We start from the raw sequence: 128,550 nt of genomic DNA, 5'->3' as shown, positions 1-128,550 counted from the left end.
AGCTGCAATGCCGTTTTTATACAATTATCAAGTATTAGAGCTCATATCTATAGGCTCAGTAATTTTCCTACAATACGATTTATTGTAAATATATTTTAACGCAAGAGCGTAGTCAAAAATTTACATGATTCCGCCAATTTATAAAATTTTTATTTTACACGTATGTAAAGCCACAGACATATACGAATAAATAAAACGATGGTGTTATAGGTATGACAAAAGTGATACCTTAGTGTCACCTTAGATTGTTGTATTTTCAAAATACCCCCTTCGTGATGAATAAAGCCAATCAATATGGTATACTCTCTACTTGCTCCGATACTTTGAAACTATTGATAAAAGGATTCTTTTCTTTTTCTTCAAAACAATCAAATAACGTTTCGGACTTTTGCCGTATTAGTCCAAATTCGGGCTAACTGTACGCCAAAATTAAAAAGATTATGGATTAGTTGTAAGATAATATTACACTCTCAATCTTGAAACCAGTGAAAAACGTTATATTATTTTCAGCCGAGGTATAAAAAAATTGTTTGTGCGACTCGAGGCTAACATACAGCAACTTCTTTTGGGTGGAAACTTACTCGACGGGTGAAAATGATGTTCTTTCTTTTCTTAATACGTACATTTATGCAGTGTACACAATTAGCGTTTGAATAGCAAGTGTAATCTTTTTTTTTTTTTTTTTTTTTAATAATTTATATTGTTCTTAGTCAAACGAACGCTCCAAAAAAAAAATAAAAATCAAATAATACCTATACAATTTTTTATTTATTCACTGACCTCTTTTTGGGATTTCATATACATTTGTTCAATCTTTAATTATAACTTAATTCTTTTGCTGATATTAAACATTTATTTTTATACTGTGAAATTTTTGTTTTATACTAAATTGTAACAATTTTACGACTGACCAGCAAATTTTTTTTTTTTTTTATAATAGGCAACATAAAAATTAGATCCACCTATTTTTAATGGTGTTTTTTTTACAAAGATATAAATTGCTCATGCATTCTGTCAAATTTTGCACAATAAATTTTTTTCTTCAATTTTTAACTATTATAAATTAGGATTTGTAATATACTAAAAGTTTCTTTCAGTTATATAACAAACGTCAAAATAATAATAAAATTTAATAGTAGATTTACATCTATGTGCATTGACTATATTATTGCCTGACGAATAACATATTAAAATATTAATACCTTTGTTCTTGCTGTTTCTGTACGGGAACATTGAGCTTGACATCCCTCAAAACGTTACCTTCATCTCGATTTTTAGTTGCCTTATCAGCTCGAACGCAGTCAATATGATATTCCGTAGTACCCGTTAGCATATCGCATTGAACGCCCCTCGATATTTTTTTGCGCAAAATTTTTTGTCCTCTGCAAGACATGTAAGCAATATTATATACTAATAGCCAACTGTATCATACAGAGCATCAAAAAGCATCACAAAGTGAAGATAAAAACAAAACAATCATCCAAGTATACGAACAAGATAGTGTGCGAATACGTTCATAGTCACTATATCATATCACTCTGTATTTACCTCAAAGGTGGAGTAACTTTTGGTGCATTATACGCTGAGGCACCTCCATGATCTGCCAACGAAACACCCTTGTTCTCGCCTTCCAGTTCCGACGATGATCTATTTTTGCGAGTCGGTGCAACGAGTAACGCACGATTCCGATTTTTTTCAAGCTGATGGCGACAAGACAAAGTGGACTCAAGCTCTTGATCGTTGCCACGACCACCACCACCACCGCCAACACGGCCAAGAACAACAGTGGAGTCGTGCGAAAAATTCCTAGATTCCCGCTCGCGCCTTCCGGGATTACTTTTGCCCGTGACCTTTTTCACCCTCGCGTGCCTGCATTTCATTCCGATTTATGGTATTTCTCCGGTTTATCGTGGCATTTTCTTTCAAGAGCCATTTATGTGTATACATACAGTTATTGTACATAATACATTAAAAGGTTGAAGTTGCGGTTTAACGACGCAGTTGTAAAATTTTGGAAAAAAATAAAAACGGTATTTTTGCGATTAAAAAAAAAAAAGCAATGGCACATTGACAATGATATAATAACCTAAGAATGATTTGAAGAAAAAAAAGGATACCATTTGAATTACTTTTGGTTCGATGGTTCATTGGCCAGGGTGTGAATGTCCTTTTGCAATTTCCCGACTTTGGAGTTTAAAACGGTTAACGCAGCTGCGACGGTGTCCAGATTACAATTGTTAGTTCTTGTACACAGCTGTGGTGAATTTACCGATCTGGACGAGCTTGTAGTCGTTGTGGACATGTCCAATCTTTCTCATCATAAAAAGTAAATAAACGGCAAGGTTATAATTATGATGAAAAACAACACGTATGCAATGATACATATGGGTTAACAGTCTTTGCAAACATACAGACAAAAATTCAAAAAGATCGAACCCTAGAAATCCTACCAGAAGGATCAAGCCGCTTACGTTGAGCTATAATACTTTTCCTATACAAAATTCTCTACGACGACCGTCCAAGAGAAGCCTTTACGTAAGCTCGTGCATGCAGGAGCAGCAGTGCCACACGATCATGTATTCACGTACATCCGTATATGGGGGAAAAACACGTTTTCGTGCACAACAAGCACGCACTGCTGTACTTCCCTCCCTTGTCATTACGCGCGTGGAGTACGGGGTTAATGTATACGTCCTCTGCACCAGCTGCTGTTCAAGAATACATATTTTTTTTTTTTTTATAGAAAATAATTTATTACTTTTTGTTTTATACACAGTAATATATACACAATAGTGAAATAGGGTTTCGATTTGGAGGAAAAATAGTTAAGTACCACATCTAAACGACATTGAGCCTTTGTAACGTATCTTTAACTGATTGCATTAATAAACATGGACTTTCAGAATAAGGAAATTAAACAGAGCATTTAAAAAATTGGATCGAAACAACGCCGTCAAGTTTCTCGGTTCTATCTCGGTTCGAGGGCTTGATCAGTGCCCCGGCACTTGAGGCAAATACTCTGGCAATTAAAAAAATTATTTTTAATGCCGATTGTTGTGATTTCATTGGAATAATATATTTCCATACCAAAGAGTTGGGAAAAAAAAGTTTACACTGCGCTTCGTATACGCTCCATTTTTTTTCTCGACACATCTAATCGCGCAAACATATATAGTGGAGAAGAAGCGGAGGGCTATCACGCGTGTCTACGCTCTACACAAACCAAGACAAGTGAAAGAGAAAAAGAAAAAAAGTGATTGGATGGTGCAGCGTTCCTCACCTACGTATACCTTACTTGTATGTGATATATAGGGTATGTACCTTCAGGCCGGAAGTGGCCTGGCCCTCCAACTGTATTGATCGGAGCATATATATATGGGTATAGGTTCTCGACATGGGAATCGAAAAAACGAAGGGGTCTCCGGATGTGTGTGCTCTCGTATAACCGATACCGCAAGAATTCCAGATCCGTTGGATTCGTGTGTATACATATTATACTTACGTATGTTATACGCCTGCAGAAGACCGATTCACTTTTGATTGCAATGCTGAAGCACATATGGGTTCTCTCTTGCTATCGGATCAAGTCACAATGATTATATGCTTATAATTTAATTAAGAATTAATTTAAGAAAAAGTTCGCTCTTGCGACTGTGTTATTGCTTTTTTTCCATCGCGAAATTTGTTGTTTATATTTGTTTCCTTCAAAAAAAAAAAAAAAAAAAAAAAAAGCTTATAAATTGGTCTGTAATGTATATTTGTGTAATTTTTTACACTTGTATTGTAATTAATTGTAATTAGTCACAACTGATAATTCATATGCATGTTCATTTTACTTAAAAAGACATACTGATTTGAATGTATGTACTAAACACAATTAATAATAATTGACGTTGAACAGATAAAAAAAAATTAAATTCTATTTTAGCAAATAGACAACCAACATCAAATATCCTTCGTGCAATTATCTATAAGTAATTAATGATGTTTATTTTAAGACTTACCTCAACTTCAACTAACACTTTTACACCCTCAACAAAAGTAAAAAATGTTATTCTCAGTCGAGATCAGCCAAAAAATAGTACCTATACCAATGCGTCACGATTATAAATAAATAATGCTCGGATTGCATGTTGTTTTTCACCATTGGCTTTGTCTACATTGAATATAAATATATTAATTATCTGGGATATTCTCCACCTGACTGCCCATAGTGTATTATAAACTAAATAAAAAGCCATTTTTACCAGAGACAAAATTTTACCAAAATTTCATCTAATAGTCTCCATCTTTTTTAGAAAAATAATTGAATCTAAAATATGAGTAGAGTCATATTGGAGCGGGGACTTTCAGGAAGATTTTTAACAAAGAAAAAAGGTCCAAGCTATCTTGCAACTGTACTTGATAAATCGAAATATGTTTTTCATGTTCAACTTTACAAAATTACCGTCAAACCCTAATACGTTTTTTAAAATTATTTTTTAATCTGAATGACATTTTCTTCGTAGTAATTATCTGCGTAGTGAAAATTTTAATTCGGACTATATTAGTTCTTCGTTCTTCATTTTGACCATAAGATAAAAACCATGATTGTAATTAATTATTTCAACAAGTATAATTATTAAAAAACTAATGGAAATAATTTATTACTGAAGTAAAATCATTTTTGATTTTCCGCAAATAATTAGAATTTCCAAGTTAATAACGTTTCGGGTTTTAACATTGTACTCTTATTAGTTCCGGTACGTAAAAACGTTTTTAACGTCAAATCGTAGAGCAGCTGATAAATTATCTATTTTTTTATAATTTTTTTGGGTATATAAGGTCAGTGCTTTTACACTCGAACAAGACATTAGTAGACCCGAACCGTCTTGATCAACTTTTGGGTGTTTGACTATTAACCTTGTATCATGATAAAGTTTATAATAATAACGTTCGCCCTATGTGTCAACCTTGTTTTTATGGTATGTAGAAAAACTATTGTACGAAAAAGTATAAGTGCACCTCGGCAATTTATCATAGTAATATTCAATTTTTTTTTTTTTTAATTAAATACTGCTTTTAGTCAGAGCTTGATTAAAATTTTTGTTAATTACAGTAGACTAATAAATGACATATAAATTTACGTGTGATTATTACAATTTTATTAATCATAATAAAACAATTGTAATTTATGTGGTAAAGTTAGTTATATTTATTTAAATATTCAACAATAGACTTATTAATACAACACAATATCAAACGTAATAGGACTCACTTAGCACAAGTGAATAAAAAATACTGTAGACGGCACACTAAGTTTATACCACGGACTTAGCAAGTTTATTACAAATATATTTATTTCACATTTTACTGCAAGTACGTGTCAGCAACTAAAAATATTTATATCACTACTTTCCCTCAAAAATAATTCCTTGGTAATTATTACATGCAATTATATGGAAGGTCGTGTTGCACTCTCGACCCTGATTTCAGTGAAAAATGTTTATATGCATGTATATTTTCAGCAGAGAAAGAAAAAAAAAACGTAAAAGCGTATGATTCGGAAAGATAGTGCAATATTACCTTCCTAGCGGTTACACCCGGACGAAATATTCTTTGTTCTTGGTATGCTATGCCATATTATGTTTGGAATGACGATTTAATTAAAAAAGTAGAGATTGTAATTTTTATTTCAAAGAATTACTATGTTACAGGCTTCAGTGATGAAGGATCAAAATACATTTCATGAAATAAGTTCATTACAAAAACATTGCTACGATGTAACTGGATTCAATGATGGTAGTAATTTTAGATTTTTTAATACACATTAATTAAATCAATAAACAAATTTTTAAACAAATCCTTTTGTTTTAAAGCTAGACACAAAATTATTTTATGAAATATGAAAGTACTGTCCTACATGTTTTTCTGTACTTTTTAGCCAAACTAGGAAATATCCGATATTCACGAGCACGTATTGACAGAGAGTATTACCATTATGTGGGCTGCTTTGGTTCAGAGGTTGAATAATTTTTTTTTTTTTTTAATAAATAACAAATTATTAACAAATATGTATTTCTTATGAAGGTGGTTTCTCATAAAAGAGTCTTTGACAGTTTTTCCATGAGGACAGCTCTCCTGAGAACACTACCTCATAAGAATGTAACTAATATTATCGATGAGTGCTTGCACAAAGGTAAAAAAAATACAGATTTTTTTATCATAATGCGCAATAATGAGATTCTGCAGTTTTTAAGTTGACACATGCGAAATGTTACAGTTTCAGACGATATACGTGAATGTGGAAAAATGATAGATGATTGCTTCTATTATCATGGATTTAATATCGCAAATTGGATTGGATATTTGCCTGATGATATAATTTGAATTTCTCAATAACGATTAATTCAATGTACTATATATATCTACCTTATACAAACCTACAATTATTTATTCATCAAATAAATATTTAATTTAGATTTATCATTGTCCGATGAAAGTATAATGCACTCATGATTTGTTGACATAGCTGACGCTGCCAAATTAAAATGAAATTGGCTAGGACAAAGAAGGCTTGCTTTAGTTTAAGAAAATTAATTGTGAAGAGTAAGAGAGTGTTTAGGAGTATTTGAAATGCTAATTTTATTTTTCGTAAATACCCATCAATTAATTAACCAATTCTATTAAAATTTAAAAAAAAATTAACGGTAGTTATAAGGTTCAACGAACACAAATTAACTATTTTTTCATTTAAGTAGTAATAACAAATACTTTTAGTCCTCATTTGAACAAATGTTCTGAAACAACTGCTCATGTCTGAAACCAATAAAGGCTCATGCTTAATCGACTGAAATTGTCTTATTTTTAAAATTAAAATAGTTGTTTGTCCTTGAAATAATTCATGCTTCACTCTGTTGGGAGTGAAAAGTATTGATCTCATCAAAAGTTACAAATATTACAAGTTGAATTTGTGCGTTTATTGGAATAGAAATAAAAACTATTAGATCTCTACGTTTTTTAACGAAACTTAAAAAGCCCATGAAATTTTGTATGAGACTGAACTTTTGATGATATTTTTAGTGCTCAAATGAAACTTATGATATATTAAGCGTTTTTGGTTATTTTTCGAACCTATTTTCGATTTTAACTTGGCTCAAAGTTTAAGTATTATGAAAAAGCTAGAACCATAATTTTTGTACCCCGGTATTTTTCAAATAATATTTTTATGAGATGGTAATAAAGGGGTACTACATTATCGTATTAAAAACTTATTGTTCGGATTTCAATGAGTCTCACGATTTTTCGGAGACTTCGGCGACATATATACACGTTTACGTTGCACAAACAACCAGTATTGGTCACATATGTAAAAAAAAGATCCGTGTCTCGTTGGCACCTACATATAAACGTATAGAAAACGATCAGTTCATTGTTCCGTTTTTTCCTTTTTTCTTAATTTTTTTTTGTCAGCACTCCTCGTCTGTATTTTTGGGGCCTTCCACTGCTGTGTCCAGTCGGTCGCTGAGCAGATATATCTTAATATGCTGCTGCATACACGCATTTACACTGTTTTGTGGCTACGTTTTTTTTATATTTTCATTTTTTCATTCGACCCTCTTTTTTATGTTCAAGCTACAAAATACGCTCATTGGCGTCCTTATCGGCGAATGCGATGTCACATGTGTACGAAAAATCCTACAGTTGAATATTTATATTTTGCTACTAATAGTTATTGAACTAATTCCAATGAGTCTTTGATTGTTCATAAATAGTTTTATCAACCGTAGTAAATAAAAGAATGAATATTCGCTTCTCAGTATCGTTGATAAACGATTTTTTAATTCTTCACATTTATTTATGCTCAACAACTTATCTCTTTGAGCTATAAAGCTTTGAAAGCTCGTTCCTCTGCAAAGTACTTTTTATAAAGTTTGAAAAAACTAAGTTTCATCGCGTTTTCTTATAATTAACATCGTCATCTCAACAACTTTCAACCACAATAAATTTAGTTCAGAAATTATTATTAACATAACTTAACATATAAAAGAATTTCGACAAATACTCACAAACAACTGAAAATCAAACCAATACAATTAATTTAGGTACGATATGTCTAAATGTATTTCCGAATTACGTAATTGATTAAAAAACTACAATATCACAGTTTAGAGTCCAAACAGTAATGAAATACACAAGATCTTCTGATGTACTATAAAAGTCATAATTTTTCTTGCAAAGTACATGACATGCCGAGTACAGTAAAACTAGTTTTAAAATTTGCTTTAGAAAAATTTTTATGTGAAAATCCTGGACAGAAACAGATCTACTTTTTTTCGCAATGCCGAAGCATATATGGGTTCTCTTTTGCCATCAGATCGAGTCGTAATGATTATATGCTTATAATTGAATTAGGAGCTAATGTACGAAAAAGTTCTCATGCGATTATGTGTCGTTTTTTTTCTATCGCGAGATTTGTTGTTTATTTTGGTTTTCTTAAAAAAAAAACTTTTTAATTGGTCCAAATGTATATTTTTGTAATGTATGTAAAAATATAAACAATTATCGAGTGATAACTGATAATTCAAGCGATCGATTTTGACGGGTCAGGGTTAAAAAAAAAAAAATCGAGAATAACCGTTTAAAAATGAACCTTTTTTATATTATTTTTCAACTACATTTCAACAAGTTTCTATTACTTTTTTGGTCGTTGTTGTCAGCGGTTTTTAATATAATCCTTTTTTTAAATCTTTTTTTAATGCATTCATATTTGTGATGTACTTTTAACGTGACAATACATAGATTCTGAAAGTTGTCAAACTTGCTTGAACAGTACTACAGCAATTTTCGAGATCTGACTCATTTTATTTCTTTTTCACAATTCACATTCAAGTCATGAATTATATTTAAAAATAGAACTGCAATTAAAATAAGTTATTACTGAAAGCGTATTTCTTCGATTTTTGTACAAAATTAACATTGGATGCAAATATATTTTAAAAAGTTTTTTTAATCATACTAAACTGCACTTTCTTTAAAGTAATTATCTGCTTAGTGAAAATTTAAATTTAGACTGTTTTAGCTCTCCGTTCTTTATCTGGCTCTGTTCTTTATTTTGACCATGAGATAAAAACCATGACTGTAATTAATTATTCCAATAAGTATAATTAATAAAAAAGGAATGAAAATAATTTATTACTGAAGTAAAATCATAGAAAAATAATTAGAATTTCCAAGTTAATGACGTTTCGGATTTTAACATTGTACTCTTATTAGATTCAGTACGTAAAAACATTTTTAACGTCAAATCGTAGAGCAGCTGATAAATTATCTATTTTTTAATAATTTTTTTGGGTATATAAGGTCAGTGCTTTTACACTCGAACAAGACATTAGTAGACCCGAACCGACTTGATCAACTTTTGGGTGTTTGACTATTAACCTTGTATCATGATAAAGTTTATAATAATAACGTTCGCCCTATGTGTCAACCTTGTTTTTATGGTATGTAGAAAAACTATTGTACGAAAAAGTATAAGTGCACCTCGGCAATTTATCATAGTAATATTCAATTTTTTTTTTTTTTAATTAAATACTGCTTTTAGTCAGAGCTTGATTAAAATTTTTGTTAATAACAGTAGAATACATAAATGACATACAAATTTACATGTGATTATTACAATTTTATTAATCATAATAAAAAAATTGTAATTTATGTGGTAAAGTTAGTTATATTTATTTAAATATTTAACAATACACTAATTAATACAACACAATATCAAACGTAATAGGACACACTTAGCACAAGTGAATAAAAAATACTGTAGACGGCACAGTAAGTTTATACTACGGACTTAGCAAGTTTATTGCATATATATTTATTTTACATTTTACTGCAAGTACGTGTCAGCAACCAAAAATATTTAAATCACTACTTTTCTGCGTAGGTACCATATTTTCCTTCATATGAAATAAAATGTATATTTTTGTAACACCTGCACGTCAGCAACAGTCACATTCACATGAGATTTTTTTTGTTATAAAAATACAAAAATAATTCCTTCGTAATCAGTACATGCAATTATATGGAAGGTCGTGTTGCACTCTCGACCCTGATTTCAGTGAAAAATGTTTATATGCATGTATATTTTCAGCAGAGAAAGAAAAAAAAAAACGTAAAAGCGTATGATTCGGAAAGATAGTGCAATATTACCTTCCTAGCGGTTACACCCAGACGAAATATTCTTTACTCTTGGTATGCTATGCCATATTATGTTTGGAATGACGATTTAATGAAAAAAGTAGAGATTGTAATTTTTATTTCAAAGAATTACTATGTTACAGGCGTCAGTGATAAAGGATCAAAATACATTTCATGAAATAAGTACAATACAAAAACATTGCTACGATGTAACTGGATTCAATGATGGTAGTAATTTTATATTTTTTAATACACATTAATTAAATCAATAAACAAATTTTTAAACAAATCTTTTTGTTTTAAAGCTAGACACAAAATTATTTTATGAAATATGAAAGTACTGTCCTACATGTTTTTCTGTACTTTTTAGCCAAACTAGGAAATATCCGATATTCACGAGCACGTATTGACAGAGAGTATTACCATTATGTGGGCTGCTTTGGTTCAGAGGTTGAATAATTTTTTTTTTTTTTAATAAATAACAAATTATTAACAAATATGTATTTCCTATGAAGGTGGTTTCTCATAAAAGAGTCTTTGACAATTTTTCCATGAGGACAGCTCTCCTGAGAACACTACCTCATCAGAAAGTAACTAATATTATCGATGAGTGCATGCACAAAGGTAAAAAAAATACAGATTTTTTTATCATAATGCGCAATAATGAGATTCTACAGTTTTTAAGTTGACACATGCGAAATGTTACAGTTTCAGACGATATACGTGAATGTGGAAAAATGATAGATGATTGCTTCTATTATCATGGATTTAATATCGCAAATTGGATTGGATTTTTGCCTGATGATATAATTTAAATTTCTCAATAACGATTAAATTATTAATTCAATGTACTATATATATCTACCTTATACAAACCTAAAATTATTTATTTATAAAATGAATATTTAATTCAGATTTATTATTGACCGATGAAAGTATAATGCACTCATGATTTCATTGACATAGCTGATGCTGCCAATGAAAAAATTAATTGTGAAAAAATTAATTCATTAAGAAAATTAATTGTGAAGAGTAAGAGAGTGTTTAGGAGTATTTTAAATACTAATTTTATTTTTCATAAATTCCCATCAATTAATTAACCAATTCTATTAAAATTTAAAAAAAATTATCGGTAGTTAAACCAGTATTGGTCACATATGTAAAAAAAAGATCCGTGTCTCGTTGGCACCTACATATAAACGTATAGAAAACGATCAGTTCATTGTTCCGTTTTTTCCTTTTTTCTTAATTTTTTTTGTGAGCACTCCTCGTCTGTATTTTTGGGGCCTTCCACTGCTGTGTCCAGTCGGTCGCTGAGCAGATATATATTAATATGCTGCTGCATACACGCATTTACACTGTTTTGCGGCTACGTTTCTTTTTATATTTTCATTTTTTCATTCGATCCTCTTTTTTTTGTTCAAGCTACAAAATACGCTCATTGGCGTCCTTATATCGGCGAATGCGATATCACATGTGTACGAAAAATCCTACTGTTGAAATTTATATTTTGCTACTAATAGTTATTGAACTCATTCCAATGAGTCTTTGATTGTTCATAAATAGTTTTATCGACCGTAGTAAATAAAAGAATGAATATTTGCTTCTCAGTATTGTTGATAAACGATTTTTTAATTCTTCACATTTATTTATGCTCAACAACTTATCTCTTTGAGCTATAAAGCCTTGAAAGCTCGTTCCTCTGCAAAGTACTTTTTATAAAGTTTGAAAAAACTAAGTTTCATCGCGTTTTCTTATAATTAACATCGTCATCTCAACAACTTTCAACGACAATAAATTTAGTTCAGAATTTGTGATTAAAAAATAATAATAAAATATACAAGATATAGGGATATACCGTACAAATCTGTTTGATCCTGACAAAGTAAATCAAAATGAATACTAGCACTTTTAATTTCCACTGTAAGTAAACCTAAACCCTCGATAGCTACAAATTCAGCCTTTTTATTTTAGGAACCTCTCATAACTACCACGTAAGCTGTCCAAAGAGGAAATTACTATTTTTAAATCGTTAAATATGTTTTTAGGTAGCGCAGGTAACGCTATAAAATACGTTTATAAAACTATATGTACATTCAAGTAAATTAATTGGCTTCATCAAAAACTACGTCCCTCTGGCGACTAAGTCTGATTCCTAACGCACTGCCGGAAAAATCAAGCCGTAATAAAACGAAGGAAAAAAAAAAAAAAAAAAAAAAAATGAGCCACAACACAGGCCAATACCCCTTTCAGCCGGCTGAAGGGCCCACATCCCTACGCATATATACACGCGCCGTACGTGCTCCATTCGCTCGTCCACGATATATCTATATAAACACGCGCTAGGGATACAAGCGAGCGGGCGAGTGTGTCTCCTGGCCGGGGCCTCCTCGACACTTCCGCTGTCATGGCAGAAGTAGGTATATACGTACGTATGTATAATAATATTCTTACTTACCTACAGAGCCTTGTGTATACGCCTCACCTGTCCGCCACCTGCGTGCACGGCAAAAGGAAGGCGGAGTGTAAGTATAAGTATATATATATGTATATAGAGAAAGGGAGATATCAGTCGCCTGGCCGCTCCGTCCGTGTAGGTTTTCTCTATACGAGGCTCTCTCCCTTTCCTGCATGCTGCAGTTTACACATATGCCATGCAGTTGCCTCCGCGAAGCGCCAAACGCTACCCATATATATACCTATAAAGGAGTCGAGCGCGCGCGCGTGCACGATACACAAGTAGGTATACCCTCGTATAAATATATATACATACGTACTGTTGATGGCACACCTACTTACGCGTCAGGTGGAGCAGGAGACCCGGCGACGTGTATACGAGTCAGTCGACCTTACGTACCTATCGGACTCACAGCTCCACTTACCGATACTCGGTCTCGTTTTTTGCGCGCTTCGTGCAATCGGTGGGCTTAAATTTGGATGAGCCACTGTAGATCATCGATCGTTTTGTCGTTCATTGTGAAAGTGTCCCCCCGCGGGGGTGAAAACAGTGCGCGATCGTCAACAGATTGTCCCCAGAGATCGGTAAGAGAAAAAAAATCGGTTCTGCCTGCAGTCCACAGGGATCGATGGTGATTCAAGTTCTCGGTATTATTTTACACGTGTTGTCGCGCGGAAGTGCTCGCTGCAAACGTGAAGTATCGGCAAGCGATCGAATCTGTCGCTGACTGCACGCCTATATGTCCGTTAAAGTTAGCTGCGCGTCTTGATCGGTATATATCGAGTGAAGAGGAAGAGGTGTCGAGCGCAGCTCTTGAAGGAGCTCAGCACGCCCAAGGGAGAAGCCGAGGAGATAAAGGCGCACGCATGGCTCTCGAGCGAGCTTGCTGTCATGAAAGCACCACCTGGAACATGTTGCCGGTGAGTTTAACTTTTTATCCAAAATACATATATATATAAGTGCGTTAGCGTGAGTATGTACAACAAGAGAGAGAGTTTCGTTGCAACATGACGTTTTCTTCTTTTCCTTTTTTCGCAAAGGTGTATAATAAGTTTCTGTTACTGATGCGCGGTTGTACGCGTGTGTTGGTGTTTCGGGGAATACAATCGCAGGAAGGCGATGATGAGGCTTAACAGTAGCCTTGCGTTGCTCGACGACGGGAAGTGATGGGTGATTGTTTTGATGGATCGATTAAATGATTTATGTTTCTTTAACCTCCTTACCCTTCTCTTTAATAAATGGCGCGAATTTGTGACTGTGTTGCACCATATCTATCCACTAATCAGCACTTGGGTGTACACGCATTGTACGGTGTATATATGTATACAGCGGTGATGATAAAAACAACGTAAGGGAAAACACTCGTTCTCTCGTTGGGTTGACATTTGAGAGATGTCTTTCGTTGTTATTAAGATTATAGGGACGTGTGACGGAAGCAAACGAAACTGTGAAAAAATTTCTAGAAGTTATGTTTACTTGTACTAAATGTTATTTATTTTTTAATTTTAAGAAATTTTTACACTTAGCGGGTCACCCTCGTTAACTTTGCCCGATGATTGAACGAGTGATCAAAATGATTTTCTTTTTTTCTTTCATCGACCATATGGTGGTACATTTACTTTAGTCCCACCGAGTATAGTATTATTTCTACAACAAGCAAAAATATGAAAAGTCGACAGAACCCCCGTGTGCGCCGTCTCGCGTCTCATCGTGGCGCGAACAGTAAGCATCTCTCACTCGCTGAAATCGGATCACTTATTACGGGCGAACAAACCCTATGTACACGCGCACGTCGGCAAATCGAGTTAGCCTCGCAGCTGCGGCACACACACACCCCTAATCACACGCGCTCGCGGGCTCCGCTAATATAATTGCACAGCCGCGAGATTACACACGTGTATATAAATGTGTGTGTGTGCGTGTGTGTGCACGGCTGCACGCGTGCCCCATTATAATACGCACTACTGCCGATCTTGCATTTGTTAATCGCTTGATTAGCAGCTAATGCCTTTCTACGGACTATATTCTGGCGCGTGTGCTGTGTACGTACATACAGGATAACAGTTGCTATTAGTTTTTCTCCTCGTGCGTCTTTGCATTTTAAGCGTCGTGTGGGTGTAAGAACGTGTACCTACCTATATATTTCCGACAATGTGTACTGAAAGGTGATCTACAAGAGAAAAAAAAAAAAAAACCATACAAAAGATCGAACCCTTTCCATTGACTGCGTAATATTATATACATGTAGGGATATCGGAGCAAGCGTTCATTTGCCGATTTCCCGAGGAGCAAGGCGGGGACGACGGAAACCTGTTTTCTTGTATATAGGTACAGAGACAAGACGGAGAAGAATCGGACTGAGTAATCGCTCTGGGAAATTAGTCGATTCCAACGTCGAGCGCGACTCTGACGCTCGTAAATTTCTATGCGCACACGCGCTCAAACGGCAAAAGCTCGCTTGGGTTTTCTTTTGTATAAAGTATATGTACTTTTGACGCGTCCCTTTTTAACGGAGACATACAAGGAACGAGGACTATACATGTGGATAGGGTCGCTCTTTTCGCTTCCCCTCTCGTTTCACTGGGCTGTGTTGTCTTTAAAATGGTGATTCACGTAGTATTCAAAGCAATATCGTTTGTGCGACTGAAAATATATTAATCATTACCATCGTAACATTTGTCACAATTTTTCCATAGAGCAACTTATCTTCAACAAACGAATGTCTCATGCCAACACTGTAAGTTTTCGCGCCAATTGACATTGCCAAATGAGTGAATGGCCGATATTGTAACAATTGGGCAGTAGCTCAATTGTAGTTATTTACCAGTGGTTTGAAACACTCATTAATATTAACATTGAGCACGGGTGTATACGGCTTATCAGCACCTCGAATCATGGGATTCGAACAATGAAACAGATATGGGATCTCCCAAAAGAGCTCCTTCGCCCATTAACTCTTTGAATGGTAAGTATCCAAAAAAGACGGACACACGCCGTACGCGATGATTCAATTGTCAATTCTGGGCACGTCCATAGTAGAGCCAGTACAGTATACACAATATGCAAGATAAGTATTCATACGATTTGTTCATTGCATACATATGTATATACGTATATATATATATGTGCGTGCAAAGGCGTATACCTAAAATTTGAAAAACAAATTAAGGGAGCCAGATCGCGATGAGCGACCGATCACGGTGGCCTTTGCTCGTATATACATAACATTCATTCGTGCCCCCTCCCCTCCCATTTGGGTCCCTGATGAAAACAAAGTCTTATGTTAATGAGGGTAGGAGAGGGGGGGGGGACATAAGCAGGACATCCGGAGCCTCTATACTGACGCTTTTTCGGTGGCTTCTTTCGAAAGCTCGAGAATTCCGTACCGATGATATATTGCAGCTTAAAAGGTCTTTTCTCCGCTACGCTATTACCGAGAGAGGGGTTTATGAGGGCAGGGGGAGAGGGGGTATTTTTTTTTTGAAAATGATAAATCATCCCTGGAAATTTGAGAGACGTCAGTTGGACGTTCTTGTATTCCATTGAGTGAAATAATAGCCCTACTTTCTTGTGCTCAAATGTTTTTTTTTTTTTTTTTTTTCCACTTGGATGACCAGAGGTATCGGCTCCTCGCCTACTATAGGTACAGGGGTTTGTTTATAGGTACTTAAAAGTCACCGTCACGTAACCCACGGCGTACACAAAAATATCCACCCTTTTATATACTTGGTGCGGGCTATAAAGAATTTATTGGGTAAGTACTCACAGAAAGGATGAGATCTCGTATCTTACGATTTTTTCGACTGTAACTCCTTTTTTTTTTTCGTTTCGTTGAGTGTATCCTTCACTTGTTTGTATCTAGGATTTGAAGGACTTTCTCTCTCTGCGCGGGTGTGTGAGGATTGCGTATACCGCGTTCGCTCTTTTTTACTTTCGAAGGTGGGAATAAAAAAAAAATGTCTCTACGCTGGTTTTTACAATTTGGTTTTCGATCAAGTTTTTACTCACTAGGAATTCAACCAAACGAAACAATCGTGTGAAAGACGCGTTTCAAGACTTGAGGGTAAAAAGGCGGCATTTGCATGTAGGTAGGAGTTACACGAGCAGAAAGAGATAAAAAATGATAAGTGGAAGAAGAAAAAGAGGAATTCATGAGAAATTCTTGGTGTACGAGCGCGGAGGGATAAGCCGATAGCTGGAACTCGACTAATATGACTGTACTCTGTACTGTTGATGCGTGCGTGGAGGGACTTTTTTTTTTTTTTCTCTCCTTCGCACATTCCTCTTTCAATTTACATCAAGTTCACGCTCTCCCTCTCTATCCCTCCATACCCTCCGATTTTTCAAAAGAGCGATGATGGCCATTTGTCTCAGTAACGGATAACTGCGTTCACGATGTCGTGCATCATCTTTGTGCATATAGTATATACGCTTCCTCGTGAATGCGTAATTCGTTTTACATTGGCCATACTACTTGATGTTATTTTAATTGCTATCCCTCTTCTAATCGTAACCGATTTTATAAATTATTAATACTTTTTTTAATTTAATTAAATATAGTTTACATAGAGTTAACCAAATTTGCCGTTTGTATAACCCTGTAGCTTTTATTTTTCAGATAAAATTTTAAGTAATGTTCAAATAAACCATAACCTTCGTAGTGAAAAAAAAAACCTATTTTCCAACATCAGTATCGGCAAAAATGAGGTGTGGAATAAAGTATATATTATCTCGCCAACTATACCTCATGTGGCGTAAAGAAAATCTCCGATACGAATGTAGGCTACTCGTACGCAGTGCGGTGTATTATTTTCCTAGCCCAGCACTTAAATACATCTGTGTTTCTGTTGGTGTAAACATCGAGACCGTTCGAATGGGTACTTGCGGCTCACCACACCATGCTGCTGCAACGATTTCAAATCTCACTTTGAAAATATACGTTATTTTTTGAAAATAAATGTTTACGGTTATCTTTCATCTAATCTTGACATTATTCTAAAGATTTTATGTGGGTGGAAGTATCCAAATTTTTTCGTCCAAGATGGAAAATCTCATCTATTCCGTCCACCTTAATGACAAAGCCCGTTAAATTTCAAAATTGATTATTTATTCAAAACTCATGAATCGGACAAACTGAAAATTTCATAACAAGTCAATGATAACGTTTAAGTGATGTAAATCAAGTTCACTCTGATCCTTTGATTTTTATCCCACATAACTGTACTTTCATGATCGCTAATTGTTAAAATGATCAATAAATTTTTTTGTATTGGTATAGGGGGCCTCTTAGCCACTCTTGTGAATACAAACAATATTTTTTCCTTCACCCTACAGCAATCGGCCCCAAAACGCCATGAAAAATCTCATGAAAAATAACAAAAATAATTTTAAATACTACATTATAGAAATCTAATAACTTTACTTATCAAAATATAGCCTTTTTGGCAAAACTTTCCCAAATTACCTGTAATTAATCTGTTCATGATTTCTCGTGTGCACTGCACTTGGTCTGTCAATATAACACAATATACACCGAGAGAAAAAATATTTACCCGTATAGTTGCAATATAAACTATATTTTCTCAATACATATTATATTCATATTAAATGAGAAAATCTTTAGGAAATACATATATTATATGAGAAATGTTTTTTCTTTCTCCCTCTCGGTGATATGAAAATGCAAGCAAACGTGCGTAGGCTCGTGCGTAGCTATTAAAAAATGCCGATCCCGTTACTCCAGCGCCTCTGCAACACAAAGCGAACGTCAGCGAGATCGAGAGAAGAAGGCGATTTTTCACGCGACGCGCGGGGATATACATCCCGATTATCGTGTACGGGGAGCATCAGGAAAAATGGGGGCACACGCCGGAGCGCAAGAGGGCCGTTATTGTGCCGTTGCCATGCACAGCTGATGGGTCGGGGCTGCGATGGGGACGCACGCAGATGCAACGGGAGGACAGATGTTGCCGGTTCGGCGGAGGGAGAGAAAGAGAGCGAGTTGGAAACTCATAGCCATATAGAAACGCGTTACTTACGAGAAAAAAAAGCTTAAGGTGTTACCTTGGTATGCGCGAGTTGCCAAGCGTCAGTTCTTTCAAAACCCTACTTACCTGTACTTCCTCTAAAATTCTGGAATGAAAACTTCAGCAAAGACACTCTGCCATCCTTGCGAAGAGAAAAAGTACTCGAAGCGGGCAATGGGGAACGTCCCTTTTTTTTTTTTTTTACTCTACTCTCACTTTGTACCGAAAAGGCATGAAAGTGCCATATTAGTTACCTCATATTACTGATGGATTCAAATATGTCATTGAAGCCCAATTAAAAATAACAAATACACTCCAAATCTCACAACAAGCAACAAAAGACATATCTGTATTAATTATTTGTGCTGGCGGGTTTTCCGGAAGTGTATCACAAGGAGCAACTCTTTTGCAACAGGAACTGTATTTTCCTTCCTGTACGCGTAAACTAGAAATTTTTTCCTTTTTTTTCTTTCTGAAATCTAGTGCCGGTTAGCTAAGATCTCGGAATCGGCAACAGCACTATATAATATTCTCCTTTTAGGCTATAGTTGCGTATACACTGGAATGTAGCTGTCGCGATGTGTATAAAAGACCATGGGAAAACATACACTTACCTCCATTCATAATGTATAATGTACGCTTGTGCGTCTATGTACATGATGTAAATGCGTAAAATTTCGTAAATACCAAAGGAATCGAGAGTGCCATTTCACGTCGTACACGTATATAACGTATAAACTCTTGTGTGATATAATATATAATAATGTGTCGTACTTGGTAAATTGCAGGTGGGTTACACGGGTTCTTTCACTCGTTTCTTTTCCACATGCCGTTGTTCCGATGCGAGCGCATTGTTCTCTTCGCCCCCTATGCCCGCAATGGTGCGCCACCAAGGTTTTTATGGTCTCATTAGGCGCTCGTGTGATAATTTGATTCAATCAACGGATCTGATCTGTTTCAGAGTCGCGGTGTATAATTGCGTTTTTTTTTTTTTTCCCCATCCACGCGTCGTTGTTTCAACGTTTCAGCCAAGGTATTTGGCACGAGGTGATAACAACAAATTTCGATAATTTCACGTGCACGAAGCCTGTACGATGCTCCATTCTACTTAATTGATGGGAAAATCGATACACGGATCTCTACGAGTCTGAATGATCGATGAGAAAAAAAAATTAAGTTATAACTCATAAGTACCATAATATATATCGAGCAGATTGTTGATTCACAAGCATCACCAAGACTTGCTCGGGTTGGCTACACGCGCACCAGCCCGGTATAGGAAAATCAAATATGTATATAAGATTCGCGTGCAAGGATTAGCCTCCATCTCAATTTATATATACATGTGTGCTACAGATGCTAGTATGCACATACAAAGATGCAGCAATGCCTCCTTATTGTGTACACGAGAGATGAACTTTCACTATAACGCGAGAGAGTCCAGGGCCAGTCCAGATTTTCTTTGAACTTCATCGTGTTGTTGCCCGCTGTAGTTGTTCTGCTGGCAAATCTGGTGAAATTATTCAAATTCAAAATCTTTTTTTCATCCGCAGTTATGCGATACAGAAATGCGTGGATCAACTGTCACCCGTAACTTACGACCATACGTGGAAGATCAACGACAACGCGTTTTCAAGGGGGGCAACGATAAACCTCTCTCTCATTAGTACTTCGCGGGCGAGTTGGAAATCGTTTTCCACGTACCAACATTATACCGTCACTAGCTTCCTCGTCGACAGCTAAATCACTGTTACTCATCGAAGTGCAGTGTACAGGTGGTACTTCTCGACAATTAAAAAAAAACCACGCGATTCAACGATACTTGTTCGCTGCAACCGATCGAGGGACTTACGCTGTACAGGGGTGCATGGATATACGGAAAAACCGATCATACTAGAATACACGTGTATAAAACTGGGTGACGTACATTGGTCCATGTGACCGGTTCTCGGTGCGCGTACCGATCTTTCTCGTGCCTATCCATATAGGCGTACATCCTTGGGTTACAGGTTGGACGCGCGCGCGAGAGAAAGATATACCGGTTATGGAAGCATAAACGGAGATGTAAGTATACACGCGTAAAATGTACATATTATGTATACACGGCGTGTGTGTGTGTGTGCAATATATGTGCACAGGCGACAGGAGGGAGGCACGGTATATATTTGTGCACATGCATCGCGCGCGAGCGTGTATGTATATTTATAGACGCTCGGGGCTCTCGATTGCCGATCCTCATCAGTTGCTTAGCGCGAGCGCGCCGTTGCCGTCGTTTTCGCGAGAATATCGCGGGTTTATGCTTCTCGCGTCTCTACAAGTGTGATTTGCTATACATTATACCTACTCGTGAATTGTTATTCGAGTGCGTTATCGTGCACGGGTCGAGAGGTTCATTAAAGTTTTGTTACACTTTGACAGTGAGTTTTTTTTGTTGGCGAAAACGCGGTGGTTGTTGCACACGTGTATGATTATAGACGAGTCCCTCTACAGATACCAGTATCATATAGTTTTGAACGAAGGAGCGAAAAAAACATACCGATCATTTTCAACGTCATCTTTTTTTTTTTCTGTAACACATTTACATTAGATTTAGAAGAAAAAAAAGTCAAATGACTAAAATTTCACGCTTTAAAGCAATGTAAGAATCAGAGCAAAATAGTCATCGCCTTCTCGCGGAGTAGAAAACATTACCGCGATCGTTGAAAACACACTGCAGACGAGAGAGCGCGTATTCTTGTACATACGGCAAATGTGCAGCGCGTAAAACGCAAAATCCATATTCGATTAGCTCAAGGCCCCGAGAGAGGGGCAAGTTATGCAGATAAACAGCGAGCAAAGGCACATTATCACCGCTGAAACGTTATATTGCCACGAGCCACTGTACATATAAGGTACATATACATGTATTGTGCAATGCAAAGCTCACAGAAGCGTAAGCCGTGAAAAGCGCACTAGCTCCCTTTTCTTCTACTCGTACGTATATATGTGTACCATCCGTTTACCGACCGGATCTTAATTTTCATCAAAACGACTCTCCCTCCCCATGTGTGTAGGTATATACACGCACGTGTCCGAGGTATAGGAGAATTAACATTGAAAGGGGGGAGGAGATTTATTTGCACCGGAAATCGCAAACTCTGCGTTTGTATATTAACGAGCTCCTCGTATACGCATACGTATATTATATACATTACTTGACTGACACTCGTGCAATTGTTTTCAACATACTACTCTCACTATATCGCCGATACTTTTTTTTCCCTCTTTTATCGTATCCTTCTTCCGCCGTTGTCGCAGTGTTTTCTTCTTTGGGTACACAATATAATCTTGAGATGCTCGAGTCAACTGCTCATTAGTGATGGAATATTTTTGTCTCAAGATTATTGTTTGTAGTTTTTTATTGTTTTTATTTTTGTAAGGTAACAAATTGTTTTTCTACAACGTTAATCAATAAATTTGGTAAAAATCAAATTATTTAACTATAACTAACGTATCGTATGCGAGAAAAAAAACTATATACTTATAAAAGTTCAATCACCGTTATAGTCGACAGCTGCTTCCGTTTTTCCGTAAACCTATACAATTTGTACCCATTCAATTAAATCCGTGAAATGTAAGCAAACGGCGATGAACGGAATACCTTGCACCTTTTGATTTCTTGTTTTCGGCTCGAAAAACTTTGGTTTCCATACTTACTAGGATCAAAAATCTAATCCTCAACTTTTGAAACTCTTGTGCAAACGAATACAAGAGTACAAAAAAGAAAAGAAAAAAAAAAAAAAAAAATGGACGAGGAGAGAAAAATAAATAAAACGTCGCGGTGCACTGCACACCCCATATTACCGTGAATAACAATTCCTAGCCTGTTCCGCTCTCTCGAATCCCCCGCAGTGTCGGGGGATACATGCACATATGCATGTATATATTTATGCACCCGCACAGGCCATACAACACACGCACACACAAGTCGGTGACGACGCCAGCCGGGGGTTAATGCCTCGTGCACACCGTACATGTACGTATGAAATATTCATTATCCCGTAAGTACTCTGCTCTCCGCACCATATATATATATATATGCATACGCCAAGGGGCTCTCTAATTAAGCGCGTTTTAGCTCATACATGTGGGTATCAAAACTCTCTTCTCCCGTGTATGTATATTATATATTGTTTCGTGCGCGCACGCAGTACACATGCTCGACTGATGTATTTATAAATATGTACGTCGGCGTTTGTAGTGTTTATTTGAGAAATTGAGAAAAAAAAAAGAAAAAAAAAGAATCTTTGTCTATTAATATTATTAAGTATATGCCGTGAGTTTAGCTAATCGTGAAAATGTGCGGGGAAAGTTGCCGAGATGCGCTTTTGTGAGTCAATAGGAAAAAATTTGGTCAATTTTGAAGAACTCTCGAGTGAGTCGACAATACTGATATTGGCAAAAAAAATCTAATGAAATTTTTTTTTTTTTTTTTTTGCGCTCTTTATGTTTCATAAGTTTTGCAAGCTTCCAAAAGAGAAAAAAAAAGGCACCTTACCGTCTGTTTGGCAAATTTTAATTTTGTTTTTTTTTCTCGCTTTTTTTTTCATACGAGTACATTCAACAAGTAGGTTCCTACATGCGTGCAAACATAACGATAAGGCGCGCGAGTATACGGTACATATTATATTATGTGCCTGCAAAGTCACGGTACCATCAAGATCTGCATCACCTAATGTACACGTATACGGGCTAATCGTTAAGCTGTTATTATCCATATATGCCTACACATTGCACTCGCAAGTGTATTGTATACCTATAAGGTAATTTGTGCATTCCTTTATTGTTGATGGGTGTATGCCTACCCATACTTAGTGTAGACCATAAGGGGCAGATGCACGCGTGCCGGCGCGCCGTGGCAGGAAGTTCAATTTTGTGTGCCGGCGCGTGCCATAATATATACACGTACCTTACACTCCTTACACCTATATACCTATACACCGACACACGTACAAATGAGATATATTATGTATACGTAGGCCCTCCAGGCGAGCGGCGGCAGCTGATGACCACCACCGTCTGGCAATAGAACGCATCGTCGGAGGGATTCCACAAAATAGTACGTACACCGTGTACATATTATAATGGTGTAGACACGGATGAGGGGAAAAAGAAAAAGAAAAAAAGAGAGTCTAGTGGCATGAATATACAATATATATATATATATATATATTGTTGCCCGTAAAGGAGAGACGGACAAACTCACGTTGTATAAGTAGAGAGGGGTATTGTTGAGTTTTGCGAAAAAAAAAAAAAGTATATAGAAGAAGAAACAGAAGGTGTGCGTATTATAATAACATAATACTTCACAGTTCACAGAGCTCAAATAAGTAGTGTATGAAAAAAAAAAAAAAAAAAAAAAAAAAAAAAAAAAAAAAAAAAAAAAAAAAGATGCTGGCGAGCGCTTGCGCCGGGTGCTTCATGCAGGGGAGGAACAAGAATAGCCTTGACGCCGAAATGGCAGGACACCACAGCCACAGCCATCGGCAACAACAACAGCATGTCAAACACGAAGAACAAAATAAGGAGCCGGAGGCTAGTGATGAAAATCGGCATGGTATCAGGGTATGTTTTCTTTTCTTTCTTTTCTTTCTTTCTTTTTTTTCCATCACCGGTTATGATAAACTTTACGATTCAATCGTCATTGGGTGATATCGTCGCTATATAGATCGCTTACATTGTTTTTTTCCATGACAAAATCCTGTCTTAGATTTTTTTGTGCAGTTGAAATTTCTTTGTCACGACGGAATACAATGAATACACACAGATAGAGAGAGAGAGAGAGAGTACCGCCGTAAGAATAATCATTGCTCGAGAAACCCTACATTCAAGCCCAAAAGAGAGACCCACATGGACCCGTAACAAAAAAAAAAAAAAAAAAAAAAAAAACGTATTAAATCCCTACGCGCATCGTTTCCTCCGAAAACCCATCATCCCTTCCGAGTGAGGGCAACATCCTCGAGCAGCGGCCAAGGGGGGGGGGAGAAGAAAAAAAGGGAGAGCACGCGTCCATCCGCCCTCGTTCACGCTCGGCTCGGTTTTCAACTTTCCATGTGTACGCAGGCGGTATAAGGTACGTATAAGTGCATGTGGCACACTATATTATATGCACAAGCATCAGACTGATTCGGTTGTACTGGACCATTAAGTCTAGTATATACGGGGCATCCGCTTGCATCGACTGTCTTTCTTTCTTTCTTTTTTTCTCTCGTAGGTACGCTGTTGTGTTTAAATTTCATATTTTTTTTTTTTTTTTTTTTTTTTAATGCGGGTGATTGAAGCAAAGAACCGTTACGCGCCGCGCTGTATGAGGGTGGAATGGATGGAAACCTTATCTATGGATGAACGTGTGTGTGTATGTAAGTAGGTGCTCGGTCACGTTTTTCATTCTTTCCTTCTGACGTACACTTTGGACGCGTTAACTGTATAGGTATGGCTTTTCCCTTTGTATCAATATTATATACATATATTCGTCGTCCTCTAATCCAACAGTGTCAAAGGGATGTATACGCGCTCACGCGTGAATGGTTCACACACTTTCGACCCAAAGATTAAGATCGGTCTTTGTTGCTGTTCATTTTTTTCACTTCCCCTCCCCTTTATGCACAGCTCTTTTGATTATCGGTTGGGAGAAATGTGTTGCATAACAGATCGTGCATCGAAAGTATACGGATGCTGCAACGCGAGAGCTTTTTTTTCAATTCCCTCCTTCCTCCACATCTATGGCACCGAAAAAAAAAAATAAATAAATAAAAATACAAAAAAGTATTTGTAACCGCGAGTTTGCACCTCCGACTGTATAGCTACATCAGGAGAAAAAAAAAAAAAAAAAAAACGGCACACTGCGCTGCGCATATACATTAATAGGCATTTTCTCGATCCGTGAGAACATTTGCCGAGAGAATCGCGAGCCCAGCAGGGACGAGAGTGCATCATCGAGCGTCTGGACGACACGTGCGACCGTGTATACATATACTTGAAAGAAAAAAAAAAGAAAAAAAAACTGGATGGCTCATTCGACGAGATGATGGAAGGAGAGCTTACTCCTTCGTGCGTTTGCTTTTTGCCACGAGGGGACTTTGACCGGGAGCCTCGGTTTTTGCATCCATAAGACAGGCTACTTGCACTTGCGCAATGTATAGTATATACCTAATACACACTTAGCACAAGCTGCAGGATCGTTACTTCAGAGCCGATAATTGCCAAGTGGTTTTGAAATTTATGAGCGTTTCTCTATGTTCTCTATAACGTGCGCGTTGCACACGGCCTGTGCGTCCTTTTTTGCACCGCGCTATCTTCACTCGTCGAAGAAATCAACTTGTCGCCCATTAGATGGTTATACGTTCGACCTCGTTGCACTTTTAATTGTGGGAACGGATAGCCATCCTCCAACGGCCGCTGCTTTCATAGGAAAAATAATCATCATTGTACTTTGTAACTTTTTTTTTTCATTTTTATTTTGTGACATTCAGCATCTTTCGCTTTCATTGGATGCTTCGTGTACCAGATGATTTTTTGTTTTACAGATAAAGCATTCGAGTGCTATAGTTGTCTATGTATTCCCGTCAACTGTATACAACTTTCTGGTTTCTGGACAAACTCACCGCGCGCCGATATGGTGGAAAAAAAAAAAAAAAACAAATCCTCAGCCGCCACACTCTTAAGGACCTCGAATGTTCTCAAATAACGCGACAGTAGCTGGATTCCCTCGGCAACGGCACTTTCGGCACCTCGAGAGAGCATACGTATGTATACACAGTAGGCGTTTTTAGGGGCGCACTCGCCAAGGAGGAGAGATTTATCTTTCCTCGTTGCACGTGCAACGGAGGACGCACTACACAAGGGATCCCCGGAATTCGAAGGAGTCGTACTCGTGTGCAGGAGGGGAGGAGGATACGCCTCTACATCGGACCATACTCTTGAAAATCGGTCGCGCGCCGAGGATACATGCAGGGGCCCTCCGAACAAGGATCGATTTATCCTATCCTGCGGATAATGACGCTTGGATATACAATACCTATATACGTATAGAACACGCGGGCACGAGAGAGAGGGAGGCAGCTGCTCGGCACGCGCGTCGGTGACAGCTGCCGCGCGCTTCCTTTCAAGAGCACACCCAGCCACAACCAGGTGTGTGGCGTCGGCGACGGTGGTGGCTGTTGCCGATGCATGTATATACACACATAGGGGGGGCTCCCGGTCTATATGTACAAGAGGCCCATCGTGCAGGAAAGCAGAGCGAGAAAAATATAAAAAGGCCATATCTCCTCTTGATACGGACAAAATATACTTACCCGTGACTGCAAGGATATAGATTTAATGTCTTATCCGTACGAGGGGACGAGAGAGGAGACGTGGCCTTTTTAGGCCCTTATCGTCCGGTCCCTCGGGACACAACCCATCACGAGATAAGCGGCTTTTCCTTTCAAAATACACACCACATTTTACGGACTGGGCCATATACGCGTACTCACCCGGCAGATTAGCTCTTGGCAAAAGCAATCGAGGGACGTTTAAACATTTTAACAGATCCAACGCGCGCCTATTGTATTATTTACGTTTGCGACGACGACGAGAACGTCCCTGCGATAATACTTGACGTTCCTAATCGGCAAGGAAAGAACATCACCTTGTGCAAACTGTCGTGTCACATGTATTTTGGACAAACCCAAAGAACTAACATCTCGATGAGCGATTCGACGTTACATTTAGAAGAAAACAAATATAATGTTTGCTAGAAAACGAGGAACTAAGTATTGCGGTGTTTGCTTTCGAAGCGAGGCCAGCAATCTCGTGAAATCGGGTCAGAGAAAACTCAAAAAGTCTCCCCTTGCATCGGGTCTTGGAGAAGCAAAAAAGTGAAAAGCAGGACAATTAACATTGTCCCCTCTTGGTTCATATACGCCTATTAACGCTCGAGCGGAAAGTGAGGTCGCACGCGATGGGCGCTCCGTCGCGTTAGATGGGGTGTATATTTGCACTTGGGTAGGTGCTTGCGTGCCGATAAGCGCAAGTATATGTAAGGGCCGCCGCGATCTCCTCCTCCGGCCGTGTCCCATCCAATTAGGAAATCCAATATTGCCACTTGGCGTGACGCTTCAATGCTCTCGATAAATAAAGTAGCTCAGCAAAATCTGCATGTATATTATGTATGTGTGTGTGTGTAGAGATACGCAAAACCTTGCGATGGGTACATGTATGCGCGTATAATACATTTACAGTGGTGCTGATGTCATTGGCGTGTTTTACACGGTATGGAAAAACGCCGTTGGACAGATACCTGTTACTTTTACCGTACGGCCGGTCATTAGATTGATGCGCCTGACAAATGGAACACATCGACAGATATACATACCTGTTCATCGATGCTCAATCCGCTTACTTACTTACTTGGAATATGCACACGTGTACATTGGTGTGAATGTGTACAGTCAACCGTATAACCTGCATTTTCAGACTGCGCATCCATTGTTTTCGCGTTACTTGGGAATTTAAGAGTTCAGCTTGAATCGTTCCATGTATATAAAGAAATGGAATATTTTTAAAATTTTTCGGTGTGAAACCTTGTCCATTTTTTTTTTTTTTTTTTAACCAAATTTTCTGGATTGGAAACCTTACGATTGAAAACATAGCTGTGTCTAGGAAAACATAGCTCAGACTATGCTTATTTTATAGGAAAAATAATTTTTAAATATCTTAAAACAAGGCACTTACACGTATTAATTCCAGCTCACAAAAATAAAAATACTAACATTAGAGATGGAAACTTTTTTGGTTATTTATTTTTATTTGAACCAATTATCCAAGTACAGTATTTGGATTCCGTTGTATATGGTTGAATCGCTGTATAATTGCAAGATACCATCCTTCAAACACATTTATGATAATTATTGTATCAAACATACGTGCATGTTTTTAGATCGTTCAAAAAAAAAGAAAAAAAAAGAAAAAAAACAAGTTAATTAGGTAAACTTATCAGTGATGATAAGTGGCCAACGTTGCTTAGCAACAATAATTTGGTTTGGCCTAGCGACCCCAGAGGTGCCCCGTGGAACTCTCATGCTACTGGAAAATACAAATTTACATCATTTGTATTAAAGAAATTCGTAGTTATAGATAGTTGAGCCGAATACAATATATTTTTCACATTATCAGCGCAGTAAAAGATAATTAATAGGTCATAAGCTATTATATCTCTTTCATTTTTTAAATATTCTATTCCATGTTCAAATGCATTAACAGTTTATAACGCCAGCAACTATTTAACAGTATCGACTTCAGTTCTTTATTTGCCTTCGGTAAAAGAAACTGAATAATACTGTGTGGAAAAAACGTCAAAGTTTTATAAATATAATACTTAAATTATTTACTCAAATAAATGTGTGTGTTTGTCTAACTTAAAAATCATAAAAAAAGAAAACACCTATTATTCAACAAAGAGTCTTTATAAAAGTTTATGACACAATTAGCCTTACGGAAAAATGTACCTCAACAGACGATTGAAAAAATCACCAATTCAACCTCACGATCAGAAGTCTGGAAACTACAGGTGAGTTTTAGTCTTGATAATGGACAAAAATCGTATTTTTATACATTCATCCCGTCAAAATTCAAATCAGATAATTACATTTTTCAATTTTTTATCTATTAAAAAATTCTTTTACCTTTTAAATCATCATGCCTATCTGCAATAAGTAGTTTTCCCGCGTTCACTAGAACTTTCATACGAATTGTAACATAAAACTTTCAGTTTTTTCTAGACCTATGTGGTCAATGATCATTAATGACTTAACTTATGTTTTTCCTAATGTACAATACGAAAACTTTGACACTCTGTCAAAACAATTCGTATGGATTTTCCAAAACGCCATATGCATGCAGATAAAAGCTGCATGAACATACACAAATCCATATTGGATTTTACTAGATAATAGATTTAGAAGCAACGATAACGACATTATTCGATCCAACTCTTCGAATAATAAATGAATGTGCTATTTCATTTGTACCCAATTTACTTTTTTTTTAAACTATACTATAATAGATCATGCAATAGTACCATTCTGAAACACAATTAGCGTTTAGTCACGTAAGAAAATCACGAATAAAATAGTAAAAATTGCTTGTACTTTATGTCAAACAGATAACATACTAACAACCGTCTCATCTCATCAAACTGGAGCAGATATACTTAAACTCAAAAAAAACCGTCAGGCATAACAACAAGAAAGCTACTACTAAGTGGATTAAATCGTAGCCATGTTAATTTCTGTAGTATGTCATTCACAAATATGGCAGAAGGAGGCAGTTTACAATATTGTAGCCCCACGCCTGCAAAGTGGGTTCGATGTATTTTGTTAACAAATCACGTCTTACGAGGCACAAGTTAACTCATACGGGTGAGAGGCCTCACACCTGCCAAGTATGTTCGATGAGTTTCGTCCAAAAATCACATCTTACAAGGCACGAGATGACTCACACGGATGAGGGGCCCCACACCTGCCAAGTGTGTTCGATGAGTTTCATTAAAAAATCAGATCTTACGAGGCACGAGATGACTCACACAGGTGAGAAGCCCCACACCTGTAAAGTGTGCTCTAAAAGATTTTATCAGAAGTATAATCTTAGGACACATGAAAAAACTCACACGGATGAGAGGCCCTACACCTGCCAAGTGTGTTCGATGAGTTTTACTAAAAAATCAGCTCTTACGAGGCACGAGAAAACTCACACGGGAGAGAAGCCCCACGCCTGCCAAGTGTGTTCGATGAGATTTACTAAAAAATCAGCTCTTACGAGGCACGAGATGACTCACACGGGAGAGAAGCCCCACGCCTGCCAAGTGTGTTCTAAAAGATTTGCTCAGAAATGTAATCTTAGAACACACGAAAAAACTCACACGGGAGAGAAGCCCCACGTGTGCCAAGTGTGTTCGATGAGTTTTGCTAAAAAATCAGATCTTACGAGGCACGAGATGGCTCATACGGGTGAGAGGCCCCACACCTGCCAAGTGTGTTCGATGAGTTTCATTAAAAAATCAGCTCTTACGAGGCACGAGAAAACTCACACGGGAGAGAAGCCCCACGCCTGCCAAGTGTGTTCGATGAGATTTACTAAAAAATCAGCTCTTACGAGGCACGAGATGACTCACACGGGAGAGAAGCCCCACGCCTGCCAAGTGTGTTCGATGAGATTTACTAAAAAATCAGCTCTTACGAGGCACGAGATGACTCACACGGGAGAGAAGCCCCACGCCTGCCAAGTGTGTTCTAAAAGATTTGCTCAGAAATGTAATCTTAGAACACACGAAAAAACTCACACGGGAGAGAAGCCCCACGTGTGCCAAGTGTGTTCGATGAGTTTTGCTAAAAAATCAGATCTTACAAGGCACGAGATGGCTCATACGGGTGACAGGCCCCACACCTGCCAAGTGTGTTCGATGAGTTTCATTAAAAAATCAGCTCTTACGAGGCACGAGATGTCTCACACGGGAGAGAAGCCCCACGCCTGCCAAGTGTGTTCTAAAAGATTTGCTCACAAATGTAATCTTAGAACACATGAAAAAACTCACACTGGTGAGAAGCCATACGCCTGCCGAGTGTGTTCTAAAAGATTTGCTCAGAAATGTAATCTTAGAACACACGAGAAAACTCACACGGGTGAGAAGCCTCACACCTGCCAAGTGTGTTTGATGAGTTTTACTAAAAAATCATGTCTTACGAGGCACGAGGTAACTCACACGGAAGAGAAGCCCCACGTGTGCCAAGTGTGTTCGATGAGTTTTGCTAAAAAATCCAATCTTAAGGCACACAAAAAAACACATACGGGAGAGGAGCCCCATTCCCACGCCTACAAGTGCTAAATGTGTTTGCAAAGTGTCACTTTATAAGCTGATTGAACCTCACACGAGCTGAGTTACATGGAAAATTCGCTAAATACTAGTGCTATGTTGTCCTCGTTATCCAGTACTTTCAAACGCAATATTTAATAACCATTGTGTGTGTGAGTTACGTAAGCTATTTTTTGACTAAAATTTCAATTTTTAGTTAGTTTTTGTGCATCAATGTTCGAATACAAGTGTCTAAAATTATTACTATAGTTTGCATAAACACTTATTTGTAGACTGTCAACAATAGTGCTTGATTCTAATATTGTGTGCAAAGTAATATTTACGTGCTGTGTACTGTACCTAATGTGAAGGATCATTTAGAAAATTTTAGAGCTGCCAGAGAAATGGTGAAAATGCATGTATAGATCAACTTCGTGGGGCTGGCAAATTCTTTGTATGTATATTTTCCATTATTGTATGTTGTGAGGTACTTTCATAATCGGAATGATGCCAAAAACTCTTCAACATTAGATCTTGGCAAACCAAGTGTCAAAAGTGCGCAATTATCTTTACTGTGCGATTGCTTTTATTGATATTTTTTTTTTAACTTCTCGCTTAAGTTAAGTAGTGATGAATATTTTTTTAGTGCTCCATACACTTTTATTTTTAGTGAAATGGTAACTTTGTAATGGTACAGAAAAAATATACGTTTTATTTTACAACTTTTCTCTATTACATACAGGCATAAAATGTAAAGTGTACACGTTACAATAAAAAAAAAAAAATTGATTTGTATTTTTAAATTTCATTAGCATAAAGAAATTTGTAAAAATAAATAAAAGTAATTTAAAAAAATCCAGTTTCTCGTTAAGATCTATGATTTTCCCGTTCACTATACAGGCGTATAAAGACGTCAACTTTAGAAATTACATCAAGAAAAAAAAAATTTTGCATATAACTGTGCATATACTTATACATACCTTATCATCTGTTGTAATTCGATGATATCCTGGTACTTTTTACTTTTTCCAACCTTATTTTCACTGTTTTAGACACAAAAAACTCGAGGTACCGTGAAAATAGAGTAAACGGCTATGTTTGCAACAAAAAATGACTGATCGGGACAGTAAAAATTAGCGTGCAGTAAACTGCGGTTAACAATACTTGCACGACGAAGTAACATCAGTTAATCATGCAAAAATATTTATAATTCTTAATTTTGATAAATTTTGAAACCGTGAGACTGTGGTGCACGAAAACAAAGCAACCCACCAAATTTCAGATCGATTTGCAACACCAATCTTTTTAGGATAATCAATGTACTTGATTACGAATGTATGTACACCATGATTAATTTGAACTACACATACCGATTTATTTTTCACGCCCAATACATACACTGCTCATGTGCAGTTACAGTTTTTGCTATTACGTAGAAAAAAAAAAAAAAAAAAAAAAAAACACTCTCGCGGAGTGTTCATGCCGAATAAGAAAGACCAACGTGCCACGTATACTCTCGCGATCGAAAGGAAAAGAAAAATTTTCTCCACCGTAATACTTAATACCCAACAACGCAATAATAATTTCACTCTCCGGGCTCTCGCTCACGAGTACGTTCTGTACACCGCATACCCGTAATATCGTTTTACCGTGTGCTTACTCGATTTTTCCCCGCCCACGTATATATATATAAGGTACAACATCGGTTATTAACCAACTTGTGTTACTTTCTCTGTCTCTCGATCCAACACGCAAGACACTCGCCATATACGCAAAAGTCAACGCGCTCGTTCCACCTCCGATTTTCCAGCCAAGTACAACATACAGCGAAAAAATCTGAAATCTCGAAGCCAGGGAGCGCCGTTGGCGATTTTCCCCATTTTCTTAATCCGTGCCGTTTACGGTACACACGCTCGGGCGCTTATCCGAAAATTTCATCAGTCCAACCAAGCGAGCCGCGGATCTTCTTATACCCGCGCAAGGTTTCCAACCGCACGCGAGCTGTTAACTCAATTATCGAACCAACCCCCCCCCCTCCTCCGTGTATAATATGATTTATTTTTATAGTTTAGGGCTCACTTTGGTGCGAAATTATAATCATGCGTAATTAAGAGGATCACCGGGTTTGATCGAAGGGAAAAAAGTTGCTCGCGGCTTTATACGACAATTGCATCTCTTGTCTCTGTAAGTGTGTGTTCCATAATATGGTCGTGTATAAATGTACAGGGTTAAAAATATATCGGAAGAAAAAGTTTGCCGATGCATTGAAAAGTGCATCGAAAAAGGTGAGGGGGACAGAGCGATTCGTGACAAAGGTGGACGCGTGAATGGATGCGACAGATGCGCGTTTGACAATAGAACGAAAGTCAGAGCTGCACAATGACCGGGCGCTCGGTGCACAGGGTGTTATTATAACAGTCTTTCTGCCCTACCGATTTCAACTTGACGACAATGTTCGATTATTTATTTAAAGAAATGGGTGGGTATTTGACACTGGACGGGGAAGAGTTGGCGGGTGCTCTTGACATTCCGGAGAACGAAACGAGCACCACAGGCAAAGTAAGATCTATCGAGAATTCAGTCGGGGAAAAAATAACTCGCAGGTTTTACGGAAAACCCGGACAACTGACGATTCTTGTTTTAATCTTACTGCATAAATAAAAAAAAACGAAATAAACTTACTTTTTCCAACCGATCGAAAATTGGTTCATTTGTTGATTGCAAGTGCTTGGGAAGGTTATCACCGATTCATTATTAACGAGCTGTTTACTCGTACCACACCTTTGACTGGAGTGTTGCCAGCACACAGGCTTGTAAGCTTCATAATTATTTGTAAACTTCTTTTTTGTCATATATCGATAAAACTGTCGGAAAAAGTCAACGGAAAGCTAAAAGCATTGCTATGCAGCGACATTTTCTTTCGCTGTGTTAAAAGAAATTCTATGTTAATATTTATCAGGAGAGAGTTTGGATGTTACTTCTCTCGCATTAAGTATATCTCAACGAATTTCCTCCAAAGAGCTAAATTAAATGGTACACGGAATCATTCGATAAATGCAGTTTTTTGTTCATTCAAACGTCAATTCCTCGTGAACACATTTTTTTTCGTATATGTATATGCCATCGGCAAAATTTCTTGGAAAATATTTTTACGACGAGCTGTACACTTAATCTCGAAAAAAACAACACAGAGCTCTCATTCACAGGAGGAAAACCATACACCCATATTCGACACAGCCACTCTTTTTCAAACGGCAAAACCAAAAGTTGATCCGTACAGCATATGACACGCCACATTTTATTATTTTTTTTTTTTATCATCCCTCCCTCATCCCCTTTATATACCTTACACGTATGTATACAAGTTTTGCTTGTATACTCGTCCACAGCATCAGCAGTTTTCTCGTTGAACCTTCACCGCGGAGCACATAATGTATACATGTATGTATACTTATAAGTATAGGTAAAGCCAAAGCACAAGGAAGAGGACTATTATGGTTCTCGGGTTTCGTGCGCACACCACTCGAGGATGTTTCGAGCGCACTCGAATTACTCTCTGCATCCTTCCATCATTCTTTTTGACGCGTCACGCGTTGCAGCTACCACATATGCGCGACAGCAGTTTTCGAGCACCATACATTATACCTACTCGCGTTAAATGTATACATATATACAACGAAATCTACTACCGCATAATATTGGTACTTGTGTTAAAAACAGAACGGTTGCATACAGGGAGAAAGCAGAGACAAAAAGTCGCCACTCCATCCCCACGTGATATATGCCTACCTATGTATAAAACAACACACCCTTGCTTATACGATAGAGTGTACGTACCTATAAATATCAAGGGAGGCTAAGTAACAGTAGTTATGTCGCCATTTGCATTAATGCCACGCACAATTGCCCCCTTATTGCTATTACTTATCATTAGTTTGTCGAATGAGGGTTTTGTTACACCGAAAAAAGTGGTAGCAACTTTTGGGCCCATCCATCAAAGGTCCTTGTACTATATGAGCTGATGAAAAACGATACTCGGTCCATTTGATCGCATAATTTTCGTTCCAACAGCTCGACATTGGGAAGTATAAACGTTTACACTTTGCTCACCTCACAATGTAAATTGGTCACGAAATAAAAAAAATCCGACCCTCCACCTATTTTTATTTCCTCCAGAGAGAGAATAATGAGAGACTTCCTGATACCGGCAAAAGGTATATATATAGGTGGCAAAGTTGAAAAACGGTTGTTTCTTCTTTGAAAGCCGCGAGCAGGGTTGCCAACAGCCAAGTCGCAGTAAAAAAGGAGCAAACGACGCGAAAATGTTTACGTATTGCAAATTATTATAATCATGTATGTGCATTACTCTCGCACTCGTGTCGAGTGCAATAGGGCTACTTTTTGTATGTATACATAAATGTCGTGCGTCCAAATTCGGGATGAAGACAGTATACCACTCGTTATCAAAGTACTGCTCTCCTTTTATTTTTTTTTGGCGACGCTTTAAAAAAGGTGAAATTATAAAAATTCCGTCTCCCCCTTTCAGAGTTGAAAAATCAATAAAACGTTTTACGGCTACGCCAAAAAATGTCTCGAAATGTTGACGAATCGAAAAAACCAAAAAGGACAGCGATCGGCTACCGATCGGCTACCGATCTCCTTACAATATAAACCATGACAAGTATCAGACTCGCAATTTTTATACTAACGCGATCAAAAGCATCCACGACTAACATTAAAAGTAAAAATATTAATTAAAAAAAAAAAAAAAAAAAAAGGGCGAATCCGATTTATCCATAGCAGCTGGAAATCGGCCATTAATACCTGATTTTCAACGGCAAATTTTCTCCGCCACACACATACACAAGCGTTCCGCATAAAATTACACCAATACACACACAGACAAAGAAGGTGGAGGGGAAAAGGGGGGACCGCGAGAAAGGTATGCGCCGTAAGAAGAGACAGGCGCACCTTGGAGCCGAGAGAACGGGAGTTGGGGAGAGAGGAGGAAGGTCGAGGAAGGCCACACTCGCAGCTGCATGCGCTCTATACCTGTACATATATACATATGTATACAATCTACGGTTGTCGCCTTATGCCGCTGCTGATGGGTGAAACAGAATACTTATAACGCAAGCAGAGGAAAGGAGAATGGTTAGCGAATACAACACATCTATACTCGGTTGCAAATGAGCTTTCTATGCACGAAAAAGTCCACGGCGCTTTTTTTTTATAAGCCGATCTTGAGCAAAACGGTGTTTCTCCCCCGTATAGTAGCTCAAATAAGTGTACTAAATGACACCGAGCTCCACAAAAAAAAAAAAAAAAAGGCCAGAGAGCTATACCTACCTATATATAGGTACTTTTTTTTAAATCTTCCTCACACCTGCCTGGCAACACGCGCGTCTCGATATCCAACCTTACATTATATATGTATATGTAATACGTTTTTTCTCTCTCTTAAAGATTTTATAATCCAAAGGAGTATTCTCCTCCGATTCACGCACAAAGGTCTCCATTGTGGGCGGCACTCTTTCGATCGAACGGCCGATGACGTTTTTCCTCATAGAGTGCCATTACGGTCCATATAGCGTTGTTTTTCTTTCCTCTTTTCCACGCAAGACGAGCGCGCCTGTACTGCGGCTCTTTGTGATCCGTGTGTATTATTTTTTAAAGAGCGTGATATCGGACCTCTTGGAATTTTCGGTGCGGACTCGCTCATGGTACCAACCGACAGCTCCTCGGATGACGCTCATGGTGTTGTCTACTTATTTTCTGAAAGCGCGAGCGGATATGATCAAAAGCTTTGTATTTTATTATATTTTTGCCGTACATACATGCGTGTAACGCGGAGCTTATTGAAATTACTTACCGGTGCTGAAAATTAATCTTCACAATTGAAAATCGGTTAGCTGTGAATCGAATGATTTACAAATCCAGTGTTCTTTACGTTTGAATTGAACTAGACGCACGTGTACCGATCAAATAAATCGGCTGGCAATTCCACCCTCCGACATCAACGTCGCATAATCACGCAACACACAAAGTACATTTCGTAGTAGAGTATGGGTAAGTATAGGGTTTCAATTTTCGACTCTCGTGTACATAGAGGAGATTGGGCCTCTTTGTTGCAGCGCGAGCGCGTACATATACACACAAAGATAACCAGAATCCACATCGGGCCGAGAAGAGCATTTGTTCGTAATTGCCGATCTCGGCGATACATGCATATAGACATACACCCCTTCTTCTTCTTCTTCTTACCCTGCTCGAATCGGATAAAACTTACGTAAAAGCAGCATACGTGCTCGCCTCTCTCTCTTATTCGCTGCATACATGTATACGTATATAAGGCGTGGAACGAGACGCGATGAGCCTGTACCTATCTACGAGAATCCGTGCATATTTTCTCACAGCCTCTCTTTTCTCCCGACCATACGCTGATTGGTATATATACGTATGCGTATCCTTAAACATACATAGGTATATGTACATATATTAAGTATTACAGCGTCTTATTGCTTTTCAGCACACGTGCGGGGCACGATCGGTAAGAGTTGAGATTTAAAGTCCTGCTTGCACACGTGCTTAGAGAGAGAGAGAGTGCCCGTGTTGCTATGCCGCGGCTCGGGAACGGACAGTTGTATATATCAGGAGATGGAGAGTTGGGGAGGTGCAGCGTCAGTTTTGGAATTCTCTCACTGGAAGAACTCCTCTGGAGCGTACCGATCTTTTTTCCCTCACATTTTGGAATGAAAGTAGCCCGCTTCGCGGCAGTGGCTAAAAAAATCGTAAACACCTGTACACACCTATATCAATTTACCGGTAATCGAATCCCGTGATAGTCGAAAAAAAGGGGTACAAGATCGCGAACCCGTTACACGACGAACAATCGGCTTTCCCATAGAGCGCGACTCTCCAATCTCTAACCGATCCTTTTAATCCGCTCGCAGTGCCGCGTCCCTTTTTCTCGCGCTCCTCCTCTCCGCGTTTTGCCATCCGTCTCTCATTCGATCCTCCTCGTCGTCCACCTCTTTTTTGATGATGATGATGATGCACCTCCCCACTCGTCCGTTCCGAGAACGTATATCGTAAGAAGCAACGCCTTGCATTCCCCGGCTCGAGTCACGATTCCCTCGCACACCGATCTCTACATGGATATCCGTACACACATTTGCACGATATACGAGCAGGACCTCATGGGATCGGCGTGTGCCGTATTTTCCACAAAGGGGGGTACGAGCGATTTTCGCCTCCCAACGATTCTCAGTCTTGCAACATTGCCGTAGATTATCCTCCAAAACGGCACGGCACTTACTTACTTGCTCTCTTTCCAAAGCGACGACTGACTGCCGATTTTTTTTTTTTTTTTTCTTCACGAGGCTGTAAGAAGATCGCACGCCTTTACGTTTTCTTGGTGATGGACGACTCCTCTCGCTTTCGCACGCTCATACCTGTCAGCGCACAATTGTATAGTATATACTTGCGTCCACCTTTTGTTCCTTGGTTTTATTGCCGATACTTGGGGATTATCATCACCCGCAAAAGAGCAAAGGAAAAGGTCCAAGAGTCGGGTGCATTGGACGATTAATGGAAACAAACACCTACAAGCTAAAGGTGCTTTCAAAAATGAAAAAAACAAAAAGGATTAAATAACAATAATAGACTCACCGATATGCCACACGCGTCGAGATTACAGTTATCACTTGATTTATTTTAAAATTTGCCATGCAAAACTATGGAATATGGGGAAACGATTTTGCAGTAAAAAAAAAAAAAAAAAAAAAAAAAACGAAATCGTTTCGATCGAAAGGACTGGCGTTTGATTTCGTTATCCCTCGCCCTTTTATTCCATGTACAGATGCACAACAGTACACACACAAGGGCCGCAAATTAATCGTTAATTAAAGGCATGCAACGACCGGCCATTCAATCGAGAAAGAGCAATTAGTCGTTTCCATTTCAGCGTGCAATCAGAGATCTCAGGCCCAAACAAGTACACCCGATCCAACTTCCTCCTTCCCCGCCACGGACTTGGTTCTTATTGTATATACCTTAAACCGATGCCCCGGCGTGTAGATATATTATATACACGCGCATCCTCCTCTCCCTTTTTTTTTTTTTTTTTTTTTTTTTTTTTTTTTTTTTTTTTTTTTTTTTTTTTTTTTTTTTTTTTAATCCCTCCACCTCGTACATTTATGTTCCGGCCAGCATCAACCGATCTCTTTCTTCTTCTTTTTCTTTCGTTGTTTCTTCGCTCCTTATATTATACATACGTACCGTCGCTGGTACAGCCTCTCTCCCTCCGTTGGATCAACGAACGACCTTCCTCGGTCGTGTACGACCAACTTTCGTTTTTTTTTTTTTTTTTTTATTGTCATTTGATTTAACTTTTTCCCCATTGGTTTGGGCACGCACGCGCGCTCTTTCGCGAATCTAAGGTGCGCGGCAACGAATGACCGCTAGAGAAAAATCATTATTACCAAGTGACGCAGCCTCATGGGCTTATGTTAGAAAAAAAGTACCAAAAGCAACTAAACGTATATGTGTCCGGATGTCCGATGGAGAATCTGCTCCTCCTCTGAACGTGTGTTGGGTAGATAAAAAAGCCGGGCCGTTGAAAGGAGGAAAAAACAGAGAGTAGCCCCGATCGGGGGGGAAGGAAGAAAGGAAGAAAGGAAACCGATCGTAATAGACGCGTCTCCCCCCACGTCCCGACTCCTCCTCCCTTTGGTATACAATATATATACCTAAAGCATCCTCGAGCCCAGACAGACACACGCACACTAGAGGCGATTTATACGTGCAATATATCGACCACATGCAGGAGGAGGAGGAGGAGGAGGAGATCGTTTCCGTCCCGCTGCTGTTGCAGCTCAGCTTCTCTTCTTCCCCCCGCAACCAATCGTTGTCGTCGCCGCAGCTGTTCGCATGCCTTTCCATACCATCAGGGGCATGGGCTGACCACATCTTCCTCTCTCTCTAGCTCCGGGCGTGTTGGCATTATACGAACCGAGCGCCGCCAGCCGGTCGTCGCTCGCCGAGCTTTCAGTCGAGTTGACGTCTCGGAGCAGAGCGCACGCGTTTCCCCTTGCGGTCCCGTCTTTTTTTCTTCCGATCCCCATCAATGGACCATCTCGGTGTTTAACGCTTTCGGTGATAACTCTCTCCCGTGAAACCCTCACATTAATAGAGGCGCGATCGAGTAAAGTGCCGGCATAAAATTGTATAACGAGTTGAGGATTGAGCGAGAAAATCGGTATCGTCAAGATGGTGCGAGGATTGTCGCAGTGGACGAAGACGCTGAGTTTTCCGTCCCGGATGTCGCCCCAGCGGCAAGCCAAGGAGGCCAAGGGCTTCCACGTGAGTCCGAGCGCGAGCCCGACCTCGGTGGTGCTCACCCCGAGCCCCGTCAGTAGTGACAATTTGCTCCTCGACAAGTCACCCATCATCGCCGACCATGAGGTACATTATACGTGTATTTTACATTTTTCACTTTGTGCTTTTGTTCGTTTTTTTTTTTTTTTTTTTTTTTTTTTTTTTTTTTTTTTTTTTTTTTTAATTAGCTGCATCGTGCGAGTTTCGATAGTTTTCGAGGGGAGATTTATTTTGACGAATGTCTCCCTCTCCGATGTCCTCGGTATTTCCGTACTATTTTTTCATTTTTTTTTTTTTTTTTTTTTCAACGTTACCTTTCCATCGAGTTATTTTCATGTTTGCTTGACTCGAGATGAATTTTTTCAACAAATGTTCACACTTTCGCGTGAAACCTTGTACAAAGAAGAATCCCAAAAAAGTCCGATGATGCAACCCAACGCGATTGAAATATTTCATTGGAATTCTCAATGAGCTTGGATTTGCATAAAAATTCTTGGGATGGTTTTATAAAGCGCCCGCAGGTATAATATAAACCATCATCACGTGTTGCGTCTCGATTCGACTTATCGATCAAAAATTGCAAAATTTCGTCTATGAATTACCGATCGTGTGCCCGTCAACCTAAAAATCTTCGCATGCATATTGTATATCTTACAATTATGTAGAACAACAATCCCTACAGACGCACTTTTTATACCTCGACCTTGCTTACAGTTATATATACCCGAGTTCACACACAAAACCTCAGTACATAAAATCCCCAAGCGTCATCGCGCGAGATAAAAGTGTTTGGTACCCTATATAACGGCTCCCTCGAGCACATCTCGAGAGATTCCCGCGCGTCAAAAGGTTGAATCACCTGGTACACATTTATGTATATAAGGACTCGCGCACCGGAGAAATGCCATTACTCATGGCGCTCCATTATAGACCACCTATCTGTCCCTCCACACTCACACATAGTTGGAATCAGAAGCTGTGTCGTATAGCTCGAGGTAGAACACCTTTTTTTTTTTTTTTTCCTTTTCTTTCTCAACAATGTGGAAAAGGTTTATCCTTGTTTTCTCTCTCTCTCTCTCTCTCTCTGTACGGGTATGGCACAATCAAGTCGAGCTAAGGAAAATAAATCAATTCAATAGATACGAGCACATAATAATGCGTTCACGCACGTTGAGGAAATTGATTCACCGAGACTAAACCTCGACCCTTTCTCTGTTGGTACATACCATTAGCTCATACAGTGATATCGTTGCCCACACATTATAATATACTCGCGTTGTTATGCCTAATGTCATTTATTTCGGACGAGTCTCACACTGGAATGATACATAAGCTCTCATTACGTATAACATGCAGATGCAGGGATATTAAATATAGTGTGCTCGTAGGTAAAATGCAACGATTTTATTGATTTACGAAATCAATGCTTCCAGGAAAATCGTATGACATAATGTGGGAACTCGTTTGAAAGGTATACATGCAGGTAATATGATTGTCTTACAAAAATAGTCTGTTACGATTTCACGATCGCACGATATGCCAAATATTATACCATTGTACCGATGTGTAACCAAAGTAAGCAAAACTATAACAATTTCGATCCAACAAAGGTACAAAAGACAAAAAATCAACAGCGGAAACAATTACCATGGATTACCCATCACCACCGAGGAACGCCCAAGAGATCGGTATCGCGGGCATATCGGTAAACAATTACACGCACGTATGTGCCTTATCTCTCCGATCGTAAATCAGTCGATTGTCCGGCACCGCGTTCGTGTGTCTATATACACTATTCAAATGTCACTTGGATGGCATTTACATTAGGCTCTCGAGCACGGGATTATTAATCTGAGGCGGGGGGGGGGGGGAAACAACGACGCGCGTCACAAAGCCGGGCACTCGCTATTCATACACAAAATATCTGACTGGGTGATTTCATTTTCTTCTTCTTTCTTTTCTTCCCATCGTCTCGAGCCGGCTATCGGTTTTTAATCGATGCATTAACGCTTCCCTGATGCACACATGTGTCGATGGGACTCCCTTTTTTTTCTCTCTCTCTCTTTTTGATCGATCGGCAGGAAGTAGGCGTACGTAAAGACTCTATGGGTCTTTGTACATAAATTTTTTTTTTTTTTTCTTTTCGATTTAATGTGACGAAAGGTCGAACTCTGGTCTATGCACATTAAACCGATTTTTTCAAAAAATTTGTAGTTCAATGAGAATAATGAAATTCACCACTCCGTGGCTAGATTTTTACGAGTGTCACCGAAGAAACACAAAAACAAAAATCTCGATCTCTCCCCCACCGTAATCAAGTTGTTGAATAACTTCCTCTCTCCCCTCCCCCCGCCCTAGAATGTACATACGAGTACAAAAAAGAGAAAGCCTCTCCCGTCGCAGATCAAGGAAGGGTGTACACACGCGCCAGATGTTCCACCCTCCTCCTCCTCCTCCTCCACGGGGTATAAAATACGCACTCACGTATTTTGAATTTGGTCTTTCTCCGTGCACTCGCCTCCGGTCTATATTTACACGCCGAACGCGAAGAGAGTGAGAGAGGGGGTATTCTAAAAAAGAGGAAAACCCGGGAGGGAAAAAAGAGAAAAGTGATGCCTCTCCTTCTTCCCTCCCTCTTGTATCTTTCCGTATGTTTATCTATGTAGGTATACACACAGAGCACAGATGTTGCGTGGCGTTGTTTTGGTGACGGCGTATACTACTGTTTTAAGCTCTTTCCTCTCTTTGAGAGTTCTAATTGTGGCTTTACTCCTACATGTATACTATACGTACTTTTAGAGAGGGACGTATTTTTTTTTTTTTAAATTATTTTTGTGCCTCTCTTTAATTATTTGACCATCCACCTCCAAGCGTATGGATAAATAACCCAAATTAAAGAAGAGTTTAAAATAAATCACAAAGATCGTACACGACGAAGCACATTTCTCGATGACCCAAAGCATTTTTTTTCAGCCGGAAAAAAAAAAAAACATCGAGGTAGTTGAGTGCGTGCGCGTGTACACTGCATCCGTCAAGAGAAAAATAATCATAGAGACATGGGGAGAGCGCAGATAAAGGCTCCAGAATCAGGGACTTGAATCTCTCGATAATTTTTTTTGTCCCCCTTTTACCACAATTATATAGCAACGGTGTGTATATATTATACAGTGTCCCTTTCTTTCTCTGGTGAAACGTGTTTATAAGGTGTGTGGATGTAGTATATGTATGTATATATATTGCCTTTATAGGTGCCATACGGCCGGCCCTTTCATTAGCCGATGAATGAACATTCCCAGGAGGAGCCTGTATATATACAACGTTGGGACCGAGCGAAAAATAGAGAGAGAGAGAGAGTAGGGCGAGCAACAAAAAACCCGTCTTATGTATAGGTATATGTAGGTAGGTGCGGATTACGAGCCCGTAGTGTCTCTTTTCACCGGGCGAGTCGACACCTCTTGGTGGTCGTTCATTCTTGCTGCGACGGGCGCCTCCGTGAGCGAAGCAAAGGAATTTTGCGTAAAATTTTCCTTTCGCATCAGGTATATATACGCGCGACGACAGGACGAGACGCGTGCCGACCTGCCTGGGTGTTCTCGGGAAATTGCGCTCTTCTTTTTTGTCCGGGAAAATCACCGATCGGGGGGACCGAAGGGAAAATGGTACCTTCCCTCTCCCCCACCCTGTTCATCTTGTCTGTTGTGACTCATCCGACCCTTTTACAAAGAAAATGTTTTGTGAATGTATATATACGCGTCCGTGCGGACATTCGTTGCGTAACAGCGCAATGTGAACCAAATGCATCTAATTTATGGGCTCTCGCGTACAAAGTACAATTATTCTCCGCACAAAGCGCAAAAGTTATTTCAACGACAAATTTGGAGGTGGACGTCTCTTTGAGCGAATATAATAAAAGTATGTATAACAAGGAAGTACGTGTGTAACAATCGGCGAGGGCATGTTCCCATCTTTATTCGAACTCGGCCAAATGTCGCGGTGTAAAGACCACTTCGAGGAGGAAGAGGAGGAGGTAGTGGACATAAAAACAAGAAATGTCGTACTTACAAACGCGATAATTACCAGATGATTCGTTCCACTCGGCTCCCGCGGTGACATACCGTCACAGACAAATTATGTACATACTCACGAAAATCCCCTAATGGCCCTTGTCATTCCGTTCCCATAGCACTGCACACGGGAGTGTCGTCTTCTCGGTACGAGAATTCACTCTGCGTGTAATCGCCCTGTCTTTATCTTCAAAATGTTGCCCCCCACTCCCCCCCTAGGGTGTGTGTTCTCACGTGCGCGGAGACGCCACCTCTATCGTGGAGTATGGACGCTATAGGAATATCGTGCCATACGTGTACCATTATGCGTCAGCGAATTCCACGATTTTGTCCGAGAGAACCAATTTCATCGCAGAGCAACTATGCCCGCTATGCCCCATATGTAAATATGTTTGTCTCCGAGAGGGGGGGGGGAAACGTAATAGTGCCATTATTTTCTCAACACTCGAACATTCAAAGACGGATTCTTGTGTGTAGAAGCTGACAACAAATGAAAGTCATCGGCTACAGGCTCCGTGATATGCGGATTGTGCAAGTTTTTTTTTTTTTTTTTCTTTCGGTATAAAAGAAAACTAACGTGTCCCCTATTCGCTCTCCTGAACCTGCACCGAGGGCTACAACCCCCCGATGGACCCTACAAAAGCGATGTATGCCCTCATCCTTGTTGCATACGCTCGTGCGCACGTGCCTCCTTTACTCGTATAATGAATTTGCGAGTGCCGGGACGCTCTTTCAAACATAATGCGTGAGCGACCCGCTGTGCCAATTAAAAAAAAAAAAACTAATTAGTTGGTCCTTTTGTCTTTGTCTGGACGTGCGTGCTCCTATAAGCATTTAGATTGCTGATGAAGGGGGTTGCCTCCCCTTTGTCCCACTGATTGCACTCTGCACCACCGGCCTCTTTTTGACGAGTCTACGTTCGTTCTTTCGAGCAAGTTTTTTTTTTTTTCTCTTTCTCTCTTACCTATGTGTTTTTCCTTGAGTAAAAAAAAAAAAAATAATAATAAAAATAAACAATTGAAGAGTGTACGTACACCCTCTACGAAAGGAAAACAGCTGCGTTTTAACACGTATAGGCGCATCTCTACCCATTGTCTCCAACACGTGTATATAAAAAAGAGAAGAAAAGCTCGTCTTGATTCGTTCCAATTTTTTTAAGTACACGTATACGTCTGATCCCCTTCGCTCATCGATCCACCCGTGTTTATATAATACATACATATACTTACACGCGGGTAAACGTGTCTCTCGATGTACCAATGTATGAAACGCGATTTGTAGAAGCCGTCCATTTGCGCGAAACTAAGCGCTTTGTTACTCGCCTACACGTATAATGTGTCTTTTTTTCTTTATTTATTTATTTTTTTTTTTTTAATCCATCGGACTCATCGTTCGAGATATCTTATAAACGAGCGCACACACACGCAAGTATATTTTCATGTGGCTGTGTTTGGGTTGATACTTTTGTAACAACACACATGTGCATATATGCGGTAAGCGGATCTCTTTCCCGTATATATGTGTGGTGCTTATATGCTCCAGCTCCCAAGTGTACTACACGTCCGCGCGACGACGAGGACACGACGTGTTTAAATCGGCACACGGATCCGCGCGATATTCAGACTGAGACGCCAGAGTTTTCCGCTCTCCTTTTTTTTTTTTTTCTTTTTCCAAGAGAAAATAATGAGACGTCGTGTGGAAGAAAATCATCCACGCGCTCGCACACACAACATCTCTTTCTCTCTCGGTCATTCTACACATTAAGCGTCTCTCTCTCTCTCTCTCTCTATGTAACGCACGGATTGTCCGTCTCGCGTAACACAGACACGCGCGATTCGTTTACTCGCAATATCCGCACGGACATCAAAGCAAAAAAAAAATGGAGATAAGCTCCCCCCCCCCGCACAATCGCGCTTTCCCATCTCTCTCTTTACTCCCAAGTACCGCAGCGCACACCTTGATAATTGTACCGTCGTCCCTCAGCACATTTTTTTTTGATAAGAGCGCGGATTAGAGCTCGCGGTCTCGTCGCTTACGCGTGTTCTCACGTGTTCGTATATACATACTTACTCGCGTCGCGTCTCGTTACGAGAAAGGGACACCCCTGGACCGTCACAAGCGGGACAAATGGGGCACAATATCAACCAAAAAAAAAAAAAAAAGAGGTTTTTAGAGCTCGTAATTCGTCGCTGCGGTGGGTACTATAACGGGTGTATGGTACACGGAGGTGCGCATCTCCTCTCGTCGGAGCTGTACCAAAGCGTGTGTAGAACAGCCGCAAAGTCGAAAGGCGGAGAAAGGGGCGAGGTGCGCGTACATATATAGGTATACCCATGCACGGACGGCCGATCGTATCTCCGGGCAAGGCTCTCCGGGTCAACTCTCTCGCGCTGGTATGCGCCGCGCGCCTCTGGAGATTTAGCGCCGAGAGAGCGCTACATTGCGGAGTGCAGGTTGTACCCTATACAATAAATATATGCTCTCGCGCATTTATACGGTCGTTTGCAGCGGGTAGTGATGACGTTGCTGCCATACACATATATTGTGTTTTCTCGTGGCATGAATGGTGGGTTATACCATACAAAGTACTTACGTATATATATGAGAACGGGAAGTATCGTTAATTAATGCTGCAACATGCGGCTATCGCTGATTAATCGGTTCTCTTTTGTACTTATGAGAGCGCGTTGCAAATTTTCGTTGTATCTTGTAATGGCACTTTGATGTTGAACGATGAGTGTATGCACAACCAACTCACATTTGATGTGTACAAAGTATGCTTATCCATATTATAGAGTCAACCGCGAAATAATTGACCATTAGCGTGCTTGATCGCAAGGAAAACAAAAAACAAAAAAAATACCGATCTTCTCTCGCCTGCACGTGCATATATATATGGGGTACCGTTTACCGCTAATACCAGCCAGCCGGCGAGCGTCTCTTTAATATTTTTTTCTTCTTCTTAATTCACCTATTTTTCATTATCTCCCGAGACCGCGCCTCGGAGACCGGCTCTTACCGATCTCACGACGAGCCCCGCGATCATCGTTACACCTGGACGCGGCTCGTGCCTGAGCCGTTATAACCGGCGATAAAACAAAAAGGCCTACACACGCGCGCGTGTACATTACGCAACGACAACGCTCGCCCATCCGGAAGAGTTACCGATCTCTCGACGGGGTGTCTCCCGACCTATCGCTTCTGATTTGACGGATCTCGGCTCGATTTTTCGCCTCGCGAGGCAACAGGTTCGCGGATTGGTATCTCGGGTGATATACGACCGGAGGGATTCCAGTCCATCGGGTCAAAAGGGCAGGGCACGCGACGATCACGATGGATCCTTCAATAACGACCCGGTGGTGGTTTTTTACGAACCCACGCAGATATACGGTACGTACACGGCCCATTACTTAAACGCCGGGGCGCAGTGTATATATATTATACAACACGCGGTAATCGCTATATCTATACGAGCGCGCGTACACACAACGATCAGCGTGATTAACGAGCGCGAGACCTCCCTACACATATCGATATCCCTCTCTCTCTCTCTGTCGAAAGAAAAATATTCCGATTCCGAGGAAAAGGCGCCAGAGGAACAAAAGCAGGAATGTAGGTACATGTGCGGAAAAATAGTGTTTCTTGAATGGCGAGTGAAATTACGACCGAAAGAGGGTTACCGATGCAACGCGTGTGCGCTCGGTTCGAGAGAAATCGGCCTGTACTAAAAAGCAGTCGAACCACCACCAAGCACATATATGTATACCGGGGCATTAGAGCGCACGCGAGAACATCCAGCAACAGCATCCGCGGAGCACCATAGAGACTGTATACTCCCTCGAGTATATACTTACAATGTGGTAGACTGTGCCGATGCAATTAAGATCTTTTTCTCTCGACTGACGAAAGACAGAGGGAGAGAGAGAGAGAAGATCGCGTACATATAGCCACATTAGCCACGGGGCCTTCTCTCTCTCTCTCTCTCGCTTAAAGGTGCTTAGGTATACGCTCGATCCGCGAAAGAGCACCGCGAGGCATTCGCGAGCCTGCGTCTGAACTGCAAGAGAGATATGTATAGGCAATGTATATACGGCAAGGCGAGGCGCGGAAGCGTGGGAACCGAGCGCGGCCTCCCCGCACGCTCCTTTCTCTCTTATATACACCATAGCCATTACCCTGGGTGCAGGCCATCTCCCCACCTTTTTCTCCGTACATAGTACAGGCTCTCGCTCTAACTCTTATTTCTACACGGGGGTATATAATATGCGGTATGCTCGGGTAATCTCTGATATAGCTGCTGATGTTGCTCTTTTGTGTATATGGGCACGCGCTCTTTCTCGAGGATATATATATATATATATATATATATATACCTGTATACACCCAAGGCGCTCTCTTTCGCTCGGGACACGCGACAGTTAAATTGCGCCCCACGAGTACTCAACGGTACACTTACAAGCACTGCCATCGCTGATTATGTTTCCACGCTATACATACATATACATGTCCTTTATCTGCGACCGATATTTTCTTCCCTCCCCCCCCCCCCCGCATATAGTTAAGGGTACATATTATATTATGCCGTGTACTTATACATCGGAGATCGGATGTGCTTTGGTATTTTTATCTTCTAGTTCATGGATATACTTCAGTTGACGCGCCCGTGGAGGGTGTGCACGTGTGTGAGGGGTCTACGGGAAAGGACGATTTTTGCCGTGTGGTTTCGTAAAGATCGGCAAGTAGTTGTCGTTTTTTTTTCCCCTTCCGGCCTCTGGTTTTAGAAAATTGTATCGTGGGATACACCTATACGTTGTACATTATATGTACATGGATGCAGGGTTTAGCTGACCGCGACCATGTACGGGACGAGTATATATATATGGATAATCGATCCGCTTATGACGTTGATCGGTATGGATGGACACGGGGAAGGGGAACACAAAAGCTATTGTCATTACAGCTGTGAGCGAGAAATCAAAGAAGAAGCAAAAAAAAGGAAAAAAGTCAGCCAAGGCCGATCGCCGGGCCTTGAATATGGAGCAAAGCGCGCGGCTTTTTATTTTACACTCGCTTGTGTCTCTGTGTGCGTATGCCAACTCTACTATTGCTATTAACTTTGGAATACGACGACGCGCGCGCGGCCCTGATGAAAAAGAAATCGCCGCGTCGTCACGCTTTTTTTTTTCTTTTTTTTTTTTTCTTTTTTTTTTTTTTCTTGTACCTATACAATAGAGTATATGATATATAAAAACAGGTCGCGACGAGGCTCGGCACACTTGGCGACGTAAATGTTCTATCTGTGTCGCGATGTATAGGTTTGATCGCAAGGTGATGCGAGTTTATTCAAGAGTATTATAGGTACACAAAAACTGCAGCTGTCATGTGAATCATCAACGCTACGAGTTGTTTTTAGAGCAAATTAAACGTCCACGTTATTTGAAGTATAATTTGTTTTTGCTTTTTTTCTCCCCCCACTGAAGTGTATAAGTAATGGCACAATTCTGCGTTTTCCATATATTTTGCACGAAAAAAAGGGGCAAAAAATTATACGTACACTTCCTGAAAACTGACAAAAGGACGCGGTTAAAAGTGTAGTCACGGGCAATTAGCTTCGTAACTCCGCTGTTATACATTGCTCAACGCCTGCGACCCGCAAAAAAAAATGCGAGACGCCCAAACTGGTGTTTCGTGGCAATTTTCACAAAGCAACGATAAAATCATTGCACACTTGGATGGAAAATCGAACCATTGCACCTGCTCGGATCGAACTATAAATATCTTACGGATCGAGCCGCGCACACGCGGTCACATACGTGGGCGATAAATCTGCCGAGCCGCGCGAGAAAGGCGGCTCGTAAAGTGCGCCTGTGGGAGTCGGTCTCGTTGCTTGCGTGGGGCGGCACAGTCGAGGGCTGCTTTACGTTTATGCACATACTATTATTGTAATTACGGTACACGCGGATTAGCTGCGTGTGTGTATGTATACACAAGCGGTGGAATGCCGGCAAAGCTCGAGTTTACACTATTCGTCGTTCCGTGGAAGATCGAGATGTACCTACTTTTACCATACAGTACTCCGTTTGTGTTATGGACCGTTGTTTCTTGGAAAAAGACAAAAAAAAAAAACACATCAGGCTCGCTTTTTATCGATGACCCCCTCCTTCCTCATTTTTTTTTTTTTTTTTCAGAATCAAACAGAATATTTTGATCTTGACGTATATGCTCTTACCTCGAAAATTGTAATCGTCCTACGCTCGAAACTCGTGAATAATTTATGCGCAATTTTTTTTCCCCCGGAATATATACATCATCATTGCCATTATTGTTGTTGCTTGTATTGTTCAAAAAAAAGTATTTTTTGCGTCTCGATCCGGGCAATTCACGCACGCGTTGTAGCCATAAACGACGATGTAGAAGATGGAAGGAAAAAAAAGTCTCGAATTTTTGTTTAATTTTTTCCTGTCCTTCGAGAAACCGACGGCTGCTGACTCCGCCCACCATATCATAGTACACAGATTGCCGGAACTCGCTCTTACATTCCTTGTACTTTTATTATTTCCCATATCGGGACGTACCGGTATCAACGAGCTAAGGTGGGCGTGTATATTACGGCACAGTGGATGCTTTTGGTGTAAATTTTTCGGGCGAATTATAGAATCAGAGATTATTTGCTACTTAATATATCCTTTACTATCAATTTCGGTCCAAACTCAATGTGACGCGATCTGTGTTTGTATATAATTATTGGTTGAAAAAAAAAAAAAAACAGAAACTGTGCACGTATTCTCATTACGATTGCATTATGCGATATCTAAAAGCTCAAGCGCGAGTTTCCAAGATAATATTCCACATATAAGGAATATAGTGAGTTGAGTCAACCCAACATGTATACACGCACATACCTTCCTCCACTTGCAATAATACGTACATATACTTATTTTATACTCGGCCATGCGGATGAAACAAGACAAGCCCTCGAAAAATGCGGAAGTCAACCGCTTATACTCTTAAATACGGCACGGGTATATATATATTTACGAAAAAACATATCGGTGCGACCGCGCGCATCCTCATCCTTCCGATTCCCTTTACAGCTATATGAGGACGATGTTATCTTATATGCGATCTACTATACTCGTATACGTTACGAGAGGGAAAAGTTCGTTCTTCCTCTCTCTCTCTCTCTCTCTCTCTCTCTCTCTCTCTCTCTCTCTCTTACGCTCCCGCACCGCGTGAGTATTATACATAAGCGCGTAAGTATAAGTACCTACGCTATGCAAGTGCAGTTATATAATCCTAATCTTGCCAAGGCGAGGGTCGCACACGCATGGATGCAGTTTACTCTGCTCGCACGCTATATAATGTGCTCTCGTCCCGCGTATGCATGTATACCTATACTCTATGGTACTGTACTGAGTGCACTGCATCGTATGCACAAGCGAGTGTACATTATATATATGCAAGGACGCCCAACTATGCGGAAGTATATGTACACCTATATATTAATAATTAGAAGATTGAATTTCACGCGATGAAGTGGGATGCGCGTTATGTGCTTAAATTAATTATTGCAGCTACGTGAGAGTTTTGGGCCGTGGAATTTTCGCGTTTGGGTCTAATTGGGAATTGAGGAAGTTTTTTTTTTTTTTTTTAATACCATCACCAATTCCACTCGATTATTCATAAGTGTCCCATCGCCTCTATTCTCCGTCACCTCAATTACGAAAAATCGAAGCGCAAACCTTTCACGTATACAATCATATGTATATATTCATCCTAATTGTTGTGACTAACTCGCATGTATATATAATCACTGATATCTATATCAGTATTTGTACAACGAACCTATATTAATACATAGAGAGAGAGAGAGAGCGCCAGACACGCGTACCTATATATACATATTTAGCTGCAGCTTGAACAATCATAGATTACTTATGTGGTAGGAAAAGTATAAATTAAGTATCGGAAAAATGAGTCAATAAGGCGATAACAACTTTCAAACAGCAAATAAGAGGGGGATGGCGGTTTTATGATGATTCTCCGTTTGCTGTGTACACATATAACTATTGTTATCTAGTACACTTCGGTATACACCCGAAACACGACTGTGGCAACGTCGACTAAGAGAGGAAAGAACGAACGTAAAGTACCCATAAATTGACAAACAAAGTACCCAATCACACCGAGGATTCTCCCTCGCGAACGCGCATATAGTAAGAAAGTTCAGAATAAAAGTCTTGAAAAACGACATGGAGACGAAACGGTGGTCGGAAGGAGCCATGTCGTCCCATCCCACTTTGCTGGAGTTGAACAACGCGGACTGTGGGTGTTTCGGTCGAAAGCGGGCGTTTACGGTACGTATAGCTTTTACCGTACAAGTCAAAAAATAATACGTGCCGATCTTGCGGTTTTGGTGACTGTCCGTATATGTACACTGTCATCCACATGTATTTATGTTAATCGATCCCTTGGACACGTTGTTGCAACAACCATTAGGATCGAGGGGTCACTTGGTGCTTGAAACGTACAGCTGAGACGGCCACGTGGAAAAAAACACTTTCTTACGTGTCTAAAGATGATGTACATATAAGTAGTCTTTCTGCAAAAAAGGCATATATGGACCGTATCTCACGCGTTGACCGACGAACAATCCTCAAATCAAATTTCTCGCAAAATGTTCCATCCCCCCCCCCCGCCCTTCGCCACCAAGAAATGCGCATATATAGGTATTAAATACGCCCTTATCCCCCTGTATGTATAGAATAGACGTGGGCACGAGAGCAATTATTCAAATTACAGGTACTTTGCGCGCTCGTTACAAATGTGCACCGCAGCCTCCTTCATCCGATTTATATATATGTACACGTATCTATGGTATAAACTATGAACGACCAGTGTGTGCCTCGAGGGTGGAATATATAATTATACGCACGTATATACGTGACGTAAGTGCTCGCGTCGTCTCTCCCTCGGTTTTTTTTTTTTTTTTTTACCGCGAATGGCTAATAGTACGACCAGAGAGAGCTGCGTATATATACGGCCAGGAAGAGAGGGCTTTTCCTTTCCTCGCGCCAACTTCCCTCCTTTTTTCCGTACATCTTTTTTTTTTTTAATTCTTTTTCTCTCGGATATGATAATAATATAATACGCGCCAAAAGCCGTCGGTCGAGTTTTTCCGTCACGCGAGCTGCGCCCTCTCAAGTGTATATATATATATCCCCATCTCACCCGGTTAAACGAAAATTGAATGGATATCGTAGACTCGACGGTTTTTATGCTAATGACGCTCAACTCGATTCGTATTACTCCCTTCCTCTTCCATATTTATACGCCTCGGAAGCTCGGCGCGTTCCTACGTAATTTTTTTTCTTTTTCTTACATATATGAGTTATTCGAGTATACTTTTGTTTTTCCATGTATATACTTGACAAACTAAAAAAAAAAAAGAAACAAATAAATCAGTGCCGAAAATTCGTTGGCACCATGTGCCATTGTCCGTTTAAAAGTATCGTATCATTATCGTATGACCGGCGAATAGCCGACGCTATAATGATACACCGATTCCCCGGTTTCTCCCACGTTTCGCGCATTTCCGTCCGGCGTCCGGCTGTATATATATATAATATGTGTGTGCGCGAGAGTTCGGTATTACATGTATTATAAATACACGTAAGGTCCGCACACGGGATCGGAAAAAGCGTTCACATAACTCGTAAAAGTATATGATATTACGTTATGTGTATATATATATATGCGTGACCATCGCGGGAAACGACAGCGACACACATGCTATTCGTCCTGTGTGAGGGTATATAACGTGCGTATTCGCCAACCAAAACCGCAGGCTTGACCACTTTAACCCCCTTCCTTTCTCGAGTATAGCAACACTACATGCGAGGTATACGTCCGTTGGGAGTAATCGGACGTGTGAGTTTGTACATTACGCGAAAATTTTACTTTTAATTGGCTGTATACACCGTATCTCCCTGAATTTCAAGTACCGAAAACTTATCGCTATTTTCACGCTAGTGAACAAGAATAGGGAAAAATTGGATATTGTTTATTTGCACCCAGTCGATGTGAATTTTAATTCTAAATGTTTATCAGTAATCCAACGAATGATCTTGATCCTAGTAAAGATAATTTTTGAGTGGGGCCAACAATAAGTCAACTATGTGAGCTGTTTTGAAAAATTTTTATACTTATTGTATAAGAAAGTCCCTCAAAGTATGTGCATGGTAACAAATTGAGCTAAACTTTCGCGTGTGATCGACACAAAAGGATCTTCTTGGGTTATCGGATAATGTTGCGCTACAAAAGTGATAATCGTTTCTCCACTGCGAGACGAAGAACCATCGAGAGAGGAAGAGAGGCGTCGAAAGCCCGCCATTACGAGACACGTGTTTTGACTTTTTTTTTCACTCGTCGCGAATTCCATCCGCACGTGTGTAAATTGTATACGTATAGTTTTGCGTCCGATTTCAACTGTATTACAACCGTTTATACATACAACTATTAGCAAGTGTATTAGCCGTACTAGATATAAATAAAATATTTACAATCTCTTTCAGTTATGTAAAAAAATGTTGTTTTTTCTTCTTTTAATTCAAGAATTGTAGCGAATGGAACGTCAATTCATAGTAATTCACCGATATCCTATTGTTTGAATAAAAATAAAAATTCCAGCCGCAGGTACACATTCGTCAATAAAATGTAGACAGCTTATAAGAGCGTAGCCAAGGGGAAAGTGTCGCGCCGAAAGAAAAAGTTTCCCCGTATGAAAAAAAAAAAAAAAAAAAACCACCTGGATTTGCATAATGAGGTATTTATACCCACACCTGGCACATCAACGCACAAAAACAGACACAGCTGCTCGCTGCAACGTCCTTGCTAAGGACGCCCGGCTCTTTCGAAATCGATTTCGTATCATTTGATATGTATACATGTATACGCGGGCGTGTGGGTCCCCTAATTTTCTCCGCGATAAGAATTAACAGTTTCACTCGAGTGATTGTATACACACATACCTTACGACCGACTCCGTTTTCTTTCCTTTCTCTCTTCCTCCGTTTACCGTATTTTATATATATAATTATACTTGCGTATATAGAAAGACAGCAGTGCGGGCAAAGGAACAGGACGGACGAAGAATCAGAAGCTCAAATAAGACGCGAAAGAGAGGAAACTTTACGAGCAGAGAGAGAGAGCCTCGTCGCGCCTCGTGAGCACGAGGTATGCGTCTTTGTCCCGCGGCTCGTTCCCTCCGTCGTGCTGCCAGCTTCCTTTTTTTTTTTTTTTTTTTTCTTTTTTTTTCCCCCTTTCTTGCACGCTCGCAAGTACAAAATATTTATATACACTTTATACCTACCGCGTTTTACGTCTATTTCGAGCTGCGCGCTTTGACTTTCTACGCCGTCGACTGATGTGCATTTACATGGTTACGCGTTTTCGAAATCAATTGCTCGCGCAAACACGTTTTTTCATTCCTAAGTACGCGTGGGGCGATAACCGCGAGGGCCCAAAAATTCAGTCCGTTAATGTGCATGTGTTCATCTGTTTTTGAGAACGGAAGAGCCGCGAATCGGTAAGAGGCTCCTTCTTTTCACGATCAACTGTTCAATAACCGGTTTTTATTTTATTTTTTTCATTTATTCGTAGTTCTAGTATTTGAGAATCCGAGTGCAGTACATATATACGAAATAGAAAGGTGTTTTACACATAAAAATGTATACCGATCAAATATAATCGGTTGCAGTATACGTGATAATATTTATTGAAATGTGCGAGTCTTACTTGGCATTATCATCATTAACAATTGCAACTCGATTTTTTCCAATAGTCTCAAAAACAGGGACACACAGATTACACACCTGGTTTTATCATTTTGTACAATCGGCAGAAAGAGCAATGGAGGTACAAAGTACGAAATTACATCATGTAACTGCGCAGGAAGTAAGGTATACTTACTGCAGGAGAGAAAACAACGACTCTATGAAATCAGAGATGGATCTCGAACACGTTTGCGAATAAGGAAGAGTATATTATATTATTATGTATGATGTACGCATACACACACGTACATATATATACACAGTGCGAACCGGACCATTTGTCAGTTGTCGTAACAACACACAGTGCAGTGCTGGGCGACGAAAACGACCTGCGTTTCTTCCTTCCTCGAACATATATACACAATGAGTACATGTAATGTCAAGGAGGAGACTGGAGAGATTGCAAAAGATAATTCGTCGTATTATATACTTACACACGCAAAATCACGTGTGTCGTTTTGTCGCAATACCCATACTTCTACGCCATGTGTATCGGTATATAGGTGTGTATATTTATAACATCATACGCGAGACTTCGATTACGCCCAGTATAGGTGTATAGGTATGGGTGTATTATTCTCGTCGCCTTGTGTGTATACGAGAAAGTTGAACCGAACGTGCCCACGCGTGTGTAATAGCATCCTAGAGGTACAGGTACGACATTATATATTATACATTACCCGCGCGTATACGTGCACACACAAGGGACTCACTCTGCAGCTAGTGGTGTCATTGTTTATTTTCCCTCTTGGATTTATATATACGTATGGTATTGCGAGTAATTCGCGCACGTACCTATACGTGGGTGTCTTTCTACACAAAATAATGATTTGATTGAGCTCTCGTGTATGGCTAGCGTGGGAGGTATCGATCATTATTGCGTACAGAGAGTCACGGGTAATGGGGGTCTAAATAAAAAAAAAAAAAAAAAAAAAACGAGTGTATTTCCTCCGAAAACCCGAGTGTTGCGGTACTTTTTAGCCAAACACAAACTTTTGCCGCTCATTTCATCCCGGTCACCTAAATTAGAGGGCTTTTCTTTCTCTTCATCTCGTAAAACAATGAGAGACGTGTAATCATTGGAAAAAATCGGCTGCATCGATTTCGCAAATCTCAAATGGAAAAGGAAAACCGGTTCCCACTCGGGAACAACATCCTGCGTATCGATTAAAGTGCCATTCCTGCACGAAGAAACAAAAAAAAAACCACCAAATTACCCACCCGTCCTCTCTCCCTTGGAAGAATGAATGAAAGTCAGTCGAGCGTTGTATACATGATCCCTTCCTGTGCCCGTACAATATATATATATATGTATTGCCGAAACTTCAAAACGCCCGCAAAAATATAAAGAGGGGGGGCCTCCCCCGAACCTTTTCCCTCCGTCCGGCTGCGTAAAAAGATACGTATATATACGGAAGCAGCGGTCGTTGCAAAAGGACAACGAAAACAAGCGGACAGGTCGGTGCGAGCGCGGCCAGTCGCAGCGGGAGGCGTATATATATTCCTTATCCCTCTCCACCCACCTGCACCTCGCCCGGGACAACCGGACCCCGTGTAATACCAGTCTTTCCTCTACTCCACTCTCCTTTTTTTTTTTTTTCCTTCTTCTCCATACGCTTATGTATATGTGGGTTTGTCGAGTTCCACGACCTTGGACGCATGTCCCGACGAGTCCGAGCCTGCTCTTCTTCTTGGGTAAAATTTTTTTTTTTCTATTTTTTTACCCTACAGGTGTGTATATCATCAGGTCTGGGAAGATGCACACGTGCGTCGTATACGTTTATTATTATACACAGGCAGAGTTTTGTCCTCTCCTTATCTCTCATTTTCTAAGCAACGTAATTTGCAAAATCCCATGCACATATACATGACGTGTCATGTACGGGAGAGTATTGGGCTTTGTTTAATATAATCTCTTTGATTGTTTCCTGTCGTGAATGTTTTTAATCACCGTCTCCTGGCATCTCGAGGTAAATTACTTGTGGAAAAATCGGTTTCCGGTCCACAAAATTTACGGCCCTCAATCAAGATATTGTGCGTTAAAACTCTTCTTCGATGTGGACGTCGGCGCACTTTACGATCCAGCAGTGCTCGTATATCGGTACTCATGTAGTCCACGTCACGCGCCAACTTTTACAAATTCCAAACCATACCCAAACTCACTTACCGAGAAAAGAGACATAATATTTATGTAAACTATCCTCGATCGGAGTGAAAATTAAGAAGGGAAAAAAAAAAAAAAATCCTCTACGACTAAATTATCCCATCGGTATGTACAGGAGAGGCTCGTAAATACCTATCATCGCTGCCGGGAGGATGCGGCCTTCGTAGGGGACATTTTCGTGTCTCGAGAGTCACAAGTTGTATCTTCCAAAGCCGTACCTATATATACATATACGTATACATTATAGGTTGTACCTAAGCTTAAAAGGTCCGAGATTCCGCAAAAGTGGCCGGCTTCTTTGACGCGTCTCCCACGTATAGCTTAAAATGTACATGTATAGCGCGTTAACACGCAACCCGAAAACTCTCCGCGTGGGGTCACGGCGGGCAAAAACATTTCTCTTGTCCGTAAATAAGTATACATCGCCCTGGTTTTTACTTTCGGACCGACTCTCTCGTTTGATGCGAACCGCTTTTTTTGATTTTCCCGGAAAATCGGGGGGGGGGGAAAGCTTCGGAAAGTTGAGTCACGGCTATCGATACTCATCTCGGAGAAAAGCGCGCTCGCATTTGACGCGGGGAAAGGCGCGATAAACACTTTGGGTTTCGATTGGACGCGCGATAAGGGAATGCCGGTGATGCTTGTTTCACATTTCTCACGCTGACTGTACATCCATTATACCGCAACGAGAAAATAAACTCTGCCGATCGCGGGGGAAACTGCCTCCTCAGCGCGCAACGTGTCCATTTATCTCTCGCCCTCATATATTATATAGTATTATATAGTCGAGCTTTGAAATTGGCGGCGAGCGAGTGTGTGTATATTTCCGTCGCAGCCTCCGAGTGGGACCTCCCGGGCTGTAAAAACGTCCCCGGACTTTTCCTTTTTTTTTTTTTTCGCTCGGCCGTCCAGGAGGCTTTTCCCTTTTTTTCTTTCTTCCTAAACGACTCCCGCACAGGCTGTGCTGCCTCTCTCTCTCGAATCATTGGCCACGCGTACATTTTCAAAGGAAGGAAAAAAAACATATATAGCTGAAACACGCGAAAAGCTCGTTCGTTAGCGGTTGAAAGCTTCTTGATCCCCAGCCAAGAGCCAAAGTGTACCGTACGTGCTTGTCCATTTTTACCTAAAAATATACGTGTACCCTAAACAAGGCGAGCTGACGTTTGTATGTGTATATACATATATGTATGCTGCACCGCTTGGACCATGTCGTCCGCGCATCAAGTTTAATTAACGCGCCGCGGGTCTCTAGGATTCCCCGAAACCAACGCGTGTGTGTGTGTATTTATATACTTAAGAAAAATCGGATGCGTGCACCACTGCTGGTGATGAGTTAAATTTATACGCGCCCACTGTAATAAACCCGCGAAAGGACGGCATTTTCCCGTCACGCGAAAACATGTATACCCGAGGAAATGAATAATCATCGCCATCCTGTGCTGAATTGATTTTGCTTTAAATTATGTTTTATAAAGGGAGAGATCTCTCGTGCAAAATCGGCGTATTTATCACGGAGAAGGAGAAAAAAAAAAAAAAAAAAAAAAAAAGAGAGACGTCTTTGCGGCCCGTAAAATCGGAGTGCCTCTCATTCGAGCGTAGAAGAAAAAAAAACCTGTTCACCGTACCCGCGGGCAGTCGCGCATATTATATTCCGCCGCTCCTTTCGACGAGCAGAGAGAGAGAGAGAGAGAGGAGGAAATAACGCCGGGAGCCCAACAATTAACGTCGCCCGCGTTCCTGCCCAAATTTCCTGTGTATCTCTCTAAGCGCATACCATACACACCTGCACTTATAATATACAGGTACTCGCTGCCATGTGATTTCTCCATACGCGCCGATGTTGTGCTTGCCTCCTTTTTTTTTTATTTTTTCGCCCCCCCCCCTTCCTCCGCCAAATCGTCTTCGGACCGTGCGAACGTTGCTTCGGTCTGCTTTGCTTTGTTATTAGCATATGTATACCCGAGTTACGAAGATTCTTGGCTGCCCACGCGATCTGCTTTTTTTTTCTTCTCCTTCTTCTGTTGCCAAGTGAGTTTATAGGTATATCGAGAGCCGAAAAGTAAAGACGGGAATGTCGAGCGTCGCTAATTGAGCAAAGTACACATAGCCCGTGCCATTTTCATTATATAGGGATCGGTACAGCGGATATGAGAAATCGCAAGGACTGGATTTCCTTTCCCCAAACGAGTGACCCTTTTGTTTTTTTTGTTTTTTTTCGTACTTATTGAAATGCCCTATGTAGCTTCCTATGATATGATGATTAGCACGCCCACGCACATTGTGAATTCCATATGGTTTGTAAAACGAAAAAGTTTTGTTTAACCGATTTTCTGTTTTTTAATTGTTTCAGGCCTTCCAAGATCTGGAGGCAGAGAAGGCCATCATGAGCTCGATAGTCTACTGCATCCACCACAAGGACGGCTGCAAGTGGTCGGACGAGCTGAGAAAACTTAAGGTATGGATGCATTTCACCCCCTCCCCCAATATCCTTGTATATACTTGTATATAAACAATATACGACTCGACGGTATTGACAAAACGCTTTGATTTTTCACGCAGGCTCACTTGAACACGTGCAAACACGACGCGATACCGTGCACCAACAAGTGCGGGGCCATGATACCCCGGGTACTCATGGAGGACCATCTCAAGTACACGTGCGCCCAGAGGCGGGCCAGATGCGAGTTTTGCGCCAAAGAATTCACCGGTTACACGCTCGAGGTGAGCCTTTAATTTTAATTGACACGCGCGTCTTGTATTGTCTCTGTTGTCATAGATCGGGGGAATAAAATAATGAAAAACATGCGTGATTTTCAGAAGCACATCGGCACGTGCGGCTACGAGCCCCTCTACTGCGAAAACAAATGCGGCATGAAGGTACAACGCCGCCACCTGAGCCAACACAAGGCGGGCGAGTGCGCGAAACGCCTGATGGCCTGTCGCTACTGCAACAAAGAGTTCGTCTTCGACACGCTCTCGGCCCATCACGCCAAGTGCGGCAGGTTCCCGGTTGCCTGCCCCCACCGCTGCGAAACGGCCGTTCTACCGAGGGAGGATCTCGAGGTCCACCTCAAAGACCACTGCACCACCCACTTGCTCTCCTGCTCGTTCAAAGAGGCCGGCTGTCGGTTCAAGGTGTGCGACCTGCTCTATTTTCGTGCAACCGATTTTTTTTTTTTTTCTCCCCAAATATTTATACTAACCGTCGATTCTCTGCGCAGGGCAACAGATTTTCCCTCGACAAGCACACAGAGGAGTCGACCAAGGCCCACCTGAGTCTGATGTGCAACGTCGTCTCGAAGCAGCAGCACCAAATCAGCAGCCTGAAGGCGGCGATCGGCAAGATGTCGCTCAACTACTCGGGCACCCTCATCTGGAAGATCGGCGACTTTGCCGCCAAAATGGCCGAGGCCAAGTCCAAGGAGGGCATCGAGCTCGTCAGTCCCACCTTCTACACTAGTCAGTACGGGTACAAGCTACAGGTGAGAAAACCACACCACATAAATATATTATGTATACCGATTTTTAGGCGCGACCCAATCATTAACCCATAAATTGGCTTTTGTCTCAGGCGTCGCTCTTCCTGAACGGCAACGGGACCGGCGAGGGCACCCACATCTCCGTCTACATAAAGATCCTGCCGGGTGAGTACGACGCCCTGCTACGCTGGCCGTTCTCCCACAGCGTCTCCTTCACGCTGCTCGACCAGGCCCTCGTGGCCGACAAGGCCTGCAACATCGTCGAGAGTTTCATCCCGGATCCAACCTGGAAGAACTTCCAGAGGCCCAGTCGCGAGCCCGACTCCCTGGGCTTTGGCTTTCCTCGCTTCGTGTCCCACGAGATGATCAAGAAGCGACACTTTGTCAAGGACGACACGATGTTCATCAGGGTCAAGATTGACCCCAGTAAGATCGTCGCAGTCTGAGGACATTACCGTGCGAATGGGGGTTCTATTGGATATTGGGCGAACCAGCGATTGCGCGCGTTTCGGATCGAGAAATGCTCTTGTTCGACAATACTTGGTTCGTCTTTGGGATATACCGTGCAGAATTCGAGAGAAGACGCATTGTTTTTTTTTTTTTTTTTTCTTACCTCTGCCAGCACCAAGTTTCAGTGATAATTGTATACCCAACGTTTCACGCAAGTTTGAGTAAAGTTTTTTTTTTTTACCCCGTGCACAGTTGTTGCAGTACCACGTAGTGTTTGTCAATGGATTTTAGCACGAGTACGACGCATTTATTGTTTTGCAAGATCACACGAGTTGTTTTTTTTTTTTTTTTTTTTTATGTAATTGTATACTTTTATAGAGCGAATCATCGTTTCTTTCAAAGAAGTCATAGGGATTTTTCATACACCGTGATGTATATATACATGTGTAAATTGTAAATATTGTGAAGAAGGAAATAGAAAAGAAAGAGAAACTATTAGACGTTTAAGTAGTTTTATTCATGTAAATATATATATGTATATGTTATACATAGTTACTTGTACTGCCGAGTCTTAGTTGGATGATAAGTGATTGAGATGCTAGTGAATGTATTTACGTAATGTAATTAACGCAAAAGATCAAAGATACATGTAGTAATAAAGTGAGATGTTATTATATACATACATACAAATATAAAAACATTGATGTTAATTATTATTCCTCGTTTTCGGCTCATCCCGATTTTCCAAAATTGATGAAAAAAAAAAGATACCACGATTCCCTCATTGACTACGCTTCATCGGTACACTAATATCTTTCTTTTTTGTAGTTGGCTTATCATTTTGCGAAGCTTATCTTCTTGAATCAATATTCATAACAGAATCAGCAAACAAAGTCTACTTGACGTTTTACATTGCACACTTGTACTATTCAGATGCTATCGAACAGTCAAAGTATCAGTGCGGGAAGTAACTTTGCAAAAATAATAATTTTTTTTTTTTTTCATGAAAAAGTATATCTTGTTGCATAAGAGCAATGGGCTCAAATTATTAAATCTTTTGTGAATAAAAAACTGTGCCAAAGTAAAAGATCTAAAAAAAAAATTAAAAATAAATCATGGGGAGCCATATGTTATTGTATCTAAGCTTATTTTGTATCATCAGTCTAGTCACAGGTAAGCGCTTTATAACAGCAATTCAATTGTACGTCTACAGACCGACAAACGATTGTTTATTCAAGCTGAAAATATCCGTACTCGGTCACCGAATAGGGGATTGTTGGAGTATAGCAGCCGCATAGTTAACGGTACGAGAGCGACCTTGGGACGGTTTCCACATCAGGCAAGAAATGACTTCAACGCTTGTTAAAACGTATACACTCACTTATGTATGTTACAACTCGAAAATAATAGGTCTCCTTGCGAAGGGCCGTCACGCAGAATCACTTTTGCAGCGGCACTATTTTGACGTCCAAATGGGTACTCTCGGCCGGGCACTGCATGTTGGAGTAAATATAATTATATAACAAGTCTCATTGTGCGAGATTCGACTGATTGTTGAAATTATTATTCGCAGTTTGAACAACAATACCCTTGAGGCATCCTCGATGCTGATAGTCGCCGGAGAGATCGTTTTGAAAAACACAAACAGAGCCCACGCCTGGAGCAAAGTAACAAAGTTGATCGTCCATCCGCAATTTCAGAAACGCACTTTGGAAAATGACATTGCTCTTCTAAAGGTTTGAGGGATAAATTTGGTGTACTCGTTACACACACTTTTACGACTTTCAAAATGTTATTCGCAGTTGGAAACTCCACTCGATTTCGACGATCGCGTTCAGCCGGCTCATATAATTCAACGACGCGTTAACGCCGACACAATGTGTCAAGTTGGCGGATGGGGATCCACAATAGTAAGTCTTACACGGGAGATTAAAGCTTTTCCTTTATGCAATCGTATAATGTTATTGTAGGTCGAGCCGTTGAGTAGTTATTTCATGTACATCGATCTACCCGTGATGTCGGATCGGTTGTGCCAAGAGCTCTGGGGAAACTATACTTTAGCCAAGGGTACATTCTGCGCTGGATATTTAGAGGGTTTCAGGGATTCCTGCACGGTAAAAGTAAAACAAATTTCATTCTTTGTTGTTACGCGTTTATCACGGATAAAACGACTTTGCAGGGAGACTCCGGTGCTGGATTGATGTGTGATGGGTTTTTGACGGGTCTCGTGTCCGGAGGCGGCAGAAAGTGCGCAGAGCCAAGGGTACCAGGGCTGTACACCGACGTTTATTTTTTCGTACCTTGGATCGAACGATACGTGAATTTGGAAGAGAATGTTTCAAAATTACCGTGATATTCAAATAGAGAGATTGTACAATATTTTCTGGTAATTTATTTTATTGCATGTACCGTTTATAAAATAAATGGTATAGCGCAAAAATAATTTTCTGATATTCTTGACTTGTATACTAAAGAATTCTTTACAAAAGCTCATAGTATAAATTATTTTTAAATTATACAAAGATACAAAAATAATTTTACACTTACATACTATATTATTATCTACACGTCGTTATGTCGTTAAACTATAGTTGTATCATGACTCTGAGTCGATGTTTTTGGTGGTTTTGTTGCTTCTTCCATATGATGCATTACATCCAGAGCGTTTGGCAGTAAAGATCTTATACTATTTATTTCCATGGCAGTCAGGTGATCCAGTTTAGCATACGTGTTCTCACTTTCAACAAATTTTATGACAGAACTGCGTAGCTTGGACATTCTCAAGTCCCAAATGTCCTATTGGAACATTGTTTATTGTTACTACCATGGCCAAGAATTTTTTTTTTTCAATAGGTAGTAGCAAATACAAACCTTCACAGCAGTTCTAATCTTATCAGCTTCAGGAATATCATCGGCAGCAGCATTGAGGAGCATTTGTGCTTCATCCATAAAGTGGTTGCTTGGCATTCTGGTGAAAAGTCTGAAAATAAAGTATGTTTAATAAAAAAAAAAGGTTCACCACGATGTAGTAAAGTATTTATGGTAAAAAAAAAAAAATACTAACTTTTCAGCTTTTTCATTTTCAATGACCTCAGCCAGCAATTCAGTGTCCATCCACTCTTGAGCAATGATCCTACATTTTTGTTGTTGCTTGAGATTCAAAGCAAGCCAGATAGGAACTTTAACGGGCAGACCAGCTCTGAAAGGTCCAAAGGACCCAGAGATAAGGTGAATGATACCAAAGCTAAAATTTGGAACAATACTGACGAGTTTCTTTTCACCCAGGAACTCCACCTCACTTGGATCCATTTTTCTGAATACTTAGTCCGCACCAACAACAATACACGCCTTACAAATGCTTTTCATCACAATTTTCAAAAAAATTCGTTGTATTTCCAACTCTACACACCAGCACCGCACAATAAGCCATTTAAACTTATCCTAACCTCAACTAACTGTTAAAGTCCACTCTCCTATCTCTAACAACTAATCTACGCCGGCTACGCGTATAAAAAAGTACAACTGATAGCTTCATCGTTTCGCGTGCTTGAAACACATCGTGACACGAGCATCCTTCTTTTTAAATTAAATCATGCACATATCACGTAAGAACTTACGATTTTACAAAAAAAAAAAATTGCTCAACCGCTAAAAAACCCACATCGGAAGAGAGAGAGAGAGAGAGAGCAACAACAACAACAAGCCCCCGTTTCCACCGTCTCGACAGTGCGTGGGCGTTCAAATTTGTCCAGCTATACTCACTCCGAAGCGCAGTGATTAGTGATAGCGTCTTTATCCGCAGCAGCACGACATTTACGACGCAAGCAAAATATTCTATATTACAGCCGAGGGTTGCAGCTGTGTCTTTTAATCATCCAGCAGAAAACAACTGTAGCAACAACAACAGCCGTGGGGTATAGCCTCCTGCAGCCACACACAAACCGCTGGCAAAATGAAGATGGCGGAAGGATCTACAATTGTCAGGAGAACCAGGCCTGGAACCAAGGCGAAGGTTTGTTGATAGTTTTTTGTTTTCACGCCAATGAACAATAAGCACCAGGTCCCGTTGATTCGGCTCTTTGATTCAGGATGCTTGTACTACTGGCCTTTTTGCTTCCCACTCAAACCTAGCACGTCCATCCCTTAGCCATGAAAATCAATGATTTGCCTTATTACCCAGGGTGTTTTATTTATTTGCCGCGTTCCGTTTTTTTCCAGTAGGCCTAAAAATAGCTGTATGCCTGCCAGTGTGTCATGCTTGAGAGAGCCCAGTGTTGTGAATCCGTTACATTCCACTGACCACACACCTTATTGATTTATTCTGTAAAAATAATCTAAGCTTGCTAGCTCACTTTTTTGCTTCGTGGACTACTTCTAATTATAATTAGCTCGTGAAACTTGATCCAAGTATTTTATTTTTTATTATTTCCTGTACTCCAGGACTTCAACAGATGGCCAGATGAGCCTTTCGAAGAGATGGACAGCACTTTGGTTGTCCAGCAGTACATTCAACAGACCATCAGAAGAGACCCGGCCAACATCGATCTGATTTTAACAATGCCAGAATCACAGGACGAGGGCGTCTGGAAGTACGAGCATCTTAGGCAATTTTGTATGGAGCTGAATGGCTTGGCAGTGAGATTGCAGGACGAGTGCCATCCAGAGACGTGCTCGCAAATGACAGCTACAGAACAGTGGATTTTTTTGTGCGCCGCACACAAGACTCCAAAGGAGTGTCCAGCCATTGATTACACTAGACACACGTTGGATGGTGCTGCGTGTTTGTTGAACAGTTATAAATATTTTCCCAGCAGGTAGTTGTTGCGATTGGTAGTACAATGACAACGTGTTTGACTTGTATCTTATGTATTTGATGGATGTATTACAGAGTGAGCATTAAGGAGTCTTCGGTTGCTAAGCTTGGATCGGTCTGTAGAAGAGTTTATAGAATATTTTCACACGCATATTATCACCACAGAACGATATTTGATGAATTCGAGGATGAAACTTTTTTGTGTCGCCGGTAAATAAACATAATAAGTTTTTTTTCTCTCTCGTTAAATACAACGAAAATACTATTAAATGTTATATTTGCAGATTCACAGCCTTTGTAATGAAATACAGCTTGATGTCAAGAGATAATTTAATAGTGCCCATCACAGAAAGCGAAGGAACCACTGAAAACGAAGCATAATTGCGTAAACGGATACATGGATTATAGTGCAACTTTCAATAAGTTTATCAGCGGTTCACTGTAAGTTTATGAACTTATTGCGAAAATGACTACCAAAAAAAAAATCATCCGAGACATTTAGATACTGCATCATAACGCAGGAATTTTTAAACACATGTTTTTCAATGTGTCCTACGATTACACGCTTTAAATTTATGTTTTAATTAGTTGTAATTTATTTTTAATTCATCAAGTAAATGTAAAAATATCATACAATTTAAATTTTGAGTGCCACATTCAATTTTTATACTCAGTCACTGTTCTGTGGCCTTTTATAAAATATTTATTGTTAAGATTAGAGTACTAGTGTATTTATTATTAATGCTACATGAAAAATCATTATTGCAAGATATGACTATCAGCAGTTTGAAACTTTTCATGTACTGTTTGGCAATAGTTACATTCAACTGTTCATAACCCATGCACTTTGAGATTAATTTAAAGTTTGTTGACGCTATTTGCAATGACCACCCATTAATGACATCATTTTTTAATTACGCCTGCCAAGTACTAGTTTAATCGTTCCACAAGAGATAAATATTGTTTGTTAAATCATTTGCCCTTCGATTTATTAACCATTGCAAAACTCAATTTATTTTATTTAAAAAAGTAAACTACAAGCAATTTATAAAATGCACTTACGAAACATAATTGAAGAGTGAGAATTTTCTACATAATCTAATGGTATGAAATTTATAAGTTTTGAAGCGTTAAGGTGTAAGAAATTATTTATGTATTGTTTATTGTAATTACTAAATAATGCCTACTATATAACGTGAACTTGGATATAAATGTATTATTACTAATTATAAGCTCTATATTACAATTATTTATAGAAAATTAGTCTCTTTGAACAAATCCGTTAAAAATGCCTGATTTTCCCTTCAGTTGTTATAAAAATCTCATGTAATACAACATTAATTTAAAATTGTGATTATTAATATTTTCAATAGCCGTTTCTAACTTACGTAAATAACGCTTGGCTTAGTTTAACCGAGTCAGCTCATGTAAGAATTTTTTAATGAAGTACTGCAGGCCATAAACTTCCAAAATATTGGCTCAATATCAATTCTCCAACTTTAAAGCCTCGATTTTTCGATGGGTTTTCTACCCCATCACTCGTCGTTGCGCTGACGCTACTGCTAGACTTTGTTTCTTGATTGTCTGTTCCTTCATTTTCCTTTTTTTTTTTTCTCTTCTACTTCTGATTTTTTTTGTTACCAATGATTTTCACCTTTTTTTTCAGCCATTGCCTTATTACTTTAGGTTTAAATTCTCTATATTTGTTGACATTAGTCTTTTTTTTTTTTTTTTTTTTTTTTTTTTTTTTTTTTTTTTTTATCACGTCAAATTGTACTTGCGTCATTATACGTGGCAAGAGCAGCAGCAGCAGTCGTATAGTTAAAAATTGTAGAAAGTACTGTAAACGACAAATGTATTTATTCATACTCTGTATTAGGTGTAAAATAGATACCTTATGTAATCAAAGTAAGCAGTTGACAGTTTTATAAATAATGCTATACTGCAATTTTTACAGCTTTTAACTTTTTTTTTTAATCCGATACAATTTCACACTTTTTCATACAAAACTTTTTTTTCATCTCGTATCGATGCAATAATATTTGATAAAAAATGTCGATAAAGCATGTGACTTACAGAATTTGAAATGTTAGAAATGTATGAAGTCACTGCCAAAATTTAAAATCATATTACAACTAAAAAATGGATAAAAAAGAGAGTAGAAAAGTGTATTTGATCTTTCATATTTAATTTGGTCCTTCGGATTGGCCCTTGAAAAATTATATTTGTTCGGTTTATCAGTTAAGAAATGTATATTTAATAGCTCAAGAATAACCCGGAGCTGTCCATACAACTGTACCGAATAAATTTATCATCACATAAAATAAAGACTGTTTGAACAAACGTTAACTCACTAAAGTCGACTCTACAACTTACGTGTGCAGCTGGCGTTAAGTTAAGAAGAAAAAAAATCTAATTCAGAACATAATCGATTATATCTGCTATGATAAATTAAGTATAATATATATATGTATAACAATACCAGCGATACGATTGAAAAATCACTTGCTACATGCAACAAAAGTAATGTGTACAATGTACATAAAACCATGTAAATATAATATTATAATGTAACAACAAGCATCGATGAGCGGTGTAACAACGACTGCGCGCGAAAAAAAATTATTCAAAACAAAGTGAAACTCACGGTGTGGACAAAAAAAAAGGATACTAATAACGACAATTACCAAATTATATCCTGTAATTTTATTACTTTGAATGGATAATCACATGTAAAACGTATGTAATTTCTCGCGTGACTACATACATAATTATCTGTGTACTACCGATGGAAAATAAAAGAATTTCCATCCAAAACTACACACGCGGTGTTTTATTTATTTACTTACATACATAACCTATAAAACGCACGAGCCTCTATCGTCAGTTGCTCGTATTCTCCTTTTTTCTGTTCCTCTTAACGACGGGGGTGTCGTTCTGCTGGTCCCTGCGGGTCCTCTTCTGCCCGGTGCGCAAGCCCATCGCCGCGAACTCCTCTGCCGCCAAACTGGTCACCTTCCCGCTCGAGCCGGCCGGCGTCGACGGCCGGTTGTTGGCTCTTGCCGGCTCGTCCGGGTTCTCCGGATCGACAAACTCACCCGCGTCCTCCGGACCTTGATAGCTGCATCGGGAGAAGTCGAGGGTCACTGTATGTTTTTTTTTTTTTTTTTTTTTCCATGAGAATTTTAGTTACCCTAGCTCGCCTGCGTGCGTCGGACTCTTCGACAGGAATATGTGGATCTCCAGCACGTGATTTTTGATTTTTTTGTCGTCCGATCCCTCGGACGGTTTCGTCGACTTGACGCTCTTGCTGTGAAAATTGACCCCTTTTTATTATACACAACCTTTTGATAGGAACCTCGTCAAATAGTGCTACTTTCAGAATATAAAATTGTCACACAGAAAAATTGGCTCCGAACAAATTGAATCTTTTATAAATCATTGCAACTGCTGGACATTTATTATTATCGTTATTTGTTTCTTCTCAGAGCAAATTTACTTGTAGATAAAAAAAAAATACTACACCTGCAGCAAGTTTTAAGCTCGAAAAAAAAAAAAAAAAAAAAAGAAATGGACGTGCAAACGTAACGAGCAAATTATTAATTAATTATTAATAAAAAGGAGAGCCCAGTGACGTTGTCAACCCACGAGCGCGCAGGCATAATATTTTCGTAACACCCCCACTTCCCTTGTAAAATATAAATAAACGTAAGCGACGGGCTATGGTCTGTACTCACTCGATGGCTTGTAGCCTCGTCACTTGGTGCAGCCCCGAATGTTTGCTCTTGAAGAGCTGCGAGCACGACATCGTCTTGTTGATGCTCTTACCCACGCCGGACCACACGATCGATCCGCGCTCCGGGAAGTGCTTCAGCGCGTACTCCAGTACGTTGCGAATTTTCGTCCCGTGCTTCACCTGTTTGTCATTGGTTTTATTTTATTTTTTCCAGATTATTCACTCAACTGCTCGAACATCCTTTCACAATCGAAACTCACGTGCATCCACAAGTAATTATCCGGCAAATTATCAATTGGGACCTTCTTCGCTTCCTCCTCCTCGTCGGGCAGTTTTCCGATCCCCAGGGCCTTGAGCTTCTTCTTTTTGCCCTTTGCCATTTTTATCTGCAACCAAAAAATAAAAAATTACACCTACAACCCATCAATCCACACTCGGGCGCGGTTTTACACGTATAAAAAAAAAAAAAAAAAAAAGCGTTCGACCGTGTGTAACCTATACAGTCCGCAACTGGCGCAAGATCAGTGGGTCACTGCTTTCCGGGATGATTATAACGACGGCTGTTCAGCCTCGTCCTTGGGCACATCGCGGTACGCAAAAATATTCCCAAGGCGATGGTTTTCCCTCCCACCGGCCACTCGGTGCGCGCATAACTTGGCGTATAAGTGCTCGAGCAACGACGCGTCGCGGGGAGAGGGGGGGGGGTGCCTTGAAACGGAGGCTTTTGTAAAATTGCGACTCGAGGTAATTTGCGCATATGGCGTGTCTTTTGCGTTTTATCGCACTTTCACTTTCAGCCCCTCGTTTGGACCTCCCCGCGTGGCCGCAAGGGTATATATAGTGCGGTTTGAAGGGAGGGAGCGGGGCTGACCGTACTCGGGTTTTACTACTTGTAATTAAACTTGGAATCCTAAATTCTATGCGTGGGTTACACAAACACACACGCAGTGCGCTGATTGGCTCATCGTTCTCCATACGGCTCGTTCTTTTTTCTTCAAAGTAAAAACAAAAAAACAAAATGAAAATTAATTATACTTTAAGGGTTGCAATATCGAATGAAAATCTGCCAAAAGTAACAGTGGTCGGGCGAACATGTTATGTACACTAACAATAAAGTTTATATCCACTACAAAGTATGACTATGGGTTTATGGCTATACATTATACTGTTATATATGACACGTAACGTAGTAGTTTCACTTATTCTCGCGTATACGTGTACAATAAATACGTGGTACACCCCCATACACGGAGCGTCATTCAATTCATCCAAAGTATTTCAACGGCAAAGAGTCGAGAGAGAGAGAGGGAGGGGAGCCATCAATATTTTCCAATCAGCATTCGATTGCGCGCGCGGCTCACTTGCCTCAATGGCCCGATGAGAGAATATAGAATACACGAGCCAAAGGTGTATATATATATATATATATATATATGCAGGGTGGCGCGTAGGCGTATATGATGCTGGTATGCCGCATAACCGGCATAGCAGCGCGACGCCTCGAGACCGCCATTATTAAGCACTCACCCTTCCCTATTCTCTCGTTCTTCCTTTTTTTTTTTCCCTCCCGCCCCTTCGCACATTCCGCGGTTATGAAGGTTTTTTCTTCCCCCCCCCCTCTTCCCTCTATCTCGAAAAGGGGCAACACTCCACCCCTATAAGGTCTTTTTCCTTCTTCTTCTTCATTTAGTCCATATGCTTTTATTTTTCTCCATCCGAGTAGACGTGTATATATATATATATATATATATATATATATATATATATATATATATACATACTTGTTTATTTACTTCGGTCCTATACGTATGTATGTATGGTGCCTATAAAGGACTTCCGTCAACTACCGTGCATACGATGCTTCTTACGATAAAAGCTCTGTGTCATTGTTGGCAACTGTCATCGTGTACGCGTGATGAGTTCTGTTAAATTAAAAAACATTCATGTATATACATTTTTTCTTTTTTTTTTCTTTTCACCATCAATAGGTACAATCAACTCGGAATTCATGCGGATATAAAAGAAAAAAGAAGATACAACATGTACATAAAAGAAGAGATCGAGAAGTCAGTTATAGCGTGGGAGGAGAGAGTATAGTTGGCAAACTCGTCCCGCAGAGCTAGTACAATTGTATTCGCCCACCGCGGGATCGACGCGATGGTCCGCTCCTCCAACTTTTCCTTCCCCCTCCCCCGGTAACGTCTTAGAACCACCCTCGCTCGTACAATATTATATATGTATACCCGAGTGTCGTCTATGGCGCGGGTCAAAAAGTAGGTGCAATAATTGGGTGAACGAGAGCCGCGTGGGACTGACAGGCTGCTTAATAATACCCGCTAAACGATTCGACGCAAAGTTCAATTTACTCGAGTGGTGTCTTCCTTATCTCCCCCCGTCTTAAGGAGAAAGAGAGGAGATACCCATCTTCACGACCCGCGAGAAGTTTGCGTGTTATGTGCGGCCGTGTGCGCTGTAATTGAACGGAGATCGAGGTGGGTGCTGACGATGGATATTTTTTTTTTTCTCTTTTCATTTTCCACGTGTAAATGTTTCCACCCACCCCCCCCCCCGCGGCTCTCGTAGAATTATGCGCGCCCTTTTTTTTTTTTCTCATTGCCTGGGGTCTTTTTATCAAATTTTCTTTCTTTTTTTTTTTAACAAAATATGGTCCGTTGTTGTGCCGTCGTTACACGGGAATGATAAAAAACCACCTTAGATCTATTGCGAATCAATCGCTTGGACAACGCATGTTTTTGCGTATAGCTTTTGGATTATTGGTCGAAATGGTTTTTCAGAGATGGAATACGAGCGTTGATGACCCGTAGCTGAAAATAAAACAGGAACCCGCAAAAACACGCGATTTTGCTGTAAAAAAAAAAAAAAAAAAAAAAACATGTAAAAGTTGCAACAGTCGACGCAAGAAAAGTTCAAAAGGATCCATCACAGATATATCTATACATGGGGGGGTGAAAAAAAGGGAGGATATAGCCCTAAAGTATTTTTTTTTTTGTTCCCTCGTGTACCGTGAGCGGCAAAAAAAGCGCACCGATACCCGAGACCCATGCACGCAGCCGTCGAAACGTGATCCGCTTTGGCGTTGGACGAAGGAATTTAATCGACCATGGTCGAGCTGGCTCGTCCGCAAGCACGAAACTTGAACGTGCGAGACGAAAAAGACACTGCGAAAAAAAAAAAAAAAAAAAAAAAAAAATGTTTTTATAAAACAAAACCTCTCAGCTTACAATTTACTGATGCAAAAGATTGCCATCACCAATTTGGTATAAGGCAAAAGCTCAAACATGATCAACCTGTAAATAATTGCATCCACCAAAGGAAACCCATGCCCTTCGATGAAAAGTAATTTTCGATGAAAAAGCGCTGTATGCTACTGATATCTCTGCAAAGAAAAGATCCTCGAAACAATAAATCTACTATACCTCCCACCACCTATGGGATATTGTAATGATGCATCCTTTGGGATATTTTATCTGCTGAGATATACACATGCGTTGAAACAATGGGGAGTTTATCAAACCCTTCGCACCTTCGAATTGGTAAATTGAAAAAAAAAAAAAAAAGAAACCACATTAGACCAAAGGACGGGTACAAGCGAGTATCGCACGATGGCGGAGCGAATGCGCAGGAGCGCCGAGGGACGTAAGACATTGCGCGATGTCCTTTCGGCGGGGCTTGTGCCACCGGCAGGAGCGCGCAACAAGCGAGGAAGGAGACAAATGGCAACGGCGATCGCGAGTATCCTGCGGAACCTTTGCAGTGCACCACAAACAGTGCGCGCTCTCCTGGGTGTACAGCCACCCTCGAACTCTATATCACTTGCAAAACGGATCATTGATACTATGGGTTTGAAAATCGGCGGCACGAGTGCTGGATCCTTTTGATTCAGGAAAAAAGAAAGAGGTAGAGGATTAGGATCTGTATACGTAAGGACTTGATCGTCTCGCCTAATGCTTTTTCTCCTCGTGTAACGATACCGTGTGGTGAACAAGTACTAGATCGTTCAATTGTGCGCCGTACCGATTTTCGGGTGTAATATACCCGAACGCTTTTTTTTGGGGGTCCGATATATCAAGACAATGGATCGTAGGGTCATGGAGGAGCCGCTTCACAAGGGCATGGATATCCAAGAGTTTCGGGAGCGCGGCAAGGAGATGGTAGAGTACATTTGCGAGTTTATGAGCAACATCAGGGATCGGAGGGTCACGCCAGACGTCGGCCCAGGGTATTTGAAGCCGATGCTGCCGCCCGAGGCGCCCATCGAGCCGGAGTCCTGGGACGATATTATGAGGGACGTCGAGGCCAAGATCATGCCTGGGGTCAGTATTTTTTTTTCCTTTTTTTAATAACTAGCTATCTCTTTTTTTTCTCGACAACCTGGAATTAACCAGTTGTTTTATCATTATTGATCGTTGCTAATGGGATTTTGTACATGCGACACGTGAATTTTTATTTGCTTCCATTGACATGCACCTATGAGATTACTTTTGAATACAAAGCACGACTGATATATCTAATGATTACCACAGGACAAGGTTTTATTGGACATAAAAAAAGTTGGATACTGTGGACAGATTTTTTGGCATATTCGAGGCAATTTTTCGTTGTCTAAAGCATCATGGTGGAATTTCAAAGAAAAATTGTAGTAAACTAATTTTTTTTATCAGACAATTCGTTTAAGATTGATACTTAGTCGTGAATAATTTTGTCGCTAGTTCTGTAATATTTTTTTTTTTTTTTTTTTTTTTGCAATGTTTTACATCCTACGATCGAAATAATCGTACAAAAAGTTTATTTTTGTTATTTAATAAGATATAAAGCTTTTTTTCCATAAAATGTTTTTTTTAATGTTAATTTTAATACATGTATTTAAAAAACAGTTTGGTATTTCATTAAGGCTCGATCGCAAAAGTGCTAAGATTTTTTTACTTCGATAAAGTCGACATGCAATAATCAGGGATTTCACTCATTTTAAAATAAAAGATAAAATTAATTTTTCTTCAGAATTTAATTAATTAGAGCGTTTTGGTAACCTCAGGTGATAAAGATTATCGACGATCAATCCGTAGATTTTAGTACGTATATTTTAAACAAAGATAAGTTTTATAAGCGATTATTTCGAAAAAGATATATGAAAGACAACTATATGATTAAGAATCAAAACAACATTATTCATACGTTCCGGAGTCTGATTCATCGATTCCGCAACAATTACCTTATCAAAGTATTCAAGGAAACTATTGATTGAAAAATCTAAATTTTTATCACGCTGCGATGTTTTACTTCAAATTAATTTTTGTTTTTTTCTAATAATCCATTAAGTAATATATAACACATTCAAAAATGTCATTTGCGCGTTTAACTGTTGTATAAAATTCTCCAAAAACTAACAAACAGATGATTAGCATGATTATGAATAGCAACGATCGAAATGATCCATCCAAACCGATAAGAGAAAAAAAAAATTCTAATCGAGCCGATTTTTTCTCTGCGTATGTCTCAGATAACGCTCTGGCAGCACCCGCGTTTCCACGCGTACTTCCCGGCGGGCAACTCGTTTCCCTCGATCCTCGGCGACATGCTGTCCGATGCCATAGGATGCATCGGATTCTCTTGGGTAAGTTGATCGAGAGGCGTCGCCTGTGGCTCCTCAACTGCTTTTTTTTTTTTTTTTTTTTTTAAATTTCTTACCGATAGCGCTCGATGAATCGTTAATATTTCAACCATGGATTTTTCGAGTCAGGCATTACCATGTGTTTCAATTTAACAAACTAGTTTGGAGTATGCCAACCTTAGGAATTATACTTGGATAGGGCATGGATTCTGCAGTGCAGAAATGAGCATAAGAGCGAATTTTGTAAAACTCGTTTCAAGCGGATCAAAGTTAAATGGCTCTAATCCACGTATGCAAGTTGAAATGCGTATGAAACGCAGCTTAAAATTTGAGGAAATTTCGCATGTGAACAATGATCTAGAATTTTTTTTTTTTTTTTTTTTTACTTTATAAATCTACGAAGATGTATCCATGTGTGGACGAAAGTAACACATAAATCAAGCCAACTGCCCTTTGTGGGAGGGAAATGAAATACCGTCACGATCTTTATAACGTCACGTGGAATCTCATGTACCATTTTTGTCAAAAGAATTTGGAAATATTATTGAAGAAAAAAGATCCGAACCCTCTATATCTCTCCAATTTTATCAAATGTGGATTATTGCTGATGGCTCGGTGCCCTACGAATAGTTTCATTGATGTTACAAAAAAATACTTTTCACAAAAGAAATTATTTAAAAGAACTTCCTTATCATTTTTCATTAATTATTGTTTGGTTAAAACATTTTTTCAACACTTGCCAATATATGAAGGATTTTCGATTTACGAAAAAAAACATTAATCAATTATAGAAAGATGATTATGAATTGTAAAAAAATAGTAAAGAAGGGATTTTTCTGCATAAATGAATCGCTAATTCTATGCAACGTGTAATACGTCTATTAATAAAATTTCATGTCATATTAATGCTAGAATGTATAAAAAATAAATTAGCTAGTTTTGTAATACTGTTCAACGAAAAAAGTTTCAATTCATGCAATCCATTAATGATCGCAAATTTCACAGTCACACGATGATAAAACGATCACTCAATGAAATTAACTGGTGTTAATTAATTTATGATCCATCGTATGTTTTTAAAACGGTTCGACATCTAATTTACTACTCAAGACATAATTTTTCATTTTCGAATAAACTACTCTTTGTCGCGATCCAAGAACAACGAAAGTTCTTAATGATCAGTTGGCGATTTTTATATAGACATAATAAATTGTAATTAACTCCACGGGTTCATGACTTACACGTATAAACTTATCAGTGACTATTTGCCCGTAAAATCAATTTAAGATTTGCCTCGACAAATCAATGAAAAAAAAAAAAAAAAAAAGAAAAAAAGACTTCCATGCACCACACTTTCAAAACACCTGGTATATACATTAATATTCAACGTTTCAGGCAGCCTCGCCGGCCTGCACCGAGCTGGAGACGATAGTCCTCGACTGGCTGGGTAAGCTTGATTTTTCCCATCACCATCACCATCGTCATGAATTTTTACCCAAAGCAGCGCTGCAACGAGCGGCAACTGCATCATCCCGAGCCCCCTCCCTCCCGGAGCGCGACACGTCCTCATAAACCAAAAGAATGTTTTAATGAAGGACCGAAGGAGTCGTTAAAACTATTTACGATTGCGCTGCCGGCTTTCCTCCCACTTGTTTGCATATACGTACATTCATCGAAAATAAATGAGAGTGCGAAAGGTCAAGGTGTGGGACTCGACAGCTGATAATATTGTGCGCTCGTGGCTTGAGTTTTTTTTTTATTTATTTTTTTTTTAATGCACGTCTCTGATATTTCGATCCAACAGTCTTGTGTCATTTAGAGATTAATGCAGTTCACTGGGGACGATGCAATAATAAAAACTTTAATCTATACGCCGTGAAAGTCTCGATTGAAACTTCCCTTTTATCGGTATATTTATGTAGTATGGCCAAAGGCACAGTTTTCTACTCAACTCGACTTACTTGTAGGTACGCCGTAGAAATGAGGTTTCGTTAATGCTAATTGAAAAATGGATGACAGCAAAATCATGACAGGCCACAATATTTTTTTTTACATTTATAGTGTTTGTTTTTCATTGAAATGAAGTTTTTTTTATCAGTTTTTTTTTATGCTTTCGCAGTGATAAATATTGTTATGTATGCCATGACTAAAGTTTCACTTTGTCATAGAAGAGGATTTGTATGGGTCGACAATAATATTGAAAATGTTTTTTGTGGTGTGTAGGTGATTACGTTATTTACGACTTACGACAAATTCATCTTTGCGCGTGTAATCAATCAGATCTTGGGAACCTCTAAATCAATTACGGGGCTGAAAATTTTATTTTTTTTATTTTTGCGGCGACTCAGTATATTAAACGTATTTTTTCACCTTGTTAAAGTTATCGTAAGAATTTTTTGATTTTCAAAAAAACGGTTATCTGCGATTTTAATGGTAAAAAAGATGATTAATTTTTTAAATAATTTGATCTTTTTTTTTTTTTTTTTTTGTAATTTGAACTCAAAAAATATACATAATATTGATTGATATTTTTAACCGACGTTTACAACGCGGCATAATGATTTTAATAATTCATTATAATTTAAAATTATAAAATGAATATTTAAAAAATTGGGTTTTCCGTATAAAAACACTTTTTCCGTTTTTTCACCACAACTTGCACTAGTTGAGACATTTATTTGAACTAAATACAGTGTATAATGTTATCGTTAAAATCAAACAAGCCTACAATTTTTCTCAATCGCTAAATAATTTTCCGAGATATTAAAATCTTTTAACTACATTACAAAAAGTATAACAAATGTGTAAAAAAAAAAAAAAAAAACAGCAGAAAACTAGAGTTTCAGAAGCTAGATAATACATCCATTCACTACCATTAAATCTTCATGCACATTACTCAACAGCAAATTGTTAAACAATATTTCTTTTAAACCAACCGATCACAAGGAAGAGCAATCGGCTTGCCAAACGACTTCCAGTACTTTGCCGATAAAAGCCGGGGTGGAGGCGTCCTCCAGGTAAACCCTACGTATTGTAGCACATACAAAAAAAAAAAAAAAAAAAAAAAAAACATCTAACCAAGATGTAACCAACAGGGCTCGGCATCGGAGTGCGTATTGGTGTGCATGTTGGCAGCCCGCGCGCAGGCCATAGCCCGGCTGAAAGAGTCCCCAGCTCACGCGCACCTCGACGAGACGGCACTGCTGGGAAAACTCATGGCCTACTGCAGCAGAGAGAGCCACAGCTGCGTCGAAAAAGATGCGATGATTTGCTTCGTGAAGCTCCGCATCCTGGAACCCGATGAACGGAGCGTCCTTCGTGGCGCTACTTTGCAACAGGTGACCATTGCATTGGCCAATGATGATTTTAATTTTTGCACCAAAGGATGGAATATTTTTATTTTTATTTTTGCAAAGGCCATCGAAGCCGACGTGACCGCGGGCTACGTTCCCTTCTTCGTGTCCACGACCCTGGGCACGACCGCCTGCTGCTCGTTCGACAACCTCCAGGAGATCGGGCCGGTCTGCAAAAAGTACCCAGGGGTGAGTTAACCCAATTATCGGAATTAAAAACGAGTACGGTGTCGGCTGAGGGTTTTTCCCTCTTCTTCGCCGGCGGGTCGGACAAAATATTTACTCGCTGGAATAACTTTTGCCTCGAGTGCCAAGTTACTTGTGTCGACAAGAGGAGTAGGTAGGTATTCCCTGTCCTGTAGTGCAAGCCAAAAGTTTTCTGGCAATAGTTATCCCGAGAAAACATTGAGCGCACACTCGGTCGGGACAATCAAAAACCCATTTCGTCGAATTTCCCGTGCGAGGATGGGCAAAGTAGCCATTAATGCTCGATGAAAAAGGGGAAAGGGGGAAAGAGATCAAGAGACAGGATGGAGCTGAGAGTCCGTCTTTGTTTTTGTTTTTTATCAGGTCTGGCTTCACGTGGACGCCGCCTACGCGGGGAACTCCTTCATTTGTCCGGAGCTGAAGTACCTGATGGCTGGGATAGAGTACGCGGACTCGTTCAACACCAACACGAACAAGTTTTTGCTGACCAACTTCGATTGCTCCTGTCTGTGGGTGCGCGACAGGTTCAAGTTGACCAGCGCTCTGGTCGTAGATCCGCTATACTTGCAGCACACGCACGCCGACACGGCTATCGATTACAGGTTTTTTTTTTTTTTGTTTTTTTTAATTTAAGAAAAAATAAATTCATTAAAATGATTAACTTTTACAAGGCATTGGAGTATCCCCCTGAGTCGGCGATTCCGGTCGCTCAAGTTGTGGTTTGTCATGAGAAACTACGGCATCTCGGGTCTACAGGCCTACATTCGTAATCACGTGCAGCTTGCCAAGCGTTTTGAGCTGTACATCAGAAAGGACTCGAGGTTCGAGCTCTGCAACGAGGTGGTGGTAAGTTACCAGCGAACGTGCATACCTGTACTGTACGTTTTTTGATATTTTATTTTTTTAACTGATGAAGTTAAGTCAATTTTTTTGTGAACGAACATAAAAAAAGTAGATTTTATAACATACGAATTTTCGGTATAGTTTCGGAAGTATACTTAATTTTCATACCTCAAGTTATATTTCAGGTTATGTAACTATTTTTATTAAAAAAAAAAAAAAAAAAAAAAAAAAAAAAAAAATTCAAATGACTAAGTCACAGATAGTACTCGTACAGAAGAGTTACACTACCTCACTTGACCGACTCACATATTGTAATCGATACCTACATTTCAAGTGCATACTTTTTCCCCTGTACGAATTAGGCCGCAGCTCTCCCCTGCATGTAAAACCTGCACTCGATACGAAATCATAATATTAACCCCTTGTCCAAAGTTAGGTTTGGTCTGTTTTCGGGCCAAGGGATCCGACAAATTGAATCAAAAGCTTTTGAGTGCCATCAACGATTCCGGCAAAATACACATGGTCCCCGCTAAGGTCAATCAAAAGTACACAATACGTTTTGCCCTCGCCGCGCCAAATGCAACGGCCGAAGATGTCGGTAAGATTGACGATTTGAAATTGACCTACACGAATTAAATGTTGGATACGCTTGGCTAGTTAGTTGGATAATTATTGTTATGGCTATGTTTCATAATTCAACTTTTATATCACACTACTTTGAGAGATAAAAAATTTTTGCTTACATTTTTTTTGCCCATTCATTCTTTATAAACGAATGAGATATTTGCAATTTTTTAAAACGTTGTTTGAACACCATAATATGAATAAATAGTTAGTTAAAAAATGTTTTTTTTTCTTTTTTTTTTAAATAATAATAAATACAAGATATATTAGGCACATTATTAAGTCATGTATACCTTAAAGTGTTATTTCATTTTATAAAATTTTCAATTAATTACAGTTTTTGATTAATAGTTTTTTTACAAGTAAATAAATAAATATCATCACTCTGAATCATTGACGCATTGTAACATTACTTTGATTCAATTACTTCTCCAATTGATTTTTGTTCATTTTCATTTCTAATATGAAAAAAAAAAAAAATTCCAGACATCGCGTGGAGCATCATAACAGACTTCCTGTCAGAAATTTTGGAGTCCAAGGTGATTATTTCATTTTGAAAAATTTTTATTCGTTCTCCTAGTTGTAATAATTATTTAATGAAATAAAATAAAAAATTTTTTTTTTATTCCCAGGACGTTATGGACGAGCTCGCGGACATCCGGGAGAAGAAGAGGAAAGCGACCCTCGAGCAACGACGCTCGTACTTTGTTCGCATGGTGTCCGATCCCGCGATTCAGCCTGCCTTCACCAAAACACCGAATCGCGCAAAGCTCGACACCCAAGCCACGATCGGTGGCCTCGGGTCGAATTCTCAACCTCCAACGTCAGTCTTTTTCCTTTTTTTTTTTTTTTTATTTATTTCAACCAAAAAAGTCAATAATCCCTAAATTGTCTTTGTTTTTTATAGACGCTCGTGGATATCGAGACCACTCGCTTACTTAATGCAGGCACGCGATGCTACTGATACTAGCGAGTTATCTCTCAGGTAGGCGGAAAGAATTATTAATACGTAAATATATAGACTTGGGCACGATTATACTATAGACTTCCAATTAAAACATAATGTTGATTTTTTTTTTTTTTTTTTTCTTCATACAGATTACTACTAAACAACAATTTTCCTTCGAAAAGTTGTGCGATTGGTATTGAAATGAAATTTATATTATGGAGTATTTAAACAAATACTTACGTACTTGTTTTTATCTATCTAAATTCAAACCTGTGAAAAATAAATGAATGGATTACAGTGCTTTTCATTGAATTTAATTGAGATAGTACTTTACTCTTTTTGTTAAAAATTTTGTTTGTTCATTAAAATTCGATGCACTTTTTTCATGAATAGTAATAAAATAAAAAATGATACATTAAGTTGAAAAAAAAAAATTAGACTAATTAATTACCCTAAGCGGTTAAAAGCGTCTACAAGCATCTGCAACCTTCGTAATCGTGCAAAAAAAAAAAAAAAAAAAAAAAAAAACCAACTCGGATGTGTTTGTACCAGGTTTCGTCATTTGGACACAATGGTCCGCCTAAAGACGGGCGGGACCAACAGCCGCCGAGGTAGCAGTAACGGATGCAGCCCCGAGCCATCGCCCTCTGTCTCTCCGTCCCGAGCCAGGTCCCCAAATGGACGAGCTTAATCAACTTCAAACATGCCACGTACATGTACACGCGCACACTTCACATCCTACACACAAGTACCTATACACGAGGATACATCTCTAGCGGATATTCGACGAGTTCATAAGTCACTACTAGCACTGCTCACAGGCAGTAATCAGAACCCGAACCTCCTGCACTTTTGGTGTTGAATTGGAACAGGGACAAACCGAAAATGCAGTAGTTTTGTTTATTTAAAAAAAAAAAATAGCTTATATTTGTCGTCACAGTTAATCAACTTACGTTAAAATATATGGTGTATCATAAAAATTAACGTTATTTAACGTAAACCTCATCTCTTTGACATTAACCCTAACACTAATGGCGTCTCAAAACTGTACGGCTGCAAGATATTGTAAAATCGTCATAAAACCCAAATATATTTGGAAAATTTTAATCAACGTGTAATGTAAAATCTAATCAACAAAAGTGACATGTAACCATTCATATGTATGAACGAAAAATGTAGCACAATTTTTAAACGATGTTGAATAACGTTTTTGGTCAAATAAAACGTTTTTGCTGAGATTTTTACCTGATCTTGTTGTAAAAAAAAAAAAAAAAAAAAAAGAAAAAAAATAATCGATGATATTTTAACTTTTTATTTATATTTTTACTTTTATCTATTTTTTACAATCAATTAAATTACATGATTATGAAATAAAATTCACATACTTTGCACATTGCCACACATTTGAAAAATAAGTCTGGGTGGTAGGTTCGGGTTCAAATATGAAGCGTATTTATTATAAATATATATTTTGATTGGTTATTGGATATTATGTCGTCTTTAAGCGTTAGATAGATAATATTAATTTGATGACAAGTACGACGTTCTGGCTTGAGTATTATATACCTCTGTCGTATGTATTTATACTTATAGGTAAATTTTTCTCCTCTATCGTCTCTAGAATGTAGTGTATGACTTGCTCCACCTAGATTTAGTGGAGTGAATTTACTCTTGTGGAGTGAAAAAAATAGTCAAAATTTCATTCCAATAGTAATTTTTCACTCTAAAAAAAAAACTCATGGTTTCTCGCTTCAAGGAGATAACAGTGCTCTTAGTACTGTACCACGAGGGCAGCACTGCTGCCAAATGAATTGGTATAATAAACTCACTAGTAATGATTATGTCATCATTTTTGGTATAATGATTTATCATTATTCATGAAAGCATCACCAAGTTGTACCTGGTACTGCCATTCGTGACGCAGCACTATAGGTATGAAAGCCACCTTAAAAACTATTAAAAATTGATTATTAAGTGTTTCTCCACACTGAGTTGTACAATAAAAATTTATTCAAGCATAAGCAAATCGTAAGTTTATTTCAAATTCCTTGTATGTATTGGTGCCGATTTTCGTTTAAAGTTGAGGCGAATATAATCATAAAATATTTATTTTTATTTATTTCCGAACATCAACAGCAATTCTTACGTTATTTTAATAGTTTTATTGTATACCGATTACTATTTCGTTTTTGCATGCAAAATACAAACACGATATTTCATTAAAATTTCCCACCAGATAATTGATAACTCATCATGGAATGTCTATAAAAAAATAATAGTGACAACAACTTTTTATTGTCTCGTAAGACTTGAGGCATTTTTTAAATAGCTAAGTATTAAATGATCGAATTGTTGATGATAGAAAAAAGAAGAAGAAACAACTATTTCACGTTTATACCCACACCTTGATCAAATTTTCTAGTATTAACGTCATTTTTATAGTAATAATGTTGGTTGAATAATTTCTAACAATGTTACTAAGACATCTTCACTTATATTCTACAATCATCAACATAGATAATGAATAATTATCATAAATGAATAAACAAGTCAAATCCTGTGTGCTACAGAGCTTTTTCTTAATTTTTTTACATGGCTAAATTATGCCCTGATAAACAAACGAGGGACTCACTGCGTAACAAGGGTGTTTTCATTGTTTATCTGTAAATAAATAAAAAAACGACGAAATCACCACGTGACACTGAGTATCTTCATTTTATCTCCAGATAACTAAACAATTATAAAAACAATTAAGCGAATCAATGACTGATAAGAGCGTCTTTGCTTACTTTGTACAAGAATAAAGTATGCATCGATAAACAAATGCCCTTCTTCGATTGTACTTTACGTGAGTAACGAGCTATCTTTGTCTGTGCACTATACGAGCAAACAATTATAATTTCTGTACGAATGAGCTAAAATTAAATGACATTTTTTACGAAGTTTTTATAGTTCGATTGATTATTACTGATAATTATCCAAAGTAATATTACTGATTATTACTTATCCAAAGAATAAACATAAAAATTGTCTGGTTCATTTATTTTCAATTCACTTATCTAAATATAAAACAAAGACACCCTGTGTCAAATGTCATGGTTGATTTTAGGTAAGTTTGTTGCGGATCTCTGATTCCGAGGAGTAAAATCAGTTATTTTTATCTTGCTGTTTAGCTGTACAGAGCATATACTGCGCATATATTTTTATCTCTGCATCGGCAAACTACAGTATAAGCATGTAACTGTATGTACACTAATGTTGCTCCGCAGTGATTGCAACTCGGTCTGATATTATATTGTTGTTATGTTATATATTTATCTGACCTTCACCTTCGTCTTTGGCTCTGCATTCAGTGATGTAATAAAAATCGTGTTCACATACGTAAATGCATCAGCCATTGGGACTACAATAAGATTATTAAGTAAAAACCAAGTTTTATGAGTAAAAAAATCTTTTAGCCGCGCACTTACAGTGACTTTTCCTTATTAAATGCACGACTATCCTCGGAACTACCGTTTGTTTTCTATACATTGGTATCTACTAACTACTAATACGAAAGGAAAATTCTAGAAAAAAACCCATGTATAATAGATGATGTTTTGGATGTTTTTTTGTTGAAAACAGCTCTGAAAAAAAATAACAATACCGAGACGAATGATGTATGTGTGATCAGCACGCTAATCGCTGAGTCAACGCCACTCTTTTATAATTAATTATTTATCTAAAGCTTAAAATACACGCAGTGATAAAGCCGTTTGTTAATCAATGCATAATTTTCTTTCACATAAAGTAGGAGACACCCTCGGTTTGCAGTGATTGACTAGATTGTTTTTCCAATTATTTATTCATCTAAAGATAAAATGAACATACTCAGCGTCAACAGTGATATGGTCATTTATTTATTTGTGCGTTGTTTGTTAACCTATCAATACAACAAAAACCCTCGTCACGCAGTGATTGGCTTGTCCGTTTATCAGTGCATAATTTATTCATTTAGAAAAAAAACAAAGACGCTTTATGAGATTAGATCAACCGAGTCTGTATGATAAGAAACCTAGAAAACTATGCTGAAACATTTTGATATGATTCATAGACAAGTTCATGTACGGTCTCCAGATCTGAAAACTATAAAGAAGAGATGGGAGGACGAGAGAAATGTAAAATGTAAATCAACCTACTATACAGCGCTTCCTTAGAAACCCTAAAGTCGAGTAGGCTGTTAAGAGTGCACCATCATTGTGCTTATCAATGACTTCTATTAAAAATATAAAGTTTTTCAGCTAATTTGATCAGTCTAATTGTCGGCACTCAGGCAAATGACGATGGTGAAAGATTAAATCACCACTTGGTCTATTGGCTTCGTCCCGGAGCTGTTGGTGTGGATTCATCAGTGAGCCATGTATAACAGCTCTGGCCTACACCCAGTTGGGGTACTCTGGTTTATCTAGAGGCTCTTTGAATACTAATCAATGCCAAGTGTGGAAAAACTCAAGGAAGCGTAGCATACGCCAAGCAGATGAATAGTGTTACAGAGACTTCTTACGACCCCTATCGGATTGTTTCGAAACTTTTAACTCCTAAAAAGTAAACAAGGTATTGAATGTGTTACTAGTATACATAAATATCCTGTCAATACAAGTAAATGGTTATCAAAGTTGTTATTAGCACCACAGGTGACGGGAACTATGTGCACAAAGGGGGTACGCAAAAAAAAGGAATGTAGCAAAGTGAATGTATGATTATTAATAAAAAGCTACTTATTGTTGTTACCAAGCAGTCGAAGCGTACATAAAAATAAAAATAAAATATATCTACAAGAAAACGTTTGGTGGAGGCAAAATAAAATAAAATTGTATGTATCTCGTCAAACATTCGGACATTTCTCAATTTTTCATTCGAGGATCATCTCAATTGCAGTGGACGTTGATATTGTCATTGGTTTTGCTCTTATCGTGTGTACAACGAACTTCGGGCTTTGAAAAATTGTGAAGGGGAAAAGATTTATCTCTTTCACATTTTCAGAGAGTTGACAAGGTCAAAGGAACATCAATAGGTGATCGCAGGTTATCAAGATGCAAAATTTCTCCTGCCAGTTCGACAAACCACTCGCCTTATTGGCTGTTCCCTCTCCCCGTGTGTCACTTGGCACGGTATATAAGATCACTGCCAAGCTGAATTTACTCCATACCGATTTTCGTGCAGAAGACACCACTTCTCTTCAACTATAACGTTTTTGGGCTAATATTACGTAAAGGGGTGAAAAAAAAAAAGAAAAAAATGGATATCGACGAATTCCGCGAGCGCGGCAAAGAGATGATAGACTACATCTGCGAATTTGTTAGCACTATAAAGGATCGGAGGGTCACACCGGATCTCGAGCCGGGATTCCTTAAACCAATGCTGCCGTCCGAGGCACCCATGGACCCGGAATCATGGGACGACATCATGAAGGATGTAGAGAATAAAATTGTACCAGGGGTCAGTATACTCATTATTATTATTATTATTTTTTTTTCAATGACATTGGAATTTTTGTGATTTATTGTCAAATTTTGATTTTTAACGTGATCAGTGATACTATTTCACAGAAATAATGGCGGAAGCATCAACAAATGTACTGATGAAATTTTTTTTATATGAATCCCTTAGATCGATTTGGGAGTCCTTTTTTCTCATCACTTAAAAAGTGCGTTCTTGCTTGCTGTTAAAGAATAAATTATCCAATGCTTTATTTTATCCATACATTTACTGGAATTTTTTTTAATGAAATGCAAAATATAATCAACTTTTACATTATAAGATAAATAAAAGTTAACTTTATTAAATAATACACGAAGGGCAATGTATTTTTTCATTACTACAAACAAAGGATTTAACTCGTATATATGATAAGGTTAATGCTGAAAAAGTATACTTTTGACGAGTTGAAATAATTATTCATCGTTTTACGCGTTAGAATCAGATTTTCAAGGTAAATTATAGTATCGATTGTTTTTATTTTGAACTTTGTAATTTCTGTACTATTTTTGTACCTCTTGCATTATATAGTGCAAAAAATTTTAGATCAACGTCGGCGTCTAATCTTCTTACTGTCTTTATCATTCCATTTCTTAATTATTATTTTCATTTCTTTACAAATTGAATTATTTTGAAGTTCGGGAATCAGAAAAAATCAATGAACCCCCGTAATAAGTACTTTTTAATTCTTCATTTACGAACTAGTTAATTGATGATTTGTCACAATGCAAATAGACCTTTTTTGAAATGTTTTCAAGAGCATCGTCAATTACCATTTAAGTGGTATCCAAGTGTAAGACTAAATTGTTTAGTAACATTGTGCATGTGACTATTGGCATAATTAAAAAAATATTGTACACAAAAATAAAAAAAAAATCTAATCGAATCTATTTATTCTTTGTGTCTCTTAGCTTGTGTTCTGGCAGCACCCACATTTCCATGCGTACTTTCCAACAGGCAACTCATTTCCTTCCCTCCTTGGTGACATTCTGTGTGATGCCATGGGATGCATAGGATTCTCTTGGGTAAGTTGATGCAAATATCTCCACCCTCGGCATCATTGACAGCTGTTACGTTGCTTTTAATGGTACATTACGTCACTAGGGCACAAAGTACAAACATGAGGTACAAACGCTTGTTGTAGGTTGGTGCCCGAGTCTCGTGTAATGTTTTTCATACCAAGGGCGCAAAGTGCAATTTTGCGCCCAGTGAATCACTTTCTGCCCATGGGCCCAAAGTGATTACAAGGGCGCAAAGTGTGACCCGAGGGCGCAAAGCGACAGTTGCACTTTGGGCCCATGGTAAGAAATGGTAGTTTTCCTACGAGTTTGAAAAGTCTTTGTTTGCGAACCGAGAGGTTTGCGGCTCGAGCCGAAGGCGAGGTCCGTAACGAGGTTCGTAAAGGAGACTTTTCGAACGAGTATCGGAAAACTGCTTTTTTGCCCGAGGAAGTACCAGCCTCCCAAAACCACCCGAGGGCGGAAAAATTGTTTTTCTCTTAAAGGGTCTTTTGATAACTCGTAAAATTTTAACTCATGTAATTTTTAATTCAAGCCATCAACTGTCGTGTCATTTAATTTTATATTGATTCATTAAAATATTTCGTATAAAATAGTGTACTGAGTAATAAGCTGACTATATTATTAATTATCTTTTTTTTTACTTGTTAAATATTTTACTTTTTGGTTGTGTTCTGATAAAAGAGCGCTTAATTACCAACTGAAAAATTATTGCCCACCCAATTCAAATAAGTTGTATACACAAGGTAATAAGTTAATAATTCAAGTTTTGTTACCCGGAGATACGATTCTTTTACCAACATCGAAATGAAAGAAAAACTAAGGGAATCTCATGCACGAATTTACCTTAACCTTTAGTGGCCAGGAGTAGTCGATATTTCGACCACCTGTCAGATCAAGTGTCTGAAACGAGTTATCTACTCAAATTATTCATAAATTTTGGGTAAAAAAAAAGTCGATATGAACCCGAATTTTCCCGGCCTCTAAAGGTTAAAGCTTATGTGAATAAAATTTCTAGATTAACGAGTAATTATTTTCATACTTTATATTCGACATTTCAGGCATCCTCGCCCTCCTGTACGGAGTTGGAGACAATAGTCCTCGACTGGTATGGTAAGTTTGATTTTCATTTCCTAATCACTACCGCCACTATCATCATTACTAGCTAAATTTTAAACCAAAGCAACGCTGCAACGAATGACAACTGCAGACATATGTGCTCGCTACATACTTATTCCTTAATTTACCCCAGTCAAAATATTTAAGTTTTGCAAAAAATTTTCAAAAGTTACAAGTGTTTTGTTTTGAAGAAGTTTTGCAATACTTTTTTAGCAAGAAATTCCAAAACTTTTACAAGAACTTTAGTTTTTTTGTACATAATTTGGAAAAAGTTTAAGTAAGGGTACATTGATACAAGCTGTGCCCCTTTTTTCTTGGACTCAAAAAGAGAAAGGCCAAGCTTTTTTGTTGTTACTATTATTATTATTATTATTATTATTATTATTATTATTATTATTATTATTATTATTATTATCACGAAAAATTGCTAAGTAATTAAAAACATTTTTAACCGTAATTTTACCTAAACTAGGGCACACAAACATTACTTCCAACACATTGTGATGAGCATTATAAAACGTATAAGATTGATAAATAATTTTTCTATCCATAAATCAACTACAAGGAAAGGCAATGGGATTACCAAAAGAATTACTGTACTTCACCGAAAACAGCCAGGGTGGAGGCAGTCTTCAGGTAAAACCTACACTACTATATACACAAAAAAAAAATGAAAAAAAAAAAAAAAATCTAGTTTAAGTAAAATTAGCCTACAAAAAATATGTTTATCTCATGTAAACAAAAAAAAAAAAAAATCCAACAGGGCTCGGCGTCGGACTGCATCTTCGTAGCTATGGTGGCAGCCCGCGACCATACCATAGCTCGGCTAAAAGAAAAGCCAGAGTACGCGCACCTCGACGAGACGGCACTGCTGGGAAAGCTCGTGGCCTACTGCAGCACCCAAAGCCACAGTTGCGTCGAAAAGGGCGCGAGGGTCAGCTTCTTCACGCTCCGTCTTTTGGAACCCGATGAGCACAGCTCGCTTCGTGGTGCAACTTTGGAACAGGTGGCTATCTCTCGCTATGGTGTAGAATACCATTACATTGTAAATCAAAGAGTGTTAATTGATACGTTTGAAAAGTGTATAGTTGAAATTTTGTTTTTTATAATACACATCGTGTTGGCGTGGATAAGAACAAAATTAATGGTGCACCAACTGGTTAACCAGTTCCATTAAATTAGACACATTTGAATGGGAAAAGTCAATGTAAGAAAGCTGTGTAGTGTAAAAGCTGGGCTGTCACTGATTTAACACATTTACAAGTGTGTGAAATCTGTTACAGAAGTATTTTACTACCTACAGCCTTCTTATGTCAATCGTTAGAGAAAAAAAAGATTAGTTTAATTAATTAGATGCTGTAGTTCGCAAAGCATCAGTTTGGTTTTTTGTAAAACATTTATCAAGTCTACTATAATGCATCTCATCAAAACGGAAATTTTGATGACACGCTCTAAATGTGTACTTTACCACACTTGGATCTTACAATGTAGTTACATAAGTAGAAAATGACTAAATGATTGTTATTTTCAAAGGCTATTGAAGCCGACGTGGCTGCGGGCCTCATTCCCTTCTTCGTGTCCACTACCTTGGGTACGACCGGCAGCTGCGCATTCGACAAACTTACGGAGATTGGACCAGTTTGCAGAAAGTACGAAGGGGTAAGTTAAATAAACAAAATATCGGAAATCAAAACGTAAACATCGGCATCAAACAAGATATGGTACATTACGACCATAGGCCGGAAAAGTCAAGAAATTGTCCCAGTGTTGTCCCTTATGACGATATGCGATGTATCGAAAAGTTAATGCAATGTAATGCGAAGCTAATACCTAATCTCCCTATTATTAACTCTTTCGCAAATGGCATCTCAAAATTATACGATGACTGCGAGAAATTCTGTATAGTAATGATATCTCTTAGGACTGAGAAAAAATAATTATCTTTCGGTTTTCTTTTTCATCAGATCTGGTTTCACGTGGACGGAGCGTATGGAGGTAGCTCGTTTATCTGCCCAGAGTTCAGGTACCTGATGGCCGGACTCGAGTACGCGGACTCGTTCAACACCAACCCGAACAAGTTCATGTTGACCAACTTCGATTGCTCCTGTCTGTGGGTGCGCGATAGGACGAAAGTGATCAAAGCCCTGGTAGTCGACCCGATTTATCTGGAGCATCCAAACGAAGACTCGGCCATTGACTACAGGTAATACTTTTTAAAATTTTTTTCAAAAAATCATATTTGATCGACGTGGGAACGATTGACTTTTCAAAGGAACTGGAGTCTGCCACTGAGTCGACGATTCCGGTCACTCAAGTTGTGGTTCGTCATGAGAAATTACGGTATCTCGGGTCTGCAGGCCTACATTCGTAATCACGTGAAGCTTGCCAAGCATTTCGAAGCGCTCGTTAAAAAAGACTCGAGGTTCGAAGTCGTCAACGATGTGCTGGTAAGTTGAAAGTAGATATGGTGTACCTTTGTGGTCCCTACAAAACGCAAACTCAGCATAGATGGCGTACTGTAGCTACAAGAAAAATGTTGTCACATAAGTAAGTCCACATTACCGTATATTGCCGTCACTTATAGTAATAGTGTGTCAGTGACGCCATTTTTCTCTCAGCTACAGTACGCCATCCAGGCTGAGTTTGCTGATCGAAGGGACCCCATTGGTAATGTACGGAAAGGCGGAACGCGTACAAACCGTAAAAATTTTAAGATTTTTATTTTTTCTTGAACTGGACAGATCAGGTTTATCAAAATGTTCATTTTTCATGGTACATATTTTGAAAAGTTTTTATAATTCTTAAATAGTATTGAGTGATCGTTAAATTGTTTTATACGTCAGAGTTCTTCTATTTTTATTTGCTATAAAAAAAATCCTGTGTAATACCCAATACGTTACAGTATTATTGCCGTCATTAACATCTTATAGTTCATTTTATGTCCAAACCAAGAATAATTTAATGAAATCGTAATTTTAATTACACTTTGTAAAAACAAACACTGATTGCAGTAATGATTCACATATTTCAAAAAATTACCATGCAGCGTGTAAAATTTTTAAAATTAATACATTGGGTTAGGACACTTAAAAGTCATGCATACTTAAGACTTGTATAAATGAGTGGATCAACTTTACTTGACCTAAAAAAGTACTTACTAGAAAAGATACCTTAATTTTAAGTATTCTATTTTCCCCTGTGCGAATTAGTCCAGCTCGTCTCTGCGTGCAAAACTTACACTCGATGAAAAATCATAATATTAACCCCTCGTCCATAGTTAGGTTTGGTGTGTTTCCGAGTCAAGGGAACCGACGATTTCAATAAAGAGTTTTTGCTGAACATCAACGATTCTGGTAAATTGCACATGGTACCCGCTGTGATCAATGGTCAGTATATAATTCGATTCTGCGTCACCACACCACATGCAACGGCTGAAGATGTCGGTAAGATTGACAATTTATTTATTACACTCACGAATTTCACACATATTTCATTATACTGTACTTATTTGTTACCAAAAAAAAAAAAAACATTTCAGAGGTTTCGTGGAGCATGATAAAGGAGATCCTGGCAGATACGATGGCTAGGGTGATTATTTTAATCCGTAAAATTTCATGGATTCTTTTTTGTTTTTAATATTTAATAATTATAATTAATTATTTAAACAGAAACCCCACAAAAAGCACACATTCATTTCCCGCATCGTGGCTGATCCTGCATCTCAAACTGGCTTCGCCAAAATACCACTTCTCAACAAGCCCGAAACTCAGCCAACGATTGCTAGTCGCAGCCTGAAGTCTCAACCTGCTTTGTAAGTATTTTTTTCTTTCTTTATCATAACCAAAGACGGCAACAACATTAAAATTGACTTTGGTTTTTGCAGACGTTCATGGGTATCACGACCACTTGCCTATTTGAAGCACACACGTGATGCTGCTGATACTGGCGAATCGTAATTCAGGTAAAAAATAGTAGTTTGAAATAAAAAAATCAAAATAAAAAAAACGCCTTAAGACAGGAAAATTAGTTATTAGTACGCATACTCAGCAAATTTAAAAACAATTACTTCAGGAATTTTTGAACGTTTGGCAAAACATTTCCTGTTCAATTGAGTGCATTTGGGCTGAAAACTTTTTTTTTCTTGAACAAACCCATAAAAAACAGTGCGATGTATTTTCGAGACAATGAAGATAAATGGTTATTTTAACAATTATTTTCAAATACTATGACACTTTTTCTACTAAATTTTTTTATTTTTAGGATGAATTTTTTTGTCAAGTACTGTGCCATAAGTAGTAATAAAATTAATTTTCAGTACAAATAATGCACTAAAACAGAAACACAACTTATTGAGCTATAGTTGTATTTGAAAAGGTCTCCTTGCCCAAGTTGTCAAATATTTACAATCATCATTGTCAAGTTGCAAAAATATGACTTTGATGTATTTTTTCAGATTTTCGTATTTCACTTGGATAAAATAGTATACCTTAAGACATAGGCAACACATACAAGCTATCTAGGCAGCGGTTACACATCGCCATACGCCTTTCCATCTCGGACCAGGTCATCCAACAGATGAGCTTAAAGGACACCCATACGCAACTCCGAGATCAACAGAGCTAGTTACAAAAAAAAAAAAAAACGAAAAAAAAAAGTAATACAATGTATATCCATACGTATGTAATAAAGACTTCAAAAAATTATGATTGTTTATGGGTTCAACCTTACATAATTATTTTTTTTTTGTAAATATTTAAATACACACTAATGTAGTTAGCATCGTACGCAGACTTGCCGATCAGAAATCGTAGGGGGACGATCGGTACACTATTTGCAGTAAGTTGTCTACTTACAATGGGTACTTACCTATACTAACGTAACGTGATAGGGTGAATACTATAGCCACAATAGCTTCTTATATAAGTAGATAGCCTCGATGACTGAAAACTATAACAAAAATAAAAACGTCTCTCGGAAGTACCTGCATCACAACGAAAAGGTTTGTGAACGAGAGAATCCGAACCATTAATTTAAAATATACACTCAGGTATTGTGTAAAAAGTGCAGTTTTCATTTAAAATATGTGCATATCTACAGAAATAGAGCTATAAAGCGAGAAAAAAATATCATTTTTCACTATTGACCATGTAATTTGAAGTTGAAAATAATCAAAACGTAAAAGCTTTTAATTAAATACCACCATATCTTTACAATATTTTCACACGAATGAGACTTCCATACATAAATGCTTTCAGGTATAAGCGACTCGCACATTATTTCAATAGTTTTACAGCGTGCCAATTGCGATTTGGCTCGTAATTTTTGCGAACATGAAATTTCAACATAATTTCCTATGAGATAAATGATATCCCATCTCGAAATTTGCTATGAAAAAAAGAATCGTAAAAATAACTTTATATTATTGGCTCGTAATACATATTCATGATTTATTTTTTAAATAGCTTTTTAATAATCGAATAATTACAGTTTTAAATTACAATTTTAAAGTTTACACTCCGAATTGGTGTACATTCTTAGATTAGTATCCAAATGATTTAGAAAAAAATAAAAAGGAACGAGTACCTCGCGTTTATAGACATATAAACTTTGATTAAATTAGAGAGTAAGTCAGACGAAAAAAGTACAAGTAAAATTATCCGCGAAAAAAAATGAAATCAGGAAGAGAAAAATAAAAGCAGCGATCGTCATTATAAGTATTCCATTCGGAGCCAAGTGTCAGTACTTATCAACTTAAATTTTAGTTGAAGACGTTATCACTCAAAATTTGTGTCAAAACAGGTAAAAATTAAAAAAAAAATTTTTGCATAAATTTTATGGTAACCATGTTTGCTTTCCTATGATGTTCGGTTATATCATTTCTGACTTAAACACGACACCTTCGGTTATACTTTGTAATTATCACAAATAAATATAAATAAATAAACAAGTCAACTTTTACATAAGTCAGAGCAGTTATTTTTCTACATAAATAAATTATGCATTGATAAACAGATACAGGGAAATCACTATGTTACGAGGGCGTTTTCTTTTTTATCTGTAGATAAATAAAAAAACGACGCAATCACCACGTGACACTGAGTATCTTCATTTTATCTCCAGATAACTAAACAATTATAAAAACAATTAAGCGAATCAATGACTGATAAGAGCGTCTTTGCTTACTTTGTACAAGAATAAAGTATGCATCGATAAACAAACGCCCTTCTTCGATTGTACTTTACGTGAGTAACGAGCTATCTTTGTCTGTGCACTATACGAGTAAACAATTATAATTTCTGTACAAATGAGCCAAAATTAAATGACATTTTTTACGAATTATAGTTCAATTTTAGTTCGATTGATTATTTCTGATAATTTACATATCCAGAGAATAAACGTAATAATTGTCTGGTTCATTTATCTAAAGTTAAAATGAAGACACTTTGCGTTGAATGTCGTGATTCGGTCATTTGTTTATCAATGCATGACTTTGGGAAAGTTTGTTACGGATCTCTGATTCCGAGGAGTAAAATCAGTTATTTTTATCTTGCTGTTTAGCTGCACAGAGCATATACTGCGCATATATTTTTATCTCTGCATCGGCAAACTACAGTATAAGCATGTAACTATATGTACACTACTGTTGCTCCGCAGTGATTGCAACTCGGTCTGATATTATATTGTTGTTATGTTATATATTTATCTGACCTTCACCTTCGTCTTTGGCTCTGCATTCAGTGATGTAATAAAAATCGTGTTCACATACGTAAATGCATCAGCCATTGGGACTACAATAAGATTATTAAGTAAAAACCAAGTTTTATGAGTAAAAAAACCTTTTAGCCGCGCACTTACAGTGACTTTTCTTTATTAAATGCAGGACTATCCTCGGGACTACCGTTTGTTCCCTATATATTAGTATCTACTACAAAGGAAAATTCTAGAAAAAAACCCATGTACAATAGATGATGTTTTGGATGTTTTTTTGTTGAAAACAGCTCTGAAAAAAAATAACAATACCGAGACGAGTGATGTATGTGTGATCAGCACGCTAATCGCTGAGTCAATGCCACTCTTTTATAATTAATTATTTACCTAATGCTAAAAGTATATGCAGCGATTAACTTGCGGGAGAAGTGCACGCTGAGCCGATTTTTATTTTTTCGTCTAGCTATTGGAATTTTAACTTTCGGTTCAAGCTAAGAAAAATTTGTTTTTACCAATACCCTGGAGTTTTTGCCCTTATTTCTATTCGTCATTAACCGTTGATATCAATTTGTGTGACAATAATCTTATCAACAATTTTTTTTGTGGCAATATGATTTTAAATAACGTTTACTGATATATTAGAGAGTTTTTCAGTTGATTCGATGAGTCCATCCATTGTATGCAAATAAGGGCAAAAACACCCCGTGATGGATTTGTTTTGCAACTTTGAACCCGCAAAAAAACAAATAATGCTTCTTTTCGTGCTGTGTAAATTTTTTTTACTTGATTTAATAGCATCATAAATTATTTTTTGAGAGACGAACGATTTTTTTTTTGTTTTTCCGCAATGCAGTCTTTGTTAATAGAAAACCCTCTTTCATGCACAGTCAGAGTAACCACTAGAAAAGATTTCATAGGGCAGTATATATTAATTATTATTACCCACAACCCTTGTTACAGTCGTCTCTCCGATAATTGTTTTTTTTATAATTCCTTAGCATTTTTTATCAAGCTAATTTCTATAAATTCTCTTTTAGCTTTTTCAGCTGTATTAGTAAGTACAATAATTGAATCGACTAATGTTTCTGAGACTTTTAACAGACGTTTTTTTATCAAGATTTCTATTAAGAGACATAAAAGATGTATCGAAGCTAAATGTATACCTCCAACCGTTGCATCTTACAAAGGAGATAAGTGAGCATTTTTTCATAAAAAAAAAATGTATGTAGTGCGAATATCTTTGTTGAATATTTATATGTCCGTCTTTAGACCATAATTGAATGTTTTTTATGCATTTTTAGTTGTATCAACAACTTTTTATCTTGTCTGCGGTAAAATGTATCAGATGGATTTGTTTTAATGATATTTTTTAGTTAACATGAGTATTCTAGCTTGAGTATCAATTTTAATACAATGCAATCTATCGTTAATGATCAGTTGCAGAAAAAAAGAGTATAAATTCAAAAGTATATTCGAGTAGATATACTCTCTTATCTATGCGGTATGGGTCACACAACTGTTGACGTTGACATTGAATTCGATAAATATGTACTTCAAATCACTTCAAGTAATTACCGCACAAGGAAAATGGTGATAGATATTCTATAAAATTTTTGCAGCAAAAGAAATAAAAATTCTCATGGTTAAACTAATTTCCCGAATTTTTTCATGTACGAAGGACACCCTGCTGGTAATACACTAGCTGCCACTTGGTCGTCTGATTACGAGTCCAGCATAACGTGAACTACACCAGCCGCGGAAAATGATGTTGCAATAAACACTCGGAAAACCCCAGAATAACTCGCTGCTTGGGACATTCCAAATAAATTATAAGTCGTTAAAGACAAATGGCAAATCTAGATTAGCCATTACTTTATTCCTATCAACCAATAATATCCCCCTGGATAGAAGGATAATAAATACTATACGGCTACTATTGACAATTAAGTCAAACTTATATGCAACGTTTAACAAGATACAAGGAGACATATTACACTAATTACATTGTTTTTTTTTTTTTTTTTTTTTTTTTTTATACGTGCCACTTGTATCTTGTTTGATGTCTATACAAACGTGTATAGACTACCTTTAATAGTCTATCGAGAATAGGTCTCCTTTTCTGGAAGGAGAGGCAACTCTCAGGTTGGACTCTGATTGGTGTAGGCAGAGATGAGTAGTACTATTTATCTACTCATCTCTAGTGTAGGCCTGTCTTTTCTCCAGCATTAAAAATTAGAAAGAGAACGTGACCCAGCCACGTACCTTTCATTCGGCAAAATCAAAGATCGCAAAGTCCCCTCTTGGTTGTGCCCTGGCGTGACATTTTGCCAAACATTCGCACATTTCTCAATTTTTCTTTCATCTGCATTACAGCGGACATTGATATTTTAATTGATTTTGCTCTTATCGCGCATACGACGAACTTCGGACTTTGAAAAATTGTGAAGGGGAAAAGAATTATCTCTTTCACATTTTCAAAGAGCTGAAGAAGTCAAAGGAAAAGAAATAAGTGATTGCAAGTTATTAAGATGCGGATTTCGACAAACCACTCGCCTTATTGGCTGTTCCCTCTCCCCGTGTGTCACTTGGCACGGTATATAAGATCACTGCCAAGCTGAATTTACTCCATACCGATTTTCGTGCAGAAGACACCACTTCTCTTCAACTATAACGTTTTTGGGCTAATATTACGTAAAGGGGTGAAAAAAAAAAAAGAAAAAAATGGATATCGACGAATTCCGCGAGCGCGGCAAAGAGATGATAGACTACATCTGCGAGTTTGTTAGCACTATAAAGGATAAAAGGGTCACACCGGACCTCCAGCCGGGATTCCTTAAACCATTGCTGCCGTCCGAGGCACCCATGGACCCGGAATCATGGGACGAAATTGTAAAGGATGTCGAGAACAAAATTGTACCAGGGGTCAGTATTCTCATTTTTTTCATTTCCTATGAGATTGTGGTTTTTTATTGTATTTTAATTTTTAACGTAATCAGTGATATCGACTGATAAAAATAATAATATGAAAACATCTTAAAATGTTTGGATGAAAAATTTTTTGTATTCACCCCTCAAATCGACCTTAGAGTCGTTTTTTTCTTATCACTCCAAAAAGTATCAACTCATTTTTTATAGTTGTTAATAAAAAACTATCCAATGTTGGATTTGATTCATAGAGTGCTTAATTTTTTTTCAATGTTATGCTGAAGATAATTCAATTTAAAAAATGTAATTTTTTGATTAAAGTTTGATAGTGTACATTATTTTTCTCAGAATGCGATAAGTTAGCCCTTTTTTGTAAGTTCATGTAATAAAAATCATTGACCATCTATCCATAGAATTCAGTATAAAAATATGAAGCATTACTAATTATAGGCTAAATTATTTATAAATATTGTGCACCTGATGATTTGCATGGTTAAAAAAAATGTATACGAACTGATAAAATAAAATCTAATTGGGCCTCTTTTTCTTCTATGTCTCTCTTAGCTGGTGCACTGGCAACACCCGCGTTTCTTCGCGTACTTCCCCGCAGGCAACTCATTTCCTTCCCTCCTTGGTGACATTTTGTGCGATGCCATGGGATGCATTGGATTCTCATGGGTAAGTGGATCCAAATTTTATCGTAAAATTTTACCCCATGAAGTTTTAGTGAGCAATCTTTAAAAAAAAATTTTACTTGATTTTTCACGCCATGAATTATCGCCACGAATCAATAACGTTGATTCAATTAAATATTGCATATAAAATATTTACAACAATTACTTGACAATAATTTTCAATCATATTCTTTTATATTGTCAAGCATTTTACTTTTTTTTAGTGTTTTATAAACAATAAGTGATTAATAATTATCGATTGGCGAGCATAATATTGCTAGTATACGAACTTATCAGTAACAGTTTTATTCAAAATTAATGTGTATGCGGATAACCATGTACGCGAATTTTCCACACCCAATTCACGTGAAGCTGCGTACATAAATCAATAATGATGACAATTTTTTTATCCGGAGATACTGTTCATCGACAAACATGGCAATAAAAGAATCCCATGCACGAGTGTACCCTGAAGCTGATGTAAATAAAATTGTCAAATCTTTGAATTACATTGTTACATTTCAGGCATCCTCACCCTCCTGCACGGAGTTGGAGACAATAGTACTTGACTGGTTTGGTAAGTCTGATTTTTATTTCTTAATCACTGACACTAAATATCATCATCGCGTTGTTTTGTTTTAAAACCAGCCTCGTATGAACTTCGAAGTTTTTGGCAACATTTTGCAAAATTATATTGGCACATTCTAACACTACCCGAGTATTATTTAAAGCCCATTTTTTGTCACGTACCATATGCAGGGCGCATTGGTACGTGATATACCCCCTTTCTTGATAGACTTGAAAAGAAAAAGTAAAGTCAATTTTTCAATTAGACAAAGGTAGGCGGGGAACCAAGGAACTTTGATTTGAAATTTAATAAAATAAGAAACAAGTTACTTACTATACTATGGTGACAACTATTCATTTGTATACCAACAAAATATTTGAAGCATTTTACTAAAAAAAAACAACTCATTTTGAATGGAATAAATAGGATTAATTTTACTCAAGTGTTGGAATTCGTTACTATAAAATTTTTGTGGGATTGCTCCTCTCCCAGAGCACGACCCGTCTTAAAAAGTCAAAAAGCATTTCAATCAAGGATAGACGGAGTCAAAAAAGGAGTTATTAGATTGCTCTTAAAATCATTAATAAATCCCGGATTTGTAAATTATATCGTGATATCTTCATGAAATCTATGATTTTGTTACGGGTAAGAATACTTTTACTAATCTGTACATGCAGTACGCCGTGAAAGTCTCGATCGAAACTTCCCTTCTATCGGTATAAATTATGGCCAACGGCAATATTTTCTGTAACCTAACTCGACTTACTTGTAGGTACGCCGTGGAAATGAGGTTTCGTTAATGTAAATTGAAAAATGGATAAAACAAAATTATAATATGCAACAACATTTTTCGCACGTTGGGTTTTTATCTTATATTTAAATGTAACGTTTTTAATAGAGTTAGTTAGTTCCTTATTACCATCGGTGATAAGTTAATATTAGTAAAAGCAGTACGCGTGAAATTGTAATTGAGGGTTTTTTTAAATTATTGCTTTGAATGAAATTTCATGGGTAATTTAACTTTTAATGCGTATTAAGATATTTACCATGTTATTATTATTTAAATAACATTGCCAAGTATTAACAAAAACATTACTTCCAACACATTGTGATGAGCATTATAAAACGTATAAGATTGATAAATAATTTTTCTTTCCATAAATCAACTACAAGGAAAGGCCATTGGTTTGCCAAAAGAATTACTGTACTTCACCGAAAACAGCCAGGGTGGAGGCAGTCTTCAGGTAAAACCTACACTACTATATACACAAAAAAAAAATGAAAAAAAAAAAAAAAATCTAGTTTAAGTAAAATTAGCCTACAAAAAATATGTTTATCTCATGTAAACAAAAAAAAAAAAAAAAAAAAAAAATCCAACAGGGCTCGGCGTCGGACTGCATTTTCGTAGCTATGGTGGCAGCCCGCGACCATACCATAGCTCGGCTAAAAGAAAAGCCAGAGTACGCGCACCTCGACGAGACGGCACTGCTGGGCAAGCTCGTGGCCTACTGCAGCACCCAAAGCCACAGCTGCGTCGAAAAGGGCGCGAGGATTAGCTTCTTCACGCTCCGCATTTTGGAACCCGATGAGCACAGCTCGCTCCGTGGTGCAACTTTGGAACAGGTGGCTATCTCTCGCTATGCTTTCAAATTACTAGCTGCCCAAGTAGAAAAGGACTAATGATTGTTATTTTCAAAGGCTATTGAAGCCGACGTGGCTGCAGGCCTCATTCCCTTCTTCGTGTCCACTACCTTGGGTACGACTGGCGGCTGTGCATTCGATAATCTCGAGGAAATTGGACCGGTTTGCAGAAAGTACGAAGAGGTAAGATAAGTGAAAAAATGTAAGAATTAGGCAAGAAACACAGTATTTCTCTTCATTTTCCGATCAGTCGGGAAAATAATTCCTAGTGGAAAAAAATGTTGCCTTACCAAAGTGCAAGGTTACAAGAAGAGAAGGTATTTTCCGGTTTGCGTTATGCATGGCAAAAGTTTTTGTGAATTAATATTGTCTCGAAAGAACATTTGTTAAAATCAGATTAACTATTCGACGCCAACCCTCCCTAAAATCATTAGTTGGTAAATAAAACATGATTGTGTAGAAAAATTAGATCCAAGGAATAATCTGGTGAATCTAACCTTAAAAATTCATAAAAGCTAAAAAAATATGGTTCGTTACCTATAGAAACTAAGGTCAGACAAAATAAAAAATTAGTTAATTGAAAAAATTTTAGGTATCGAAATTATTTTATAGATTTATAGGTTATACAATTTATATTTACATTTTATAACTGCGAATTTTTGTTTCATAACCTACTTTGCCATATTTTTTTTTTCTTTTAGTTTGAGGTCGGGATTCATGTTTTATCGCTGTAATGTGGAACAAAGTTTCACTTCAACTGCATAGCATTATGATCATTTCATAATTATATTATTTCAATGCAGTTTTATCCTTAAAACATTCCGTTTTTCTGCTCTGATAGTCGAAGAAACACATTATAATTGAAAAGTGACTCAAGATGCACATTCAACAAATTTGTTAGTGACTAATTTGGAGTCTTTTATTTGACTAGAACCAATACCACTATTTTGATCGGCCACGATTACGTAATTTTCGCTTGTACTCAAATCAATTAAATATTCCAGTACCTAAACTTATCAATTGGAAGAAGAAAAAGGTTATCTAAGCTCCAGGTAGTCGTATAACAAACTTTTTTTTTTAGACTCGTAAAAAAAAAAACAAATTATTGCTACCGGTTTCGATGCAATGTACAACTAATCTCCCTACTAGAATTGAGCTAAGAATCCACATTTTTTTATTTTCCACCAGATCTGGCTTCACGTAGACGGGGCGTACGCCGGAAACTCGTTCATCTGCCCAGAGTTCAGGTACCTGATGGCTGGGATAGAGTACGCGGACTCGTTCAACACCAACCCGAACAAGTTTTTGCTGACCAACTTCGATTGCTCCTGTCTGTGGGTGCGCGACAGGATGAAAGTAATCAAAGCCCTGGTAGTCGACCCGATTTATCTGGAGCATCCAAACGAAGACTCGTCCATTGACTACAGGTAATATTGTCCTTTTTTTTTAAAAAAGGAAATATATATATATATTTCATTGACATGTTAAAGGAACTGGAGTCTGCCACTGAGTCGACGATTCCGGTCACTCAAGTTGTGGTTCGTCTTGAGAAACTACGGCATCTCGGGTCTGCAGGCCTACATTCGTAATCACGTGAAGGTTGCCAAACATTTTGAAGCGCTTGTGAAAACAGACCCGCGGTTCGAAATCGTTAACGATGTGCTGGTAAGTTGCTTGTAGAAACAGTGTGTAACCCACAGGGACTATATGGGACAGCTGAGCGCTACATACGGTTTAAGATATATTTAATTTTAATTTACCCCAAATTACACTAAATTTCGTAAGACTATATTTAAAAAGTGAGTACTAAAAATCCTTAGGGCGTGTAAAATTTTTAAATGCCGATACAATATTGGGTTAGAACCCTTAAATGAGTCATACTTAAGACTGGACTTGTATATTTGAGTAAATCGACTTTACTTGACAAAAAGACGTACTACAAAAGACATCTAAATTTATAAAGTAAGAATTAGGCCTGCACGTAAAACTTACACTCGATGAAAAATCATAATATTAACCCCTCGTCCATAGTTAGGTTTGGTCTGTTTCCGAGCCAAGGGAACCGACGATTTCAACAAAGAGTTTTTGATGAACATCAACGATTCTGGTAAATTGCACATGATACCTTCTGTGATCAATGGTCAGTATATAATCCGATTCGCCATCGGTGCACCTAATGCAACACTTGAGGATGTCGGTAAGATTTACTATTTTTTTGTTGCGCCTATACGAATTGCCTTCGTTCATTTCTAACAAAACAAAAAATTTCAGAGATTGCATGGAGTATCATAAAAGAAATACTCGCAGATACGATGGCTAGGGTGATTATTCTAATTCGTAAAATTTCATGGATTCTTTTTTGTTTTTAATATTTAATAATTATAATTAATTATTTAAACAGAAACCCCACAAAAAGCACACATTTATTTCCCGCATCGTGGCTGATCCTGCATCTCAAACTGGCTTCGCCAAAATACCACTTCTCAACAAGCCCGAAACTCAGCCAACGATTGCTAGCCGCAGCCTGAAGTCTCAACCTGCTCTGTAAGTATTTTTTTCTTTCTTTATTATAACCAAAGACAGCAACAACATTAAAATTGACTTTGGTTTTTGCAGACGTTCATGGGTATCACGACCGATCGCCTATTTAAAGCATGCTGCGGACACTAGCGAATCGTAAATTCTGGTAGGAAAGAATAATTAGTCATTTTTGCTTAAAAATTTGCACCTAATTGTTTTATAGATTTTTTAACACTTTAAAATAAATTTTTTTTTTTTAGTTGTATCCATCCCCAAGTTAACAAATATTTATAATTATTGTTGTCAAGATGCAAAAATATGACTTTGATGTATTCTTCCAGGCTTCCGTTACTTGGTTACAATAGTTAACCTTAAGACGTAGGCAACACATACAAGCTACCAAGAAAGCGGAAACCCATCGCACTCCGTCTCGGACCAAGTCGTAAAGGAGGTTCATACGTGACTGCGGGGTCAGTTGAGCTTATTATAAATAGTTTTAAAAAAGGGAATTCAATGTATGTCGTGTGTAATAAAAATTTTAAAAAATTATGACTGTCTATGATGTGTTAAAACTAGTAAAATGTTTTTTTTTAATAAATAAATAAATAAATAAATACATTTTAATATAGTTAGCATAAAGTGAAGCACTCATTTAAAATATGTGCATGTCTACAGAAATAATGCTAGCAAGAAAATGTGCGATCACTCCATTTATTAACTATTTATCAACTATCGCTTGTGTATTTTATTTATAGCACATTATTAAAGTTACGTACGTTCTGTACATAAAAATTGGCCTACATTTGAAATATAGTTTCTGAAATTTTCAATCTTCACCAAATTAATTATTATAAACTTTGACAAAACTCGAATTCAGCCACTTAAATTCGAATGAAACGCAAGACGGTGAGCCATCGATAATTAAAAAAAAATCGCGGAGATTGCTATCATGAACGATCGCTTCTTAAAATTCTCAACTTCATCTAATTTCCAACAGCAACAAAAAAAAAAAAAAAAAAAAAAAAAAAACGCTACGTGTAAAATAGTGTCAGACAGAGAGGACGGGAATGAGCGTTTGAACGGCTGATTGAGCGCTGACCTGTCCACCGCTCGATGCCCCACGTATATAGGTCCACGGTACACCCCCATAAATCCCCGCGCGCCTCTAAATGTAGGTAAAGAGTAAACGGTTATTTATAAATCGTAGGGGAGTGTTGCCACCACCCCTTTTGCCTCGCGCGCGCCTCACCACCAATATATTACCACGCTTCCGCAAGCTCGGCCCCAGTATTTGCACACGGATGAAACGTGAACGAAGGGGAGAAGATCGCTAATTATCCTACCTGCCGAGCTTCTTTCTAGCCGACCACCTACTTTTCATCATTTTTATTTATGCGCGTGTATCATCCATATCTCCTTATAAATTTTACGTCGCATAGAGCTCACTGGTTTCCGAAATCCAGGTTATTTCGTTGTTTGCCTAGAGATAAAAAAAAAAATCTACTCGACCATTCGCGACCTTGAAACGTAGCAGTCAAACATTTTTACTCGAGTACTAATAAAAACAGAACAAGCGTTGGTACAACGTATTAGAAAAATTTCGTTCATTTGATTCGACCTCAAAAGGGGCGAATAATCAAGTCATTTCATTGATGTACTGCGGGTACGAAAAAAAAAAAAAATCGTTAAAAATCGGTCGAGCGCGTAAAAAATCGTGGGTGTCCCGACAACGTAGATCGGACGTGTGTATTTTTCGAAGCGACTAGAAGAACTCGCGTATACGCAAGCAGGCTCAGTTTGACTTGCGCACTCTGAGAACCTACCTGCGGTCATAGTTAGCCACTGACCGTCGACCGGGGAAGTCGTGGCCTGTATCTCTATTAATTAAACCGTACGAGTCCTCGCTTGCTTTTCTTTCCTGGTACTTATCCTTCGGTGCTGACCAACAACCGAGTCCCGCTGAGTTTATTTCTCAATCAAAGGGATCGCGCGAGAGAGATTTTTTCTTCTAGTAGAATGTATTAGGTAAAGCAGCCCTTCGAAGATCGGTGAGCGCAATTAGCGGGAAAAATGAACATCGACGAGTTTCGCGTTCACGGCAAGGAAATGGTCGAGTACATTTGCAACTACATGCGGACTCTCGAGGGCAAACGAGTCACGGCGAACGTGGATCCCGGCTACCTGAGGCCTCTTTTGCCCGACGAAGCGCCCTTGAAGCCGGAATCTTTCGACGCCATCATGAGAGACGTCGAGGGAAAAATAATGCCTGGGGTAAGTTATTTGCGTAACTTTTCTTTTTATTCATATGAAAAATTGTGATACAGAAAATTTACTTGGCATCACACCATGAAACTTGATGCATTTTTATTAATCTACTCTGAAAAAACGGTTTAACAAAAATTACTCTATGTAGAAGATGCGCGTGCCCCATGACAAATTCGATCATGACATGTAGCCATTTTCAGGGTATTATTCTACGATGTAGCATATTTCTTAATTTGTAAGATAATTTGTATAATTTGGGTTATTTATAAATGACTCCAATTGTGTATCACACACTATTAGATGTTTATAATAATACTATAAAAGCTATTTAATTTTGTAAATTTTGGTAATGTTCGTAATATCATGAATTTCACATCCAGCCATCCCACCTCTTGCTCTTACGCTCATCGATTCATTATTTGCTCTACTTTTCCTACAACGTTATTATTTCCTACATTTTTGCACTTATTTATAGCTACCGTATCTACTCCACCCTAACTCATTGAACATTTCTCCCCGCTTTATAGATCTATTTTCCCCCAACTGGTATTTTTTTTCTCCAACGTATTTTAATCGTCATCTCTTCACCATACTCTCTAACTTTTCTTTCAAAATCGATTGCTCCAATCTTACGTAACAGTTCCAAGATTTGTAACGGTACAAGTACACCTCCACTCTCCTAAATAACAAAGTTGTTTGTTTTCTCAGTATAGTTTAAGGACGAATCCTATAGGTAATCGTTGAAATGAATGAATAAAGGACAATTGAAACGAAAATTCGATGAACGCGTGGTCAACTCTTTGAACAAGCCATTCAAGTAAACTGGACTTCTTTGTAACGATAGAAAACCAATATTTTCTCCACTGAAGCGTTTTAACCCGACAATGGCTCGCGATTCGCGTTATATACGACTAACTTGCGCCACCTCGCCTGTAGAAAAAAAAAAAAGACAGATGTCATAAATATAAAACACTGCAGAGACATGACTTTTATTCGCCCTTATACCGTACAGTTCAAAGCTACACCGACAAAAAATGTGAGCAATTTTATCTGGTATCTACAGGTATGAATTAAATGCAAAAAAAAAAAATTTTTCATCATGACTTAAAAAACTGTACCAAATGGGGTATACGTGTATGCATATATGTTTGAGCAAAACCAACTCGTGGCTCCTTCTCTTTCAGATAACGCACTGGCAGCACCCGCGTTTCCACGCGTACTTTCCCTCTGGCAACTCGTTCCCCTCGATCCTCGGCGACATGCTGTCCGATGCCATTGGGTGCATCGGCTTCTCCTGGGCGGCCTCCCCCGCCTGCACCGAGCTCGAGAGCATCGTCCTCGACTGGTACGCCAAAGCCATCGGCCTCCCGGAGGCATTCCTCTCATCCCCCAAGCAGGATATCGGCAGCGGCGGGGGCGTCATCCAAGGCTCGGCCTCGGAGTGCGTGCTCGTGACGATGCTGGCCGCCCGCGCCCAGGCCATCCGCGCCCTCCAGGAGCAAGAGGGCCCCGGCGAGGACTCGGGCTTCCTGCCCCGGCTCGTGGCCTACTGCTCCACGGAGGCCCACTCCTGCGTCGAAAAGGCCGCGATGATTTGCCTCGTGAAGCTCCGCGTCCTCCAGCCGGACGAGGCCTGCCGGTTACGCGGCCCCGTCCTCGAGGCAGCCATGGTCGAGGACCTCGAGCGCGGACTGTCGCCCTTCTTCGTCTCGACGAGCCTCGGCACCACGGGCTGCTGCGCCTTCGACGAGCTGCGCGAAATTGGGCCCGTCTGCCGGCGTTTCCCCGGCGTCTGGCTACACGTCGACGCCGCGTACGCCGGCAGCTCGTTCATCTGCCCCGAGCAGCGGCCCCTCATGGCCGGCATCGAGTACGCCGACTCGTTCAACACGAATCCCAACAAGTGGCTCCTCGTGAGCTTCGACTGCTCCTGCCTGTGGGTACGCGACCGTCTCAAGCTCACCTCGGCCCTGGCGGTGGACCCGCTCTACCTGCAACACGCCAACTCGGCCGAGTCCATCGACTACCGGCACTGGGGGATTCCCCTGAGCCGGCGTTTTCGGGCGCTCAAGCTCTGGTTCGTGATGCGCTCGTACGGGCTGGTGGGCCTCCAGGCCTACATCCGCAACCACATAAAGCTCGCCCAGCGCTTCGAGACGAGGCTAAGGCGGGATCGGCGCTTCGAATTGCTGAACGAGGCTCGCGCCGGTCTCGTCTGCTTCCGGCTCCGCGAGCCGGCCGGCGGCGGTGGCTCTCGCGGCGACGAGCTCAACCAGGAGCTGCTCGCGAGTATCAACGCCTCGGGCTGCTTGCACATGATCCCGGCGCGGGTGCGCGGCCGCTACGCCTTGCGGTTTTGCGTCGTGCACGAGCACGCGACCGAGCGAGAGGTCGACTGGGCTCTCGAGTGTATCAGGGAGCACGCGAGCGAGCTACTGCTGATGGCCGACACGCCGGTGGTCGTGGTGGCGCCGGCCGAGGAGGAGGACTTGGAGGAGGATGAGCTCAAGCAGGCCCTGGCGGCGGCCAAGAGTCCCAAGAGCCCGAAGCAGCTCGACCGCAAGCTCGTGCGCAAGTTCAGCTTCACCCGGGCGGTCAGTCGCGACGCGTACCGGCGCTCGCGGTCCAAGACAAGCTTGCACGACGGCGCTACCCCGATCATGGTGCTCGAGGACAGTTCCAAGGTAATTAGCCACAAGAACAAGAGCAGCGGTGGGGGTGGAAAGGAGGGCAAGCAGGTGGCTGCCGAGGCTATCGACACCATCGACGAGGACGAAGACTCGGTCTTTTGTGACAGCCGGTAGACCGGGCTGAGGCTCACGGTGCCGGCCAAGAGCGACAAGCAACTGCTCTCGCTACCGTGAGGCGAGCTCCTCATCTAAGCTTCGCTTGCCAATCGACGAGGGTTTAATATTACGTCCCGTGGGTGTACTTATACAATATGTATAATAATATAGACGTGCTTGGTCATTGCTCTTTTATTATACATATGTATTGAGTATATTTATATACACCTTATCTGCATTTAGTGTGCAGCGTGGCTTGGCAAGGGTCGAAACGAATCTGTTGTCTTAGATGAAGGATATTCAAGTGAATACATGTACCGTGAACTTTTTTAGATATACTTTATGAGACTTTGTGCATACAAACATTTGCCGATAGAGGTTCAGAAATAATGAGTGACTTGTTAGATCGATTTTTTTTTTCTTCAAGCCACAGTAACGAAATGAATGTTTTTTGCCATGTATAAACTGTATCGTGAGTGTACGATGCTCAAGTGTTGCAACTGATGGGGAGAGTTTATTACAAGTAAACAAACGTTAGTCGATAAGAATTGTAAATAGATTGTTGAGAGTAGTTTTAGCGCTTTAATTAATAATATTACGAAATACATGTACCCACGTTATTCAGTACTACTAAATGGTCTTGTTAAAATTTGTTATGCATGGGTGTACTCAATAGTTTTGATAATCATTATAATTATAGAATAGTCGTAATATATATCTTGTACAAACAAGATATGAATTTATTGAGAAAAAAAAATTCTATAGGTCGTTTTAACTAGTGGAAGTAGATATACATAGTAATATAAATGTGCTCTGAGGGGTGTCAGATAATTATGGTACAGTCAAGCAAAGTGGTGGGATATACAAATAAGCTTAAAAATACAGGACAAATAAATTTCCTGGATAACAGTATTTATCTAAAATTAATGTCCATGAGGATGCCTACATTTGTAGAAAAAAAATAAAATAAAATCAATATGTGTAAAGCAATTCTGTACTGCAGTATAATAAATCTTATCAAAAATTCAGAATTTTATATTTTAATTATTTCGAACAATTTTACGACAGTCTTATAATCAAAATAATTTATAAACTACATCGTTCCTTTAAATATCAAACAAAAACAAAATATAGATGATAAATACATTAAATATTATTCGTTTCACTAAAAGTAACTTTTAGCTGGCATGTGATACATTAGGATCAGAATACAAAAAATAAAAATACCTATGTTAATAAAAAATATCAACCTAATTTTATTAAATTCAAAGTCTGCAGTTACAATTATTATGAAACATCACACCAAAACACAGTATTACATCTGTCCACACTGAAAAATAGTGACTGGTATTTTTGGTTTATTATTTGGTCCAGTAGGGACATTTTCAATTTTCCTCATCACTAAAAGTCCATCGATCACCCTACCAAAAACGACATGCTTGCCATCAAGGAAATTACATTTGGCACAGGTAACAAAAAACTGACAACCATTAGTGTCTTTTCCACTGTTTGCCATCGAAAGTAAGCCGGGAGAATCGTGTTTCAGTGTGAAATTCTCATCCGGGAAGGTACCACCGTAAATACTTGTGACTCCGGTACCATCACCATTGACAAAGTCACCGCTTTGAATCATGAAATCCTTCATCACCCTGTGAAAGATGACACCCTTGTAACCCAAGGGCACACCGTCTTTTTTGTACTCGCCCGTACAAAACTGTCGAAAGTTCTCCGAAGTCTTTGGACAGACGTCCTCAAAGAGCTCGAAAATCATCCTCCCTATTTCCGTCGTGCCTACGGAGACGTCGAAGAAAACGACCGGGTTGTTCGGATTTCGGAGCTGGGATTGGATTTGATTCCACGTCGGCATTTTCAACTATTTCAGTCAACTGTTTTTTCACTTCACACCGCTCACACTTGCAGATTTTGTGACACTTTAGTACAAACTACACCGATCTACCTTGCGAAACGATTACTTTGCCTTTTGACGACTTTTTGCATTCGCGTGTTATTGTGCACAACAATAATATACTTAACCTAATAATCGACAGAAGCAGAAAAGAGCACACGCGATTGCGCGCCCAAGGTGACAGAGTGTTGACAGGTTAGGTTAGGGATGTGAGTCAATTGATAACGCGACATAACACGTGTTTGGAAACGAATAAAAATTGGCAAGTATTTTATCTGTGACTATTAATTAATCAGCATAGAAAAAGTGGTGAACATTCTTGTGTGCGAGTGAAATCTCGAAGTACTTACCTCTTCCGAGGAATTTAGTTTCAGCTGGTCAGAGGCCTGTGATGTGCGTTGACGTGATGCGTTGAAAATTGATGATCTCCACTGTGTCGTTTATTGTTTGTTGAATCTTCGGACACTGGTTAAACTATAATAACTTTTGACTTTAAACCAGTTTAAAGTGTACATTCGCACGCGCTTGTTTTTTTACGCAAAATTTTATGACAACACCTCCATCCGTATTTTGCGCAATTCTTCCACGAACGTGTATCATCCAACGGTCAAGTAGAGTGCAGCTTTGAAGGAAGGTAAGTAGGCGAAATTTCTGGCACACAAAATTTTGATTTAAATTTGTTGAAGATATTAAATTAGGGTTTAATTTTTACAGTGAAGTAAGTTGTAAATGCAAGTAGGTTAATGTATAAACGTTTTTATTTGGACACGTAAAAATGTATCATAAATTATTCTAAAATATAGCATATATATATTAACATTTGAACAAAATGGTTTTTTTTTTAATAGGGCATTATTTTACAAATCTTTCAATAATCATCTCAATATGAATTTTTTATACAAAAACGTTTGTAATTCCTAATATGAAACATATTTAGCATTAGAAAGTTTTATCATACTGTACAATTAAAGTATTTCACTATTTTCGATTTCTAAATCAACTTAGTTTAGCAGTTTGCGGTAGATATTTTACAGAAATCAAAGAATAACAAAAACTGTACAGTACTCTACTATTTTACACTTATTAATAATTGTTTATATGTGAATTTTTACATGCTCCATTAGAACATTTTTATCACCGAATTCATGCCCACATATGCCACACACCATTTCTTCACTTTCATTTTCACTGTCACTTTCATTCGTCATCTGTTCATTTCCGGAAACTTCCTCCTTAATCATCATTACAGGTTCAATAATCATTGTTTCCGTGTGCTCTTCTTCACTTTCTTCTGGTGCTGATTGTAAATTGTTGATATTGATTTCAATCGACGACTCGTTGTTACTCATGTTCGATATTTCGTTGGAAAAATTTTCATCAGTATCTGGATTTGGTAATGCTAAAACCGGTAAACTTTCATTTTGTTTCGATATTAGGTGCAAAGTGTTATTTTGCTTCTCAGCAATGTAAACTGTTTCCCCTGATTCTGTACTTATAGGTATCAAACGCATAGTATTTACATTAGCCTCATTGTTGACGTCAACGTCATTTTCCTCCCTACTTTTTTCTGAGCTCTCATTGGACTTATTTGCAATCGTTATCAAATTAATCGATCTACTCGAACCTTGCAGTTGAGTAACATCGCTTAGTTTTGCGTACGCTTTTATGCACACTTCATTGTCATACTCATTTTTTACAATAAAATAAGTATCTTGCGGCTCCGCGGAAGGATCTATGTGGTCGGAGATGGAAAGTAGTGCTTCCTGCTGCTCTTCAGCGGTAACAACTCGCTCTTCCGCTGTTTGTGCTTTTGTTTTCGCAGTTTTCGTTTTTGTTTTCGCTGTTTTTGGCTGTCCTGCTTTTTTTTGCTTCCCTTCCGACATTTTTATTTTCTTTTTCGGCGGAGATTTCACCTTAACAGTCACAGTGTTAGATTTCGCTTTGGCCTCTGCGATCATTTGATCCGAGTGTTTGACGATATGAGCACACAGTTCCTCTCGATCCTGCGTCAGGATTTCACACAACGGACACGGAAAAGGTGGACCTGCGAGTTCAGGCTCATTTTTCCCAGCAGCGTGAACCCACCTGATGTGTTCGCGCAAAACGACCTTTTGATTAAACGACTTTTGACACAGTGGACAAACGTGCGGCCTCTCACCAGTGTGTATTCTCTCGTGTTTCCTCAACGTACCACCGTCCCTGAAAGCCTTCCAACAAAATTTGCAACCATACGGACGTTCCCCAGTGTGAGTCCGGTGGTGTATTAAATACCCTTGCCTCGAAGAGAAGGTCTTGGAGCATACGTCGCAGTGAAAATGGGCCGGACTGCCCGCGTGCGTCCTGCCGTGTTCCCAAAGACCCTGACGAGACACGAAACTTTTGCCACATTCTTGACAAGTAAAAGGCGTGCCCGCCGGATGAGAAGATAGCCTGTGCGCGTCGAGTTGTGGCTGTTTTTCAAACTGGGAGCCGCAAACTTCGCAGGAAAACGTTTTTTTCCTGTGGATCCACTGATGCCTGAACATTTTTTGTTTCGTCGTGAATGTTTTGCCACAGTCTGAGCACGCATGCTTGCCCCATTTCTCCTTAGACCCTGAATTCTTCATTATTTTCTTTGTACAGCCAGCTTGGTGATTTGCCAAGCAGTTGGCATCTTGAAATTGTTTGTCGCAGTATTCGCATTCGACTGGCAAAACAGATTCACCTTTTGGATGAGTTTTCACATGCATAGTTAAAGAAGCTGCACGCGCAAACGATACGCCACATATACTGCAAGTGTGCCCTTTATTTCCTGGCAAGTCAATTTTTATGAAAGTCTTTTCACACTCGTTATCCAAATTTTCATCTTCCATCTGTAAACAAGTACAAACCGTTCAAGCGTTGATTAATATAAAAATACCTTGAATAAACTCAATTGATACATACAGAATTTTGTGTAGTATACTCTGTGAGCTGGGTAACTTCTCCACTGGGTAGTACGGCGTACTCTTGCACAGAATCAATTTTGTCCTGTTGTATAGCAAGGCCCTCAATGTCCCCTTGATCCGTAGCGATCTGCACAGCTGTCCATTGACCCTGAGGCAAATCAATGTTTTGAATGGATTGAAAAGTAGTCAAAATAGAACTATCGTAATAGTCAGAAACCTCCTTGACAGTTTCAATACTGGCAACGACGTGATTGGCTTGCATCAGTGCTCTGCCTGCGACGTAGCTGTGAATTTTCATGTGATTGGACAAACTGGATGGCCTCTGAAAATCAGCTCCGCAAACGGTGCACTTGTGGGGCCTGTCAACCTGATGAACCTCCAACATGTGTGCCTGCAAGCTAGCTTTGGACTTGAACAGATTTCCGCATGTTCTGCACGCATGGGGTCTATCAACCTGGTGGCACACCATGTGATTGGTCAGATCGATCTTTCTCTCGAACTTTTCGCGACAGAAGGTGCAAATGTGTTTGGTGGACGAACACGAGTTCTGATGCTTGGCCAATTCTCCAGGGGCAAAGGTATTCTTGCAACTTGGACAGGCAATCTTTTTCTCTTCGAAGCAATACATGCCACCAAGCTGTCGCAGAGCCTCGACCGCCATAGACTCGTCGCCCGTCGTAAACTGCTGGGAAGCCTCTTTCTTTATGTAAATGAAGGCACCCTGTTCTTCACCATCTTCCGAATTCTCTGTTATTATTTCCACAGCCATTGGCGTCTCGACCAAATCCTCCTGGCTCACCTCCTCCATTGTTACTTCGGTCATGTTCTCTGTCAGCACGCATTCTTCGTCGATTGGCTCGCATATCTCCTCGTGCGAAACGTTGTTCTGTATACCTGCATGATCGCACGATAGCATTACAAATTATTGACTAATTACATTGTATGCAAGTAGAGACGCGATTGTATTTAGTAACAAAAGGCGGTACGTAAAATAGAGAGGCCAAAGATAAATTAACCTAAAACGTACCGTCGTCGAGCGAGAATGTGACGTAGTGCTCTCCCTCGCTGGTATCCATCGCGTAGGAGGGCAGATCCTCGAAGGGATGACGTTGATGAAAAGGTCGCCCTGGCTCTGGATGGGATTGTTATTGTCCAGCAGCAGACAACCTGGTATTAACGACCTAGTCTGAAGTGTAAGCCAGAGAGCAGTCAAGTTAGGTGTTGCCGTGTGATGTAAAAGCAGTAAGTATATATTATGCCACCATTTGCACGATAACGAAAACAGAGCTGCTGCTGGTGGGCTGAAAGCTATGTTTATGGGTTACGGTAAGTTCAATGTTACTTACGGATGCGGTGAAAATAGGTAATTGCGGTTGACAATAAGTACCTATACTTATCGGATTATTTTTTATGTAATCAGAGTCGCCATAATCGCCAACGGGGTGCCTTAAACCAGTTAAATTGCAATAATTTGCCGGCACGTGGCGTTAACGTCGTTTGAAAAAAAAGCGCGAACTATTTGAAAAAAAAATAATACGGGTGTATACTTACCGTGGTTATTAAAAAATAAAAAGTTATGTACTTTTCATCAATTTTTCATTTTATATGGACAATCCAGCGAAATTAAAGGAGTTTTTCAATTTCGTGTCCTATCAGCAGAGAAACAAAAATAAATTGTGACACACACTCCCACAAGTATTTCATTATCACTTTTGGTAATTAAGATATGGAGTTTAATGGCCATAGCTGTGTATATAATATTATTTGTTTGTGCTCATAATATTCCCTTTTCTCTTGTGACGTAATACTAACACCAAAAAATCGTTAATAGTACATAATTTGTCACAATTGAGTCCGACACACCTCTGATACTCTCATTATCTTAAAAATATTCAGTTTGGGCCGTTCAGTGCTTGTCATTATGACTCACCTTTCAATTCCTCAATTAGCCTTTTTTTTTCATAGCACTGCGAGTGTGCATCAACGACGTTTGTTTCGTACAGTTGACTCAATGGCCTTATTATTTATCCATCATGATACCATGTTCCACTATACTGATAGAGTTATATAGAATTCTGGAAAGACGGACAGTAATCTACATATATGAAATTCTATCCGATCGATATCCCACACGATCAAAAGTTTTACATATTAATCGTTCCTCCTATTTCTCGTTTATAAATAAGCTCAGCAACTTACGAGATGTATTATTTCTTCTTCATTGATTGTACAAACGAGAGGCAGGAAATCAGTACTAATGTTGTGCACTTACAACACACCAAAAGTGTAGTCAATTGTACAATATGCAAGGATTATTGGATATTGGCTTTATTTTCATCTTCCAACAATGACACAAGTAAATGTACATGTTTTATGAGAGAAATTCAAATTTACCGATGCATAACATTTTCGCGTTTGCGTTTGCAAACAAATTGCATTTACTAACACCGCCACATTGCTCTTTACAAGGTTTTTTCACTTTCTCATCTGTTGATTAATGCCATTGTCAATACATCATCATTATATTTGGTTCGCGGAAGAGAGTTTACGATTTTTCGTAAATTCGTAGAAACGTTGATCAACTCGGAGGGGATCGAAACGCATGGAAATCACCAATGTTCTCATGTCATGGATTCAAACTCATTCACTTGTTACAAACAGTTTAATTCTTTCGAAATCATCCACAACGGCCCACGAACGAACCTCATTTTTACGCAGTTCACGATATATGTATATATTAGTAGAAGTGAAGATCAAAGAGGGAGTTATTGTTGGGGGTGACAGTTGTGTTCGATTCAGGCGCCGTTAATTGTATAAGTATAGATATATCCCAGCGCTTTCATTGGTTGGTGCATATCGTAACACTGTGTTTCAGGCAACTTTACGCCAATAATTACCAAAAAAACTAGGAAGCGAAGGAATATCTGTAGGAACATCATGAGTGAAAAAGGGTAATTTGAAATTTTTCTTTCATATTATTTTCAATCCGCCAATTTGGAATCTATGTACGGACGGATGCACGTACGTAAAATTTACATAGTTTAAATTTAAAAAACTCACGCATGTGCAGTAGATCATCATTAGATAATCATTTTTTTGTATTGTAAAATAAAGAGGTAAACAATCAATCCATCGAGTTTTTTTAAAAAATTTTGATTTTTGGCTCTTGTTGCATGGGTGTTAATCAATGATCGGACAATGAAACACTGAATACTCCAAAAATTAGTCTGTATAAAGCTGTTGGTCCGTCAGACGTAGATGCGAGCCGTACCATTTTGCATGTAAGTACCCATATGCATGTTTTTGTTGATAAAAAAGGCATCCCCCGTAGTGCAAAAAAAATTTTAATCAGACTAAAACACTTTTTAAAATTTTTTTTTTTTTTTTAATTTATCTTTGTATACTAATGTTGCTATCATTTTTGCCAAAAAAATGGGTCAATGTTTTTAAAAAAGTATTTAAATAAATACTTTACAATAAACATTTAAAACGTATTGCATTTATCTGCTTGAAAAAATTTTTTTCCCATGCACTTTACTCGGGAAAAAAATTTTCTTTTGAATGTTGTAAAATACTCGTTCCCAAGTCTTATTAAAGTGGTGTAAATCAATATTAAGTTTTCAGAGCTAATGGATGTTTGAATTGATCTGTACACAACAGAAATTACCCATAAAAATGTATGTTTGTGCATGTCTAAAAAAAAAAAAAATTAATTAAAAAAAAATGAATAATACATACGCCTTCGGTAACAGGTGGTTAAAAAATTTGACCAAATGGAATTGAAGGATGAACTGTTTCGGGGTATTCTTGCTTATGGTCTGAAGGAACCTTTTCTTATCCAGCAACGTGCCATTTTGCCCTGCATCGAAACAAACGATGATTTCATCATCCAAGCCCACGCTAGTAAGCAAAAGAAAAAAAAAAAATTATCTCCTCGCCAACATTTCATGCACTAAATTGTTGTTGTTGTTAATTTTTTTTTAACGCAATTTCAGGTTCTGGTAAAACTATTGCCTCGACCATTTCCATATTACAGAGGATCGATACAAACCTGAACGAATGCCAGGCCTTGATACTCACACCCATCGACGAGTCAGTCATGCAGGTATATCCACTACAAAATAATAACGATCACTTGTAACTGTATGAACCAGCGTTTAATTTTTAATGCCGTCAATTCAAGATTCAAAAAATCATCACTATCTTGGGCATTTACATGGGCACGCGATGTTACGCTTTTCCCACCGACCTCAACATCAGCGACGACATCAGCCTGTTGGAACAAGATGCAACGCCCCACATAATAATTGGTACACCCAATTCCGTTTTGGACATGATAAATCGAGGCGCGTTTTCCACCGAATACATCAACATGTTTGTCCTCGACGAAGCTGACGAGATGCTCTTTCCCCGTTTCAAGTATCCAATCTACAATGTACTCATGACTCTACCGCCCAACGTCCAGGTATGTGTTTTTTAATACATCGTTTTGATTGGTAACAAAAAAAAATGTACATAGAACGTTATTTTTGTTCATTTTCAGGTAATCCTAGTATCGAATACCATGTCCACTGAGGCAATGGAGGAGTCCTTGTGCTTGGTGAGGAAGCCGATTCAAATAGCCGTTGAAAAAAAGGAATTGACATTTGAAAGTGTGAAACAGTACTACGTCGTTGTTAAGCGTGAGGTTTGGAAGTTCTCGACTTTGCTCGATTTATCCAAGACAATGACCGGCCTGAAGGTAATCGTATATTGCAACACTCGTGAAAAGGTCGATTGGCTGACTTGTAATCTGGACCGTCAAAACTTTCGTCTTCCTATTACCGCCATTCACGGTGGTATGGATCAAGAGGAGCGCGATCATAGAATGCGTTTGTTCAATGGCGGAAGCAAAAGCGTCATTATCACCACTGATATTATCAGTGACATTGATTTTCTCATTATTTCTCTGGTCATTAACTATGATTTACCTTTAAACTGTGAAAACTACATTCGCCGGTAAGTTTTAAGTTTTTGATTTTTTCGGATTGGTTTTTTTTTTTTTTTTTTTTTTTTTCTCCCGCAAACTACGTGTACCGAAGAGTTATTTTATTATTGTTATTTTTTTCTCAGCATCAGACCAGATTTTAAGAGGTATTGTAACAATCCAAGGGGTGTTATTAGCTTAGTTACAGCCAATGAGAAGAAAATCTTGAAGGATTTTGGAAAAACTTACAATATGCGCAACGAAGAGATGCCGTCTTCCCTTAATTTCCGTGCAGAATCCTCCAAATGATTGAAAATAGGTACTCGTTGTACGAAAAAAAAAAATTTATAAAGCACTTCCACACGTGTCAATTATTTTTATGAAACAGCATTTTTGATCAGCCAATATTTTTCAAATGGTGATGGAATGTATATACATATAAAATTCGTATTATGAAAAAACTTTGCATCAATTAATAATTGTCGTATATACCCTTTATGCTTACTACATAGGTGGCGATTAAGTATTTTTTTTTTTTTGGCTAATTTAATTTTTTTTCTTTGATACGTCCAACTAAAATAAGCCTTGACTACACTTCCACACGATATTATCTTGGTACAGTTATCACGGCAAAATCGCTATTCTCGTCTACATGAATAGCACTTTGAGTTAAATATCGTCTATTTTTTGTTAGTATTATATTGTTTGCACAAATTTATAATTACGATACAATCGTTATGATGCTTTTTGCTTTCCTTGATTCTTCTTTTTTCCATACTTTTCAATAGAACAAAAAATAAAAATATAATTTATACATTTTTTATGTTTTCATTATGAAACAACAACAAAATACAATGGGTTACAAAATCACACTTTGTCGTCCACACGTCATTAGGCAAATGCAAGTTTATGATGATGAAACACGTAAATAGGCACATTTACCGTATACGTAATTCATCGATATTAACCGATAGCATAAATAATGCACGAGTTTAAGAATAATCGTGCAGAAATACCCATACACATGGTATGTGATCGAGAGGAGGGATAAAAATATTGCTGGAGATGACGATGATCATACATCGTTCAATCGCTAATTGACCATAAAATTGTTGTCGATGGGTTCCTCGGCACATATAAACTTTGCTCATCACTCATCCTCGTGGATCATGTTGATTGCTCGGATATTTCGTTTTTTGTTAGTACCCCTTAATTTCAAGAGTTACCCCAAATCTTTTTTAATTAAAAATGTTTCGCAATAACTTTATAGCTCCTTGCATGCTCATTGTATATTAATTAAACAAAGTTTAGAAAAAAAAAAAAAATTCGTTCTTATACCCACTTATCACTTATCGATGATCCCAAGCGCGCTCGCGTATCAGCAGTGTAGTTACAAATGAAACACTGTAGATGTCTCTGCAGTGCTCTGTAGACGATCATCTCAATCGTCGCAGGACACATCAAAAGCTTTTGAACAAATCTTCCGAAAGAGACTTCAATGTCACAGGTTTATGTATAATAATATTGTTTCATTATATGTATCTGCCCAATAGTACACGTATATGTGTAATAAACAAAAAAATCGAGACGAAAGAAAAGTTGTGCGTGTCCTTGTGGGCAGCATATTGTGTACATACATATTTAAGTTTCTACAAAAACTCGCCAAGTCCAATTTGATTGTAATAGAACGTGCAATTTTCCTTCACTTTTGATTTATAACACAACACACGTTGACAATACCAAACAAATAGGATACACACCGGATTAAGGAAGAAAACAATATAAGGACGATGACGACGAGAAAGAAGTAAAAAAAAAAAAAAAAAAAAAAAAAAGTCAGTCCATGCTGCTCTTCTCTCTTAATAACACACGTGTGTGGGCGGGCGTGCTGGTACAATGCACAATATATATATATAGACAATAGCGAGCTGTCACGAAAAGAATAGGAGAAGCTAGCGGCGACTACTTATGTGGTACAAAATTTATAAATAAACTTACACATCGGTAATGAACATAATAAAAACTGAATAAAGTAACATAATCACTTGGTAGATGATGAGCTTAAATATGTTCATACACGTGCGTAACGAACAATTATCACCAGAAGTGCTTGCAAGCACAATAAAAACAACAAAACAAGCACACCCATCCGCGAGGTGGCGGCACCTATTTACTCGTTGATTTGAGAGATAGGTACACTCGCCGTACTTTGATTCGCAAACCGCGAAGTTTGAAGTCTTAAATTTTTTTATGACAAATAAACATAAAATATGATTTTAACATTGTTCAATAGTTGTTAATATGATAGTTGTTTATCATCATATTCTTATTTTATGGTTATGGTTGTTCCTCGTGTTTTAATACGATAAATTACTTCAAGAATTCAAACTTCGCGGTTTGCGAATCAAGGTACTGTGAGTGTATATGTGTGGCGTCTCACATCTCTCGCGCTTCAGGCTCTACTCGCCAGGTGGCCAAGCCCCTAATAGTTAACTCCCGTCAAGCGGCGAAATTCCCGCACGATTAATATATAAGCGTGATCGAGTTACTCGGAGCTCACACCTCTTCTGTGTCAGAGGCAGGGAGCACGTCATCAGCCTTGCTGATGAGTCCTGGTGCTCTCGGGACGAAACACTTCTTCTCACTCAAGTAGTTGACATATGATTCCTACTATCTCTCGTAGCTTCAGCAAGCGCTCTCTCACTTCTCCTCCCGTTGGGTAATTGACTCTCGCCCAATCGAAATCGCGGTAATTTGATATGCCGCGTCCACATACTAACAAACACGTTAGACCGCTACCAGACGCTTGTTCAAGCGTGTAAGTTTAAGACGAAGATCACGAAGAGGGAAGGACATGTAGCTCTCTATGAATCACCACCCCTTCTGCATTCAGCATTGACGTAATGTACAAATGCATCTTAAGTCTCGTCTGTCCAGTGTCTCGTTGATGTTAACAGCCACGTTCATCTCCGATCTGAAGGCTTCCTCAACCTTCATGCGATACCGTTCAGTCATGTTACACCACGTCTAGCCACTGACAAAAAAGTGGTAAAGCAAAAACGGCCAATGGAGGCAGAATAATTCGTTTCTCGTTGACGGTTAGCCACCCATAACAAATAACGGATCTTCATCCATCTGTCCATAACATGAAAATTCGGACGTTGCCCTTCTTCTGTCAACACGTTTTCCTCTGTCCAATTGAAGAACCTGTTATCAGGATGCTCTCTATGGATGATCTTGGTAATCCATTGTACAGGTATCTTGCTATAACCAGAATTGTAGTACTAGCAGATACCAACACAGTGTTTGCCACACCATATTCCCCCTTATCTGCATTTCACGTATAGAACCTGTCAGACTCGAATACTTGCTCTAGGGGTAGTAAATGTACCTTATCTCCGTGGCACGTACTGAAAATTTCAACTAAAATGCACCATAAAATATGGTATACTAAAATTTTTTGGAATATTTTTTTTTTTAAATCTTACATAATCTCTTACGGAATATTTAAAAAAATTTTATGAAGCTAAAACTGCAGTAGAATATTTTTAAAACGAATAAAAACGGTATGCTGGTATTACCGTGGTTGTGTACCTATTACCGTGTACGTATTACCACGGATGTCCCAATCACCGTGTCCGTATTACCGTGGGTGAAGAAAGTTGTATTTGCGGAATATAAAAAAAAATGCAAATTTCACCTGCATTTTCTACATGACTTATTTATTGTTTAAAAAAAAATATTACTTTTTTTTGTGCTTATTCATTTAGTAGGAATCTTATACATTTTTGAGCACTCAGCCATAGATTTTCCAGAATAGATACTTTTCAAAGCTAATTTTAATGTCTCTGGAGAGTAACACTTTTTGTTTTTCTCTATTTCGATCGATTTCTTGCCTTTCTTGCCTTTTTTAGTTTTCTTCATCTTGGTTACGTTAGATCGACGTGCTTACCTACTAATTGTTTATACGTGTTAACTGTCGTGCGTTCTGTAAGTATAGGGTTATGTTTACGTACGCTCACCGCGGAAATACGTACACAATCAGTTAATGAGCGCGTTGTACCGAATACCGTGGAAAATAATTATTTACTCAAAATATACACAAATATTTCTGTTTGAATTGCATCTACATTAACGTCATTTTAGATTATTAAAATTGAAAAATTATTTTATATGAAACATTTCTTATTTTGAGCAAGTAATCATCAGTTTTTCAAAATCCACGGTAATAGGGCAGAGCACGGAGATATGTACACTTACCCCTATACGATTGAGAGTATCCATCCATCCTCGGTTGTAAACGGGAACATCATTAGCATCACCCATGATCGAACGTGATTGTATGGCGAGGCTCAACCAAGAACAATAGAAAACAAGTAAGACTAATATATGTATCATAGGTATACGGAAAGTCCTACAAAACGAGGGCAGCACCGAACTCGCGCACCAACGATTAAGCTGCGCGCGCGCGAAATATAGTTTTTTTTTTTTTTTCATATGTATACGTCTTCCTCGCCGTGCAGATAACATATAGGACTTTGCGCGCTTGTGCGACTGTCGCTCGGCTCACTCGGTTCGGTCGTGCGCGCCGGGCGCTGTTGGGAATCACATCCTTTACCTATACACGAGAGGGATCGAGTTTGTATGGTTTTTAAATAAAGTCTCCTCAGGGACGAACAAAAAAAAAAAAAAAAAAAAAAAAAGTAGGTAACGACGTGTCAGAATCGTGCATCGCTCGAGAGACGAAAAGTAGGTACATATATTATGAGCAAGGAAGGAAAGAAGGACGAATGTGTGCGCGCACCAACAGTATAGAGTGTATAGCCAGTGCTTGCAGCACAGCAGCAACATTTGTAACGAGATAATCAAAGATATTGGGTGCTTTTTCCGTGTCGTCGTCGCGAGTTGTTTCATCCTCGTAATAGAGAGTATTCGTCTGTTGTGCGCGAGTGTGTATTTTGCCGTCGTCAGTTCGATAAAAGGATCAGCTCGCGCGCCTCTTTTTTTGTTTTTGTTTTTTTTTTTTTTTTTTTTTCATCCCCGGGTAAGATGAGTCGTAGTTGACAGTGAAGGAGAGCAAAAAGCATAATTGTACTTTGCACGGAAAAACCAAGTGAGTGCGAGTGAGGAACACCACCGGGTACCTCGTGCTGCGGTACAATCGTGACACTTGTATATAGGTGCGCGTGTGTATACGAAAGGACGTCGAGGTGGGCGCCAGGTGTTGGGCCGTCACGCGTCATCGATCCGAAGGAGCGGCTCCGTGCCCCCGTGTATATATATTTTATTGCCGGAAAAGTCTAGTGTCGGGGAACAACGCAAGATTGGGCGCCCGGCCCCCCTCGCGCGGGTGTGTTTAAGAGAATATAATATAAGGCATCCCCCATAGCTAACCCCCCCAGGAACACTTGATATATAATTATACACATAACCGAACATCGTCGTCGACTATCACCTTGACGCTCGTCCCTCTCCGTCTGAGCTGCTGCTGCAGTTATAATATCTTCTGCTCCGGTGAGTACCTACAATATAAGCATATAGAATACAAATATTGTACGTGCGTATAATATATGTGCTTAAACGCGCGTTTAGCAGGTCTATATTTGTAGACACGAGCCAGGGCTCGCTAGCCAAGCGCGGCCCGTCGAACGGGTGAGCTTGAGCTTGTAGGTTACACACATACACACACACACACGCACATGTAGTACATAGAGGAGGGAGAGCCGAGCTTATTTTTAGAATAGAAAATTCTTGAGCAGAGAATAGAGCGCACCAGCACTACCAGCTAATGCGTGTGTATATAACTCGCTCGATCTCTCGACTTTACCGCGGAAGGATATATATCCCTCCCAATGTACGTAAATATACATATGGACGTGCCGTGTACATCCACCTAAATATTATTATCGGGGACATGTGTTACAGTTGGGTCTTGCACGTGTGTGTGTATATATATGTATATACGTATGTGTATATCTGTGAGAGTCGGTGGGTCGCCGCGAGAGAGGGACGTCGAGCTTTCGCAGAAGAGCCGTCTGCTAGGTCACACGCCGCCAATGCTTATTCGGTATACCAGTCGATCCCGAGGCCACGACGATACTCGCGTTATAGCTCTGCCCTTTTATCGCTCGTTAAAATTTACCGTCGATAATTACTTAAAAAGATATCGTTTTGTCGACACAAAGCAACTATACGGGGTACACTTGGGCCTGAATGTACTTAACGCGCGCGTGTACGCATTTACAGTATATAATATATATAAGTGGGTGATGCGCGCGCGCGAACCGACTCTTGTATATTTCTCCCCGTGCATGCAGCCCCCCCAGCGATCAATAGGCAAGCGTGTGCTCCTGGTGCTCCGATGCCGCGACCGAGGGCGCGAGGGAGTACAAGTGTGTGTATATGCATGGCACTTACCACGTGCGAGAGAAACACCAATATGGGCACACACGCTGACAGGGACCGAATGGGGAATGTTATAATATCGCGTGGAGGTACGTATATGTAATAATACGTGCGGGAGCTTTTTAATCGTTTTCAAGCGATGTGGGGATTAATTTTTAGGTTTGCGGGCACATTGTAGGCGACAAGAGTTTAGGTTACTATAGTTCGTTGGGACGTTGAGTATATATGTGGTGCACGATACACTTGATTTGGAACATAATTATAACGTTAGCACACGATGTGGATTTAATTACCAACTTTTCTCTCTTATTCTTCGTGATTTTTGTGATTTTTGTCGAGCATGTACATACCTACGTGTTATAAAATGTGTAAAGTAATTCAGAAACTTGGCTGGTGCTTGTATAGGGCGTGGAGCAGAAACCCTTTTCATCAAGAATACGTCGTATTGTTTGACAACCGGTGAGCGTCGTATTACCCGAAAATCTCGAGAAATGAATAAACGAGAACAAACTTGTACCAACTCCTCGGAAATGTAAACTTTGATAAGCCAACACACGCGCACAAGGACCAAAAGCTCAGTCACCAAACAGGGTATGGTCTTTGGAATTAGGCTGCTGCTTGTGCCATAGGACCCGCTAACTTGGACTGCACTTGTAACACAAATATATCATCTGCCCCCCTCTCTCTTTTGCTTCCTATACGTATTATGTATACTCCTTTGATCCACATTTTCTCGCTCAGTTGTCACTATTTTTAAGTACTCTCCTTCGTTGTTGTCACCGTTTGATTTATGATTTATTGAATTTATCAACAAATAAACGACGCGATATTTCAAAAATTGACAATAAACCTATAGAATGGATGAATCAAGTCATCGATGTATAATGACAAATCGTTCGTGTCTTTCCTTTTTTGAAAAACCCACAAAAAAAGTCCTGTACCCACTAGAGGCAACAACACACCATACAGACAATAAGTCAGTGGCAAGGGCCAATTCGATTTTCAATAGAAGCTCGTAGCGATCGAAAAATCGAGCTCTTTTATTTATCTCCTCGCAGCTCGAACAATACATGTACCTATACGTGTATACACAAGGACTCGTTCACTTCGAAATCCCAGAAAGCACATGAGACGCGCGTGTGTCCCAGTGGCGCTTCTGATCGAAACACCGCGCGGTATCATATCCCTCGCGAGGATGTATCCAGCCTTTTTTTTTCCCCCCACCCCCTTCCTCATGCACCTGCGGTATATATATATACATGGTAGGAGGCGACCTTTGACCCCGTTTAAACTAAATATCTCTACCCCACGTACGTACATGTATATGTACACACGTACATGGTGATCAGCGCGTGCCACGTCCGCTGGTTGTGTATACGGAGGGAGAAATCGATACCGACAGCTTGATTAATGCCAATAGATCACGCTCCCCTGACCTTTCCGTCTTCCTCCTCTGACAGTGCCCCCATCACCCCCCACGGCTGACGTAGTTTTTTTTTTTTTTTTTTTTTTTTTTTTTGTCCCGTGAGAGGAACTTTTTTTTTGTT

The 128,550-nt window shown here is 38.9% G+C and overlaps 12 protein-coding genes and 1 long non-coding RNA gene across 22 annotated transcripts; 9 read left to right on the top strand and 4 right to left on the bottom strand.

Moving 5' to 3' along the window:
* The first annotated feature begins 13,490 nt into the window (after window positions 1–13,490).
* On the top strand, window positions 13,491–63,254 carry Traf4 (TNF receptor associated factor 4). 3 transcript variants are annotated; one of them, XM_014348993.2, is made up of 6 exons: window positions 13,491–13,557; window positions 61,325–61,429; window positions 61,534–61,695; window positions 61,792–62,109; window positions 62,196–62,456; window positions 62,546–63,254. In XM_014348993.2, the coding sequence occupies exons 1-6, from the start codon at window positions 13,504–13,506 to the stop codon at window positions 62,897–62,899; spliced, it is 1,254 nt and encodes a 417-aa protein (XP_014204479.2). In that variant the 5' UTR covers window positions 13,491–13,503; the 3' UTR covers window positions 62,900–63,254. The 3 variants fall into 3 exon arrangements, with proteins under 3 accessions (XP_014204479.2, XP_014204478.2, XP_089448937.1); XM_014348992.2 differs by lacking the exon at window positions 13,491–13,557 and adding an exon at window positions 40,602–40,996; XM_089592811.1 differs by lacking the exon at window positions 13,491–13,557 and adding an exon at window positions 53,088–53,330.
* On the top strand, window positions 21,370–29,882 carry LOC106636579 (uncharacterized). The gene is made up of 3 exons (XR_001338883.2): window positions 21,370–21,554; window positions 29,198–29,251; window positions 29,846–29,882. It is a non-coding gene; the product is annotated as an uncharacterized LOC106636579 (long non-coding RNA).
* Window positions 63,255–63,926: 672 nt separating the features above from the next.
* LOC106636598 (trypsin-like) lies at window positions 63,927–65,256 on the top strand. The gene is made up of 7 exons (XM_014349014.2): window positions 63,927–64,076; window positions 64,142–64,242; window positions 64,314–64,408; window positions 64,477–64,639; window positions 64,706–64,813; window positions 64,874–65,017; window positions 65,083–65,256. Exons 1-7 carry the CDS (start codon window positions 64,019–64,021, stop codon window positions 65,254–65,256), a joined length of 843 nt encoding a protein of 280 aa, XP_014204500.2. The 5' UTR covers window positions 63,927–64,018.
* Psf2 (DNA replication complex GINS protein PSF2-like protein) lies at window positions 64,447–66,638 on the bottom strand. The gene is made up of 3 exons (XM_014349015.3): window positions 65,968–66,638; window positions 65,775–65,883; window positions 64,447–65,699 (listed from the first exon to the last, which is right to left on the bottom strand). The coding sequence occupies exons 1-3, from the start codon at window positions 66,210–66,212 to the stop codon at window positions 65,484–65,486; spliced, it is 570 nt and encodes a 189-aa protein (XP_014204501.2). The 5' UTR covers window positions 66,213–66,638; the 3' UTR covers window positions 64,447–65,483.
* Window positions 66,639–66,656: 18 nt separating this feature from the next.
* Mob4 (MOB kinase activator 4) lies at window positions 66,657–69,441 on the top strand. Its single transcript, XM_014349023.2, has 4 exons — window positions 66,657–66,915; window positions 67,344–67,717; window positions 67,792–67,926; window positions 68,001–69,441. The coding sequence occupies exons 1-4, from the start codon at window positions 66,856–66,858 to the stop codon at window positions 68,095–68,097; spliced, it is 666 nt and encodes a 221-aa protein (XP_014204509.2). The 5' UTR covers window positions 66,657–66,855; the 3' UTR covers window positions 68,098–69,441.
* A 958-nt stretch (window positions 69,442–70,399) lies between these two features.
* On the bottom strand, window positions 70,400–113,271 carry Rpp25 (ribonuclease P protein subunit Rpp25). The gene is made up of 5 exons (XM_089593494.1): window positions 113,056–113,271; window positions 71,713–71,838; window positions 71,454–71,632; window positions 70,910–71,026; window positions 70,400–70,837 (listed from the first exon to the last, which is right to left on the bottom strand). Exons 2-5 carry the CDS (start codon window positions 71,830–71,832, stop codon window positions 70,600–70,602), a joined length of 654 nt encoding a protein of 217 aa, XP_089449620.1. The 5' UTR covers window positions 71,833–71,838; window positions 113,056–113,271; the 3' UTR covers window positions 70,400–70,599.
* On the top strand, window positions 75,438–83,816 carry LOC106636524 (aromatic-L-amino-acid decarboxylase-like). The gene is made up of 14 exons (XM_089593449.1): window positions 75,438–75,458; window positions 75,544–75,786; window positions 76,971–77,084; window positions 78,477–78,528; window positions 80,028–80,098; window positions 80,177–80,419; window positions 80,498–80,623; window positions 81,005–81,243; window positions 81,313–81,487; window positions 81,917–82,082; window positions 82,595–82,647; window positions 82,741–82,931; window positions 83,016–83,093; window positions 83,610–83,816. Exons 2-14 carry the CDS (start codon window positions 75,547–75,549, stop codon window positions 83,746–83,748), a joined length of 1,887 nt encoding a protein of 628 aa, XP_089449575.1. The 5' UTR covers window positions 75,438–75,458; window positions 75,544–75,546; the 3' UTR covers window positions 83,749–83,816.
* LOC106636523 (aromatic-L-amino-acid decarboxylase-like) lies at window positions 88,262–106,294 on the top strand. Its single transcript, XM_089593450.1, has 13 exons — window positions 88,262–88,535; window positions 89,486–89,599; window positions 90,655–90,706; window positions 91,278–91,348; window positions 91,476–91,718; window positions 92,246–92,371; window positions 92,677–92,915; window positions 92,985–93,159; window positions 93,990–94,155; window positions 94,251–94,300; window positions 94,381–94,523; window positions 105,845–105,914; window positions 106,090–106,294. Exons 1-12 carry the CDS (start codon window positions 88,335–88,337, stop codon window positions 105,906–105,908), a joined length of 1,644 nt encoding a protein of 547 aa, XP_089449576.1. The 5' UTR covers window positions 88,262–88,334; the 3' UTR covers window positions 105,909–105,914; window positions 106,090–106,294.
* On the top strand, window positions 100,069–105,776 carry LOC106636643 (aromatic-L-amino-acid decarboxylase-like). The gene is made up of 11 exons (XM_089593541.1): window positions 100,069–100,342; window positions 100,910–101,023; window positions 101,545–101,596; window positions 102,761–102,831; window positions 102,968–103,210; window positions 103,286–103,411; window positions 104,417–104,655; window positions 104,719–104,893; window positions 105,260–105,425; window positions 105,500–105,549; window positions 105,630–105,776. Exons 1-11 carry the CDS (start codon window positions 100,142–100,144, stop codon window positions 105,774–105,776), a joined length of 1,584 nt encoding a protein of 527 aa, XP_089449667.1. The 5' UTR covers window positions 100,069–100,141.
* LOC106636608 (aromatic-L-amino-acid decarboxylase-like) lies at window positions 107,792–110,817 on the top strand. The gene is made up of 3 exons (XM_089593141.1): window positions 107,792–108,019; window positions 109,198–110,697; window positions 110,764–110,817. The coding sequence occupies exons 1-3, from the start codon at window positions 107,819–107,821 to the stop codon at window positions 110,815–110,817; spliced, it is 1,755 nt and encodes a 584-aa protein (XP_089449267.1). The 5' UTR covers window positions 107,792–107,818.
* LOC106636545 (peptidyl-prolyl cis-trans isomerase H) lies at window positions 112,064–112,913 on the bottom strand. Its single transcript, XM_014348945.2, has one exon. It carries the CDS (start codon window positions 112,664–112,666, stop codon window positions 112,115–112,117), a length of 552 nt encoding a protein of 183 aa, XP_014204431.1. The 5' UTR covers window positions 112,667–112,913; the 3' UTR covers window positions 112,064–112,114.
* Window positions 112,845–120,981, top strand: LOC106636522 (eukaryotic initiation factor 4A-II). Of its 6 annotated transcripts, none has more exons than XM_089593492.1 (8): window positions 112,845–113,339; window positions 118,508–118,583; window positions 119,250–119,309; window positions 119,385–119,535; window positions 119,628–119,737; window positions 119,816–120,097; window positions 120,176–120,630; window positions 120,745–120,981. In XM_089593492.1, the coding sequence occupies exons 4-8, from the start codon at window positions 119,406–119,408 to the stop codon at window positions 120,905–120,907; spliced, it is 1,140 nt and encodes a 379-aa protein (XP_089449618.1). In that variant the 5' UTR covers window positions 112,845–113,339; window positions 118,508–118,583; window positions 119,250–119,309; window positions 119,385–119,405; the 3' UTR covers window positions 120,908–120,981. The 6 variants fall into 6 exon arrangements, with proteins under 6 accessions (XP_089449618.1, XP_089449614.1, XP_089449617.1 ...); XM_089593488.1 differs by lacking the exon at window positions 119,250–119,309 and adding an exon at window positions 118,859–118,913; XM_089593493.1 differs by lacking the exon at window positions 118,508–118,583 and adding an exon at window positions 118,859–118,913 and having other exon boundaries at window positions 113,324–113,339.
* Window positions 113,517–116,951, bottom strand: LOC106636544 (uncharacterized). 3 transcript variants are annotated; one of them, XM_089593487.1, is made up of 5 exons: window positions 116,660–116,951; window positions 115,629–116,526; window positions 114,631–115,567; window positions 114,041–114,555; window positions 113,517–113,989 (listed from the first exon to the last, which is right to left on the bottom strand). In XM_089593487.1, the coding sequence occupies exons 1-5, from the start codon at window positions 116,706–116,708 to the stop codon at window positions 113,800–113,802; spliced, it is 2,589 nt and encodes an 862-aa protein (XP_089449613.1). In that variant the 5' UTR covers window positions 116,709–116,951; the 3' UTR covers window positions 113,517–113,799. The 3 variants fall into 3 exon arrangements, with proteins under 3 accessions (XP_089449613.1, XP_014204430.2, XP_014204429.2); XM_014348944.2 differs by having other exon boundaries at window positions 113,517–115,557; window positions 115,631–115,780; window positions 115,850–116,526; XM_014348943.2 differs by having other exon boundaries at window positions 113,517–115,557; window positions 115,631–116,526.
* Window positions 120,982–128,550: the final 7,569 nt, after the last annotated feature.

Source organism: Copidosoma floridanum, unplaced genomic scaffold (genome assembly GCF_036245765.1).
Source record: "Copidosoma floridanum isolate Cflo_tuat_1 unplaced genomic scaffold, Cflo_Japanese_pri ptg000019l, whole genome shotgun sequence".
NCBI classification, from domain to species: domain Eukaryota; kingdom Metazoa; phylum Arthropoda; class Insecta; order Hymenoptera; family Encyrtidae; genus Copidosoma; species Copidosoma floridanum.
Note: the sequence above shows the minus strand (reverse complement) of the source record. Positions and strands in the feature narration are given on the sequence as shown.

What these genes read in the sequence shown, in the direction of transcription:
- Traf4 (XM_014348992.2), top strand. Translation starts at nt 40,802, where the DNA reads ATGGTGCGAGGATTGTCGCAGTGGACGAAGACGCTGAGTTTTCCGTCC. An exon ending in AGGCCGGCTGTCGGTTCAAG is followed by an intron (nt 62,110 to 62,195) that starts GTGTGCGACCTG and finishes TTCTCTGCGCAG; the next exon opens with GGCAACAGATTTTCCCTCGA. An exon ending in AGTACGGGTACAAGCTACAG is followed by an intron (nt 62,457 to 62,545) that starts GTGAGAAAACCA and finishes CTTTTGTCTCAG; the next exon opens with GCGTCGCTCTTCCTGAACGG.
- LOC106636598 (XM_014349014.2), top strand. Translation starts at nt 64,019, where the DNA reads ATGGGGAGCCATATGTTATTGTATCTAAGCTTATTTTGTATCATCAGT. An exon ending in GCGGATGGGGATCCACAATA is followed by an intron (nt 64,814 to 64,873) that starts GTAAGTCTTACA and finishes ATGTTATTGTAG; the next exon opens with GTCGAGCCGTTGAGTAGTTA. An exon ending in GTTTCAGGGATTCCTGCACG is followed by an intron (nt 65,018 to 65,082) that starts GTAAAAGTAAAA and finishes ACGACTTTGCAG; the next exon opens with GGAGACTCCGGTGCTGGATT.
- Psf2 (XM_014349015.3), bottom strand. Translation starts at nt 66,212, where the DNA reads ATGGATCCAAGTGAGGTGGAGTTCCTGGGTGAAAAGAAACTCGTCAGT. An exon ending in GAAAATGAAAAAGCTGAAAA is followed by an intron (nt 65,884 to 65,967) that starts GTTAGTATTTTT and finishes CTTTATTTTCAG; the next exon opens with ACTTTTCACCAGAATGCCAA. An exon ending in AGATTAGAACTGCTGTGAAG is followed by an intron (nt 65,700 to 65,774) that starts GTTTGTATTTGC and finishes ATGTTCCAATAG; the next exon opens with GACATTTGGGACTTGAGAAT.
- Mob4 (XM_014349023.2), top strand. Translation starts at nt 66,856, where the DNA reads ATGAAGATGGCGGAAGGATCTACAATTGTCAGGAGAACCAGGCCTGGA. An exon ending in TATAAATATTTTCCCAGCAG is followed by an intron (nt 67,718 to 67,791) that starts GTAGTTGTTGCG and finishes GATGTATTACAG; the next exon opens with AGTGAGCATTAAGGAGTCTT. An exon ending in GAAACTTTTTTGTGTCGCCG is followed by an intron (nt 67,927 to 68,000) that starts GTAAATAAACAT and finishes TTATATTTGCAG; the next exon opens with ATTCACAGCCTTTGTAATGA.
- Rpp25 (XM_089593494.1), bottom strand. Translation starts at nt 71,832, where the DNA reads ATGGCAAAGGGCAAAAAGAAGAAGCTCAAGGCCCTGGGGATCGGAAAA. An exon ending in ACGAGGCTACAAGCCATCGA is followed by an intron (nt 71,027 to 71,453) that starts GTGAGTACAGAC and finishes CAATTTTCACAG; the next exon opens with CAAGAGCGTCAAGTCGACGA. An exon ending in ACGCACGCAGGCGAGCTAGG is followed by an intron (nt 70,838 to 70,909) that starts GTAACTAAAATT and finishes CTCCCGATGCAG; the next exon opens with CTATCAAGGTCCGGAGGACG.
- LOC106636524 (XM_089593449.1), top strand. Translation starts at nt 75,547, where the DNA reads ATGGATCGTAGGGTCATGGAGGAGCCGCTTCACAAGGGCATGGATATC. An exon ending in AGGCCAAGATCATGCCTGGG is followed by an intron (nt 75,787 to 76,970) that starts GTCAGTATTTTT and finishes CGTATGTCTCAG; the next exon opens with ATAACGCTCTGGCAGCACCC. An exon ending in GTGGCGCTACTTTGCAACAG is followed by an intron (nt 80,420 to 80,497) that starts GTGACCATTGCA and finishes ATTTTTGCAAAG; the next exon opens with GCCATCGAAGCCGACGTGAC.
- LOC106636523 (XM_089593450.1), top strand. Translation starts at nt 88,335, where the DNA reads ATGGATATCGACGAATTCCGCGAGCGCGGCAAAGAGATGATAGACTAC. An exon ending in AGAATAAAATTGTACCAGGG is followed by an intron (nt 88,536 to 89,485) that starts GTCAGTATACTC and finishes TGTGTCTCTTAG; the next exon opens with CTTGTGTTCTGGCAGCACCC. An exon ending in AATAGTCCTCGACTGGTATG is followed by an intron (nt 90,707 to 91,277) that starts GTAAGTTTGATT and finishes ATCAACTACAAG; the next exon opens with GAAAGGCAATGGGATTACCA.
- LOC106636643 (XM_089593541.1), top strand. Translation starts at nt 100,142, where the DNA reads ATGGATATCGACGAATTCCGCGAGCGCGGCAAAGAGATGATAGACTAC. An exon ending in GATGCATTGGATTCTCATGG is followed by an intron (nt 101,024 to 101,544) that starts GTAAGTGGATCC and finishes GTTACATTTCAG; the next exon opens with GCATCCTCACCCTCCTGCAC. An exon ending in TGCAACACTTGAGGATGTCG is followed by an intron (nt 105,426 to 105,499) that starts GTAAGATTTACT and finishes AAAAAATTTCAG; the next exon opens with AGATTGCATGGAGTATCATA.
- LOC106636608 (XM_089593141.1), top strand. Translation starts at nt 107,819, where the DNA reads ATGAACATCGACGAGTTTCGCGTTCACGGCAAGGAAATGGTCGAGTAC. An exon ending in AGGGAAAAATAATGCCTGGG is followed by an intron (nt 108,020 to 109,197) that starts GTAAGTTATTTG and finishes CTTCTCTTTCAG; the next exon opens with ATAACGCACTGGCAGCACCC. An exon ending in TGCTCGAGGACAGTTCCAAG is followed by an intron (nt 110,698 to 110,763) that starts GTAATTAGCCAC and finishes GTGGCTGCCGAG; the next exon opens with GCTATCGACACCATCGACGA.
- LOC106636545 (XM_014348945.2), bottom strand. Translation starts at nt 112,666, where the DNA reads ATGCCGACGTGGAATCAAATCCAATCCCAGCTCCGAAATCCGAACAAC.
- LOC106636544 (XM_014348943.2), bottom strand. Translation starts at nt 116,708, where the DNA reads ATGGATACCAGCGAGGGAGAGCACTACGTCACATTCTCGCTCGACGAC. An exon ending in CACATTCTCGCTCGACGACG is followed by an intron (nt 116,527 to 116,659) that starts GTACGTTTTAGG and finishes GCGATCATGCAG; the next exon opens with GTATACAGAACAACGTTTCG. An exon ending in AGTATACTACACAAAATTCT is followed by an intron (nt 115,558 to 115,630) that starts GTATGTATCAAT and finishes ACTTGTTTACAG; the next exon opens with ATGGAAGATGAAAATTTGGA.
- LOC106636522 (XM_089593488.1), top strand. An exon ending in CGAGCCGTACCATTTTGCAT is followed by an intron (nt 118,914 to 119,384) that starts GTAAGTACCCAT and finishes CTTCGGTAACAG; the next exon opens with GTGGTTAAAAAATTTGACCA. An exon ending in CATCATCCAAGCCCACGCTA is followed by an intron (nt 119,536 to 119,627) that starts GTAAGCAAAAGA and finishes ACGCAATTTCAG; the next exon opens with GTTCTGGTAAAACTATTGCC.